The sequence below is a fragment of the Natator depressus genome, chromosome 20 (assembly GCF_965152275.1).
Source record: "Natator depressus isolate rNatDep1 chromosome 20, rNatDep2.hap1, whole genome shotgun sequence".
Classification (NCBI taxonomy): Eukaryota; Metazoa; Chordata; order Testudines; family Cheloniidae; genus Natator; species Natator depressus.
The window spans coordinates 17,995,336-18,139,514 of record NC_134253.1 but is presented as its reverse complement, the minus strand read 5'-3'; the positions used below and the strand labels follow the sequence as shown (position 1 = coordinate 18,139,514).

The window sequence follows — 144,179 nt, the reverse complement described above, 5'->3', positions numbered from 1 at the left end:
TACACATGTGCTTAAGTGCTTTGCAGGATCAGGACCTGAGACACATGAACTGAGACCCAGAGACAGGCCTATGGTGTCTTAAGGAGCAAGTCTTTCCCGAAGTCTACTCGGGATTTCATTATTGATACTGATTTTATGTGGAAGGCGCTCTGATACCGTAGCGATAAGTGGCAGTATAAAGCCCCAAGACAGACAGAATCTGAGCTATCTCCAAAAGAAGCAGCATTGGATTTAGAATATAGTTTGCCAGCAGGAAAACCCATGGAAAAATCCCCCTCTTGTTCCAAAGGAAGTCAGCCTCCTTTTGGGGGACAGTTTATTCCAGGAAAGCTCTCGGAATATCGTGAAGCTGCCCAGTCTGTGTCTCACTTACCGCCTCAGGGAAGGGCAGGGAAAATATCATGTGACTATGGTGACCAGTCACCCACCACAAGTAGCTAACAGCGAATAGGCTAAGGAAGCAGCTTGCAAGCAACTCAAAGGCTGAAAACTGTTTCGCCAAGTGACTCAAGGAATATTTATGACGAATGACTCTACCCTCAGAAAGTTGGGTTGGTTCATTCACAACTTGTGCACAGAAAGAAGGACTTGACTCATGTAAACAACTCTGGCTAGTGCAACCGGCTTCAGTCACCTCAGTCTCTCTCTTTTGGTTTTTGTTTTTAGGAAGCAAGAAATGAACTAAAAGTGGCAGCTAGCAACACCTTAGTGACTCTGGCACGCTGCTATTTCAATGATGTCATGTATGAGCTGATGTATCATCTGGAGCTGCCTGAAGAGTTTGTTTTCATTACGTTGGGCAACCTGTCATCCGCCTATGGTATGGTCACTTCCCTCTTTTCTTTCAAAGTGATTCTTTTTCATTTAAGGACAGGGGATTATCTCTCTACCTAAAAATGTTACCGCTAAACAGAGCTCTGTTTGAGTGTGTGTGTGTAGAAACACAAGATTAACTGCTGTTGCTAGTTCTGGCCTCCAGATCATGAGCAATCCAGCTGGAGGTGCAAGCTCTAACTTATGCCCCTGAGTGAAGTACCTTAAGGATGGGAATGAGTGGAAGATCAGGTCTAGTGGAGCTCTTCTCCACCCCACTTCCCATCCCGCCCCAGTGCCCTCTCCCTTTACTCTGGGAGTGAGTTGGGCATTGGGCACAGCTGTACACTTGTGGAGGATTCCCCTCTTCAGGGTGAATCCCCCACTGGCTTTCAATGGCTGCTTTAAAGCCATTCTGCTCTGCTTACGCAGCGCCAATGGCCTCGGAACCCATAGCATCCTGCCCCACAGTGTTTCTAAGTGTGTTGTCAGAAGGCAGAGAGCAGCTGATTGTCTGTCTTCCTTCTCTTCTGGCCTTTCTCTGCAGCACTTAAGTGTATCCCTTTTGTGGGAGTGATCCTGAACGACATGATCTCCATGTTGGAGTTAGTCAAGGACAGCAGGATGAGACAAGCATTTTGTGGTGGTAAGTGCCAGCACTTCCTGTAGGTGCCCCAAATGGATATTTAGGGGGTCTTGGTACAGATTTAAGTGACTGACCAAGTTTGCAAACAGGCCCTGAATTGTGCTCCCTTCCCTGGATTGCACCAGGTGCTGCGTTCCTTGGCTCCCGTGGCACTCAGTGAAGTTGAGAGTGCTCCTTACTTTGCAGGAGGTGCTGAGCATTTGTAAGTTCAGGCCCTTTGTGACTCACGCATATCGTTTAAAATAAACAGACACAAAGGCTGAAGCTGCTCCTCTGCCAGGAGGCTCCTGGGGGAGGAGGTGAAGGGAGCAGATTTCATTACTGTACATTTAAAAATCCCCTGTTTCCCACTCCTCCACCCATTCTCTCTCCTTAGTTTCTTCCTCATCATCATCTCCTTTCACCCTCTTTCTCTGTCTTCTCTTCTTCTCCACTTCTCTCTTCCTTTGCTTTTCAGGTGATGCTCAGTAAGGGGTTAATCCTGTGCCCTTGAGGGAAATGGGAATTTTGCCATCCACTTCATAGAGAACAGGATTGGGCCCTAATTCGTCTTAGCAAGGACACTAGATACACCTACTTTTAGGGCAAAGTGCTCCCCACTACCTTCAAATCCCAGGAAAGCCAATGGCAGTTAGGGGCACTGAACATCTTTCAGACAAACTGTAACTCAAGATGAAATCATACAGTGTTCGGGTTGAACAAACAACAACTGCAGAGGACTCGAGTCTTCAGATGATGGTCATTGAAAAAAGATGGAGAGATGTACAAAGAAAAAAGCCTTTTAAGAAACAAGAAATGGAATGGGGGAAAGAGAAATAGCTCCAGATTGATATGGGATTTCAGCATCTAGTCCTGATAAGAGTTGCCATGGAATTGGAGTAAACGATAGGCCTGGGTGTCTTCTCTGAGAAAGCAACTTCTCATTATTACTATGTCCTTTTCACATTGCCTGTCTTCTCTCCTTCCGTGCAGTTCTGGAAAAATGGTCAAGGGCAGTGAATGGATATTTTACGAACTGGGAAAAGTGCTCATTCCCCAGAATGGGTGAATCACAATTCTGCCGTCAAATTCTTCCCTTATATTGTCATGTGACCAGCAACTGGCTGACTTGTGAGGAGCTGGAGGTGAGAATTGCTGGCTTTCTAAACCTTTAGCGGAAATTGTGATGTTACATTCTGTGTGTCTGGCACTCTTTGTGATGATGGCATTTAATGGTAGGTCCTTTTGGATGGAACAGATTGTCATGGAAAACATCGAAAACCCATACGTTTATAATGTCACCACATCATGGAAATTCTGTCTGTACCCAGTGTACATGGAGTCTAGTTTTGTGCACCTAATGTGCAGATGAACCCGGGATAGTGGGCTAAATTAATTCCTGGTCTAAGTCCATTCAGCCCCAGTGGAGTTACAGCAGGGATGAGTTGGCCTAGAACGCATACTAATCTGGGGAAATATTTTACCTTGTCTGGTTGTGAGGTGCATTAGAATATAATCCTGACACCAACCCTACGAGTCCTGGTTCTTTACCAGGAAATATTGGGATAGGACCGTTCCGACAGTGGAACAAGGGAAATTGCACTCATTAGAAGTAGAAAAAGTGTGCCTATTGGAAGATATTGAATGAATTCGTAGGAACATAAATTCTGTCTCTCATCTATGCAGCTCAAGCAGGCCATCATCAAAGCCCTTGGTCCCATGATGGGCATCCTGCTACACAAAAAGGAGCCACAAAATCCCATATTTAAAGAGATCTCATGGCTCCTTGAGCAATATAAGGAGGAAATTGATGTTTTTCACATCACCAAGGTGAGGTACCACTCATTAAGGTAACTGTCTCTGTGTGTGCATGTGTGAACTGCAGGAGGAATTTGCTGCCAGTGGGGTTTCCTGGTCTAGATAGTGACTTGTTAGATAATAAATATGCACACAAGTTCTGGGTTTATACACATGGTGACCCAGGCAACAAGATTTGTAGGTAACTGCCTCTGATGAAAAGCATCCTCTGTTTCCTGGGGAGGAGGAGAAGGAGCTAAAAAACAAAACACCTGCACAACAAGATACTCCCTCCTTGTGATTTCCCAAAACATCTTGTCAACTCTGTGTCTCTCTTTTAGATCATAAGCTCCTCAGAGCAGGGGCTACCATATGTTGTCTCTGGTCGGTACCCAGCCAACTGTCAACGGTTGAAAATTAATAATAAGGAGGCTTGAGGGTCATTGCTTTGCACTGCATAACTCGATAGATATAAAATCATTGCCCGTCTGTTTCATCTATCGTTCTATGCAGTGCTGTTGTAGCCATGTTGGTCCAAGATATTGGAGCGACAAGGTGGGTGTGATAATCTAATTGAAGATATTGTCTCACTCACCTTGTCTCTCTATTTCATCCCCCCTCAGTACCACATGAGCGAGAAGTAAGGGGCCATATTCTGTCTTCAGTGGGGCTACACAGTTGTAAATGAAGTCATGAGACAGCTCTAACTTCTTGGTAGTGATATTTACTCACCGTCTATGTTGGTTGAAGCTTTCTAGTACAGAGTATGTGGTCACTTTGGGGGTTGAAATACCCATGATTTGGAGGGAACCAATGCATCATGGACTTGTTTGATAGCATCAGGGCACTACGCAACTGTGTAAACATAGTAAAGTATGTAGATGGCATCCGAGACATTCGGGAAGCTTCAAGCAGCAAAGGAGAAAAGTGTGTTAGATGCAGGAAGGAATTAGATTTTCACCTTTTTTTTAATCAATAACCTGGCAGAGGACATAAAATCATCACTGATAAAGTTGGCAGATGAGATAAAAATGGGGGAGTGGTAAATAATGGAGAGGACAGCTCACGGATTCAGAGTGATCTAGATCACTTAGCAAATGGGGCGCAAAGAAACAATATGCCTTTAAATACGGCTGAATGTAAATGTATGCGTCTAGGCACAAGGGATTTAGGCCAGACATACATGATGGGGGATGCTGTCCTGGGAAGCAGTGACTCTGAAAAAGATTTTGGGGGTCATGGGGCATAATCAGCTGAACATGAACTCATGCTGTGGCCAAAAAAGCGAAAGCTGGGATGCATAAAAAGGGGAATCTCAAGGAGGAGCACAGTGGTTATTTTACCTCTAAGTCTGGCACTTGTCTGACGACTGTTGGAATCCTGTGTCCAGTTCTAGTGCCCACAATTCAAAAAGGGTGTTGATAAATTGACAGAAGAGCCACAGTGATGAAAGGATTAGAAACTATGCCTTACAGAGGGAGAATCAAGGAAGTCAATCTATTTAGTTTAATACACAGAAAGTAAAAGGGTGTGTGATGGGGTTTACCTACCCCGCATTGGTTCAGCAGGGGTTAATCATGCTTTGTGGGCCGAGGAGGCCATGCCCCCTCATCTCTGCTGGGCATGCTTCAGCTGGACCCAGGATACAAAAGAGAGCCGCTCAGCTCAGGCTGGGATGGCTGCCGAAGGGAGCGGAGGAGCATTGCAGGCTCCTGCAGAGAGACTGCCAGTGCTCCAGGATTCAGAGGCCAGCCGGACTGTGGCTGCAGCTGACCCCCAGCCACCCAATGCCAGAGATGGAGGAGAGACCCCAGAATCCCTGAGACTCCCAGCTGCGGAAGAACGGGTGGGAAGCAGCCTAGGTGGACGAAGCATTGATCCAGTTGAGGTAGCAGGCTTGACTCAGCATGCTTTGGAAGGATCCCCGCTGAGTTGGTGGCAGATACCCCTGCGCCCTGGGCTGGGGCCCTGTGGAATAGGTAGGACCCAGTGGAGAAGGGCTCACCACTAGGCAACACTTCCCTGCCGCAAAAGGTGGTTCTATCGACTCTGGCCACTAGGCCGCATTGCCCTGCAGCCAAGGGTGGGTCTAGTGACTTTGGCCACTAGGCCGCACTGCCATCCCTAGGAGGGCAGCCCAAGTGACTCAGGCTGTTGGGCCGCGGACCCTCACCCAAGGGCTGCTGCACTGATCCCGACCATTAGGCGATGCTGCCCTAGGAGCCCGGACTGCTGTGGTGGCTAGGGAGACTAGGCCAGTTGGGCCGCTCCAGATCTACTTCAATTCCTCCTCAACCTGATACCACCCTGATGGGGTGGACCTATCCTGTGACAGGGTGACTTAATTACAGTCTATAATATCTTACATGAGGGACTCCTATTATCTAATGGGCTCTTCCGTCTAGCAGAGAAAGGTGTCACTTGATCCAATGGCTAGAAACTGAAGCTAGACACTTGCAGACTGGAAATACGGTGTACATTTTTAATGGTGAGATAATTAACCATTAGAGCCATTTATCAAGGGCCGAGGCGGATTCTGACGATTTTTCAATCAGGATTGGTATGTTTTTCTAAAAGCTCTGCTCTGCGAATTGTTCTGGGCAAGGTCTATGGCCTGTGTCATACCGACCGGAGGTCAGACTAGATGATGGCAAGAATCCGGTCCGGCTTTGGAATCTAGGAATCCCCTGAATCTGCTTCAGTCACTACATATGGCTCCTTTGTGTGCCCACCATCTGACTTTCGCCCTCTGTTGCAGAGTCTGAGCCAGCTCTTGGAGGTCTCTGGTGAATATAAGATCCCTCTACCTAAAGGGAAGTTTCAAGCCATCTGCAGTGCTCTGCACAACCAGGTGAGGGGTGGTTTTGCTTGGATCCCTTGAGCTTAGGCACAGCAGATCTGAAGCATATTAACACTGAAAAATCGATGGAATGATCGTGCAGAGCCTGGGGACCTCCTCATGCCTTACTGATTTCTGCAGGCTCAAGAGTAAGCAGGGAGCGCTCTCATTTTCTTAGCTACTATCCAGCTCAGTTTGTAAAGCAATTTCACCATAAGCCGATTACCAGGGGGAGTCAGAGTTGTAAAGTGAAAACTGTGGCTGTGTCTTGATTAGGTCAGCTCTGCTGCTGAAAACACTTTAGCTTCTCTTATCTAATGGATTGGTCATTGTCTTTGAGTCTTGCTGTGCGTGCAGGACCATCTCCCTGCGGTTCAGACCTCTAGTTGGACAAGCAGGAAGTGGAAGCTTAGAAACTAATTGAACATTTTTCTTTTTCATTGCTTCTGATTAGTTTTTCTTTGACCATTTCCCTTCTTCCCACAGATCTGTTCTCCAGCTAAGCAGCTCAGCATAGAAAACCACAAAGAGCTCTTCCATTGTGTACTTCTGCTAGGTAAGGGGAAGAGACTCTGAGTTACACAGTGGTTTCTTTGTAACTTCCTTACCTTTGTGAGGTACGGTAAGAAGAAGAGTTCTGCAGACAGTGAGGATGTGATTTCTTCCCTTGCAGCCCGTTCTTCTCCTGATGACCTGCTAGCATTCCTACACGAGCAGCTGGAGATTGAGCATGAGGCCGTTCGTGTGGCGTCTTTAGAGCTCCTGAGAGCTATTGTTGGGGCTGACTGTAAGTAACACAGGAGCAACTGTGCCAGCTGCCCTCTTGGCCGACATGCTGAGGGTTGAGTTGAGGACATCCAGAGCTAAAAGCTTGAGCTACTAGAGATTGAGCTAAAGAACCAAGGCTCTGTAGGCACGGCAGGGCTGCAACAGACTCATCACCTCTGCACCTGGGGCACAGAGGCTCTAGAACACACAGTCACCAGTGGTTTGGAGATCCACTAAGGGACTAAATGCTGCCCTAAGTTATCCCCATATGGCCCCATATGGAAATCAACAGGTTCAACTAAGTGCTGAATGTAGCCCAAGATATTTGTCAAGGTCTTTTTCAACTTCCAATATAGAAGTTAACTTGGGGCTAATGCATGATAACAATAATCAGATAAAAATAGAATAATACTCCTGACTCGAGAATCCTAAGTATTATACACTCTAGACTAGATTCTGAGTCCTGTTATGCTGGTGTAAACACAGATTAACTTCAGTCTGCTCAGTCTATCAAACTCCTTTATTATATTTCCATCATGGTAGTAGGATGGCACTATTTAGAGAAATGGAATTACTTTAGATTTACACTGGTGCAACTGAGACGAGAATCTGGTCCTACGTTTTCCCCACTGATTCTGTAGAGGAGAGGAGCTTGGTACTGTTCTTAACTAGGGCCCTTTGAAATCCAGGATTAATTCCAGTGTGGAAAGTGAGTGTGTGTGGAACAAAGAAGTACTGTACACCTCTCCCTATCTTTCAGTGCCTGAGACAAGAGTTAAAAAGCTTCTGATTGTGAAGGCAGTGAAATCCACTCTCAGTGATCTGAATGCTACGGTAAGATTGTGTGTGGAACAGTGAATATTTCAATTTTTTCAGTGTTATGGGATGAATGGATATCTGGGTGGAGCTTTCATTCCGATCCAGATGAGAGACTGCAGAATAGAGAAGGCATGTCATTCTCCTGCCAGCGTTAAATGTATCCATGTTTCTAATCCAAGGAGACAAAATCAAAAGCATAAGGACTCTCATATCATATCCTAGCTCCTATTTCAGGCAGAAGGGCTAACAAGAAGTGCTGTGTGTAATCTCTACCCTTGCAGGTGAGGAAGGCAGCTCTTCATTTCATCAGGACGCTGCTCAGTTCAGGAAGTGTGGAGAATTGTGCAGCATGGGATCTGGTAGCATATGTTTTCAGCGAGTTCAGTGTGTCCACCAGCAAACTGGTAAGGAGAGTTCTTATCACTCAGGACTCGGTCCTACCATTCTTGCATGCTGATTGCTCCCCTTGACTTCAGTGGGAGTTTTGACTCCAGGACAGCTGGACTGAATGAATAGAGCCAGAATCGGATCCGTGATATTGGTGTAAAGTCAAGGTAACTCCACTGACTTTAGTGGTGTTACTCTGGATTTATGCTAGTGTAACAGAGACCAGAATCTCACACTGGGTATTTCCATCTAACAGAGTTATCTGTGCTGCTCCAACCTCTGATGAGTCATTGAACAGTCAGAAAACACCATTCTTCAGTGCAGTGTTCTTGTACAAGGAAGCACATCTTTTTGTTTCAAATCGACTCTCCAAAAAACAGAACGATGCCCCGTTCTGTGGCTGTCAAAGCAGACCTAAACTATCAGCAAAACACTCAGTTATGCAGGCTGCATCACAGACTGTCTCAGGAGCCTGGACAAGCTTGCTGCATCTTTCACTCACTACATGCTCGACTCTACATGTACTAGTTTAAAAATATCTTCAATCCGTATTTCTATCCATGGACACAGCCCCGGGCTCCAGACACTTTGTGCTCCATGACTGAATCCATGATATGTATGAACATAAAGAGTTCAACTTGACAGTAAGTTGTTGAAGATCTTAGCTCTGCCTGGCCCCTTTTCTACAAAGCTGGAGCTTGTGGCAACACACACACACACACACACACACACACACACACACACACACACACACACACACATATCTTAAAGAAGGCTGCTTTTTCTCATCAGGCCAGTTTTGGTCTCCTTTAAACTGAAATCAGTAGAGAATTAGGCCCACTGATAGAATCACACTCACTACACACAGAATGACCAAGCTGGATGGGGCATCAGAAGAAAGAGATTGGATCCCCCTGGTTCTGCATATTTGTTTCCCCTGGGCAGAATTGGAATGTTTTTCCTCAGAGATCAAAAGATGAAACAGTTTTTCAAATTTTAAAAATTGAACACTGTTGGGGGAACTCTTTTGTGTTCAGTGAATCATTCCCTTCATTTTAGGGTTTTCCTAAGCCTGGGATCTGACCCACCAGTTGGGAGTTTCTATTATTCTCTTCCCTTCAGACGTTTGTGCACTTCCAGTGCCGTAGAAAAGCAGGCACAGGTCAATGCTCAAGATGGCTTTGTAAGAGAAGGACACTGGTTCTATTGCCAGTGTCTTACTACTAGCGAATAAGTTCTATGTAGCTATCTCACAGCAGGGAACAACACTTCTCGCCCAGGGTGTTGAGGAAGAAAGCAGGATCCAAACCCTGTGCATTGACATCCTGCAATCTCTGGACACCTCAGTCAATGGAATGACCCAAGTAAGTGACCTCTTGCTACTGCTTCTTGAAATAGGGACCTTCTTCCTTACGTTCCTTGTACCCCTCCACAAGGAAGCTTTCTGAAAGTCAGCATAATGGAGGATCAGCATGTCAAATTCATGCCAGGGATGATGTGACCCCTTCATCATGGAGTAAGCGGTTCACATTAGAGAAAAGCTATAAAGCAACATAACTGGAAGGAATCATGTTGCAGAGATCGTCTCTTAATTCTTTCCACTGTCTGAGTGTGACTTCCCCTTAGATCCCCCATGAATACTTCTGAAATGTAGAGTTGGTGATCCTGGATTTGAAGAGATATTGGGGCTGGGACTGTGCCTTATATAGGTCTGTCAAGTTCTGGGTAAGCTTATGGTACTATCGAAATATCTCCATAATGCTCTAATGCTGGGAAAGAGGATTCATCTCTGGGTGAGAGCCCAATTGCTCACCAAACAAGATAGTGTCTTTAAAAGACAGAGTGAGGGGGCAGCGGACAGGTAGAGTGAGCAATGGGGAGAGAGAGATGAGGTGATAGGTTAGGGAAGGGTCCGTGATGAATCAAAGGAGAAGCTACATGACAGGGAGGGATTCAGACAGCAGGATACTGGAGGTGGGGGAACGGAAATAGCTCCGTACTGAACAGTCTCGCTCTTCTCTGCAGGTGTTATGGCCCAGGCTGCTGGAGTATGTGGTGCCAGCTCAGTACACGGGTACTTTGAAGCCTCTCTGCAGATGCCTGAGGGAACTGGCTGAGAAAAAGCAGCAGGAAGGAGAAGCAGCTGCTTGCCTCGACTACAGTGGACGAGGTTTATAACAGAAACTCTTTCATTTCTTCTCTCCAGGCACTATGAAATGAACAGGTTCAGTCTTCTCCAGTTCTTTCATCTGTGATCAGGAGGCTCAAATGAATGAGGGATGGTCTTGTGATTACAACACGGCCATGGGAGGGAGCTAGGAAATGTGGGTTCTGTTCCCAGCTCGCCACCAAAATTCTGATGTGACCTTGGGGAAATCACTTGATCTTTCTCTCTCAGCTTCCCCACTTGTGAAATGAAGGAGTAATTCATGCCAAGCTCACAGAGGTGCTGTGAGGTGGAATTCATACATGTTTGTAGAGCATTTTGAGATGCTCAGACTGAAAGCGCTATGGAAATGCAAATTATTATCAGCTGTATGCAACATTGGTGGGCATGTTGGAAATGGATAGGTGAAGAACATCAGCAGGACTCTCTGCAAAGCCTGGCATAATTAACGCTATTCTGTTTCTTTCCCTAGTGCAACTCCCTACACCCCAGGGGCTGCTGGCGCGACTCCTGGTGAGTAGACCATGAGAATAGGTTTTCTGTGGAATGGGACAGTTAACTATACAAATTGGTTTTGTAGCTAGATGCTTGACTTAGGCTGAGGAATGTGTATGGTTGGGTCTCTCTCTCTCCGGCCTCTCCTGAGACACACTGTTCTGCATCCTCCTACTAGCTAGAATGCTTTCTTCTTCAGGAAGGCACTGCAGTAGAAGCAACAACTCCATTGGATTGTCTCCACAATGAGAGTCTCTGAACTATTCCCTCCCTCAGGAACAAACGGGTATTGTGCCGACAAAACTTAGCCTGTTTTTTCTCTTTCATTGACAGGTAGTAGCCTCATCCCCTTATGAAAGAGAAGGACACGGATGTGCTGCCTTGCAGTTACTAAAGGCCCTGCACCAAACTATCCATGCAGCAGTGGGTGAGATGTGGGGAGTAAAGATCCCATCTCTGCTGCAGTACCTTGAAGGTAAAGTGCTAGTTAGGAGGAGTGTGGTCCATGGAGAATAGAAGGGAAGCCAGAAAAAGCAGCTTCGTATTGACGTGTGTTGTGCCATTCCTGTTGCAGTACGTGGGAACAGTGGGGAATTGAAATGGGGCTTTTAGGCCCACACTTTTCCTTCCTCTGGATAACTGTGAACCACTGAGGCCAATTCAAACAGGGCAGAATCAGGCCAGGAAGGTTTCAGCTGAATGGAAATTTCACAGCAGTTTCCCCCACACCTTTGCTAGGTTATTTTTTGGGAAGGTCAATACGCATGAAGCTGGAGGTTAGTGAAAGATTTTGGGGTTACATATAGAGTCTGATTTTGCAAACGGACTTTTTCTGAAAATTAAACCCCATGTTTACTTTCAAGGGGGATTCAATTAAAAAACCCAGAGTTTGTCTTTCTGTAAGGAAACCTAAGCCATAAAAGCTAGGTTGGCCAAGTGGGTGCCCTAGGGAGAATCTAGGTATTGTGGGCCTAATAATGTCTTTCCCCAATTTTATAGTGGTATGAATCTATTGACGTCCATGGAAAAAACCCTTCAGTCAGTGTAGGCTGCGTCTACACGATGGCGTTATGCCAGCAGAGCTCCAGTGACGTAGCAGCGCCTGTCTAGTCTCTGTGGAGCAGGACAGACCCTAAGTGCAGCACAAGCCCGATATGTTTCTCATGAACGTCGAACCCCCCAATGGACAAGTGGGTTTGATATTCCAAAAAAGATTTTAAAAAATGAGCTGTATCTTCCCTCCTTGCTGTGGCTGTACAGAGTCCCCAGCGCTACATTGTGCTGACATTAAAGAAGGCTAGGTTAGAGCTGGACACTCAGAAACAGGGCCAGATTCTCAGCTGATGTAAATCAGTATAATTCCATTGACTTCAGTGAAGCTACACCGATTTACATCCAGTTCGGATCAAGTCCAGAATCTCTGATTCTGCAGGAAAAGTTTGTATTCCTATTAAACCCAGTCTTCTGATGTGCTGAACAGTTTTGTGAGGTGCTCAGCACCCTCAGCTCCCATTCAAGTCAAGAGGAATTGGGAGTGCTCAGCATCTCACTCCTGGTGGGTTGACGGACCCTGAATAAAAATGCCAGCAGGGTATGTAACATCTGACGAAGTGAGCTGTAGCTCACGAAAGCTTACGCTCAAATAAATTTCTTAGTCTCTAAGGTGCCACAAGTCCTCCTTTTCTTTTTGCGGATACAGGCTGACACGGCTGCTACTCTGAAACAGGACATTTTCTGTTGGTCCAACAAAGAACGTTGGCGCAGGTCCCTGTGACGGCGCAACGACTCACCCCTGCAGCGCCTCCTGCTGGCCATCTGGGAATTAGCTCTTTCCCGCACAGAGCACCCTCTGCAGGCCCATGTCCCTCTCAGACCCCGGTGCCCTTTTTACCCAGGGTGCTGCCCCCTGGCAGTACCCCCTCAGTCTCTATGGGTCTCCCTTCTCTGGGGAACGCCCAACCCTCTAATCCCCACCTTGCCTCAGTCTGGGCTACTGCGCATCATCATTATCAAGCCCCTGCACCTTGGGGCAGATTGCAGTGTAAGAGCCAGTCACCACAGGCAAGGGGGTTTGGGTCTGCTGCCTTTCCCTGCAACCCAGTACCCCTATGGGCCTTGGACCAGGCCCGATAGCCTGGGGAGTTGCCAGCCTAGAGCTTCCCTGCTCCTCTGGCCTTTCCCCAGCCCGCCCTCATTCCCAGTACCCTTTCTGCAGGCAGGCCCTGCTCCCTTCAAAACTAGAGAGAAAGACCTTCTCCTACTGGCCCACGGCCCTCTTATAAGGGCCAGCTGGGCCCTGATTACCCTGGCTACAGCTCTGGCTGCTTTACCCGTCAGCCCAGCTGTTGTTAATCCCTTTCATAGATTCATAGATAGCAAGGTCAGAAGGGACCATTATGATCATCTAGTCCGACCTCCTGCACAACGCAGGCCACAGAATCTCACCCACCCACTCCTGCAAAAAACCTCTCACCTCTTTCCCTCCTACAGCCCTCGCCCAGGGCTGTTTTAAGCCCCTCAGGACAGGAGCGGGGTGACTCTCCCAGAACCCAATAGGTACAGTCCCATTTCGCCTTGAAAGCCCAGGTATGTTACAGCTTGGCAGACCAGGAGTTTTAGAAGGACTCATTGCAAAGGAGATACCTGGGATGACTCTTCTTGCTAATCTAGGTGACATTATTGTTTTGCCTCCTGCTTTATAGGAAACACAGAGAATTCCCTGGACCATGCACGGTGGGAGCACATGCTGCTTCAGGTAGAGGATGGCTTTCAGATGTATTGTCACAGTCCTCCCTTCCCCCTCCAAATGTATCAGCTGGGGAAAAAATAATGATAAGTTATTCATTATAAGCAGAGCTGGTCAAACCATTTCATTTGCAACTTTTGTTCAATTAAAAATGGCCTTTTTATTTTCATGGGACATTTTCAAATTTTTCAGGGTTCTTTTTTTTTTTTTTTAAATACACACACAAAAAACCCAAAACAAAATAAGCCCAACCCAAATAGAAAATGTTTAGTTTTTTGAAACTGAAGCTGATTTTTTTTCCAGTTGCTTTGCTGTTTGTCTCCTTCCCCATTCCCCCCCCCCCCACCTTTTCAATCACAAGTGGAAGAGGGGGGAAAAAGCACGGGGACGAGGGATAAAGGGAAGGAAATGGGGAAAACAAAGAATGGAATAATGGTCATTTTTGATTTTGAAAAGCAAAATATTTTTGTGTTTTCACTTTTCATTTGTATGTTGAAAAATCAAGAAAACAAAAAAATCCCACTTGTTTTGTGAAATGGACTTACTATTGTTCAACCAGCTCTAGTTATAAATCCCTCTGTATTACCCCTGGGAACAACACAAAACTTAACCAGAAACCCAGCATGCTAATGGTGCTAATGCATCACTGGGGGACGTCTAAAGGATTTTTTTTTTCTATTTGCCACTCAAAAGAAAACTTGCTCTGAGAAACCCAAAAAGGAAAAGAGACAAGACAAGGTTTGGTGTCTGTATCTCATGGAGAAGCCTTTGTGGTCAGAAAGAGCTCTTTACAGCCTCATGTAAATCCAGAGAAGGAAGATTTTTATGGCGAGGGCTGAAAATGAAAGGAAAGGACCTAGTGACAAAGAAGCCCCAGAAGGTTTGGAGTTCCATTTGGGGTTGGATTACACTCTAGAATTTCCCAGTCCAGATCCAGCCTCATTTGAAATTCTTTGGGCTCAAAAATCAACTAAGATTAGGTTCTCTTGTGAGGTTTCTGATATTTCCTGGCTGCTGTTCAAAAGTCGGGCCTGAAACAGCAAAGTGCTGAGAGTTACTAACCTCTGGCTGACTTCAATGGGAGTTGAGGGTGTGAGCCCGGGTCCTTTGGGTACCCACTGGCAGAGGCCACAGGAGTGCATAGGGTTCCCAGGATTCCCTGGATCTGATCTCTATATCATCAAAGGGTGTCATGTAAAGCCTTTCCTGGATGCCTGTGCCACACGGCATAATCCTCATAATCATTGCACAGTGACTGGATGGATAATATCTAAGGCGTTGTGGTTGTCTACTGAAATTGATGCTTTGAAGGTCTGTGCGTTGGGGCTGGTCACCAGAAGGCGATAAAGAAGTTTCTTTCAGGCAGAAGATGCTTAGCTGCTTGAATGGCTGTATGTAGACTGAGTAATTATTCCCAGTGGATGCTAATCAATAGAGCAAAATTCTAATCAAGTGATTGCAAAGTCTCCAGAGGAGATTCGAGACAAGAAAAACAAACAAACAATAGGGGGTACCCTGTTTACAAGCGGACAATGGATGCTTGGAACTATATCTGGAGGTCCAGAGGTATCCTGCACCAGGTATCCTTCACCTATTGGACAAATTGCCAAGTGGCTTATGAATGGAGGATCACATTTGGTCTGGGTGTTTCCTGCTGGGAGAGAGATTTGGGGGAGCTATCCCTTGTGAGACAGGGGACTGTTTGGTTCTTTAAGTTGAAGCTCTAGAAGTGTGTTAGGATTTTATTTTTATGTAACCATTTGTTTCCATTAATTTTTCTTGCTGCTTCTCAAATCTCTGATCTTGGTGAATTAAGCTCTACTTGTTTTCACTGTCAATGTATCGAAGTGTGTGAAATGGAGCGGTGATGCTGAGGTGAAACTGGTAAGGTGGTGTGTAGCAAACCTCTGAATTCTGTGAGTGTCCAGTGGAACAGGGGCTGGACATTCTGGGGATGCCCAGAGGGCTAGGCGGGTGGAGTGTACCGATTGCTTATCTGTAGAAGGACAGTGGAGCCTGGATGGGGTGAGAAGGGTGTGTTTGTGTTTCCTGTGACTGGCAGAGTCAGGAGCTGACACTTGGCAGGTACAGAGAAGGCTTCCTCATGCTAAGGGCAGGTGGTAGTGAGGTCCCTCACAACCCTGGGTACCCTCGGGAGGTGTCATAAAGGGTCCATAGCACTTCAGAGAAGGTGCCTGGTCCTTCGTAGTCCAGGGCCCTTTGTTCAAGTTGACTAGACCCATCGTCCATCCACTCGAAAATCACTCCTCCATGGTCAGATGTCTTGGCTCCATCTCATTCTCCAATTCACTGTCCATCTGGGTTTGGGGACTGAGAGGAATCCTCAGGCAAAGGTTCAAGAACAAGAGGCAGAGGAAGTCTGGGTTGTCAATGTTTATAGTTCTCATAGGGAAATAATCTTCCCATGACACCTGAATATTGGAAAGTTTACAACAGAACAAGGAAGCAAAAACCAACCAACCAAACAAAACCCCAAAACAACCCCCACATTCTTGCAATTAACCATCTGCTTTAACTCTGGTTTTACACTCAGTTCCTAAGAACATCTCTGGAGATGATAGACGACAGTGCCTGGAGCAGCCAGATATCCCTTGAGTTGAGCTGGCAGATGGGCGGCTATGCCAGCCCCTCCAAAGAGAAGGTTTGTTCTCTGTTAAGGTTTAGTTTCTAGTTACTTTCCCCTGAAATTCTGATTGGAGGGCTGCATAAGGCTTCTCTCAAGGTTTCATTATTTGATATTTTATTCTGCGTATAAAATGTGTTTGTACTTCTTCCCTGCTCTCTTGCCCCCCTGCCCTTCCAATATTTGCTTGGACAGGCTGCTTCTCTGTACTGCATTGTTGGTTCTCTGGCTGGGCTAGACGATGGGATGTTTCTGCAGCATGGGTGCTTGGACTTGGCTGTCTTGTTCCTTCCTGAGTGTTGCTGAGCTGGGTCTGTACTGACAGGCACGTTGTGTTCCTGATATCCCAGGGCTGGTCTCTTTCTTTCAGAGTTTCCTGTATAAGGCGCTAGGAACGTCCTTAGCAGCTTGTCGGGACCTGGTCCATGTTAAATCACAGATTCATACACTTGTGACGACAGCAGATTATATGGAAGCCCCTGAGAGACAGGTGAGGCCTCGGTCCCTCTCCCCATTTTACCAAGTAATCCCTGAATGCTCCCTGTGGGGCTCAGCTCTGAGTTGGCCTGGGACAGATGCCATTTTGCTTCCTATCCTCTTGATTGCTATTTCACTCAGCGCCCGCTCCCCATGTGTCTCAGGCCTGATTGGCACTTTACACCACTTTGGGTGAAAGGAATGGACTTGTGGGCTCGATCAGACACCTGGTTCGATCCTAACCTGTATTTCTCTTGGGTGACAGGGAGTCATTTCCATCCTCGCAGTCTGTGCTGCGAGCCACTTGGACCTCACCTTGAAGGCACTTCAGGAGTTTGGGGCTGCAATGAGCCAGGTTAAGATTTCTGGGTTCGTCAGCCGCCTGAAGGTAAAGGAGCCAGGGGGTTCTCTCAAACTTCCTCTCCCTCTAAAGCAGGGGCAGCAGCCCCGCGGTAGTGTCTGCTCCGGTCAGCTAGCATTGTCCCCCAATGTATGCGTTCTACGTGATGCCTGCCGTTAAGCAGACAGGAGCACAATGTGGAGCTGGGGTTCTCTCAAATGATTTTTATGGTCTGATGTCTCATGGCTTGAGCGCCCCTCCCATGCACAATGTGTGGGAACTACATCAGTTGCTTGCATGGAAAAGCATTGAAGGTATTTTTAGCTGTTTTTTATTCCAGGTTAGTAGCTGGAAATGAGGAGGTGTTGCAAGCAGCATGTGGCTTATCAACCCGCTTTAGGTAGACCACCAGTGGTCTATGGATGACAATTAGGGAACCTCTGATTTAGAGCAGTGGTTCTCAACCTTTCCAGATTAGTGTCCCCCTTTCAGGAGTCTGATTTGTCTTGTGTACCCCAAATTTCACCTCACTTAAAAACTACTTGCTTACAAAATCAGGCATAAAATTATAAAAGTGTCCTAGCACATTATTCCTGAAAAAAAGACTGCCTATTTTCCCATTTTTGCCCTAGAATTAGAAAATAAATCAACTGGAATCTAAATATTGTACCTGCATTTCAGTGGGCAGTATATAGAGTAGTCTAAAGAAGCCATTGTATGAAATTTGAGTTAGTAACTTTGCAAGTGCTTTCTTTGTCGTCTGCTGTAAAACTAGGCAAATATCTAGATGAGTTGATATACCCCCCTGGAAGACCCCTGCAGACCCTCAGGAGTACAGAAGTCCCCCTGGTTGAACACCACTGATCTAGAGGATAGAGCAGGAGACTAGGCCTCTGGGCTCCCATTGCTGGCTCGGCCATTTACTCACTGTGCAGCCTTAGGCAAGACATTTAGCGCCTGATCTTGTACCCACCAGTGTCAATGACTAAGCTCCCGTGTACTCCACTGCTGTCGGTTCAGCCTTTTCGGCTCTCTGGGTCAGAGTTACCCAGTGGGAATGATGGCGACGGGGCGGCGAGTTCTATGGGCTCATGGTGCCCGGGCTCCAGCAGTATTCAAGGCTCGGGGGCCCGGCTCCACCAATGTTTGATTCATTCCAAGGCCAAATGAATCAGAAGAACTTGTCTCTAGTGATGTTTCCTATTGTCTAGGATTACCAGCATGGGACAAGAGGCAAGACTCGCCGCACCCTGATGCTGACATACAGCAACGTGGCTGTCCATGCTCCAAAAGAGCAGCTTCTCTCCCGAGTAGAGGCAGACATCACAAGGAACGTCCTTCACCATTACAGAACCAGTTGTCAGGTAAGAGCTTTTGCGTGACAACTGTGAGGGGCATTACCCTGAAGTTACAGCATTGCCTCTGAGTTTATAGAGAGAGGGCTTGTATTTTCTAAAACTCTCCTTTGAGCAATAATTTGTCACATAACTGAAATTTAAAACTGTAATGGGTGGAGCGTGAGCTGTCACATGTTGTATCACTTTTGTTGCTCTTCTTTGTGTTTTCTCTAGTTTTTCTATATTCTTCTGAAATTCTGTCGAGCACAGCTACACAGTAATTCAGACGCAGTCACGCTCAGGCTATTCAGAATAACACTCTAACTCCCCTAATATGTATGTATACCTAGCTCTATCTTTTGCTAACCAAGAGAGAATGGTGCTAACTTGTATTTAGTTTCTTTGCTGTCACTCTGTTTCTTGGACTCACTACTTCCCTTACCTCTTCTCTGTCGTCTTGTTTGTCTGTGCGCTCGTTATTTCTGTTCCCTAGGTGTCTGACTGCTGGTACTGACTCTCCTCTCAGTGCAACCTCGCCACGTCACTTTGCCATTCAATTCTGTCCTGTCTAAGTGAGAATCTCATTTAGCCTTTGTCAAAAAAGTTGATCACAGTTGAACCAAACGGATATCTTCCAGAAGTTCACAAATGCAAATATTCCGTAGGATGGCCCCTGATCTTGACCTCTGCAAAACACCCCCTCTGGATACATTTCCTGCCTTTTGGAAGATTTAACAATCATGATTTCTCTCTGCTCCATATTCACCAGCCAGGCCATTTTGAGGATGTGTGTTATGTGGGACTATAGACATTGCTAAAAGCTGTTTTGCATTTTGTTTTTCAGGTGCTGGGCATCGCTCTTACAAACAAGGTAAATTCTAAATAATCTGCCCTCAGCTCTTGCCTTTTCTATCCACAAGTTGCTTGTTTAAATTGCATAGAGCTTGATTTCCTTGCTACATCAAGCAGGAGTCCTGGCTGCTCTGGTGTAAGTGGCCCTGGATTTCTTTCATGAACCTGGGTTTTCTCTTCTTCTGAGGTGGGTGCAGAGCCAGGGTCCTCTGCCTTCTGGAGTCTGTGGACACCTCTCTCCTCTCCTGAGGCTAGATTTAATTCCTGATCTTTATCTTCTGGACTCTGGTTCTTCTCTCCGTTTCTCATCCACATCCTCTTGTTTCTCCTTCTGGATTATGTAGGACATGCACCTAAAATTAACCCTCATCCAGAATGTCACGGAGATTAGCTGTGCCATTTTGGAGACCAGAGACTCCCAGAAGTTCAACTTCTCTTACAAACTGGAGCTCCTTGGCTACATGCTGGTGAGTGATTAGGAGCTTTGAGGACTGAAGTACAAAGGAGTTTGTTGTAATGTCATAAGACTGGTTTTCCAGGTAGATGTTGTTTTATCCATTGGCTGTGACTGTACCACTGCAGTCTCATAAGCTACCTGCATGGCACCCAGAATGCTGCTGGGTCCACTCTGAGCTTGGCAGGGATGCCGACCTATTGTGGGCTGTTAGTGGCAGGAATGGCTTGCGTCTGGCGAGTTATCTTTCTGTCCTCTGTATAGCCTGCAGATGGCCCTACGGTCCATTTCTGAGGCAGAGAGCCTGCCGAGCACGGTGTCTGTTTATTACAGGTCTGGCATATGGCCCTGTTTCAGGGTGTGAGAGGAAAGCCTCTCTGCCTTTCAAACCCATTTCCCATTTTTTTCATTTCCCTATTCATGCATTTCAGGAGTTCATTAAAAAGGAACCACTGGATTCCCTGGCATCTCCAGTTCGCTACAAGGCAATTCTTGCCATTAGACATCTGAGGTAGGCTATTTTCTGCCATATTTCCTGGCACTGTGACGTCGTCTTTGTTAGTTCATGAGTGCCAGGTTGGGAGCAGTTTGATGCCTGCCGAGTTTGGCTCACATGCTGCTCACCAGCAGAACTTTAGTTCTTGAGGGTTTGAATGTGTCCATTTGGAGGTTTGTGCTTGAAAGACACAAACTTGGAGGTTGTGGGGCATGCAGTACAATGCAGGAGAGTTCAGATGGGGAGGGAGGTGTCTGGCTTGCTGGCAGGGGGAAGGAAGCTTGTGGGTTTCTCTAAAAAGGGGACTTGAAGCTTTAGCTTTACTTCTCGATGAGCCAATACTTAATAGAGGTGCAAAGAGGTGCTCAGCTGCAAAGTGAAGGGTTGTTTGCATTTGGGGTTTTAGATTGAGACAATCTCCAGTCATTGGACCCATTTCGTTTACTTGGAGGTGGTACTGAGTCTAATGCATGACTTTTCTCTCTCTCTCTTTCTTCTGCCAGCAAACTCAAACCGTCTTTGACCTTGAAGGAAAACCGTGAGCTCCTTCATCAGTGTTTCAAAAGTTTGTTTCCCCTCCCTCCCTTGGAGAAGATGATGAAAGAGGAAGGTGAGACAGCAAAGGATGCTCTGCCTATACAGGTACGTGACAACAATTCTCCTCAGGCACCATCCACTGTATTTCTGCCCAGCAGGCACTGGGTGATGGCAGTCACACATGGCCTCCCTGGCAAGGTTATGGTTAGCTTTCCCCAGCCCCCAGTCCCGTCCCCCCCCCCACACACACACAAATTATCTGTGCTGAGTCTCACTCCTTCTCTTCTGGTTTCAGTCACTGTACGTAGAGTCCTTGGAAGCCCTTGGCAAGCTAATGAAGACTTTGCTGGAGGAAGAACCAACCGCACACTGGTTCCAGGAAATGTTTCAAGTGAGTAGACCATTGAACCATGGTGGAGATTGTTTGTTTGTTTGTTTGTTTGTTTGTTTGTTGTGTTACTGCAGGGAAGAGTCAGAGATTTAGGGGGTCAAGCTTCAGTTGTGGAGGAATTTTCCACAATGGAGTGAATTGTCGGGGGAAAAAGCACCAAATTCTTCCTGGGATAAGCAGGCATGTGCCCCGCTGAAATCCACAGAAGCTATGCCATTTTATGCCAGGGCTGGATTGGGACCAACTTCTTACAATGTAGTTGACACTACTTGGACCGGCAAGAAAATCACCACTGCAGTAGCCAAATCCAAGAGAACCAGTTGAAACTGATCACTTCTTCAAAGAGGAATTCATTCATATTGAGTTAAGCCCTGTGTATGGAAACTCATCCAGAGGAGACTTCCTGTTCCTCAGACATGAACAGAATATCCTGAAGAGCTGAGGGGTGGGGAGTTTGATGCACCTTCAGTATAAAAATGAAGTTCTAAAAGGAGCTGGGCAGGGGGGGACTTCTCTGCTCTTCTTCAAATTAATAAAAAGAAATGCTCCTCTCTGTCATTTGGCCACTCCACGTGGGAGAAGTTGCCCAGGAAACAGAACACAGCAGCAGACATCAAACAGCATGCAATGTGGTAGACAGCTCCCGTCAGACAGTCTACAGGAGACATCACGTACACAGGCCCAGATTCATCTCTCATGTAACTCCTTTGGCTTCAATCACTCAGAGGTGAATCTGGTCCCTGGGACTTCCATTAGACATGTAATTCCTTCGCTCCATGGAGGTCGGATGCTTTGGAGAGGGATTTTAGTGACAATTAAACCTGTTTAAGAGGAACTTTGGGGAGGGATTTTCTGGTACTAACTCTGTCCATTCCCCTGCTCTACCAACAGCTATTAGAGACATGGCTCCGTTCAGAGAAGGAGTGGGAGAGAGAAAGGGCCTTGCAGGCCACCATCCAGCTGCTGACTGCCTATCAAGAGACAGTTCATAGCACAGTGAGTATAGCCTTCCTCTTCCTTGAGCTGACTTCCCTGCTTATATCCGATCTGACACTCAACGCAAATGCATGAAAAACACTTCCAGGGCAGCAGCTGGGATCTCAAAGTGACTAAGATCCCTCTGCTTCCATAAGAGAGAGGTTTACACAACAATGCTGTGACCACACTCCGGGCAGACTGCAAGAAGTAAAGGGCAGACAATCCCCCAAACTGATGGCTTATTCTAGAATTACATTCACCAAGTCAACAGCAAAAGAGCTTCCACCCTAGTTAACAAAATGCCAAACACGGTCCCCTTTTGGCATTCCAGACCTAGGCTCCCATCTAAACAGCCCAGTCTAATATAGTGAGGGGTTACTGAAAACCTGATTCACCATATGTGAGGTTCACCCATCATAAAAGACCAGATGCTTATCCCCAGGTCAATGTGAATCTCAGGTCTTTCCCAAATAGCATGCTGCCAGCCAATCCTTAATAACTAAATTGAAGATTTCTTCTTAAAAGAAAGAAGAGAGTTACAAATGGTTAAAAGATCAATATCCATATAAGTGACTGTCAATGTTCCTAGTTCAGGATCACAACAGTGATGGAATAAACTGCTGGCTTGTACAAGTCTCTCTGGAATCATCCCAACAGATCAGAATCCAAAGGCAGCTTAGATGTAAAGTCTGTTAGTTTTTCCATGCATTTTCCAGGTTCTTTCAAATGATGATTTGGAAGCTCTCTGTCTTATGGCTTACACTTTCCCTGTTCAAAGTTTCAGCAGACTAGAGATGACAGGATGAGGCCCAAGCCTTCTCTTTTCTAGCTATTCTAGCAGGCTGACAAGCCTACCTCACAAAAATGGTTACAGCAGGACCTTCCCCCGAGAAAGACTAGGCAATGCAGATCGCCTCCTGTACTTGGCTTTGAAGCTAATCTTCTATTGCGTGTGCATACACAGTAAACTAGTTACTCATTCGCATAAGGTGATTAGCCGTTCTTCCATTATAACACAGAGAGTTAAGCTGAAGACAATGTAGAAATTATTAGTTTCCTGCAGTATCTTACATCTTTCATTTTAAGGTTAACTGAACACCTTGCATACATAATGAAGACCTGAAAGGGAATGAGCATCTACAAGCTAATTTGGTTACATAGTGAAACTTCTAACCACGTATAGATCAACACAGACAAATAGGCTTAGCATCTATTGTTCATTTTTGAATGAGTTGATGTTTGCTAGTCTAATCCCTCTCTTTGAAATTCACATGCAAGTGAACTGTCTTGATACAGTGGAAGTGCCTCTTGTTAAGTAATTATGGGTCATACACAGGTTGCCTGGTCTGCCAGTGTCACAAATGCATTCTTGGTTCTTATGCTCCCAGGTTGGTAAAGGAAAATTTCTATTTAACCAGCTAAGAACATAAAACATAAGAATGGCTAACCTGCCTCCCGCAAAAGAATGGTTCATCTGGCCCAGTATCCTGTCTTCTGACTGCATTGTGTGAAGATATGCTTCCTTTGGTTTGTTTTAAACCTGCTGCCTTTTAATTTCATTGGGGGACCCCTTGGTCTTGTGTTAGGTGAAGGGCTAAATAACACTTCCTTATTGACTTTCTCTACACCAGTCATGATTTTATAGACCTCTAGCATATTCCCTCTTAGTCGTCTCTTTTCCAAGCTGAAACGTCGCTCTTTTTTTAATCTCCCTTGGGTGAGAAGTTATCCCATAGGCCTAATTTGTGTTGCTCTTCTCCGTATTTCTTCCCATTCTAACACATCTTTTTTGAGATGAGATGACCAAAACTGCACGCAGTACTCAAGGTGTGGGGGTCCTGTAGATTCATATCGTGGCATAATAATATTTGCTGTCTTCTTATCGATCCCTTTCCTAAGGGTTCCTAACATGTTGAGTGCGGTTCTCTGTTCCTCATTCTTCATGCTAATTCCTATCCCATCTTTCATGCAGATGAGGCTAGGGGAGTTGTCTCTGTTCTTCATTCTGTATGCAAATAGAGATGTCTTAATCTTGTCACCCTTCTCAGGAGGGGTCTAGGTGTGTCTCCCAACACCCTTCATTGTTCTCTGCAAGCCTTTTCTCTGATGGGTTTTGGATCAAACAGAGACTGGTGGGGGCGGGGGGTGTCTTTCATGAGTCAGACAGGCTAGATACTGTGCCCTGGTTCCCCAAAAACACAGAGCTGACTGGTCTGAACAATAAGGATGGCAAGTGAAGTCTAGTCCAACTGGAGACCATTCATTCTTCGTTTTTCGTTCTTTTTTCATTAGACTCAGGGAACTTTTGATGGGTTTGGATCTCTGATTGGACTCATAGCACCATACAGCTGTGATTCGCTGGCCACGTCCCGTCAGTGGGTGGTTGACTGTATCAGCTGCCTTCTCTGTATACAAGGTGAGGAGACCATTAGCAGGTATAAGGAATTCTTCACCTTCTTTCACTGTTGTAATGTCCATTTGTCTGCCTATCTAGTTCTTTCTGTCCTGTCTGTTGTCGCTTAGATAACAGAATGGTGGGCATCTTGTAAATACCTCATTAGAAGAGAAGATTCTGATGTGTAAAGAGCCTAGCACACTTTTGGGAACTGTACAACTAATCAATGGTCTGCATACAGGTAGATAAGCGCTAAATTCCTTCGGGCTTGTCTACACAGGGACACTAAGGAAAGTTAATCCAAATGAACTAAAGGTGTCCATTTAAAGTGCATGAGGTAAATGGCATTAAACACATGTGTGGATGCTCGGATTCTGAATTAAAATGGGCCTTATTAATTGTAGTGAATTCCATGAATGAAACTAACCTGAATGAAGGCCACTTTAATTCTAAATAAGTGTGTCCCCATAGGTGTTTAATGAAGTTTAACTAATGCATTTTGAAAATGAATGTGGATTAGCTTTCTTGAATATCTCCATGGAGACAAGCCCTTGGTACTAAACATTTTCATTCTCTTTCCCCTGCCACTGGCTGGATTGGAGGGGTTTCCTGGAATAATTCTGTAAACAAAAAGTTCTTCCAGCAGCCCTCTGTCATGAGCATTCAGAGCTATTGGAGTAAGTAGAGGCCATTTTTCCCCTCTGTGAAAGAGTAGGATATTCTCTTCACCTAATGGTTAGATGTTAAGGGATAGAGCTTGGTTATCGTTTAAGGCCATTTCCAATGAGGGTGACCAGACAGCAAATGTGAAACCTCGGGACAGGGGGTGGGGGGGAAGAGGAGTCTATATAAGAAAAAGACCCCAAAATGGGGACTGTCCCTATAAAATCGGGACCCCTGGTCACCCTATTTCCAATTATTCTTAATCAGTCCTAAAAACAGTGTTGGTGATTCAGAAACAGAATAAAGGACTCCAACCTTTGAATGTACGACATAGTAATCCCAGCATTGTTTAGAAGTGACTGATGAGCCTGGGTTTCTTGCCGAAGTTTTTTGTCTATCCCCGTCTCTTTTACAAGGAGAGTTTGGGGGAGGGATTCACCTCTGAACTGGAACCTCTGATCTACCTGCATGAGTTGTACTTGAATAGGAGCTGAGATGTAAATAGTGAGAGCAGAGAGACTACTGAAACCAGACACCCACAGAAAGCTGCTCCAAGCTGAACACAGAGCTTGTTCAATCCTGGATCATTCACAATAACATACCACGACTGGTAACGTTCAGACATTTCAGGGTGTAATCCCGACTCCACTCCAGTCACCAGGAGTTTTGCCATTGACTTCAGTGCGGCCAAGATTTTACACTATGCTGATGACAACATAGCACATGGATCCTCCCGTATGAAGAACCATGCAGTAGGGGTTCAGTTTCCTTAATCGTTACAGTACTTTTTCTCCTTTTCTCCACTCCAGGCCAGTCCATAAACCTGGGCTCAGCAGAGGAGGAGTTGAGATGTCTCCGTGAAGCACTAACAGCTCCAGACCCCGAGGCTCTGTTTCAGGCATCTTCCAAAATGGCCAGGGTAACTGACTCAAAAAGCTTGTGCGGATGTGCGAGTGACCGGGCACCGTTCATTTGACATTTGCTCTTTCATGATGCCTTTCCGTACTCGGAGCGAGCTGTGGGAGCGGGGCGTTGGTTGCTAGTAACCAGCAAGATGCTTTTCATAGATGTGTGCTCTGAATGCCGCGTAAAAACCAGATTCCACAGAACGTTGCACTCCCATGAAAATGCGCACGCGGATGCACACACATGTAACTATCCAGCAGGGCCGGCTCTTGCTTTTTCACTGATCCGGAGCGGTGAAGCACAAAAAAATAATGAAATAAAAGAGCCCCCATGCCGTCCTAAGATTGTCCGGAACACCGCCCCTTGCAATCTGCCGCCCCAAGCACGAGCTTCCTCGGCGGGTGCCTGGAGCCGGCCCTGCCATCCAGCCATCCAGGAGAAAAACTGTGTTAGTGGAACATCAAGCTGAGAAACCACCCAGGATTCATTCTGTCACCTTGTGGGTTTGCCTTCGCCGATATTTGTGTGCACGCCTCTCTTGACTGACTTCTATGTGCTGTAAAAAGATGCAGTGTATGTAAGAGACTACAAAGGGGAAACTTACCTCCTGCATATCCAGTACAATGTTGTGCTGACTGTGCAACAGAGTCTTTGCCTCTAACCTGATATCATTAGTGTAGAAGACAAAAATGTAGTCTATAGACTAGAGAGAGAATTATAATCCCAAATGGCGAGCTAGACAGGAGGCTAATTCGCCATTTGCTGATGCAGGTATATATATTTTTCCATTTTTAAAAGTGCTGGAGCCAAACATCATTGCGGTCTCTCCTGTTTTTGATTTGTTCCCAGGTTGTTAGTGAGTACTTTCCCTCCGAACAGGCCACTGACTTTACTGAGGCCACATTGGGTGGTCTGCTGTCTGCTAGCCCCACCTGTGCCACGGCAGCTGGACTGTGGATGAAGATCATCCTGAAGGAGTGTGGAGATGCCATGCTGGACAAGGTAAAACTGGGAACTGGAGAGCTTTTCTGCCTAAACTCTAGGCTTTTTGATCTTTGCCCTCATGTGTAAGGAAGACAAATCTTGCTGTTTCTCCCCCTCGGACATAGAGTCGATTCCATCTCTGTTCCTACCCTAAGATAGGCAATGGCCGAATCAACAGCAGTAGACCGAGATAATCCAAGGGAAAAGGAAGATGGTTGGTTATTTATTGGTCTAGCTTGTTGCCACAGTATTCAGCCAAGAAAGGCTTGAGAAAACAGACTCTGGGGAAAATACAAGAAGACAGAATGACTGGCACTTGGAGGCCTCCAGGTATTAGGAGGCCTATGGCTAAGGGCTACATGGATTAAAAAGAGCACTGGGCTATTGCCACCGTCTTGCCAGGTTTCTGAGCCTGGGCTCCAGCCCGAGCAGGAACAGCTCCACTTTTAGCCCCATCATGCAAGCCCCACAGGCCCAGGTTGACCTGAGCTCTGAAACTCAGTGCTGTGGTATTTTTTTGCTGTGTAGACCTACCCTCCCTTTAAGAAGAGAAGGAGGGAGGGAGAAAACTCTAGTGTCTTTGGGATCCACTATTTATATGCCTTATTCTGGAGCCCAGTGCATTAGGGCTAGATGAAAGGAGCTCTCCACAAATCTTCTAACAAGGCTGGTGAAAGGCCTCAGGACAGGGAACCCTCGCAGCAGAACTGCCATGTTTGCACAGTGTTTTGAAGATGTGAAGGGCTAGGAATGAATATGAGAGGTAGTCCCCTGTTCACAGTCCCAGGCATTTACACACTGTCTTGAAAGCACTTGCATATTTTGTGCTTGTGGTTGTTGATGAGCTCTGCATTCTTCGAGGCAAATGGTCAGATTTGGCTGCTTAAATCACACCTGCAAAATCTGGGCAAGCAAAGCCACCTTTTGTGCATGTGAACTGGTTTATGTAATGCATAACTGGGCACCACCACATTCAATTACCTGGTATGTCTATGTGTGTGTCAGTGTTAATTTTTACAGCCGTGTGTGGGCAATTTGTGTGGGTTCAAGTTACGCAGACGTATTTGAACATTTGCTTCTTGAAGTGAGGCATTTTTAAAAAAGCAGCAAATGGCTAAAGAAAGGTTTTGATTCTGTAGACTGAATGGAGAGAAAGAAAAAGGGACATTTCTTTCTGGTTTTGTTCCTTCCAGGTGCCCGATATCCTGGCTATACTATATCGCCACATGCCTACTATCCAGGAGGGCGGCTTGAGGCAGTTCCTGGTGGAGGCAGTGTCCATTTTAGCTCACCATCACCAAGAGGCAGTGATCTCCAGCCTCCTCAGCAAAGGTCTGCCGATGGACAGGTATATACCGCTACCTATTGCATTCATCTTGGTAAAACCTGGATCCCACAGCTTTACTAGGAGATGTAGGGCTTCATTTAAGCAGCAGACAGTTTGGGATCATTCCTAAGGGTTAATAGCCTGGCTCTTTCTGCAGGAAGGTCCAAGAACATGTTAAGGTGGGGTGCGGAGAGAAATTAAGTGTCATCCTGTTTCCATTCATTAATAGCTGCTTTGACATCCTAAAGACCTATTTTTACTGGTATAACTGGAGTGTATTGTTGGAAACATCTACGTCTCTAGACGCCTGAATTGAGCTCACTCTGGAAATGAGCAGTGGCTATTGGTTTCCTGGTAGCATGACAGCTTCAGGTGCAAATCCCTGGCTGATTGCAAAGACTAGGGCCAATATTATCATCAGACCTCTGCTTGGCATCAGTGAGGGTGTGGCCGCCAGAGCAGAATTGCCACCCTTGGTACTTAAAAGTGGACTGGAAGCAGATCCATCATTTCATTTAAAGATCCCTAACTGAGTTATCAGTGATCAGTGCTGGAATCTAAGATCATGAGAACGGCCATACTGGGTCAGACCAAAAGGCCATCTAGGCTAGTAGTCTGTCTTGCGACCGTGACCAGTGCCACATGCCCCAGAGGAAATGAACACAACAGGTCATTGTCAAGTGATCCATCCCCTGTTGCCCAGTCCCAGCTTCTGGCAAACAGAGGGTAGGGACACCATTTGTGAAGGGGACCTAGGATGGCCATGAATATTCGTTCTCATAGTTGTATGTCCATCTAGTAGGAATCTGGCTTTTCTTTCATCCACTTGCCTTCCAAACCCTAGCTCTTCGGGAGCCACATGCTCATGATTCCATATTGACTGGGAAGTGGAGCAAACAGGAAGTGAGGTTGGCGCTCTGTGTCCTGTTCTTCTGAAGTCTAGTATTAATGGTTAGGCTGCAGGAAGACTAGGTCACTTAACTTAGTTCTGTAACTGGAAACTCCATATTTAAACACGAGGAGCGTTAAAGGAGGACAGGACTCCTAACTCTCTCATCATAGGCAAGGAGAACATTTGGTCTTTACTAAAATATGACGCATTCAGTGTGAGCCACAAAAGTGTCCAGGGCTCACCTGTAACTTCTGTTAAACTGCAGTGACACCGCTGAGCTGTGGAGATCTCTGGGGGGAGACCCCTTGCTTGCCACTCAAGTCCTACAAGCCCTAATAGAGAAGATAAAGACTCCAACAAGAACAGAAGGCAGCATCACCTCACAGACAGAAATTGACAGGCATTTGGCAGCTGCTGAACCTCTCTCAGTAAGTTAGATGACAGACACGTCTTTCAGGCTTTCCTGTTCCCTGTGACAATCCCGCTGATGGAAAGCGGGAAGTGTGGTATAATATTGGTGTGTGGGCACTATCTCCTCTGATGGACTGTTTCCCTGAGTCCGGCTCTGCTGTCTGTGGAACAAATACGGCAGTTTTAGATACGTTACTGATTTACTTAATACTATCTGGCCATTAGAAAGTCTTTGGAGCAGGTTTCTCACAGTGCTTTGAAAATCTTCGTTTGGATTCACAGCATGCCTTGGGAGGTCATACACATTTGTACAGATGTGGGAAAGTAAGCCACGAGTTAAGCAAGTTGCTCGCTGTCATTCAAGTTACTGGCAGAAGGGAGAATTTAGTACAGCAGATATCAGAAGGGGAGACAGGGTGTGATGGCGTTGGGAAGAGATCTCCTTTTTTACCATGCTCTCCTTTCAGGCAACATGTGCCATCTTTGAGGTGGTGTCAGCCCTGCAGTCGAGCAAAGCTGTGCAGGAACTGCTCCCAGAGTTGTTTCCTGTTCTCCTGCAGCAGGTCAGCCAAACCCTCGGACAAAAGCTGCCTTTGCCAACGAGAAGCAGCCCGAGCCAATTGCGAAGAGGGCTACAACTTACTGAGGGGAACCCTTGCCGGTAATTAGAAGGAAGGGAGAGAAACAAAGAGAATTCCAGTAGAGTTGTGTGACGCTCCCCAGGAGCTCCCAGGGTTACGAGGCACCTTACCATCATATGCCCTTCGAGTGAGGAAGTCTTGTCTGTGCCTGCTGTGGGTCAGTTCCCTGAAACAAACGCTGGCAAAACAAACGCTGCCACCCAGGCCTCCTCAGACCTCAGTCTCTTTGTACAGGTTAATGATAGGCACACACCAACCCCCGAGTCTTCTGACCATTCCGTAGAGTGTCCAGACCTTTATCCACTGAACTCCCACAGAATGATCAGGCCTGCTGTTCCCAATGGAACAGGACACACCAGTTTATTACTTCTACTTTAGACTCTACACTAGATACTTATACTCTGTACTGCAAAACTCACAGCACCTAGATATATTTCTAGTGAAAACAAGAACCGAGATTCTCAAAGAACAGAGATTCCAGTGACCGTGAGTAAGAATGCAAGCAAAAAATGGTTACATTTCAAATGAAATCATAACCTGCTCCTAGAAACTGAACTTAACCAACAGGTTAACCTCCTGTCTAAAGATGTTTCTCACCCAAAGTTCTCAACCAAGCCTGATCGCGACCCCTCTTTCATGAAGCAAACTCGCGGTCCATCTACTTCCTAAGTGAAAGATGTCCCCCAAATAGACTAGAGCAAACCTTTGATGTGTACCCCAAAATTGGGTCCCCACCCCCTGTCTACTTCCTGCTACTTTTCTTTCTTTGAAGTTCTCACAGGCCTTCTCAACTGAATGTGAACCCTGCATGCTTAATGTACATGTAAACAAAGAGATGGATAAACATTTCTTGCCTGAAAGAAAACCATTTGTCACCTTTCCTGGTGACTAGTCCCGAGACACAGATCCTAAGAATGTAATTTTCAACGCATATCCATGACTCTTGACACAGCATCTGTACATGCATTTCACAATGATGTTGGTGACATGGGCTTTTATTTGAGACTCATGGGGCAATCTTTTAGTGAGCTAGAATGTACGTACCAGGCCCCTCGGCACCCACTCTGTGCCCCTCGCCAGTTAACACTAAGATTCCTGAGTCCTCAGTTGACTTCAGCTCTGGTAGCACATTCATGTACATTTCCCACCAATCTCACAACATTATTAGTTTCTCTTCTTGTTGTGTTTCTTTATTCACTGCCAACAAGGTGCTCAAATTACAGACTTCATGGTTTTATAATGTCTCTGAATTTTCCTAGGAAACCAGGATCTCAGCTCTGTTCACGGATGGGCAGCAGGTATCAAATAAACATAAGGAAGTACTACTTAACACAACACACGGTCAACCTGTGGAACTCATTGCCAAGGGGTGTTGTGAAGGCCAAAAGTATAACTGGGTTTAAAAAAAAAAAAAAGAATGAGATAAGTTCATGGAGAACAGGTCCATCAATGGCTATTAGGCAAGATGGTCAGGGATGCAACCCCAAGCTCTGGGTGTCCCTAGGCCTCTGACCGCCAGAAACTGAGACTGGACAACAGGGATTGGATCATTTCATGATTGCCCTGTTCTGTTCATTCCTGCTGAAGAAGCTGGCATAGACCACTGTTGGAAGACAGTGTACTGGACTAGATGGACCATTGGACCCACCCAGTAAGGCTGATCTTATGTAGTGGCCACAGTGGGTCAGGTTTTCAAGATGGGTGCCTCAGTTTTGTCCACAAAACTTGAATTTGTTCAGATGGATGGGTACCTAGCTATGTGATTGCTGGCGCTGCAGACACGAGTATATATTCTGCTCATGCTGTTGGCCCATGTGCAGGCCCATTTTAGGTACCTATATGTGACGGGGTGGTAGGCTGTGCCCCGGCCTCTTCCATGGACACAGACTGCTCTGAGTCCCTCCAAAGTGTTCTAGGGATGCCTGCTCCTGAGATCCTGGTGGTAAGGGCTCTGATGACTGTTTGACCCCAATGGATGATCTTAAGTCACCTTTACGCTTGACCTTTGTTTTCTTTCTCCTCCCTCTTGTCTATACTTTCGTGTCTAGGTTCCTCCAGCCCCTTTACCTATATTTCCTCTTTACCTGGCCCTTCAGGTTTTATTTCTGCCCTCCTGGGCCTCCATACCTGCCTTGGTGTCCCTGTTAGAAAGGGATTCCAGTCCATGCCCAGTAGAAGGCAGTGGGGCAATCCATCCACTACCCCTCCATGTTTCTGCCTAAACTTCCCCTTAATTTTCAGAGTCACCTCTGCCATTGGGCAGAATTTATTGTCCCCATGGACCTGGTATTCAGTTTTGATCCTACCTCTGGGAAGTATCCAGTGGGGTTTCACTAACTCCTGCCTGATTAGCAAACAGGATGAAGCTGTGTCCATTAGTCCCTTTGGTGGCTCCTCCCTACCCAGACAGATATGGTAGGTACTTTCTTTTTTCTTCCCTGCCTGGGAGTCTTGTCCCAACCACAAAACTGGGCAAACCCACAGTCCATTTTCGGACAGTCTCTTTTTAGATGTCCTTCAGGTCCATGTCGGAAGCACACCGTAGGCCAAGCTCCCACTACAGTTCCTTGAGGCTCCTCCCTCTTCTTCTTGCTGCCCTTCCCAGCTGTAGGCACTCTGGTCCTTCTCAAATCTAGTCCCTTAAACCACTGACTCACTCTGGGAATGTCCGCCTCTGCAAATTCCTCTCACTTGAACTGTGGGGTCCAGATGAACTGGCTGGCGCCACAGAACCCATACTCGGGTATGCTCAGGGAGACTCTGAAGAAACTTCCAGAACCATGCAGTCCATGATCTCCCCCACAGTCTGAGTATCTGGCCTTACCAATGAGTGGCCCAATCTTTTAATTTCTGTCCAAATGCACAGAGGCATAATCCCTCAATCCATCTTTCAACTCTACATTTCTGGCAGTACTTTTCCGTGGACAGGCCCCACCTCGTCCAGCATGGCTGCCTTAATCATGTCATAATCTCTTGCCTGCTCATCACTAAAAGCCCTATATGTGCTTCCCCGGCTAAATAGGGTGTCAGTTGAAGGGCCCACATTGTTCTGTCCCTAAGAGGTCTCACTGCTCCTCCTTGAAGAGTAACCAAAAACACATCGGGGTTGTTCGCAGGTCCCATTTTACAGTCTGATCTCCTGTGCCTGGTTTCCATTTCCTGTCACGGGACTCACCAAACTTTGGAGGAGTTGTTGCCAGACCTGGGCTTGCTCCCGTATAAATTCCTGCCGACTCTTTTGCTGTTAAACCTACCAGACAAGGAAAGGCTGTTTTTCTGTCTGCTGGGATTGTTGGAAGGTCTGTCGGGTCTTCTACACCAGTGGTCTCCAAACTAGGGTGTGTGGGATGATCCCGGGGGGTGCGTGGCAGCAGTAGCACCGCCGGACTGCACTCCGCCATTTTTTTCCTTCGGCAGCAGCTCTGCACGTCCACGGCTGGTGCTCCCCTCTGGCGGCCCGCCTGCGGCAGGTCTTCCATCGGTGGCGAGTCTGCGGCAGGTCACCCTGGGGGTGCGTGAGCCAAAACATTTGGAGACCACTGTTCTACACCAGCAGTTCTCAACCGGGCCGGTTTTAGGGGGTCTGCCAAGCAGGGTTGGCTTTAGACTAGCTGGGGCTCAGGGCAGAAAGCTGAAGCCTTGAGCCCAGCACCTGTACTAAAGCCCCAAGTCCCTGCACCCTGTGGGGTTAAAATCTGGAGCCAGGAGCCCCAAACTCTGATGCCTGGCGGGGCAGAGGCCTGGAACTGGGCCATGGAGTATTTTTAGCATGTTGAGGGTGGGGGGAGGCTCAGAAACGGAAAGGTTGAGAACCCCTGTTTTACTCTTCTCTTTGCTGCTTCATCACCCATTTCAGTGTTCCCTCCATCACCCGGACTGCCAGACCTCTACACCGGCTTCTCCAACAGGCTCTCCATTTGCATAGATAACAGGGAAATCCCTGATGAGCCCCCAGCTGTGACAGAGAGGGGTGTTGCACCCCCACATCTTCCACAAACACAGACTGCGTTGAGACTTTTTTGCTTGTAAACACCAACGTATAGTCTATTTAATCCCCCTACCAATACATAGCACCTTTATATTGTATCTCAACTTTCTAAACTCTTCTCCAAAATCAGGTGGGGGGTAAGGTGTTTCCACTCAGAGACCTCACTTTGTCAGGCTCTCCTAGCTTTTTGTCTTTCTGTTTCTCTTAGGGTGACCAGACAGCAAGTGTGAAAAATCAGGACGGGGGTGGGAGCGGGGGGCGGGGGAAGGAATAGGCACCTGTATAAGATAAAGCCCCAAATATCGGGACATCTGGTCACCCAAGTTTCTTTCTCTGTCTGTTCCCCTCAAAGGGCTCCTGCCCATATCCTTTTATACAGTTTCCCTGTTAATGGAATGATTGGTTTCTTGACTCACTAGCCCCAATCTGACCTCGTAATCGGGTACACCTCTATCCAATTAGGCCTTCTGTGAGGAACCGAATTAGTACAAATAGTGACCAGAGTGCTGACTCAAGTGCAAACCCTCAGCACTCTGTCACCTCATATCTGGAGATATGACCCCAAAATGTCCATTAGTGATCACCACACTCTATGCCCCCTGTTTCTGGGTCCTGATCATGTATCTTTTCCATATCACTGTACTCTGCTAGTGCCCATACTGCTTGCAGAAAGAGAAAAAGGACTGCAAAATTTTGTCCCTAGCAAAACTATGAGATGTATGAGACTGAAACTTACCTCCCAGCATCAAGTCCTTCCAGGGACACTGGTGTCCAGGACATTGCCAATGGATGAACTGCCGATTGAACAGCAGACCTGAGAAGTAACTGGAGCTTCCTGACTCTCTGTTCAAGCTGCACCTTCCTCCTGATTGCTGCAGTTCTGTGCCTCTCTTTCCCCAGGCTTTCTATCAAAGCATTAGAATCTGTGCTTTTCAAGGGTGGCAATGAGAGACTGGTGAGAGCGCTCAGGAAGCAGAGGACTTGGACTCTTGTGGAAAACCCCAAGACTCACCATGAGGGAGTGTGTCTGCTGGTGAGGTAAGAGATCTAGGAGGCATCATTTTATCCTTGGGAATGAGTAGCCAATAGAGTGGCTGAGAGGGAACCTCCCGTTTATAGTTTTGTGGGCAGGGGGTGCGGGGGTGTCCTGGGTGGAAACACACAGCTCCCACTCCTAGCTATCAGAGCTGTATGCTCAGAGCAGCTGAGTTTTTGAAGTGTGCAATCTAGCCCATGAGCGGTTTCTTTTGTCTTCCAGTCTTCTGCTAAGATCTGGACTCATAACACCTGAGATCATACAGAGCCTCCTCCCCTGGGTGAATTCCCCCTCAGAAAACCACCGAGTCACCAGCACAGCTTTCCTTGCCCAGGTAAGACACAGGGCTCTGAAGAGCAGTTTCACCATTAGACTCTTGTCTGCCTTTCTTTCGGGAGTTGTACAGTTCAGTTCATAGGAGTAATTGTCATTTTAGACAGTAGAATAGCTCCTCCTTTATATGGAAACCTCACCAGGGACTTCACGATACCTTTCTGAGTCCTTCTCTCTCTGTGGTTTTTATTGCCGTCATTGCCTATACTAGCTACACAACCACAGGTGCTGGCTGAGAGAGATACGGACAGAGTTTGGATGAGTGGACCTCTTCTGCCAAGTCCTAGTGCTGATCCTAACCAACAGCTCCTGATTTTGGTTTAGCTCAGCACATCTTCTGAATGAACCGAGCGTCCTAATACTACCAACCAAGCAACCTACAACTACATTAATGTCTATCTTAGGTTCTCATTACTCTAGTATCTGAGTAGCTCCAAACGCTTTAATGTCTGTATCCCCACCACACTCCTGCGAGGTAGGGAAGCACTATGTTTCCTATTTTACAGGCAGGGAACTGATGCACAGAAGGGCTAAGTGACTTGCCCAAGGTCAGACAGGAAGTCTTTGAGGGAGCAGGAAATGGAACCTGGGTCTCCTAAGTCCTAGGCTAGTGTGGGGATACCTGCTGGAGCATCCTCCCTTTCCACAGTCTTCCTCCAACATCTGCATCATATTTCCCACTTATGCTAAGCAACTATCTTCGGAGCTTATCTGGTTCTAAGAAAAACAACCTCTCTGTGCCTATGACGGGCTGTACCTGGGCTTTAAGGCTCCTTACAAGAGGCCCCGTGGTCCTATTACACCCTGCCCCAGGAAAAGAAGCCCCCAATCTGGGTCTGTCTAGAGAGGCCTCATGAAAGCAGCCAATCCGAGCCCATCAGGCTCGGCTAAAAGGAGGTGAATGAGGAGAGGCTGAGGGAACTGGGAATGTTTAGTCTACGGAAGAGAAGAATGAGGGGGGATTTGATAGCTGCTTTCAACTACCTGAGAGGTGGTTCCAGAGAGGATGGTTCTAGACTATTCTCAGTGGTAGAAGAGGACAGGACAAGGAGTAATGGTCTCAAGTTGCAGTGGGGGAGGTTTAGGTTGGATATTAGGAAAAACTTTTTCACTAGGAGGGTGGTGAAACACTGGAATGCGTTACCTAGGGAGGTGGTAGAATCTCCTTCCTTGGAAGTTTTTAAGGTCAGGCTTGACAAAGCCCTGGCTGGGATGATTTGATTGGGGATTGGTCCTGCTTTGAGCAGGGGGTTGGACTAGATGACCTCCTGAGGTCCCTTCCAACCCTGATATTCTATGATTCTATGATTCTATGAAGGGCTTTAGCAGGTCAGTTTCTGGCAGGAACTGGAGGGCAAGAAAGGGCGCTGCTCTCTGGCCACAGAAATTCAGGGGACAGCCATAGTTTGATTCTGGCAGCCTTTACTTAAGCTGGGTTTTCAGGAAGAGAGTCCCGAAGAACTTTAACCCTGAGGTGAGGGTGAAGCTAAAAGTGGCGGGTAGGAAGAAGCGACAATGAACTGAAATCAAGCAGTGCCTAGCTCCTGTTTATAGGATCCATGGTTTGGAACCCAGAGTTAGGGGCAGGCCCAGGTTCCCCTACCACCAACAGTGGCATAAGCCCCATGGAGAGGACAATGCTAATGGAGAGCTTGAACAAAGGGCAGAATGTAAAGGACCCGGAGCTGGGGCTGGAGACCCTAGTGAGGGCAATGGGACTGTTCTGGACTACCCCAGAAGGGGTTCATTTGGACTTTGGGACTCAGCCAGAGGCCTGAGCCACAGAAGACTCACTGAGGTCGGCTGGCAGGGTGCACCAGGGGTGAGAAAAGGACTGTGATACCATACCCATCCACTAAGAGGCTCTCAAGAGGTGAGTGGATCCCTATTTTAGTGCCCAAAAGGAAAGCTCCATGTTTTGTAGACCTTTCTCATTTGTGTGGAATACTAAAGTTACAGTGTATTATGTGCCAAGTATCAGAGGGGTAGCCATATTTGTCTGTATCCTCAAGACTGGGGCTGTAGGAGGACTCCTTGTTCTTTTTAGTGTATGACATGTCGGCTCAAATTCTATTCCCAATCTTAACGATCCTATTGGGGCTAATGGACAGGTTGATTTTCTTTCAGCTAATGAGTGATCCCATGCTCAGGGAGAAGAAGTTCCTTAAGCCAGTCTTACACATCTTGGAAGAAAAGTCCCATGATAGGAACAGCATTGTCCGGCAGATGGCTGTAAGAGGCCTGGGAAATTTAGTCTATGGGGCGCCTGAGAAGGTAAGAGAGAATACTGACTAGAATGCAGCATAACTAGAGAAACCAAGGGAAACAGTTGTTCGGAGTTTACAGAGGCTGCACACAATGCACTAGGCCAAATTCTGCTCTCCCACATACCCGAGTAACCTCTTTGCAGTCAATACAGAGCAAGCTAGATCCTTTGCTAAGCTGGGCATAAGCAAACAATCTGTGCACTTTAATATGACCATGTGTAAATGTCTCCATCTAGGAACAAAAAATGCAGGCCATACTTACAGGATGAGAGACTCTATCCCAAGAAGCAATGATGCTGAAAACCACTTGAGTCATGGCAGAGAATCAGTTGAACATAAGGTGTCCCAATGCGAAGTTGTGGCCAAAAGGGCTGAAATGATCCTTAGAGGCATAAAGAGAGGAATCTTGACTAAGAGTAAAGAAGTTCTTTTCCCTCTGAATATGACGCTCATGTGAGCACTGCTGGACTGCTGTGTCCAGATCAGGTGTCCACAATTCAAGCAGGATGCTGATAAATTAGAGAGGATTCAGAGAAGAGTCCCAAGAATTCTCAAAGGATTGGAAAAGATACCTCTAGTGATAGACTCAGGGAGCTCAATCTATTTAGCTTTACAAAGAGAAGGTTAAGGAGTGACTTGAGGACAGTCTAGAACTACTCACATGGGGAGCACATTTTGAGAATGGGTTCTTCCCATTAGCAAACAAAGGGATAAGAAGATTCAATGGGGAAAATGAAGCTAGACTAATTCAGACTGGTAATAAGGCATTGATTTTTAATGGTAATTTTAATTAACCATTGGAACAATTTACCAAGGGTTGTAGTGGATTCTCTGTCACTAGCAAATTTAAAATCAAGATTGAACGTTTTTCTAAAAGATACACTCTAGTTCCAACAGAGTCTATTTCGGGGAAGTTCAATGTTATGCAGGAGGTCAGACCGGATAATCACAAGGGTTCCTTTTGGCCTTGGAATCTAAGTAACTAGGAATCTAATAATAGGATGACACAGGTGTATTATGGCCCCGAGTTTGGCTCATTGTAGCTGGAACCTGGTCTGAAATATAGCTATAGGTCTCCCGCGGGGTGGGAGGGGGAGATGAAATTCCCACAGCTTCATAACTGCTAAAGAAAACGTATTAGAAGTGTGATCAGTGATAAGTGTTCTTTAATGTCGTATGTTTGTCCAGGTGAAAAAGCACAAGAAGTTTCTTATGGTCATACTGATCAGGGCCTTAAGTGACCCTTTCAGTTCTGAAGTCATTGGCGAGAGCATGAAAGCAGTGGCCAAAGTCCTGAAGGAGCTGAAAGAGAAGGACATAGGTTCTTCCTTCAGAGACCTCACCCAACAGATCCGGACCTACTTTGACAACGTATGTGACCAGAACTCTCCAGCCCCAGTTCAACCGATCTTGATTAGACTCCATTTACTCCCTGGGCATTGCTCATGTCAGAGTGAAGAGATGTTTCGGCCCCAGGGAAGAGAGGTGTTTTACGGAGGAGGAGAACATTAGGAGGATGGGGATGACATCCCTGCTTCCACAGTCTCCCCCTTCTGTTCTTCTTTCTTGCCACTGAGAACCTCAAAGAAAGTCTGAATACTAGATTAGGTAGCTAGATAACCATGAAAAGGGGGTTCCAAGGTACAATAGAGAGTGTTGGGCCTGCTCTATACCATTTTTACATGAGAGGGTTGGAATGATTCCATTTTGCAGAGAATTCTGAGATTTCAAATTTTGGTTTTGTTCCTATTTGTGGGAATCCCTCTCCCCAAACTTCAAAACTCTTTGTGAAACAGAATGACTATTCTCAGCCGAGCTCTATTGAAAGCCTTGGGTCCGGGCAGTCTGCTCTCAATCTATCCCGGTGCTGGGAACCCAGGAAACTGTGGGAGCTAGAAGTGCCAGGGAGTTGCCAATTTGAGAGCTGGGGTCCCAGACGCTGGGGGTTTGGAAGCCCACGATCCCAGTCAGCCTGCTAGATGGGCTTCCAAGGAGCTGAATGGGTGCACTGGCAAGACAGCAGGCAGGTTTCGAAGGACCCCTGCCTGGCTTCTGGAGGAATTTCATCCAAATGGAACTGTCGCTAAAATAGTTTGATGAATCAGCAAATTCGAATCAAAAATTAGTTCATGAAAGTGTTTCCGACTAGCTGTAGTTGGAATCCCTCGACTTTAGCGTAGAAGAGATGGCTGTGCGAAGTACATGATGTGATTGTCCCTTAGTTACTAACTTGTGGGGCTTTCTTGGCTGTAGGAGGACGATGCTCTTCGTTTATTGTCCTTTGTCCTGTTTGGCATCCTGGCCCGCCTGACCAAAAGAAAATGGAAGGGCTATTTCGCCGAGCAGGTTAGACAGAGCTGGGTCACACTTCTGCTGCACCTGCAAGACCCGAACCCCAGGGTTTCAGTGGTAAGACCGAGAGTGACTTATTTACTAAGCCAAAGGAATCTTCCTCCCAATGCCAGGGGAGCTCTGCTATTCCTTCCTGCTGTGGAGGCCCAAATTCTCCCCTCAGTTCATTGCCCTCCTGCTGAGTCAGTTCCCGCCAGGTTGCTCCATGGCTGCCTCACCAGAATCCAGGATAGGTCATGGGTCTGAGCTCGACAGCTCTCTATTCCTGTCTGTCTCTGCACCCCAGGCCCCTGCCTCCCCAGAACAGAAGAGAGACCTGGTGAAGCAGCTTTCATAAGTAGATCTGTTCCAAAAAGACATTGATGCTACCCCCAGGTTGCAGTGGAAGCTCTCCCCTCTATTAGTCATTCTTGCATGTTTTCTGCCAATTACATCCAGATGAATCCCTTTTTATCCTGGAATAGATGAGCAGTCAAGCAGATGAGTTCCCTTTGAATGACCAAAGCGCTCAGTAGGGAACAATTAAATGGTGTGACACGCTTTCTTTTTTTCAGGAATGCAGAGCTACGTTTCACCTCTGTGTCCCGTTTTTGGGACTGAAGAGGCTCCAAACTGCCGTGAATCAACACCTTGATGGCACAGCCAAGCTGAAGCCTGAAGAGCTCCAGGTGGACATTTGCAGACACCTTGTGAGTGAGCTGTTGAAGTGTCTGAGATTCTTGACTGGAGTGGCAGGTGGTGGTATAGAGGTGTGGGGGGGATGTGTGATGGGTAATGGAAATAACGGTCAGAGTGGGATATATGACTGAGGGTGACGGGAAATGTAAATCTGCCACAGATCCCCATTTTTCCCACGTCCACCCAGTCACCTGTTCTTTCTCTGATTTACCTGTGGCTCGTAAAAGCATGTGCTGGCAGTCAAAGGGCACTTCTAGCCAGAGAGAGCTCATGTGTCCCTGATTTCCTCTAGGCCAAAGAGAATGCTGAGCTGCTGGAGAACTTGTACAAAAGCACCATCACATACTTCTTTAGCAGCTGGGAAGAAATCCGGGCAGTTGCAGCCAAGTTAGCTGGTGAGAGATGATGCCCAGTGTCCCTTTTGGTATTCCCATTGAGGGAGAGAGAAAAAAATCCCACTGTGCAGCACTGAGCTGCCATTAATCTCTCTGTGCCTCAGCTTCCCATACATAAATGGGGAGGTTAATATCCCTACCTCTCCAGTGTGGTGGTCGGAGGAAATCATGACTTGCTATAAAGTGCTTTGGGATTGTTGCAGGGAGAGCACGGTGCAGTCATTTAGTAGTAGAGGCTGGGACACTGTCTCATAGGGCATGTTTACACTTGGAGCTGGGGGTCTAATTCCCAGCTTGATGAGACATACCCGCACTAGCCCTGAGTGCTAAAAATAGAGAGTAGCTGCGATGGCAGGAGCAGCAGGAGGTTTAACCACCCCAAGTATGATCCCATCCAAACCCCAAAGTCGATTCTCAAGGTGGCTAGCTCCTCCCACTGCTCGTGCTGCTTTAGCTACATTCTAATTTTAGCATGCGAGCGCTGTGCGAGCTAGTGTGGGCCTGTCCCATTGAACTGGGAGTGATCCCCCTCGCTCAAAGTGCAGACCCACCCACAGTGTTGCTCAGTGCTCTTCACTACTACTTCATCATTGGGAGGCATGCAGCCCACCTGCCCTCAGCGCCTGCAGTTTCAGGTTCCTGGCCACACCACCTTGTCAAGGAGGCAAAAGGTTCCTCTGCTTTGGCCGTCTGCCCTCTTCTCCCAAGCATACCCAGGTGAGACAGGCAGGCATTGTGGCCTAAGTCTCACCTATCAGTCACCTTGTGGGATCCCTGCTTAGAACTCACTTATTCCTGGCCCCAGTCCTTTGCTCAGACCACTAGACCAAGACACTAGCTTAGTATGTCTCCAATAAGTGACAGCAGTGGCAAGAGGAATACAGACTCTTTAAAGCAAATGGGTTTTGTGTAAACATTCTTAAAAAAAAAAAAAGTCTTTCTCATTCTCTTCAGTGTGGACTCTAAACTGCACTAGCATCCTCTTGCCCACAGCTCACCCTTAGGCCCACAGTAGGAGAGGCCAAAGACCTGTCTAGGGGCTGCTAATATCACTTTGCATTCAACAAGGGAAGGTTTTATTGTTGTTGTTTGTTTTCCATTGTGTATTTAGGCATCATCCTGGAACACACAGACAGGCAGCGTATGAAATGGCTGGATCTGGAACATCTGCTGATGTGTAAGTAATAAATACAGCTGAAGTTCTGCTCATCCGTGAGTTCTAAAGGAATTTAGCTGACAAGCAGCAGTAACCGATACCACTGGTGCAAAGTGCATCAGCCACACATCAAGGGACAAATTCACTCTCGCCCAGTAGAAAGTCAGCTTTAATTTCCCCTGAAGGAGGCAGCTGCAGAAGGTGTGATGTGAGTCCGTGCATCTCCTGGTTGTCCTGGCAAGGCCCCCTCCGCAGCCAGTGCTATCCACTCTTTGGGCTTTATTGGCTCTCTGTGGACTCCCCAGGTGAGGAGAAATTGTAGCCACTTTCTGCTACCCCAAATTTCCCACCAGCAATTTTTCTTCCAGTAGGTGCCCTGCATCCTGCACAAAGCAGCTTGGACTTGGCCTCTGTTCAATTCCAGGGTTATTGGAGCTCAGACCGTGGCTCCTGAATAGAGATGGAAAATAAACTGAAAAGTGGAAGCTATTGAAACAATGGACCTTCTTCCATTTACAGCAGAGTGGATGACTTTCTGGTCAAGTCAGGGTCTCCCCGCTTGTTGGGAGCACGGAAGGGAGCCAATGGAGGAACCTAAAGCTTTCTTTCTATTGGAGAGCTTGTGTAGCGTGGTATTCAGAGGTAGTAAGTCTCCAGCTATTTCAGGCACAGGTGACAATATGAAAAGTGAGGCATATTCATCTCTCATGTATTTTCCATCCCAATAGAAGGACTGAGCCCAGTTTCACATTTTACCATGTGATCATTCTGCTCTGGTACTTCAAGATTCTGTGATCACGCTTAGCTGTGATTTGACAGTCTGTACACTAACATGTTGTCCTCTGTCATTTCAGCTCTCCAGGTCCTCAAGAAAGACCCAAGTCCCTCTGTCCAGCTGGTGGCAACTGAGGTCCTAAATGACATCTGTCCTGGCCGAGTGCTTGGGGAATGAAGCGGGAGACAAAGAGAACAAGGCGCTCCAGTAGTATAAGGCCCTACCGTCAATCAAACGTTAACCCCACCCTTGGCCCTCGTAAGCCTTGCCCACCGGTCACTGGAAGTCCCAAGCCATGAGGTATTACTTCCAGGGTCAAGGCAGACAAATGACCGGAAGCAACGTGTGTCATGTGACCCCTCTAAGAACTCCTCCCATTGTCCTCTACCAATCGGGATGGGTTTCACCCTGATAGGAACGCCCCAAGAGAAGATTTGACCAATCGGGGGAGTTCCGGGGCAGGATGACCTGTCTGGAAGTGGTTCATGTGACCCCTCTAAGAATACCTCCCACCACCATCTACCAATCAGTAGGTGTTTGAGCCACTGGGGACCACCCCGAGAGGAGGTCTGACCAATCATGGGGAGTTGCGGGGTGGGGTGATCTGTCTGGAAGTGGTTTGTGTGACCCCTCTAAGAATACCTCCCACCACCATCTACCAATCAGTAGGGGTTTGAGCCACTGGGGACCACCCCGAGAGGAGGTCTGACCAATCATGGGGAGTTGCGGGATGGGGTGATCTGTCTGGAAGTGGTTTGTGTGACCCCTCTAAGAATTCCTCCCACCGCCCTCTACCAATCAGGAGGGTTTTGAGCCACTGGGGACCACCCCGAGAGGAGATTTGACCAACTGGGGGGAGTTCCGGGGTGGAGTGACCCGTCTGGAAGTGCTTCGTGTGACCCCTCTAAGAACTCCTCCCACCACCTTCTACCAATCGCGATGGGTTTCGGCTGCAGAGGACTGCCCCGAGAAGAGATTTGACCAATATGGGGCAGGTTCTCGGATTGGGTGAACCGTCCAGAAGAGGGTCATGTGAGACCTCTAAGAACTCCTCCCAACGCCCTCTGCCAATCAGAGTGCAGCACCATCACCCCATAAGTCCCAGCGCTGGGCAGAGGAAGCTATCTCTTACCAAGAAGACATGTTTTAGAAATTGTGGAAAGGCTGAAAGGAAACATGGACTCCTTTACCACCCCGTGAGACCTCCAGATTTTGTTTTAGCTCCGAGGACCTTTGGAGTTGTGTGGAGAAAGCGCTACGGCAGTGACGGTTCCGAGGAGGGCCCTTTGACTCAACCGTTGATGGATACGTCGGAACCCGACCCCAAAATCCAAACCTTTGTGAGGCACCCCGATGAGTGTGACAGCCTCTCATTGTCCATGCCCTAAAGTTGGAAGGTGATTGTGGCTTGGGGGAGTCACAAGGTGAACGGGAAAGATGGCGCTCAGGTAAATGAATGATTAAGAAGCGACGGTCGATCATGGGGGTGTAATGGGGTTAGGAATCAACCTGGCATTGCATAAATCTAAAAACAGGCAGTGGGGTGCTTACACTGTTTTTTGTCTGAAAATCTCTCAACAGCTCGACGATGCCTTTCTGGAGGCCTTTGAGTAGTTGCACATCGGTAGCCCTGTGGGAGTAAATCCATCGCGCATCAGCTGTTTTTGCTCCTGTCTGAGACCCAGATCTCAAGAGGAAAATCCAGAAAAGGACAAAAATGGAAGAATGAACCAGCTCAGACTCCCTCATGGTAGGGATCATGGCGTCCTTTGTTTCAGGCGGCTGTAAAAGATTGTGTTAAACCAGGCGATTAATAAAACTTATTTAAATGTGTCAGAATGAACGTGTCCCCCTCCATACTTGTGTTCGTAAAAGACGGTCCCAGGAACAGTCATGTCTCCACAGACGGCTCTGTTAAAGAAAATCTGTTAAACCCCCAGGAAAGTTGGGGGCTTTGACGGGGTCAATCTTCTTTTTCAAGTGGCCAAAAAGCATCCTAAAACTTTAAATAGAAGACAGGTAAGAGCTTGGCTTTCACACCAGGATGCTTACACTTTACACAAACCAGCTCAAATACGTTTTAAAAGAACCAGGACCGTTGTTTCAGATGTGGACGCGCAATGGCAGGCAAATTTGGTCCGTATGCACCGCTTCTCCAAACACAACAGCGGTTTTAAGTACATCTTAACAGTGATAGACATTCTATCCAAATATGCCTGGGCCTTAGGCCTAAAAGACAAGATGAGCGGTGAGGAATCCAAGGCCTTTAAAGCTATTTCTTGCCAAGGTCGCGTGCCTCAAAAATGACAAACTAATCGGTGGAAAGAATTTTGAAACAAACCTTTTAGCAGATTGTTGAAACGGCACAGCATTAACGCTTTTTGTTACTGATAATGAAGTCAAAGCAGGGGTTGTGGAGTGATTTTAACAGAACTTGAAAAAGATGTGGAGGATGTGGTGATATTTTACAGTCCATAACGCCTTTCGCCACATTGACCTGTTACCTGACTTTATGAAGAGTTACAACCAGAGCTTTTACAGAACTCTACGTACCAGACCCGCTGATGTTAACCCTTCCAATTCTCTGAAGATATGGAAACTGGTTGATAGAGACGGTTTTAAAATAAAACCGGTTGTTGCCCCTTTTAGAAAAGGCGACCACGTGAGACTATCTAAAACCAAAGGAGCTTTTGAAAAAGGTTGTGAACAGATGTTTACCAATGAGATATTTATAGTGGATGAAGCCTTAACCAGGAGCCCGAGACCTGTATACCGATTAAAAGATTACGAGGGTGAGACAGTTACTGGATCTTTTTACCCTGAAGATTTACAAAAAGTAAACCCCAAACAAGACAAGATTTGCAGGATCAAAAAAGTTCTAGCGGAGAAAGGAAAAGGGAGAAAAAAGCAGCTACTGGTGAAATGGTTTGTGGGTGGGGGGGGGCGATAAGTTTACCAGCTGGGTGGAAGCTTCTCAATTCTGACGTTTAGACACAAACAAACAAAAAGATTCCTCCTGCAAAGACTGAGGGAGTGAAAAATGAGCGACAGCGGGTTTTACATGACTTTGCCCAGCAATGCCAGCTCTGCAGTTTTTCCTCAAAACACCAGCTCGAACTTTACAATACAGCTAATTAAGCCCTTAGATCTCCCGGGTGCCTGGGAGGTGGGGTTAGTGGAAATACAACACCCGCACAGCTGGAACGCTATCAACGAGGACACCCCTTTTGAAATCACCTTTGAAGATATGGCATAGAGTTTTATCCTATGATGAGGTTATTACTCGTCCATACCCGAATGATTGGATCATATGAACAGTACCATGGCTCGTCATCCCCCACCGCCTGAGGTGGTCATGAACGATGACCCTGTGGGTAGAAAAGTTACCCTTAAATCCGCTGATTTTACTTTTATGTTTTCTACCAGCAGGGAGCTAGCTAACATTCTAGGTTTGGGCCCCAAGCGCAGCGTCCAAAAATTCCCCTTCTGGGCAGACATCACAGGGGGAGTTAATTCCTTGTATCTGCACACAGATATTGTAGAACACCAGTTTGTGAGGGACTTTTCTGTTCCCCTGTTACGCTGTGTCCCTGTCTGAGGAAGGAACAATGAGTTTGTCACCATCACCTACGATAAACCTCATCACGTTCCTGTCAGAAAACACCACATCGATACCATTACCATTGAAATAAAGACAGATCAGAACAGATACGTCTCATTTGTTGAACGGAGTGGATGTGAAAATTTAAATTGACGCGCAGATAAGACGCTTTCTGTTTAATGGGCAGTGCAGCTGAAGGCTTTAAATTGCGCATTGTATCAGCATCCCTTTTTGTGAAGAAAGTACGGGTGGCCCTGAGCGTTCGTCTGGGGCACGCGGCGTCCCTGCTTACCACAAATGCTAAATATCCCGTGGACCGTGTGGGAATGAAAGTGTTTAGCATCCCCGTGGGCAGCAGGGTCAATAACCAGGAGAACCTGTTTTTTGGGACAGTTACCCAAAATGCTTGTCCTAGGGTTTGTCTTATGCCTTGAGTGGAAGTTACACTAAAAATCCCTTTCATTTTAAACATTATGATATTAATTTTGTGGCCTTGTATGTGGATGGTGAACAGATACCAACCAAGCCTCTGCAACCAGACTTCGAGGCAGGATGCTGCGTGAGAGAATACATGAATCTGGTACAGACACTGGTAAACACATGACAGATCGTTCTCTGTTAATCGACCGTGAGGAGTTTCCACAGGGTTACACCTTGTTTGCCTTTGACCTGTCTCCCGACCAGGAATGCGCCGATGACTATTCCCTGATTCAAACCGGGAACCTGAGAGCAGAAATATGTTTTGGGAAGGCTTTAACCATCACCATCAATCTGATCGTGCATGGGGTTTTTGACAACATCATAGAGAGAAATCAGAGGAGAGACGTTCTGCTTGACCATATGTGAACATGGACACCGTGCAGCTCTCGTGTGTCTTATCAAGGTGCCTTACACAAAAAAGAATTTCTTAGATGTGTTCCCTTGTGATTTGGCTCCCTGGCGACAAGCTGTCTCAGAGACCCCTAGGTTTGTATCGCGCATCCACACAACCAACCTGGTGAACAATGGCTTGCCTTGTGTCTGGCGGAGCGTAACCGTGGAGAGTTTTTAGACTCATACGGGCACCCCCCGAAGAGCATGTTGTTTCCTAAAAGCATTATGAAATTTTTAAACAAAAATGCCACAGGCATTGTGTTTCACAATAGATAATTACAAGACCCCCGCTCTGTCGCCTGCGGCTATCACTGAGTGTTTTTCTTACATCATCGGAGCAAGGGTTTATCTTGTGACCGGATTTTAAAATTGTATTCTAACGACTTAGTGCAAAACAACCAGATGGTGATGAATTTTGTAAAAAATACATTTAAATTCTTGGGCATGCCTAGCCTTGCTCAAAATGTGTTTCAACAAGCCCAGACATGTGTATCTTGCAATGCTTTTTATAGCCATGTTATCCAATATTCTCAGGCATAACAGACAATGTTTTGTTTGGCATTATCCAACACATTTTTTACAAAGTAACTTTTCCCACTGTTGCTAGGCCCTGTGAGAATTGCAGAAAAGGGGTGTTTCCACCTCGTATCCATTTTAAAATCCGTAGGGCAGGGTTTTAAACCCTTCTCCTAGGACCCTCTTGTTGTAAATGACTTTCTGTGTTTTCTTAAGGGTTTTGGTCTCTATTTACCACTGATTTTTGTTCCTTACGATAGAGGGCTGCTGCACCTCTCTCTTTTTTGAGGTGTTTTCTCGCAGGCCCGTGCAATAGTCCAGGACTAGATCTTTCAAACTGTCAAAGTTGATCTTTTGACAGTTTGCCAAGTTCAGGGTAATACCTTTGACTTTCATACAGGCCTTTCCTCCCGACAGCTTATACCCGTACGTTTTCGGGCCTGCCGACACAAACTCGGTGATGTGTTGATCTGGCGGGATCTCGCTCGTGAGGGAATTTAGAAAGAATTTAGCGATTTGGCGTTTAGCGGGGTTAAACCTGATCTCGTGTTGGCACAAACGCACGCCTTCTTTCTGGTAGAAATAGTTCATGTACTTATTTTGTTTTTCTTCGTCTGTGCACCAGCTGGGATACCCTGAAGCCTCTTGTTTCTGGCGGAGGTGTCATTTGATGTACTCTGAAAAGAGTTCATCAGATTTTTCATTAAAAAGCCAGATTTCATATATTTTTGCCACCGCGTACCCCTTCGCTATGCCCGCCCACCGTGCACCAAGTCCCCAGGATGGCCCTCTCCTCGTCAGTATGGATGCACATCTCCCGCTGCTCAGTTTCCGCACAGGTTCGGCATATCGGGAACATAAGTTTGCCACCCACTCTGACAGGTAACAATGGGAAAAAGAAGCCTTGGGTGGGGTACACTTTAACTTTTGCAATTCCGAAATAATTTGCAAGGGGTCCAAATTTGTCATAAACTCTATTGGGGTGTCCGATAGGGTATTCTTTGGTTTTCTTTACAAAAGGGTAGAAGCTGGTAAAATCATAATAGTGGATTTCTTCCCCGGAGTTAAGTTTGTAATATAGGCGGATAGCGTTTGTCCTCCCCACAAAAAGAGCATCACTAGGCATGAGAGGCTAGGGCAACTGGGCTCATTTTAAATGCCTGCAAGCTCCCTGTCTGTTTCTGTCCTCACTTCCCACTCTTGCTCCCAAAGAGTCCTCACTACAAAACCAAGTTGTTTCAGATAGTCGGTCTTGAGCTGCGTCTTGTAATAAAGAAACCCAAAAGTTGTCCCCGTCATAGGGTTTTGTGCTTTTTCACAATGACAGGTGGCACAAGCGTGGAAAAGAACACCCGTTAAACTCCAAGGCTGTGTGTACCCTGTCAACACTGGCATAACCCTCTAAAGAGTAGGAGCCTACCTCTAGTTCCCCACCCTGTAAAGCATGCCGTATTTGTATAGTTTCTTTGTGAGAGGTATTCAACAGCCACTGAATAGATGGGGTTGAATATCTTTTTCTGCCTGTGATCATTGTCTGGAGGGAGAAGAGCTACCGTGTTAGGCTCCAAAAACAGAAACCTGTACATAGCCATGCAGACAGATGCCAGTGTTATGTATCAGAATGGATCTATACCCAGTTTTATCTCGGTGAATTTACCAGGTTCTCTCTCTACTAGATCTCCCTTCTCCATCATTTTCATAATCTCTTTTCTGTATAGGATACAAGGCTGTCTCAAAATGTTGACATCCTGCTGACAGTAATACGCGAGCTCTTTCTGCAAGTCAAATGTCTCCTCCCTGTGGGCCTGCTACCAGTCGAGAAACTCTGCTTTTTCCCTGGGCATCATGCTTTCTACACCATAGTGCTCCACACATAGGGGATAGGCCGCACGTCATTTTGATTTTTGAAAGTGTTCAAAAAATGTGGAAAATACCCTTTGCACCCTTCAAACCCCATCACCTGCGGGAGCTTACCAAGCTTCATGGGCAAGAAGTTTAAAGAGTCTAGAAAACGAATGCCCAGAGCCTTAACTTCCACACACATTAGTTTACTACCCTGAGTGATCAGTTCTAGGCACATCTTTTCCTTCAGTAACTGTCTAATGATGAAGTATGCATCGTAACCTTTGGAATTGTGCGCCTGGAACGTGTAGACCCGGAACTCTTTGCCAATAAAGGTCTGAACAAACATAGAAAGACACTCATCACCCTTAAATTCCCAGGACTTTTCCGGCTTGAGGGACATAGCAAAAATGTAATTGGGAGTGTGCAACCCAGTCTCCTTTGTGTATTCGGAATCATAACAAATACACTTTTCTGAGGATTCGGGCTTTCTAAGGCTGTCTATAAAACCGAGGTGACCGTCTACATCACCAGCGATCAAACCCTGACCCTGCTTACAGCGCCTCCCTTTACACCTGTGCCGCTTGTCCACGTAAGACTGACCCTTATCGCACAATGTTTTAGACAGGCATTCAGCTTGTTCTGTCGATTCCCAGTCGATGTGTCTGTCTAAACGCTCTCTGGACTGACAATACAGTCTACGGCGAGGACACCTCAGCTGCACGTCCACGCTGTCTGAGCATGTTACGCTCAAGCAGAGGCAGCAGCTGGACCTGCAAGAGTGGCCGTGACTGTGCACCGTGGGGCAAAACTCACCATAATTTTTTGCTCCGAACAACTTTTTCACAACCAGAATCCCATAGTAATGCTCATCATGCAACAGGATGAAATAAGTCTTGGGGTAAACTGCCCCCCCGTTTAAAAAAAGCCCCTTTCGCCGCATACAGCACCACCTGTATGTTGACTCCTAAATGCTGTTCAGACATTGCTACGTCACTGAGCATAATCTTTTTTTGATCTGACCAGCCCAGTTTCTCATGCAACTTTCTCGCCCCCACTAACGATTCCGTGTCCGTAGGTTTATGGTCGGACATGACGGCCAAGAGCCCACGCGCAAAACACAGATTGGTAGCCGTGTAAGTCAGGTCTACTAAACATTGTCTCTTTTTTATGGATGATTTGACTACTGAGGATAGAATTTAAAACTCTACGAGCGGCCCCCACCCCTGCTTTTTTACAACTGTCACAACGAGGTGCAATGTCCCATTGACATGCAACTCTATTGCTCTGTGGCAGCTTTGAGGTCTGATTGAAGAAATCCTCAGCAGACAGCTCATCCCTAGTTCTTCAGACCGAAAATAATGGGTTAGTTAAATTACGGCTCTCTAAATGTAACTGAACATAATCATCAGTGCCTACCCTACGTCATGGAGAACTAACTGTATCCCCCTGTGTATGGCTTCAACAACCTGCTGAGCTGAATTTATTCGCTCAAGATTGACAAAATGAAATTCCTCACAATACACCGACCCCCCCCAAATCTAGGTAATTCACGTTGCCAACTTCTCACTCTCTCCATACACACCTGTGCATTTTCAGGGTTACTTGGGGGTTCCTCTACGGGACCATCTACATCAGATGCTATTTGAGAGTCAGACTGTGAGGCGCTTCCGTGAGGGTCATCGGGAGGAGATGGGGACCCATCATTCTAGAGAGCCCTCTGGGGAATTTTCGAAACCAGACTCTGTGTGAGAGTCTGATTCCACCTCCCCATTTTCAGACATGCCAGTTTGTGAGCCTCCAGTCGAGGGCATCTCTTTTTGTCCCCCCTCTCCATTACCTCTTTAGCCCTTTTTAAAATTTTTACAACGACCCTGGCCTGGAACTTTTTGGCAGCCATTTGTTTGTCCCCCCTTTTGTTTACACCTGAGCTGATGTGTATCCTTGAGGGTGCCCCTTTTACCCAGGCCCCTTTCCACGACTAGTCACGCCTGCGCAGAGCCAAAAATTGAAGTATTTTTCAAAAAGTCACCCACCAAAGCTTTTGCTTTGTTGATGTGCTTTCCAGCCCTCCTTTCTTTTAGACCCCCTGAAGATACACCGTTCACCGGTATTCTGAACGAAGCATCATATTTTCCCCAAACCTTTTTAGAATACCGTTCTTTTAGAACCCCCGAGGATACAGCGTCCCTCAGTCTTCTGAAGGAAGCATCATAGGTGGGCGTTTTCACTCACGGTTTTCTCAGGGCTTGGTGTGGAGGTGGCCGCTGAGGAACTGGAGTTGTGTTTGCGTGGTTGGTTTTTACCAGAGTCTTTGGTTTTGTCCTTGGGTTTGACGTATTTGAGGTTTGGACTGCCCTGATGCTTCATCTGCACTCTTGGGCTGTTTTGAGTTGTTAAAGGTCTCCAAGCAGATTTCTGGTTCTTTGGCTGGTCTGGTGGAGGTGTCCCTGTAGCTCTGACTACAGCATTGTCAGGAGAACTGCACATACCTGATTAGGGGGGAAGGAACATATAACAAAACTTAACTTTACCATCTTTCTCACCCACACCGATGTATTTACTTAAAATACAAAACCTCATAACCTCACAAACACAGTATATTTACTGGGCTTCATCCATCCATCTGGTGAATTTTTCTTTTCAGCTGTCTCTTTTCTTTTTCTTTTAAGCTTGTTTACCCTCTGGTCTAAGGGTCTCTCATGTTTTGACCTTACTCTGGAGCAGACAATATTATTATTATTATTATTATTATTATTATTGTAAATTACATGAAACTGTCTTGTAAACTTAAAAATAAAATATTCATTAGGGTGTTTGTCTATTTAAAAAGTCAGAGCTTTAAAACAAAATAATCCATTTCAGGCTGTACAACAAACAGGATTTTTGAGTTTATTTCTACCACTTTAAAACAAAAAACAACAAACCTGCAAACATTTTTTTAAATACACCTCATTTTGCAAAATAAAAACCAAACTGCTTTTAAAATCAACTTTTAAAATCCAGTTTAAAACACATTTTGCACAGTAAAAAAACACCCTGTTAGTTTGAAATACACCATTACCATCATTTTGCAGCCATATACTTTAAAAAAAACCACCTATGTTTTTTTACAGAGAGAGAGAGAGAGAGAGTTTAAAACACAGTTTGCAACAAAATACTTTTCAATAAACCCACATGCATTTAAAAGCCAATTGCAGAAAGTTACGCCCCCCCCACCCCACCCCCATGTGTGTTTGGGCCTTTGGATTAAAGAACAAGCAAAAATGTTAGTTAGTATTACCCCCAAATCCCTATCCAACCTGTGTAATACCTGAAGTTATTAAGCAAAACTCCAGTTAAAATAGTTTTTACCTTGGCCCGGTGATGAAATGCAGTTTAAAGTGACTGGTTCCATGCAAAACAGATCACACTGCAAGAAACATAGGCACCATTATTTACTAAGACAGCATGGCCAACGAGTGATAGAATAGAATATATATTTTCAGAGTTAAAAACAGGGAGCATGGCTCCTTTTGCAGTCCAGCAGCCATTCAAGAGAGTTTCTGTTGAAAGAGTCTCCAAAATACCTGAGGTTTTTACACCATCCTAAGCCTTTGTTTCAAACAGACTTCAAAATAGGAGCTAGCAGGTTGATTTGATCGCTACAACTCTCAAATAATAGCTACTTCAGGACGTTAGGCACCCCTCCCTAACATTCCCTTTTGTGATCTGGGGTGGGGGAATTTGTTATACCAATAAAATAAAAACCAGCAGGATCTTATTAAAAGGGAAAAGGCAAAATGCCACATTTATTGTGAATACAGAAAGAATCATAGTAAGCAGTTAGTTATAGCTATAACATTCCATTCAATTTCATATTTATTCACACATTCATTCATACACACACACACACACACACACACACAGAGGTTCTGCAAGGTTGTTATCAGAGTTACCAGCCTTAGAGTTGCTCATGCCAAGCCACTGGCCAGGTGGCCTGGAGACGAGGAGGGAGCAGGGCCTTTTCAGATGCACATCTGACGCTCCTGGAAGTTGGTTTGCAGAATCAGACCCCAAAGTTTTCCGTTTCTAGAGTCCATTTTTATAGGAATTTATTCCTATGCCAGCCTATGGGAATTGCTTCATCATGCTGTTGCTGAATCAATCAGCAGATGGCACATTCCTGACGGCTCCATCTTGTTCTTCGGTTCTCCCATCCTTGAGGCTGTTGGGTGGATTCCAGTCTGCCCTCCGGGGGTCCTCTGGTTGACGCCTTCTTTGGCCGACGGACACTGGATTCTTAGGCTGGCACCTCCCTGATCATTCAGTTATTATCCACACCAAGCATCCATCCACATACATCCTCTATCTCTATTTTAAAGCACAATCGTTAACAAAGCCAGATAAATACAACAAAAGGGCGGGGAGTCTCTGTGTGCTGTTTCTGTTGTTACAAAGTATTGCTTTGAGAACAGACTCCGTCTAGGATGTACTAACACAATTAGCAGCTTGCAACTTTCACCCGGCGAGGGAGAGAAACAGTCCCAAAACCCAAGAGACCTCTTAATTAGTAATACCCTGGAATTTAAACTATGGGGAATCAAACTCATTTGTGATTTTAATACAGAACTTCTTTAGTATGATCCAACAAATTAAGCTGTCTGCACAACCGAGCTGCTTTTGGCCACATTTTTTTCCTTTTAGTTAAAATGCATTTTTCTGTAGGGCCTTCTTACAGTATTAAACAGTAAATCACCAATCCGTAATGTAACTGTACCCATTTCCAAGTGGGGACCCTTTGCAGATCTCAGTAAATGTCTTTGGGGCTTGTTTTTTAAACATGTTTCTTTCATGCTTAAAGTTTAGGGTGGGGGGTTGAAATAAAATGGTTGTATCACAACCATAATAAGCACCCACAGCTTTTAAAAATTTCTCTTTCGAGCAAATGATTGTTCTAAAGCATGGTGAAGATTTGTGAACCCTTCAAACATTTCAGTTTGGGGTTAGACCCGTGTGTGTGTGTGTGTGTGTGTGTGGTGGGATTTTTTGGTTGGTTGTTTTGGGTTTTTTGGGTAAATATAGTATTTTAAACTTTTAATGGCTTTGAATTGCTAGAAAGAGTGACCCATAGCATTCAAACAACTCCTGGGTCATATTTAAACTGTCCAGTAGAGTTCTGCCAGTTCCTGGGTCATTTTCACTGTCCAGTAGTGCTCTACCAACTCCAGGGATTATATTTAAACTGCCCAATAGCATCTGCGAATTCCTGAGGTTTTATTTCATTTCATATTAATCCGAACTCACCCACCCACCTCCCTTACTATGGGTGCACACCCATCAAATTTATCCCTATAGCAACAAGGGTAAGGAATCACAGTTACCTTCGCTATTCAGTGGGGGTGTGGTTAAAACCATTCAGTTCAACAGGATGAGTCAACTCTATTGTACTCAAACACATGTCTGAACCATCCCTGTTTTGTTTTCGTGTTGTAAGCAGAGGCAGGATGAGCTCTACCCTGACATCTGGTGGTGAGTTGTGGAAAAGGACTTCAGGAGCTGATCTCCTTTGCACAGGACACTCACCCCACCTAGCATGAGCCCACAGGAGCCCAAATGGTCACTTTGGCTGCTGTGGGATCCCCAGTTTCTCTGTTCTTGGGGCAGGAAGAATAAAGTGTTGTTATCCTGATGATGTGAATCAAGGACAGTGGAACTGTCCTTGGCCTTTTATGACGGAGGGACTCGCCATCAACTAAGTAGCACTCGCTAGGCAAGGGACAAGGATTCCAAAAGCCAGTGAATTGAGAGAGTTTGGAGGTTTGTGCCTAGTGGTGTGAGCTTCCTTCTGAGGGCTCCAAACACCAGTTACACTTTCTCTCCATTGTGTAATGTCAGAGGTAATTTTGATTCTATTAGGAGTTTGGTTACAGACTGCAGAGCTGAATTCACTTTGGGTTCAAGGTGCCCCAGCTCTGAGGCCCCCCTACTACTTAACACAGTATTCAGTGATTTCAACTTGTTGTAGGGGAGCTTCAGTGCCCCACTGGTGGGGGCTTGACCCGGTTTTGCGTCATGTTACTGGAATGGAACTCCTAGATACTGAACCCAGCCCCTGTTGTGGCCAACTCTGATGGGCAGAAGGGTTACACTGTAAACACATTTTTAGGATTTGTTCCCCTCCCACTTCACAGCTTTTTGCTATAAATGGGTCTCTTTTACACAAAGACACAAGACCTAGGTTCTCACAAACCATTTTTTTAAATTTAAAAATCATACAGCTTCTTGAAAACAAACCCAGATGCTCCATAAAAACTTTTAGCTCACTTAAGGGCCAGAGACCTTCTAACAGAAACACAGATAATCACAAAGCCCTTTTCATTCGATTTTTTAAAATGTACAGCGACCAAGTTTTATATTGCATGTTTGTCCCCTCATCATTCTCTCAATTAATCCTTTTAGATTTCTTACAAATAGTCTTTTTCTTAAGCAGGGTTCTGTCCCTTTTTGTGTGGACCAGGCAGTCAATGTAACGCTGTAAGCAGGCATCTTCCGGTTTGGACATTTTCTTTAAAACACGGTCAGGGTCTCCACTGAATTGCACAGCATTTCTCAAGGTCACCCCTTGCGCTAAATGTTCTTGGGTTAGGCACAGACGTTGCATAACATAACCTATGGCAATAATAGTCTTCAATAAGCTTTCCAAACACAGCTCAGCACACAGGCCCCAGAACTTGCAGTTTCTAGCCATTGAAGTCCAAGTCACAGTCATGGTGCCATTGGGCTGGGGCATCTATGACACAGCCCTCACAATTTTCAAAAAGCTTTTCCCTAAGACAGTGATGAAGAACAGCATAAACAGCAACGCGTACAATAGTCCGCATAACATTTTTACGCTCGTGACGTGGCACTGGCTCAGCGAGTTCCATGCCAGGCCTCCTCCTAAACTCCTCCTAGCCGTCCTCCTCGGAGTCATCTTCCACAATTTCTAGCGGCGTTGAGCAAAAAGAAGACGGGCCTGGTTCACCTTTCCTGCTTGATGCAACGCCGTCCAGGGCCTCCGGGTCCTCTAGAAAGGCATCGTCAAGCTGTCGAGAGATTTTCAGACAAGAAACAAGCGTAAGTGCCCACTGCTTGTTTTTAGATTTACACAACCCCTGGTTCCTAACCCCATTACACCCAATCATCGACCGTCGCTTCTTAATCATTCATTTACCTGAGCTACGTCTTTTCCATTCACCTTGTCTGCCAGTGCCTCCCCCAAGCCATGATCGCCTTCCTCCTCCAGGGTGGCGGATGACGAGAGGCCACCATGCTCATCGGGGTGTCTCATGAGCGGTTGGGCTTCAGGGTCGGATTCTGGCATATCCATCAATGGCTGGGCCAAAGGAATCCCCTTGGCTTCTCTCTCATCCTCTTCAGAACTGTCGCTGCTGTAGCGCTTTCTCCACACAACTCCAAAGGTCCTCGGGGCTAAAACAAAGTCTGAAGTTCTCACAGGGGTGGTAAAGGAGTCCACGTTTCCTCTCAGCCTTTCCACAATTTCTAAACCACGTCTTCTTGGTAAGAGATGGCCTCCTCTTCCCAGCGCTGGGACTTATGAGGTGATGGTGCTGCACTCTGATTGGCAGAGGGTGTTGGAAGGAGTCCTTAGAGGGGTCACACGACCCTCTTCTGGGCGGTTGACCCCGTCCCAGAACCCACCCTATTTTGGTTGAATCTCCTTCTGGGGCTGTCCTCTGTGGCCAAAACCCATCGCGATTGGTAGAGGGTGGTGGGAGGAGTTCTTAGAGGGGTCACACGAGCCACTTCCTGACGGGTCACCCCGCCCCAGAATTCCCCCCAATTGGACAAATCTCCTCTCGGGGTGGTCCCCAGCGGCTGAAAACCCTCCTGATTGGTAGAGGGCAGTGGGAGGAGTTCTTAGAGGGGTCACACAAACCCTGGAACTCCCCCTGATTGGTCAAATCTTCTCTCGAGGCGTTCCTGTGGGGGCAAAATCCATCCTGATCAGCAGAGGACAGTGGGAGGAGTTCTTACAGGGGTCACATGACACACCTTGCTTCCGGACATGTGTCCGCCTTGACCCCGGAAGTAATACTCCCATGAGGTGGGACTTCCAGTGACCCGTGTGCAGGGCTTACAGGGCCAAGGGGTGGGGTTAACGTTCGATTGATGGTAGGGCCCATATACTACTCGCTCCCGCTACCCAAAATTGGAACAAGAGAGACTATAATACTGGAGAGAAAGAAAGGAATGTTTTAAATGTTTTAAATTCTTGTACTGTGCTGTAAATTCTTTTCCCTAAATTAATTCAAAACATTAATTTGTATTTTTTATTTTTCTATTTTTTTTGTTGTTGTTTTATAACACAATACAGCAACTAGAATACTGGCCCGTATTAGCCATTCTCCTACTGCTCAGATGCTGTAAGGGAGAGAAGGATCAGGCCCTTTAAAGTAGTCTGGGTTGATTTTTTATGACTCGAAGTGTTTTTATTACACATCAGGACATCTAGTCATTCTGATGGACGTGCAGCCTCTGGACACGCTCAGTGATAAGCATGTACATTACACTGCTTGCTCAGGGGTCATTACTATAGAAACAGCCAAGTACTGGCCCAGATCCTCAAATACACCTGAGCTTTAGACTCTGGGTTGTTCTAAATTACGCTGTCTTGTAACAGCCATTGCTGTACGGGAGATTGCTGTAGCACCGGGGTCGGCAACGTTTGGCACGCAGCCCCCCAGGGTAAGCCCCGTGGCGGGCCGGGCCAGTTTTTTTACCTGCCGCGTCCGCAGGTTTGGCCGATCGCGGATCCCACTGGCCGCGGTTCCCCACTGCAGGCCAACGGGGGCTGCAGGAAGCCGTGGCCAGCACATCCCTCGCCCCGCGCTGCTTCCCGCAGTAAAACAGATGGTTTATTAGACGACAGGAACATGGTCTAATACAGAGCTTGTAGGTGCAGAGAACCGGACCCTTCAGCTGGGGGGGGTCCATTTTGGGGGGCAGTGAGCCAGACAACCACGTCTGCCCTTCACTCCATGTCCCAGCCAGCCCCAAACTGAAACTCCCTCCAGCCCCTCCTCCTCTGGGCTTTGTCCCTTTCCCCGGCCAGGAGGGCACCTGATTCCTTTGTTCTCCAACCCTTTAGCTCTCACCTTGCAGGGGGGAAGGGCCCAGGCCATCAGTTGCCAGGACACAGGGTGTCGGCCATTCTCTGTGTCCAGACCCCTGCACACACCTGCCCTCTAGGGATCTGCAATGATCATACACCCTTACCCCACCACCTAGATCCTTAAGAACTGCCTAGGGGAAACAGAGGCACCCCCACACTATTCAGAGGAAACATTAAGAACAGTCCCATTTCGTCACACTGGGTATGAGATTTTGCTGTTTGTGCAGGGAGCTGGGAGCCCCAGGGCGCCCTGGTTAACCCTGGGACTTGGTGCCTCGCCAAGAGGCCCTGCAATGAGTGTTGGGCTGAAACCCAGCCAGCTTGGTTTACATCCGGCCCACAACAGTGTCAGGTGGAACGAACAGGCCAAAGTGAAAGCAGAGCCACTCCCCAAGCCTCTGGGAAAGACTGACCTGCCTTGCGGGGCAGGTGTGCAATTCCTAGCTTCTGCCTCCCTCCCGCCTGCTGTTAACGGGAGGCAAACAGAGACTGCAATAAACCCCTCTGGTTGGAACGAGCCTGCGCCACTGGGGAACGGAGCCACCCGGAGCGGATTAAAAGCCCTAGTCCCAGAGCCAGGGCAAGCGCTCTCCTCTGGACAGCGGTTGGGGACGTCATACAGGGAGGCTTTCGGGCCCAGGGTTCTCATCCTGGCGCTTCAGCTGCTAGTGACCTAGGGCCTCCTGTTCTGCAGCGCTGAGTCCCACAGCTGCACTGAAGTCACTGGGGCAGATCCACTGCTCGTGTCAGTGACCACGGCTCCAGGAACGGGGCTGGAGAATGTGCTGTGCCCCTGGACAGGGCTGGGACAAACTGCCCCAGCCGAGGTCTACCCTGATGGGAGCTGTGGGGAGCCCAGTGTACTGGAAGCTGCTGCTGCACCGGGGTTTGTGATGGAGAATGTGGGGTGACGGGGGGGGGAGCAATTCAGCACAAACAGCTCCTTTCGATTTCCTCCCAGCCACCCCAGCATGCCTGGGGACTCCCCTCCCCAATCAATCAAAGCCCAAGATGGGGATCTGAAGCTCGATATGAAGTTAATCCTCTGCCAGCTGATGTAACCCACGCACCTTCTGGGTGTGGTGTTGTGTCCCATCGAGTGGCACCAAGACCATTCGAGAGAGAGAGAAGATGAGTCTGCTCTGCAGCCATCTCTACCAGCCAGGGGGCTTTTAGCTCATGCAATGGAGGCTCATGCACTAAGCTCCAGAGGCCCCAGGTTTGACCCCCACCCGCTGACGACCAGGGTCTGTGGGTGTGACTCTGGCGTGGCTGGCAAGCGGCAGCAGGAAGGGTTTCCACTGAGCGTTAAGGGAAAGGAACTTGCTGCCTGTGGCACGGTGCAGCCGTCTGGTTGGCACACCGGGAAAGGAACATGGAGAAGAGCTCCAGCCCTGGCTGCGTCCCCAGCTCTTGTCTTGGCCTTGTAAAAGGCTTACGCTAACAGTAGGGCGAGGTTTGAAAGCGAACACACCGTGTTCTGGGCCTGGAGCAGCAGCTGGGAAGCGTTCCCAATCAACAACCGCCCCGGGATCCCTGTAATCCGCACCAGAGTGCAGGGGGAGGGGAGGAAGCTGGAGGGCCTTTGAAAACACAGACAGCTTGATGACAGCCTTCCCTGGCTGCATGAAGCTATCCTCCAGAACCATGCCACCAAGGGCCCAGTCCTGCAGCGGGACAGCCGGAGGGTTGGTGTCGCTATCCTCCCGTTCTACAGAGGGGGAAACTGAGGCACAGAGCTGGGCCACGTCAGGGCGCAGCTGGGGATGGAGCCCGTCAGATCCTCACGAGCTGCTGTGTGGCGCTAGCGCTTGTGTCTGCACCAGCTATAAACACAGGCCCCCTTGTGCGGGCCCAGCCGTCTGTCCCCTGGCGGGCAGCAGTGCCCATGCGGGAGCACCCACGCAGCCCCCCACCGCCCACGGCTGCAAAGCAGCCCCAGCCCCACGGCAGGGTTACGTTCTCCTCCCCTGCCCTGTGTTCTGGCTCCTCCAGGACCCTTCACGAGGCTGGCAGGGGAGCGCTGAGCTTGGAGCCTGGCCAGGCTGGAGCTGGCCCAAAGGAAACACCTCCATGGTCTTCCCAGGTGCTACCCAGTCCCCTGGCGCCTGCAGGAAGGTTTGGGGTAATCACACACACGCTGGGTCTCCCAGTCACCAACGCTTTGCCCGGAGCCTGGCTCGGAGGGAAGCGCAGACCCAGTCCAGCCAGCCTTGACGTCCCTCTCCGCGGAGCTGGGAACGTGCCTGGAGCTGCCAGCCCAGTCCTGTCTACTCAGCGAACGGCTTGCTGCTGCTCTTTCCCGGGTCTCCTCCTCCCTCCCCAGCCCTGGAGCCAGACGAACACCCACACACAGGCCTACTGTGCCCATGGCTGTACAGCGGCTGCAGGGCTGCAGCCATCGCGTCCTGGACATATTCAAGGGGAGCCCGATGGGATTGGCCAGGCAAGGAGGGCATGAGCCCTGCCCAGCTAGGATGGGGCACCGTCCCCAGGCTGCTGCATCAAAGCCAGCCCTGGCTAGGAGCGATTCTGCAACCCAGGAGAGATTCTGCAACCATCTGCCTGCTGGAGAAAGACATCAAGGTGAACTTGTCCCAGCTTGGAACTCCCTGTAGCCAATGGGATACATTTGGGTTAGGAAAAAGAAAAGAAGTACTTGTGGCACCTTAGAGACTAACCAATTTATTTGAGCATAAGCTCCCAGTGTCAGCTGTGCCAGGGCCCCCAAGACCTTTGGGCCTGGAATGGGGGGATCATGACTAGGGCGGAGCTGGGACCGAGGGACAGGTGAAGCTGCACCAGGCTTGCAGAAGAGCTCATCCTGCAGAGACCTGCATGCAGACCCTGCTGGAGGGAGATTGTTTGGGGCAGAGCGGGGTGACTTGGGGGGCTTACAGCAGGGCTGGGGGGAGGCAATGGGGGTAGCAGGGAAGGGGAGAGGTTTACAGTAACTGCAAGCTGTATACAGTGCATGGGTTGAGGGGCCAGGGGGTGATTTGGGGTGGGGAAGTGGGAGGCAGGAGGTGCATGTGGGTGATACCCCCATGCAGCGGCAGTGCCCCCTGTAGGCAGCACGGGTGCATCCAATGGCCCTAGAGGAAATATTGTCTAAAGACCGGAGTTCACCAAACCCAGGCTGAGCTAGCCGTGTCCCCAACCTGCCCATCCCTTGTGGGTATGGACTGCAGCCCGGTGCCCCCTGCCCTGGGCCTGGCCATGCTGGGGGCTGAGCGATCCCAGAATGATGCCCAGCGCACACCCCTTCTCCCGGGCAGGGACCCAGCATCTCGTCCCCCAGCCCTCCCCAGAGTCGGCCCCCAACCTCCAGGGCTGGGTGGGGGGTGGGGAAGGCGACCGGCCTGAGCCAAGTTCACAATTATGCAACCAGCCCGTGTGATGCTGCTTATCATCTTACCGCGCAGCCCAAAGCCGGCTCACCCGCCTCTTTCGTGGCATTTCGTTGCCTGAAATTAAATCACATTTCCTAATTACTGGGTGGGCTCCAGCTGCTGGGCTGGGCTGGGCTGGGCTTTAAGAAGGGGGCAGCGTAGTGGGATCAGCATCAGTCACAGAGACAGCCTGTTGGAGAGAACCCCCCCAAAGCCCGAGACCCCCCTCACCACAGCCAGCCCCCCAGGCTGCATCTAATGAGGCCCACTCACCTCCCTCTGCCCTGCAGGAAACTCAGCCTGGCTGGTTCCTACAGGGCCCATCCAGCCCAGTATCCCATCTCCCTGCTGTGAGCAAACGTCAGGCCCTGCCCACTTGCACGTCCCCAGAATCTGGCCAGCCCAGCGCTGATCGTGCAGAAACACGCAGTCCTGGACAGTGCTCGGCACAAAGGACTCACACAAACACATTCCAGAAGCGTGGTACAAAAAAACCACAATATCAAGAATGGCACAAAAACATTCTCCAAGGATAACAGGAACACACTGAGCCCTCCTAAAAGATAAGGTCAAATAGCAACGTAATAAATACAAATGTTTTAATCAAACCAACATGTACAAAAAAGTGGACAATAACTAGCCAGGTCAGAGGGCAGTATCTAAGTCAGAGGGGCAGCTTGTTTGTATCAGGGTATCTCTGAGAGAATGTGTTGGTCCAGCCAAAGGGGAAATGGAAAGTCCTGCCATTCACTGAGCTGCGTCCATTGTCACAGGCATACATTTCTTAGTATCCTCATAGAGTCTGCCAGGTACTATTACCATGCCTTGTCAACAATAAACCTGGCCGGGTGCCTTCGTCCCTTAACGGATCTTGTGGTCATTGGGTGGTTCACTCAAGGTCTGCTGTGCTGGCTGTCTGTGCAGAGCTGGGGCAGCACACAGGGAGAACACACACACGCAGTGAAATATATAACAACAGAGGCAATCAGTAAGGATGTTTCACAATGGCTCGTTTGGTTTCAATGGGCAGGCCCAGCACTTTACACTAATTCATGCTTCTCCTCTGTTGGGGGAGTTACACAGGCCATGGCTACACTACAAAATCAAATCACCCTGCGTGCAGCCGCCACAGTAGTTACAGCGCTTGTGTGTGCGTACACCTGGCTCCTTGTGTCTGTGGTGTGTGGTATCGATTGTACTGTCAGTGTGGGGCGTTGCGGGACAGTCGATGTAAGCAACGCAGTATGTACACTGACACTGCATTGACCTAACTACGCTGACTGGGGGCGGTGGCATGATTAAGTCGGCAAAGCAGGTGAGTTACATCAGCGGGAGCCAAATTTTAGCGTAGACGCAGTGTTAGGTGGACGTAAGCTGCCTTGCAAACTCAGTGGTGTAGAGCAGTTACAGAGGTTTACGATGCAAACATTCATTCTAACTATACCACGGTCTACAGAGGTTATGGGAGAGATCAATCCTGCAAGCAATTCCACAAGTCGAAACACTCCACACACGCTGATCAGCAGCTGTTTTCACACGGCTAACACACAGGCTGGGTCAAGCTCTGCATTTGTCAGTGTTCAGTGAGGCCTAAGGGCCTGGGCATGAGCTGGCACCTGGTCTGCTAGCGTCACAGGACCCATCTAGCCCAGTACCCTGCCCTCTCCCTGCTGCCTCCTTTCCCAAATCAGATCAATGGGGCCAGCCACCCTAGCACCAGCTACTTCAGAGGAAGGTGCAAGAACCCCCTCCTAGTGGCTAATGATGACATAACCAGTCAGGGGAGGGAGGAAGGGGGGCATATCCCCCTCATCCTGACAGTCATAGAATCATAGAATATCATAGAATATCGGGGTTGGAAGGGACCTCAGGAGGTCATCTAGTCCAACCCCCTGCTCAAAGCAGGACCAAGCCCCAATTAAATCATCCCAGCCAGGGCTTTCTCAAGCCTGACCTTAAAAACTTCTAAGGAAGGAGATTCTACCACCTCCCTAGGTAACGCATTCCAGTGTTTCACCACCCTCCTAGTGAAAAAGTTTTTCCTAATATCCAACCTAAACCTCCCCCACTGCATCTTGAGACCATTACTCCTCGTTCTGTCATCTACCACCACTGAGAACAGTCTAGATCCATCCTCTTTGGAACACCCTTTCAGGTAGTTGAAAGCAGCTATCAAATCCCCCCTCATTCTTCTCTTCTGCAGACTAAACAATCCCAGTTCCCTCAGCCTCTCCTCATAAGTCATGTGTTCCAGACCCCTAATCATTTTTGTTGCCCTTCGCTGGACTCTCTCCAATTTATCCACATCAGTCAGCAGTGGCTTTGTGCCCTCTTTTCTAAATTCTGTCCTGACACCCTTGCTTCCCCACCCCCCGCCATCCTTGTCTGAATCCTGCCCGGCTCGCACTGTCAGTGACATCTAGTGGCAGTGAGTTCCCCTGGCTAATTATGTAACTTCCCTTGACATTTGCTTTCACAGTGCGTCCCATTGCTCTTGCAACACTGGGGAAGGTGAAGGGGGGGGGCAAATAGGAGCACCCCCCTCCTTTCATTATATTCTGTACCTCTTTCAACCCTGCTTCTTTTGCTCCTCTTTTAACTAAAGCCTGAGCTTTTTTGTTGGTAAATTGGCCTTTTTCTTGACAGTGTTGTAGAAAAAATTTGCTTCTTTCTAAACATTTCAGGTTTTTGATGAGCAATTTAAAAACAGCCTTCGAAAAATTACCCCTCCCTCCCCCATTTCTCTGCCCTTTGTCCCTTTCTCATTTGCCACTGGAAAGTGGATGGGAGGGGATGAAAAAAACCACACACACACACACACACACATGTACATTTTTGGCTTTTGAAAATTTTTTGCACGGGGGGGAAAACATAAGGGTTCCACACACACCCCCAAATTTCCAAGGCAGCTCAATTGTGGGGCTGCTGCTCTTCCTGCTGCCCTTCTAGTGCCAGGGTAGACCAACACCCTCTCACACTTTAACCCTTAAACGGCCAGCGTTGCCAACGGCCATCATTGCATGGTGAGCCCAGCAGTGGGTGGATGGGTGAGTTGGAATGGGATCAGTCACGAAGAATCTTCGCTTTCGTTAGATAAAGTGCCCACCCTCGGCGTGGAGGAGAAGCCCCAGACCTTGCACCTCCCAAACACAGCCATGCCAGAATGCAAACAAATATTAAAATCTTGTGATTTTTTAAGCAAATCTCATGATTTTGAGGCCTGACTAGTGACTTCTGAATGTTGGGAAACAAGAGGGGCACCAAAGCTGATGGGCCCGCTCGGCCTTTGTGCCATGTGGACAGAGGCACCTGTGTGGGACCCGGGGTGGCTCGTGCCTCCCCACACTTGGGACAGACAATACTAAACATCTCATGGCTCCCCCTGGCAGTGCGTGGAGGGAAAGCCGCTCCCGAGCTATGGCCACAGAGTCAAGAGAGGCAGTGTGGCCTAGTGGGTAAAGCACTGAACTGGGATGCAGCAGACTGGAGGTCTATGGCTGGCTCTGCCACTGGGTGACCTTGAGCAAATCCCTACCCTGCCCTCTGCCTCAGTTTCCCCATGTGTACAGTGGGGATGATGACACTGACCTCCTTTGGGAAGTGTTTTGCTGGACAGTGCTATGTAAGATGAATAATAATATTCTGGGCTGGCTAGGGGGCGTCTCTCCTCTCTGGGGCACGGGTTCGAATCTGTCCCAGGGAAGCAGTGTCTGACACTGGGTGGTGGCTGTGGAGAGGGGCTCAGTCCAGTTCCTGTTGGGACAGCACCCGCGTTGCCTGCCGGCTGTGGGACTGGCACGCTGGGGCTACAGAGCCTGAGCTCCGCTCTGCCCCTAGATGGGTCCCTTCAGGGCAGGGCCATTGGCGTGGGGGATGGGGGTGTGACGCAAGCCGTGGGCTCTGGGGCAGTCGAGCTGGCCCTTTCCCCAGTGCTGGAGTCCGACTCCCCTCCACAAGGCCCAAAGCTCCCCAGGCCTGAATCCTGGCCCCACGGAGCCCGGCTCGAGGGGATGGGGGAGCGTTTCCTGCAGCCGCACGGCCTCTCCGGTACAGCCAGTGGCCTTGGCACTCTGGGGCAAGGCAAGTCACTTTCCAGCCCCCACCCCTGGTGCCACGGGGCACAGGCCAGCCCAGGGCTCTGAGGAAGATGGGGCGCGCCCTCCGTCCCTCTGATTTAAACGTCTCTCTGTCCCTTCCCCCGCTCCATGGCCCCGTGCACAGCTCTCCTCTTTCTGCATCTTCCCCTCCTGCTCTGTAGGATCTGGCCCCCTGGGGTACCCAGGTGTCAAGGAAACCTGCTCCCGGCTGGGGAGCCATGGTTGGCTTTTGGGCCCCAGGCTTCTGCATGGCCCTGGCTAACGAGCCCCCTGGGAGGGCAGCGCTGCCCTGCGTGGGCCCTGGGGCCTCGGCAGGAGCTGCCACAGAGTGCCAGGGGCAAAGCTGCCAGTGGAGACTTCTCCAGTGCCCTGCAGAGTGGGGGAATTGGGCTGAACTGGGGCCAGCGTCAAGGCCATGGGAGGTAGCAGCCAGGTAAGGGGCTGGGTTCCCCACTGTTGGGCCCTATGGGGGTGCTGGCTGAGGGTCCCTGTGCCCATGGCGTTAGAGGGATCTCAGGGACGAGGCCCTGGGGGCTGCTGGGAGTTTGGAGAGGGGTCCGTGTTCAGCTCCCATCTCCCCACACATGGTTCTGATCCAGAATGGCCTGGGTGCGAGACTTTCCCCTGGCTGGTGCCAAATGGCCAGTGTTTGCTGGGATGCTTTGGACCCGGCAGCTGCTCCCTGCCCCTGGGGGAGGTTCACCGCTGGGGCAGTGCTGCCAGCCCCAGAGACTGAGGGCCTGGGCCCCACAGCAGATCACTCTGTACTCCACCCCTTGCCCTGCCCGAGAAGGCGGGGAGGGCACTCTTGGCCAGTCCTTGGCTGTCAGCTAATGCCCGTCAGAGCATGGACCCATCCCCCTAGGGACGGGGTTGAGACCCCCAAACTCATGTCACACATAGGCCTGCTGTGCGCTGGCAGTGGGGCAATCCCTTCCCTGCCAGGGACTGCGGGGGGAGGCTCTTGGGGCAGAGATGGAACCAGCGGGGCATCGCTGGCACAGCGGGGGAGCAGGTCTGTAGTCCTGGCCTGGAGAATCCGTTATCCACCTCTCATTACCCGCTGCCCAGTCGAGGCACCGAAAAGAAACCGTGTGATTGTAGGTGACCTATCGAGTGGCACCTAGTGCGACTCAGAGCGACATGGCTGGCACGAAGGGCTCGGTGAATGAGGAGGGCTGGCTGGGAGCGGGGCACTGACTGAGTCACTGGGCTCCTACGGCCAGAAGAATCTCGGCCCCAGCCTTGCACCACCCCAGGGCCCCAATCTCTGCTGAGGCCTTGCCCACCTCCCTGGCAAGAGGCCCAGCAGCCCTGCTCACTCCCAGGACTAGAGTCACTTGTATTCCAGTCACTCAGTTCATCCCTGGGGTTGAGATGTAGCCACCTCTGGGGTGGGGTGCAGGGGCTATTTACACAGGGATCCTTTGCCCAGCACTGAGATGCAGCCACCTCTGGGGTGGGACGGAGAAGCTGTTTAACAGCCACACAGCACAGTAGATTAGGACAAGTGAAGAATCTCACATCTAGTTGCACTGCGCTGCACAGAGCGTGGGGAGCTGGGCCAGGGAGCCGGGTGGGAGGGACAGCTCAGTGGTTTGAGCATTGGCCTGCTAAACCCAGGGTTGTGAGTTCAATCCTTGAGGGGGCCATTTAGGGATCTGGGGAAAAATTGGGGATTGGCCCTGCTTTGAGCAGGGGGTTGGACTCGATGACCTCCTGAGGTCCCTTCCAACCCTGATAGTCTATGATTCTATGACCAGGCTGCACTGCACATGGGCTCCTAAGTGACAAGCGCTCAGGAGCTAAGATTTACAACCCCCAAAATAGCACAAATTGAGCACAATGCTGGGGCCGGCACAGACTAGAAGGGGCGAGTGCCCCCTACTGGGTCCTCACTCACCCCACTCACTGCAGCCCCTAGCACCCCATAAGCTCCATCCATGCATAGTAAGGGGACTGGCACATGGAATTGCAAGCCCAATAGCAAGGATTTCTGATGACTGTAAACTCGGGGCGGGGGAGTGGAGAATTGCTAATATAGTTCCTATTTTTAAGAAATGGAAAAAAACGTGGTCCAGGTATCTCCAGGCCTTTTAATTTGACCTCAGCTGTCTGCCAGGTCTTGGGACAAATTCTGAGAGAGAAAGTAACGAAGGACAAAGGGGTGAACGGTAACTGGGATAAAATACACCCTGGTTTTACAATCGGTAGGTCCTGCCAGGCCAACCTGAGCGGTGTCTCTGCGAAGATAACTGAGGTTTCAGACAAAGGAAACGCAGTAGATCTAATCCAGTGGTTCTCAAACGTTTTGTATTGGTGACCCCTTTCGAACACCCAGCCTCTGAGTGCGACCCCCCCTTAAAAATTAAAACCACATTTTTGATATTTAACACCATGTTAAATACTAAATTTAAACCCTATTGCTTAAAATGAATTGACCTTTACTCACTGCTTTTAAATTAAGACTAAAACACAGCGGGTGGCGGGGCTCGGGGCTGACAACCCTGTGCGTGCTCCCGGCTGATAACCCTCAGCATGGCCGGGCTCCGCCTGAAACCCCATTACAGGGGTCGGGGCTCCCAGCGTCCTGGAGGCCCCAGCTCAGGGCTCACAGCCCCACTCCTGGTTGGGGTCAGGACTTGCAACCCCATGTGGCAGTCAGACTCAGGGATCGCAGCCCCGCTCCTGGCCAGGGTTGGGGTCTGGGCTTGCAGCCCTGTGTGGGGGTTGGAGTCGGGGCTCGCAACCACGATTCCCTGTCGGGGTCGGGGCTCACAGCCCGGCCCAGGGGTTGGGGTCAGGACTCACAGCTGCACACCGGGGTCGTGGCTCACAGCCCCGCGCAGGGGTCGGGGTCGGGACTCACAGCCGCACACCGGGGTCAGGGCTCACAGCCTAGCACAGGGGTCATGATCCACAGCCGTGTGCCCGGGTTGGGGCTCGTAGCTCCACACAGGGGTCGGGGCTGACAGCCTGGCGCAGGGGTGGGGGCTCGCAACTTACAGCCGCACGCTGGGGTTGGGGGTCATGATCCCCCCACTTAACCGGGTTGTGACCCCCAGTTTGAGAACCAATGATCTAATCCACCTGGATGTCAGTGAGGCATTTGATACAATTGGGAAATTATTAGTTCAATTGGAGAAGATGGGGTTTAATATGAGAATTGAAAGGTGCATAAGGAACTGGTGAAAAGGACCTGCAGAAAAGGACCTGGGGTTACAGCAGATGAGAAGCTGGAGATGAGTCAGCAGTGTGCCCGTGTTGCCAAAAAGGCTAACATCATATTGGGCTGCATTAGTAGGAGCATTGCCCACAGATCGAGGGAAGTGATTATTCCCCTCTATTCAGCACTGGTGAGGGCCTCATCTGGAGCATTGCGTCCAGTTTTGGGCCCCCACTACAGAAAGGATGCGGACAAATTGGAGAGAGTCCAGCGGAGGGCAATGAAAATGAGTAGGGAGCTGGGGCATGTGACTTATGGGGAGAGGCTGAGGGAACTGTGGTTATTTTGTCTGCAGAAGAGAAGAGTGAGGGGGGATTTGATCGCTGTCATGGAGTCCCCGGGCGATGCTCTGGAACTGCTCCCCATGAAGCCAGTCAGGACGCTGGGGAAGTCTCCTGTCTGTGAGCAGACTGTCTGCAGGACACACGGCTCACACAGCTTCCTGGGTCTGACCTCGGAGCATTCAGCATCCTCTGCCCCTCCGTGCGCTTCCCACAGCGAGTCTGCTCAGGCAGGGCTCCTGGGGAAGCCAGAGGGTCCTGCACCCCAACTTCATAGTCAGATGTGACTCTCAGCCAGCCAGTAAAACAGAGGTTTATTAAACGACAGGAACATGGTCTAAAACAGAGCTTGTAGGTGCAGAGAACAGGACCCCTCAGCTGGGTCCATTTTGGGGGGCAGTGAGCCAGACAACCACGTCTGCCCTTCACTCCATGTCCCAGTCAGCCCCAAACTGAAACTCCCTCCAGCCCCTCCTCCTCTGGGCTTTGTTCCTTTCCCGGGCCAGGAGGTCACCTGATCCCCTTGTTCTCCAACCCTTTAGCTCTCACCTTGCAGGGGGGAGGGGCCCAGGCCATCAGTGGCCAGGAAACAGGGTGTCGGCCATTCTCTGTGTCCAGACTCCTGCACACACCTGCCCTCTAGGGCTCTGCAGTGATCATACACCCTTCTCCCACCACCTAGATACTTAAGAACTGCATAGGAGAAACTGAGGCACCCCCACACTATTCAGAGGAAACATTAAGAACAGTCCCACTTCATCACATCAGCGCCCCCCCAACTTGTCTAGGATTTTATCAGTGGTAGGTATCGGACACGGTGATGGCACTGAACTTCCCATATCCACACAGAACCGGATCGATCTGCCCTTCTTGGGGACCAGCACCATGGGAGAGGCCCAGGGGCTGGAGGACGGCTGGATCACCCCTAAAGCCAGCATGTCTCCAACCTCTCTCTCCAGGTCCTGGGCTGTTTTCCTAGTGAACCTGAATGGAGAACACCTGATGGGAAGATTGGCTCCCGTCTCCACCTGGTGAACAGCCAGGTTAGTGAGCCCAGGCCGGCTGGAGAACAGCTGCTGGTATGAATGCAGCACCTCTCTGATCTCTGCCTGCTGGGCAGGGAGGGGTCAGCCCCCACCTCAGGGAGGAGTCCCACCAGGGGATCCTCTCCCTTCTCCTCCCACTGCCCACACCCAGCCAGCCCCAACTTCTCCCTGTCCCAGTATGGCTTCATCATGTTGACATGGTGCACCCGGTGGCGGTGTGCCCGGATGGACAGTTCCACGACATATTTCACTTCATTTACCTGTCTGATGACCTTGAAGGGGCCGTCCCAGGCAGCTTGCAGCTTGTGCTTCCTCATGGGGATGAGACGCATCCCCTGGTCCCTGGTAGCCTAGAAGCAGGCACGTGCTGAGCGGTCGTACCAGACCTTCTGCTGCCTCTGTGCCCTGGCTAGCTTTCCCCTGGCCAAGCCCATGAGCTACACGAGCTTTTCCAGAAAGGTCAGAACATACTCCATCGGGGGAGGCCTTCCCCCCGCACTCGTCCTTCATCAAGTCGAGGGGTCCCCTCACCCTCCTCCTATTTCTGAAAGGGGAAAACCCTGTGGATTCCTGGGGCACTTCCCTGTATAGGAACAGCAGGTGGGGTAAATACTTCTCCCACTCCTGTGGGTGCTGGTCCAGAAAGGTTTTCAGCATCATCTTTAGGGTCCCATTGAACCTCTCCCCCAGCCCGTTGGACTGAGGGTGACACGCCGAGGCCCAGGTGTGTCAGACCCCACACTTCTCCCACAAGCACTGGAGCAGGGTTGACATGAAGTTGGACGTCTGGTCTGTAAGGACCTCCTTGGGGAACCCACTCTGCTAAAAATGGTGAGCAGCGCGTCTGCCACGGTGTCTGCCTCCATAGAGGACATGGCCACTGCCTTGGGTAGCGCACAGCGAAATCTACCCCCACCAGAATGTATTTCTTCCCCGACCGGGTTGCCCTGCTGAGGGGCCCCACTATGTCCATGGCCACCCTCTGGAAGGGCTCCTCTATGATGGGCAGAGGTCTTAGAGCTGCTTTACACTTATCCTGGGCCTTCCCCCCCTCTGGCAGGAGTCCCAGGCCCTGCAATGCTGTTGGACGGCATCAAAGGCCCCGGGCCAGTAAAAGTTCTGCAGCAGCCTCTGCCTGGTGCGCCAGATGCCCTGAAAGGGGGATATTGTGGGCCAAGTCCAACAGTCTGTGGTGGTACCTCTGGGGGAGGACCACCAATTGCCTCCTGGCTTTCCAAGGTTCAAAGTTGGCCCTGAACCAGCCCATTCCCGGTACAGGAATCCCTTCTCCCACAGGAATCTCTCCCGGCGGTCCTCCCCCTGCGATCCTTCACCATTGTGGCCAGCAAGGGCCTTCAGCTTCTCTAAGGAGGGATCCTCCTGCAGCTCCATCTGGAATTCGGCTGCTGGGTTTGAGGGTACAGCCCTGGTTGGCGGTGCCTCAGTTTCCCCACCTTGGGACAGAGGCTCTGGCCCAGCACTGTCAAGCCCTACCCTCGTGCTTTGGTGTGTCCCCCGACCACAGCATAGCCCTATCGACTGCGGCCCCCTGGACCCGCAGTGCCCCCTCTCGGTGGGCTTCCGCCCAGTTGACACCCCGCGGGTTCTGCTTGGCTGCCATTTCCTCCATCTTCAGGCACTGAGCCACCTTGTTTCCTTTTTGGCCACAGTAATTACATTTCAGGTCCCTCAAGTCCCACGGGGCGTCGGCCTGCCCCAGCCTTCAGGGGCACCTGTGAGTTGGGCTTCCTGGAGTCCCACCCTGGAGAGGTTTCTGTGTGACTCCCCTTCTGAGTCCCTGATGTGGGTCTCCCTCCTGCCCCCTATCTGCTGTTCACAAACTCATCCACTAGTGCCCCTGCACTGCCCAGATCTTTAGGCTTCCGGTCCACTAACCACACCTTAAAGTCTGGAGGGCAGATGTCATACAGCTGCCCCAACCCCACCAGGTTACACACCTCCTCTGCGGTAGTGGCCCCTGTGCCCTTCCCCCAGCTACGGAGATATTCCCCCAGCAGATTGGTGACCTCCTTGTAAGTGACACCTGGGGTCTTGCGTACACCCCGGAATTGATTCCTGTACGCCTCGGGGGTCAGTTCAAATGTCAGCAGCAAAGCCTGTTTGAACAGGTCATGGTCCCCCATTCTCAATACCATCCATTTGGCTGAATGGCTCTATGGCCTTGGGATCCAGCAGGGGGGTCAGATAGTGTCATAACCGTACAGCTCAGGGTAGCCTAGAATTCCTCCTTACCTAGTGTTGGCCCATTCCCAGCTTCTGGCAAACAGAGGCTAGGTACACTTCAGAGCTTGGTTTTGCATCCCTGCTCATCCTGACTAATTCATGAACTTATCTAGTTCTTTTTTAAACCCTGTTATAGTCTTGGCTTTCACAACTTCCTCTGGCAAGGAGTTCCACAGGTTGACTGTGCATTGTGTGAAGAAATACTTCCTTTTGTTTGTTTTAAACCTGTTGCCTATTAATTTCATTTGATGACCTCTAGTTCTTGTGTTATGAGAAGCAGAAATAACACTTCCTTATTTACTTTCACCCCCTTAGTCATCTCTTTTCTAAGCTGAAAATTCCCAGTCTTCTCTCTTCTTATAAGGAAGCTGTTCCATACCCCTAATAATTTTTGTTGCCCCTTTCTGTATCTTTTCCATTTCCAATATATCTTTTTGAGATGGGGCCACCACATCTGCACACAGTATTCAAGATATGGATGTAGTGTGGATTTATATAGAGGCAATATGATATTAATTCTGCTTATGCTCAAATAAATTGGTTAGTCTCTAAGGTGCCACAAGTCCTCCTTTTCTTTCTGTTAATGTTGCATTTGTTTAATCACTGTACAGTGCCTAGCACAACAGATCTTTGTCCATGACTAGGGCTCCTGGGCACTATGCTAATACAAACAAATAATAACAATGATGATGCAGAATAGACCTGAGCTCTCCCTCCTGTAGCTGGGCTGGCTCTGCAGAGTTAAGATGAGGAAAATGCAACAAATCCTCCCCCTTCTCATTTTTGTCACGACCGTCACAGCTCTGATTCCAATACACACACACAGAGCAGGCCAGCTAAGGAGATGCCATTTTTAGCCAGTCACGTTTCAGAACAAAAGCACATCATGGTACTGAAGTGACAACTTGCTGGCGGGGTAGCAAACATATTTTCTGATGGGCAACCAAATCTGAGATTCAGGTTGACTCTAGACTGTGCAGTCCTTTAAATTCTGTCTTATTTAGACTTATAATCTTGGGGGGAAGGATTTTTTTTAGAGGACCGATGCATTCAAATTGTGTGAATTGCAGTGAAGACAGGAGAGAATCTAACTCTTTGCATTTTTTTGTTTGTTTGTTTTAACTAAAACATCAGGAACCAAGTTCTTCATACAGATCATGAGCCACAAGGTAGGTGTAAAAGTGTTGACCTCTCAGGCAGGTGGAGGGGCTCAGGATGGAGTATTACTTTAAGTGTGTATAAGAAAAGATAACTGAGCTGCCCAAATACATGGCTTAATTTTTCTTGTGGTTCTTTGAATCCTCTTAAATGTATTGGGAAAAGAGGATGTTTCAGACAAAAATCTGTGGATTTTAGCATCTTGGAGGAAACCTTTTCTCTGTGGAGCACAAGAATACGTGGTTCCCGGTACCCTACATTATACGTGGGCCCCCAAGAATAAGCTTGTATTCTATGCCTGCACAGCGTAGTTGTAAAGTCTACCACTTGCTGTAGTGCAGTTGATCTTTGACACTTAATAGCTGTGATGGATAAATTGAAATGACTTTAAAGTTATTTCCAGTGCCTGGAAGTTGAAGCTAGAAAAATGCAGAATGGAAATAAAGTTTATTTTTAACAGTGAGGATAACTAACCACTGGAAAAATTACCAACTGTTGTAGATTCTCCATCAAATTTTCGAAAGACATCCAATTTTGATTTCAAAAAGATCTGCTCTAGAACAAATGGGAATTAATTCATGGCAGTCCAATGTCTTGTGTTATACAGAATGTCAGCCTAGATCAGTAGTTTTCAATTTTTCTTCATTTGAGGACTCCTAAAAATTTCTGAATGGAGGTGCAGGACCCCTTTGGAAATCCTAGACATAGTCTGTGGACCCCCAGAGGTCTGCAGGTGACAGGTTAAAAACCACTCCTAGATTATCATAATTGTCTCTTCTGGCCTTAGAAATCTGTGAATCTCCTCATTTTTCATCTGTAGGGTTGATATTTTTAGGAGGAGAGTGACACTCAGAGACTGGCTCAAAGGGTCCTCCAACAAAGCTTCAGTTCTTTCAGCATCAGTCAAATGGATTTAGAAGGCAACTATGGTAAGTGTTTCTTTGCTGGCTTCTAATATTCATGCAGGGAACTGGATTAGATGACCTCTCGAGGTCCCTTCCAGTCCTACAATTCTCTCTTTCTATTCATGGTTCCTGCAAAGATACAGTGAGAGACAGCTTAGATCTTTGAAAGTATGAAAGTATCTTAAACTTGGTTAAAGGAGGGAGTGGAGTAACTTTCCGCTATAGGCATTAAGTTTGGTGAATATATGCTTCTGTGTATTAGAGCAGCAGTTCACAACTTCTTTCATTCTGGGATCCAAAACCAGGTGGAGTGGTGGTCTTGCAATTTAAAACCACACAAACGTTAGAGGCAATAAAGGATGATGTGGGTCAATATCACAGCAAGAAAAAATACCTAGGTTTTGCAAGGTGGGTGTGAGACTGGCTGGGTGATATGTTGGGTTGGGGACTGGGTGTACTGAGACAAATGCTTCTAGGCAGTGTATTGGGTGCACATACTCTACTTCACGCCCCAATCTTTGTGAGCCAGGAAGGCTGGAGTGGGGGTGTAACTCAGCTGTGTGTGGTTCGTTTTATTTATTTAGTGTATGCAATCCGGCCAAGCCGTGGCGTTCTTATCAGGGATGTTCAAGGCATGAAGACCTCCAGGAAGTTGCCATTTTGCAGTCCTCCACAGTGTGCATCATGGTTTGTGGGTTCCCACATTGACCTAGAGGACTATGTCCCCCAGCTGCAGCATGTCTGTGGTCTGGAGAAATGGATGATCCAACTAGCAGATCAAATTTGCTGTGTGGGGTACAAACTGGTTATAAAGCTACAGTCATGTCTTGTGCAGCCAGGGCCTAAATCAATTTCCTGGGGATCATCCCAGTGAAGTGACTGTTCTTATCAAGGCCCTGTCCTTGCCATAATTCATAATTGACTTTATTCCCAGTGGCTGGCTCCAAAATGCGTTTTGCTCCAGACGCAACATGGTTAATATCCTGTTAGTACTAGGGCTGTCAAGCATTTGAAAAATGTAATCGCGCACTTAAAAATAATAGAATACCATTTAAACATTTGTGGATGTTTTCTACATTTTCAAATATATTTATTTCAATTACAACACAGAATACAGAGTGTACAGTGCTCACTTATATTTATTTTTCATTACAAATATTTATACTGTACAAAAAAACAAAAGAAATAGTGTTTTTCACTTGACCTAATACAAGTAATATAGAACAATCTCTTTATCACAAAAGTAGAACTCACAAATGTAGAATTATGTACAAAAAAATTGCATTCTCAAACAAAACAATGTAAAACTTTAGAGCCTACAAGTACACTCGGTCTTACTTCTTGTTCAGCCAATTGCTAAGACAAACAAGTTTGTTTACATTTGCAGGAGATAATGTGTCCATGCTGATGATGAGTTCTGCTCAATAATGATCCAAAGCAGTGTGGCCCACACATGTTCACTTTCATCATCTGAGTTAGATGCCACCAGCAGAAGGTTGATTTTCTCTTTTGGTGGTTTGGATCTGTAGTTTCCACATTGGAGTATTGCTCTTTTAAGACTTCTGAAAGCATGCTCCACACCTCGACCCTCTCAGATTTTGGAAGGCACTTCAGATTCTTAAACCTTGGGTTGAGTACTGTAGCTATCTTTAGAAATCTCAGATTGGTATCTTCTTTGCCTTTGGTCAGATCTGCAGTGAAAGTGTTCTTAAAATGAACAACATGTGCTGGGTCATCATCCGCGACTGCTATAACAGGAAATCTGTGGCAGCATGCGGGTGAAACGGTGCAGGGGGCGCATCGCTCTCCCCCAAGGAGTTCAGTCACACATTATTTAACCCATTATTTTTTTTAACAAGTGTCATCCGCATGGAAGCACGTCCTCTGGAACGGTGGCCGAGGCATGAAGGGGCATACGAATGTTCAGCATCTCTGGCATGTAAATGCCTTGCAATGCCGGCTACAAAAGTGCCATGCAAATGCCTGTTCTCACTTTCAGGTGACATTGTCAACAAGAAGTGGGCAGCATATCTCCCATAAATGTCAACAGACTTGTTTCTCTCAGTGACTGACTGAACAAGAAGTAGGAGTGAGTAGACTTGTAAGGTCTAAAAGTTTTACATTGTTTTGTTTTTGGGTGCAGTTATGTAACAAAAAAATCTATATTTGTAAGTTGCACTTTCACGATAAAGAGATTGCACTTCAGTACTTGTATGAGGTGAATTGAAAATGGGATTTCTTTTGTTTATCATTTTTACAGTGCAAATATTTGCAATAAATAGAATAGAGTGAGCACTGTACCTTTTGTATTCTGTGTTGTAACTGAAATCAATATATTTGAAAATGTAGAAAACATCCAAAAATGTGTAATACACACACACACAATAGAATACCAAATGAAATGTAACTGTGCGATTCATTTTTTTAATAATTTTTTTTGAGTTAATCGTGTGAGTTAACTGTGATTAATCGACAGCCCTAATTAGTACCATGGTCAGGTAAGGGTGCTGCCCTCTCCAGAGGCCTAGCCAGGTATATGGTGTTGGTTTGAGGCATTGGGGACTTTTTCCCCCCATAGTAGTTCATGGATGCACGGGCTTGGTGCTCTGGAACCATTGAATGAAGTTCAGGGCTTGTCTACGCTTCCGCTTAAGTTGATGTAACTTATGTCGGTCACAGATATGAAAAAGCCACCCCCCTGAGCTGTCCGCACCGGCGCTAAGTCAGTGGGACACACTCTCATTCTGTCATAGCTTCCACCTTTCGCTGAGGTGGAGTAATTATGCTGACAGGAAAGCGCTCTCTGGTCTTCATAGTGCGTTTACACTACTGCCCTACATTAGCGCAGCTGCAGTGAGTCTGGTGAAGACTAGCCCCCGGACCAGGACCCTCTTGCAGTGTGACTGCCCCTTGGGGCACACTCTCACTAGGACAAGCCTCCTGGGCTTCAGCTCCTCCTTGATCTGACCTCGGAGCATTCAGCATCCCTGTCTCATGCCATAAGCTCCCTGCAGTGAGCCACCTGAATAGGACAGCTGGGGAAACCTTACACGCCCTCCAAAGGGGCCATGCACCCCCGACTTCAGCAGTCAGGAGTGACTCTCAGCCAGCGGTGTAAAACAGAAGGGTTTATTAGTCGTCTGGAACACAGCATAGAGCAGAATCTTGTTAGCACAGAAAGCAGGAAGTTACAGCAAAGTTCAACTTGAGGAGCCCCAGAGCCATGGGCTCTCCTCCTGAGTCCCAAACCAGGAGTCTGACCAGCCTCCAGCAGCCCACCTTCAGTCACACCCAGTTGCCCCTCCTCCATCCTGTATGCTGTTCCCCAGGCAAACCGGTCACCTGGCCTCCACCTCCCTTTGTTCTCCAATTCCTCTGACTGGCTCTCGCAGAGGATGGGCCCCGAAAATCAGTTGCCAGGATACAACTATTGTCTGGGCCCAGGGAGCTAGACGGCACTTGCACCTTCCCTCTCGGGGTATCTGCAAAGGTCCCACACCCTTATCCCCCCACCTAGATACTTGTGCAACGCATAGGGAAAACTGAGGCGCGCACAGTATTCATACAAACACTAGGACACTTTCCACTTCGTCACAAGTAGCCATTTGTCCTAAGGACCTGTGTCAGTCTTTCTCAATGGCCTGTCCCTCAGATCCCCCTGACACTGTTTAGAAAGGCTGCAAGCTTTGGATTCACCAAGGGCAAGTGATGCCTGACCAACCTGATTGCCTTCCAAGATGAGATAACTGGCTCTGTGGATATGGGGAAAGCAGTGCATGTGATATATCTTGACTTTAGCAGAGCTTTTGATACGGTCTCCCACAGTATTCTTGCCAGCAAGTTAAAGTAGTGTGGATTGGATGAATGGACTATAAGGTGGATAGAAAGCTGGCTAGATTGTCGGGCTCAACGGGTAGTGATCAATGGCTCCATGCCTAGTTGGCAGCTGGTATCAAGCGGAGTGCCCCAGGGGTCAGTCCTGGGGCCGGTTTTGTTCAATATCTTTATTAATGATCTGGATGATGGGATTAATTGCACCCTCAGCAAGTTTGCAGATGACACTAAACTGGGGGGAGAAGTAGATACACTGGAGGGTAGGGAAGGGTCCAGAGTGACCTAGACAAATTGGAGGATTGGGCCAAAAGAAATCTGATAAGGTTCAACCAGGACAAGTGCAGAGTTCTGCACTTAGGAAGGAAGGAAGGAAATCCCATGCACTGCTACAGACTGGGGACTGACTGGCTAAGCAGCAGTTCTGCAGAAAAGGACCTGGGGATTACAGTGGATGAGAAGCTGGATATGAGTCAGCAGTGTGCCCTTGTTGCCAAGAAGGCCAATGGTATATTGGGCTGTATTAGTAGGAGCATTGCCAGCAGATCGAGGGAAGTGGTTATTCCCCTCCATTTGGCACTGGTGAGGCCACACCTGGAGTGTTGGGTCCAGTTTTGGTCCCCCCATTACAGAAAGGATGTGGACAAATTGGAGGGAGTCCAGCAGAGGGCAACAAAAATTATTAAGGAGCTGGGGCACATGACTTATGAGGAGAGGCTGAGGGAACTGGGGTTATTTAGTCTGCAGAAGAGAAGAGTGAGGGGGAATTTGATAGCAGCCTTTAACTACCTGAAAGGGGGTTCCAAAGAGGATGGAGCTAGGCTGTTCAAAGTGGTGGCAGATGACAGAACAAGAAGCAATGGTCTCAAGTTGCAGTGGGGGAGGTCTAGGTTGGATATTAGGAAACACTATTTCACTAGGAGGGTGGAGAAACACTGGAATGGGTTACCTAGAAAGATTGTGGAAACTCCATCCTTAGAGGTTTTTAAGGCCCGGCTTGAGAAAGCCTTGGCTTGGATGATTTAGTTGGTGTTGGTCTTGCTTTGAGCAGGGCGTTGGACTAGATGACCTCCTGAGGTCCCTTCCAACCCTGATATTCCATGATTCTAAGCTGGTCCCTGGTATCAAAAAGGTTGAAAAACACTGATTTATGTAATCAATCTGGCCGGGGCCCTTACTTCCAGCTATCTAGAAAACCTCCCACAGTCCGTTGGCCCATGTTCCTTTCTGTGCATGCCCTCTGCACACTGATACAAAGGTGGATAAATAGCATGGAAGGTATGAGGGGAGACACATTTGTGATGGCAAGAAAGCTGCTGCACGGACACAAACTGAATCCTGAAGAAGAGGTCTATGTATGCTTGGAAGCTTGTGTCTCTCACTATCAGAAGTTGGTCCTCCCCTACCTTGTCCCTTCTGTGTAATTGTTAAGTGATTAAGGTGACTCGTGCCTGTCTCTGGGTCATAGTATGGACTAGGAGGGAACATTTTCAAAAAGTGCCTGTGACTTAGTCCCTCACTATGTTCAGTGAGTGTTGGGCTCTTAAGCACCTGCCAACCTCTGCACTTTACAGGGCCAAGTGCACTGTAGTGCAAATTGCATCCTTAACTCCAGACATGTTTGTTTCAGTTTGATTTTTTTCTTAATCCAGCAGAGATGGCCTTGGAGTCTGAAGGTAAATGCAAAAGGATTTACTTCAGAATGCCGTGCTTCTGCCAATCCTTAGCATGTCACTACTGTACAACTAGCTAATTTGGTAGCTTCAAGGGTTTTTATAGTAATGTTTATTTCCAGCTCACTGTTCTGCATAAGTATAGTCATTAATATGTACTGGCCACTCTGCACTACTGATTGCGCTTTCCTCATTTTTAATTGAATATTCCACTCACCCAAAATCCGAAGTGAATTTGGTTGGGTACACACAGTGAGTGCCAACTTAGCAGTTTAGCATTTTTGTCTCGGCTATTAAAAATTGATGGCTTAACCCCGTTAGAGGGCAGCTCCAGTACCTAGTATGCTTCCACTCTTGTTAATTGTGTTGATGATGAACTTAGATCTTGTTTTACAGAATGTTTTCTTTTGTCTTTTTATTCCTTCTCTTCCAGTTGATGCTTTGGATCCAGAGAGGTTAATACAATGTCCCTATGATAATGATCATCAAATCAGGGCCTGTCGGTTTCCCTATCATCTTATAAAGTGCAGGAAGGTAGGATGGGATGTTAAGGTCTCTAATGCACTTGGGAAATCATATTTTTTAAATGCTAATGCATGGTGAGCTCAGTATGCTGTGCTGCCTTTTGCTAGAAGGATGCATTCACTTGCTATTGGGCTGGAAGAAGCCGTCTTTATTTCATATTTATATCGCTCATCCATTTACCACTTCGTAAAAGCATCCAGTTCATATTTAGTAATGCCCTTCGGATCAGTGCATTTACCCTGAAGAAAGGCGAAACAGGTTCTTCAGAATACCTAGCTCAGTGATGGGATCCTATTCTCTTCCAACAGTTCACTCATGGGACCAGGGTATTTACTTCCCACTCAGGCCATGGAGCAAATGCAGCCAGTGTTACATGGATGCCTTCTAGCTGGCCAAAGCAGAAGTGATCTGATGTTGCAGTTAATTCTTTTAGTTTGCAATCAGAGCAGTAGAGCTGCTAAGCCATCTTTTTTTATACTGCTAATAACTCTATTCAGTGTACATCTGTCTGCAAGTCCCTCTTCTCAGTCTTCTATCCTGGGCGAGAATGCTGTATATTTAAGAGGAGAATCTGCTCCTTTCTTTTGTCCTCTCAGTCTAGTATCTTATTTTAAGCTCTCCAGTGCTAGTGTATATCAGTTGTACTGGTATAAGCGCACTTATACCGGTATAACTGCATCCACGTGTAAAGATGATGTACTGGTCTGATTGTATTGGTGAGGAATCACACCCCTAGCCAACATAGCTCTAGTAATATAAAAGCCATGCAGAGCAAGCCTGAGCAGTGGGTTCTTCCTCTTTGTATTCTTGCTCTTTTCTAAGGGTAAAGGCTCTTCATTCAGTGGGGGCCAGTAGTGCTCTTCTATGTCCACACTAGTTTACCTATACTGGCAAAATGCTCCCAATATAGATGTGGCCTCAGCTGGAACATTGAGTAACTTCCCTCCTGTTTCAGGAGGGTTAAATTAACTGCAAAGACTTCAGCTCTAGCGCAGGCAGAGACTTATCATAGAATATCGGGGTTGGAAGGGACCTCAGGAGGTCATCTAGTCCAACCCCCTGCTCAAAGCAGGACCAATCCCCAACTAAATCATCCCAGCCAGGGCTTTGTCAAGCCTGACCTTAAAAACTTCTAAGGAAGGAGATTCCACCACCTCCCTAGGTAACCCATTCCAGTGCTTCACCACCCTCCTAGTGAAAAAGTTTTTCCTAATATCCAACCTAAACCTCCCCCACTGCAACTTGAGACCATTACTCCTCGTTCTGTCATCAGCTACCACGGAGAACAGTCTAGAGCCATCCTCTTTGGAACCCCCTTTCAGGTAGTTGAAAGCAGCTATCAAATCCCCCTCTCCTTCTCTTCCGCAGACTAAACAATCCCAGTTTCCTCAGCCTCTCCTCATAGGTCACGTGTTCCAGTCCCCTAATCATTCTTGTTGCCCTCCGCTGGACGTTTTCCAATTTTTTCACATCCTTCTTGTAGTGTGGGGCCCAAAACTGGACACAGTACTCCAGATGAGGCCTCACCAATGTCGAATAGAGGGGAACGATCACGTCCCTCGATCTGCTGGCAATGCCCCTACTTATACATCCCAAAATGCCATTGGCCTTCTTGGCAACAAGGGCATACTCTTGACTCATATCCAGCTTCTCGTCCACTGTAACCCCTAGGTCCTTTTCTGCAGAACTGTGGCCGAGCCTTTCGGTCCCTAGTCTGCAGCTGTGCATGGGATTCTTCCCTCCGAAGTGCAGGACTCTGCACTTGTCCTTGTTGAACCTCCTCAGATTTCTTTTGGCACAATCCTCCAACTTGTGTAGGTCCCTCTGTATCCTATCCCTACCCTCCAGCCTATCTACTTCTCCTCCCAGTTTAGTGTCATCTGCAAACTTGCTGAGGGTGCAATCCACGCCATCCTCCAGATCATTAATGAAGACACTGAACAAAACCGGACCCAAGGCTGACCCTTGGGGCACTCCACTTGATACTGGCTGCCAACTAGACATGGAGCCATTGATCACCACCCATTGAGCCCGACAATCTAACCAGCTTTCTATCCACCTTATAGTTCATTCATCCGGCCCATACTTCTTTAACTTGATGACAAGAATACTGTGGGAGACCGTGTCAAAAGCTTTGCTAAAGTCAAGGAATAACACATCCACTGCTTTCCCCTCATCCACAGAGCCAGTTATCTCGTCATAGAAGGCAATTAGATTAGTCAGGCATGACTTGCCCTTGGTGAATCCATGCTGACTGTTCCTGATCACTTTCCTCTTGTAAGCAGAATCGGGATGAGCTCCACCCTGACATCTGGTGGTGAGGTGTGGCAAGTTGTGGAAAAGAACTTCAGAGGCCGATCTCATTTGCATAGGCACACCCACCCCGCCTAGAATGTGGCTATAGCTGCCCAAATGGTCACTTTGGCTGCTGTGGGATCCCCATTGTCTCTGTTATTGGGTAGGAAGAATAAATTGTTATTACCCTGATTACAGGAATCAAGGACAGTGGAACTGTACTTGGCCTTTTGTTATGATGGAGGGACTCACCATCAACTAAGTAGCACTCGCTAGGCAAGGGACATGGGTTCCAAAACTCTGTGAAGGGAGAAAAGCTGGGGACAGGTATTAATACTTGGTGGTATGGCAGCCCCCCACCCCCTTTCATGAGGGCCTTACATTCTAATTGCACTTTTTCCTCTTTCCAATATAATTTTGATTCCATTAGGAGTCTAGTTACAGGCTGCTGAGCTGAATTCACTTTGGGCTAATGGTGCACCCACACTGAGGCTCCCCTACTACAAGCTGAAATCATGAAAGAGCTAAACTTACTAAGAGCTGAAATCACGGAGTGTTGTGTTAAGTAGTGGGGGAGCCTGAAGATCTATGGTAGAGCAGTTTGCGGGATGGCGAGCGGAGCAGAGCGGCTGGGGGAGCAGAGCAGTTTGTTGGATACCTAGAGCAACTCATGGGGTGGCTGGCAAAGCAGAGCCCCATGGAGAGGTGGGGCCATCAGCTTTGGACCATGTAAGGTGCCCCTTAACCCCAATCTCCACCCAGGTTGGGAGGTAAAACTCTGCAGATAAACTTTTGAACTCTGGGGCTGCCCTGACCAGGGACAGAGACTTTTCGGTCTTTGGACTTTTGGGACTTTGGGTGATTTTGGGTTGCTGGACTCAAGAACCAAAGGGAAAGGACATGGCCCAGTTTGCTTGGGCTGGGTTTTTCGCTCATGGGTTGTGTTATGAATCTTCTTGGTGGTGTTTCCCCAACATAATGCCACATTGTTTCTCTCTGTTATTAAAAGGCTTTTTGCTACACTCAGACTATGTGCTTGCGAGAGGGGAAGTATTGCCTCGTGGAGGCGCCCAGCGGGGGTGGTATATATTTGTCCCAGGTCACTGGGTGGGGGCTCGAGCTGGTTTTCCATTGTGTTATTGGAATGGATCCCCTAGATACTGAACCCGGCCCTTGTTGCTGCCAACTCTGACAGGCAGAAAGGTTACACTTATGTTCTTAAGATACAAAGGCTGACTTTAGAGAACTGGCCTGGAGAGCAGGCCCCCGCTGCCCCAGTGGCAGAGCCCTTGCCCCACCCGCAGAGTTCATTCTCCACATCACAGCGTAGAGACCCACCTTGTGGGACTCAAACAGCTGCACCGATTTGGCTCAAACATTAGAAGAAAACCACTCGCCACCTTCAGGCGAACGCCAGGTGGCAAAGCTCCAGGCCCAAGGTGACAGCATGAAGCAGAGTTCAAATCAGAGTCCTGGTGTTACCGTAACACTGGCATGGCATTCGGTGGCAGGCTGCCAAAGCTCCGGCTCCAGGCCCAGCCCTGCCCTCACCCTGTAGCCCCCTTATCGGCCAGGGAGAGGCTACAGATAACGAGGGTGAGGGATCAATGAACAGCAGCCGCCCTCTATCCCACACAGGCTCACAGACGAGCCCGTGATGCTGTTAACAGCCACCCAAGGGACAAAGGGTGTTGGATCAATGGGACCCAGCTTCCTGCCAGGGCAGCCATCTCCTCTCACCCCAAAGCTCTGGCACAGAAGGAAAGGCTGCCTGGGAGAACCCCTTGGCAGGGAGCTTAGCTCAGGACGCAAGGGTCCCTCTGCCGGCTCTCATGCAGGGTGCCCACTGAGGCATGGAGCAGAAGCAGTCAGGTTAATCCAGCTCTTGATTGCCTTTGCACTGCAGCAGCAGCCTCTGAAGACTGATCAGCAAGCGAGGCCACGCCCTGATAAGAGGGCTGGACAGACAGATGCTGTGTGGAAAGGCCAAGCAAAGTGCCCGTGGCCTTCCCCACCCCACCAGCCCAGCCTTCCCTGCCCAGCCTCTGCCAATCCCAGCCTAGCCTTTGCCCCTTCTAGCCCACCGCCCATGCCCCCCATGTCCCAGCCCCCCAATTTTTCCCACCCAGCACCTGCTTCCCCCAACCCAGCCTCCTGCAACCAACACCCCCTCAACTTCCCACCCAGTGTCTGCCAGCACCTACTGCTGCCACCGCCCCACCCCCTTCCCCACAAGCCTTCCCTGCCACCCTCAGCCAGCCTTCCCTCCCCCCGCCCAGTCAGTCTTCCCCACTTGCCACCTCACTCTCTCCAGCCTGCCCTGCCCCACCCAGCATCCCACCCCACAACCCACCCTTTCCCACCCAGTGGCTCAGCTAAGCCTTGCAGCTCCCCTCATTAACAGTGGCAGCTACTTCAGAGGACATCTCTGTGCTGGTTGTTGCTAGCGTACTTTGGAGCTAAGAGGCACATAGAGCCCACCATCTATGCAGCGTCACCAGCTTCAGAGCTCAGAAGTGAGGCCCCCAAAATCATGGGATTACAAAACTGATCAGTTTGGATTCTTTATTCATCCCTCCATGGAGCTGCTGGACTGTGCTCCCCAGCCATGAGCACTAGACACTGACTTCATTGGCTAAGCAAAAACTGGAATTCTCACAAATTCACATGACTCCAGGAGCTGGGACTTTAAGAAAGCCACCAGTTCTCCTGAGAGTCATTGACCTTGGCTGTGCTCAGGGGAGGCTCAGCTCTGTTCCCAGGTGCCCAGCTGTGCCCTGCTTAGGAGCACTCTGTCACAAGTGTGATATTGGGGAGAAAGGAGCACACAAGGGGCATGGCCCATGCCTGAGAGACAGTTGGACACATTTCCATGTGCAGCATCAGGTTTAAAAGCTACCAGACCATAATGAAGTGGGAATTTTCTGTAATATTTTTAATTAATTCTATGCATGCCTCAGTTTCCCTCTGTACTTCACACTGTTATCCAATGGGTCCAGAGGGTTAAAATGCCCATGGGGCAAAGCAGGAGACATGAGGTTCCTGGACTTTCAGAAAGCCTTTGACAAAGAGCCTTTGGTGAGGGTCCTAAGCAAAGTAAGCAGTCACGGGATAAGAGGGAAAGTCCTCTCATGGATCAGTAACTTAAAAGACAGGAAGCAAAGGATAGGAATAAATGGTCAATATTCAGAATGGAGAGAGGTAAACAGTGGTGTCCCCCAGGGATCTGTACGGGGACTAGTGATGTTCAACATATTCATAAATGATCTGGAAAAGGGGGTAAATGGTGATGTGGCAAAAAGTGCAAATGATAGAAACTTACTCAAGACAGATAAGTCCAAAGCAGACCATGAAGAATTACAAAGGAATCTCAGACAACTGGGTGACTGGGCAACAAAATGGCAGATGAATTTCCATGTTGGTAAGTGCAAAGTAATGCTCATTGGAAAACATAATCCCCACAATACATATAAAATGAGGGGGGTTTATCATATCAATGATGAGCTGTTACCACTCAAGAAAGATCCTGGGGTCACTGTGGATAGTTCTCTGAAAGCATCTGCTCAGTGTGCAGCAGCAGTCAAAAAACTGAACAGAATGTTAGCAACCATTAGGAAAGGGATAGATAATGAGACAGAAGATGCCATAATGTCTCTATATAAATCCATGGTATGCCCACAAGTTGTATACTATGCACAGATGATTGACCCATCTCAAAAAAGGTATCTTAGAGTTGGAAAGGGTACCGAGAAGGGCAAGAAAAATGATGAAGGGGGTAGAACAGCTTCCCGTAGGAGGGGAAATTAAAAAGACTGGGACTTTTCACAAGCTTGGAAAAATCGACAGCGACGGGAGGTCTATAAAATCATGAGTGGTGTGAAAAGAATGAAGAAGGAAATGTTCGTTCTCTCTTCACATGTCAGAAGAACCAGGGGGTCACCCAATGAAATTTATCGGCAGCAGGTTAAAACTACCATAAGGAAGTACTTCTTCACACAGTGCACAGACAAGCTGTTGAACTCATTGGCAGGGGATGTTGTGAAGGCCAGAAATACAGCTGGGTTCAAAAAGAATGAGAGAAGTTCCTGGAGGACAGGTCCATCCATGACTATTAGCCAAGATGGTCAGGGATGCAATCCCATGCTCTGGGTGTCCCTAAACCACCGAACGCCAGAACCTGGAACTGGATGATGGGGACGGATCACTCGAAATTGCCTTCTTCTGGTCATTCTCTCTGAAGCGTCTGGCACTGGCCACTGTTGTAGGGGCACTGGCACCATTTTTATAGTGGAGGTGCTCAAAGCCACTGAACAAAACTAAATGCACTATATGAGGGAAACCACTTCAAGCAAGAGGGTTCTGCCACACCCCCAGCACTCCTAGTTCCAGCACCTTGGCACTGCTCGAAGACAGGATACGGGCTGGATGGACCTTTGGTCCGACCCTGTATGGCCGTTCTTAAGAGGTGTTGGGTCACGCTGTCTGAAGTTGAATGAATGGGTCATTAAGGACTGTTTGAAACTGACCCAGGTCAGTGGAGGATCTGAAAAGACAAGGGGAGCCCCAAAAACCAGGGCAGTCACACCTAGCAACCGAGGAGGAGATTTCCCCCACCTCTCTGCAGGGCCCCCAGCCAGCAGTTTTATAGCCCCTCAGCCCAAGTCAGCTGACCCAGGCCAGCTGTGGGTTTCACTGCAGTGTAGACATAGCCCCCTCCCCACCCACCCACCCACTCTCCCTGCCCGCTCCCAGAGCTCAGTGCAGAGTCTAACAAGTGCAGCACACCCACCCTCCTGACCCTGCTGCTGTCTAGGGCCACAGGAACTGCCAGGTGGAATCAAAGCCAGGGTCCCTCTTGCCCAGCAGCTGGTGCGAGCCCCACACTGATGGCATCTCTTCAATCATGGCCTGGCCTGGAGCTGCAGGGTCCAGGTCTTTGTTCACATTAGGGGCTGTGTCCACACACAACACATTAGCTGAGAAGGGCAATGCGAAAAAGAGACTCCAAGTGGGGAGCAGCGACCTGTGAGGAGAACTGCTCAGGGAGTGACCTCACCCCTGCACAGGATGGCAGTGCCCGGTGGGAGGCAGTGAGGTGTCAACTTGCTCCTCTGCACAAGGTTTGTGCCTTCGGCTGCAAGCTAGATGCAAAGGAGGATGCTCCAGAAGGCCAACAACCTTAGTGAGAGCTGGTGCCGGGCAAAGGAGGGAACTCAACACCCCAATGAAGCAGCCCCCACGCTGGGCAGATCAGCCACAAGACAACTATGAGATGGACGCTGACTGCACCCCCAGAGGGGCTGACAGCATTGCATGCCGCTGTTCAGACAGAAGGGGGAGTTGGCCACAGACAGGCTTCTGAAGGCAGGAGATCTGCCACCCTCCTTAGCTGGAGTTGGGGGCCCAGGCTGGCATTCCCAGAAGCACTGGTATCCGGCTTGGCATTCATTCTGCCATTTTCTCTTTTCAATTCGTTGCCAAGTACACTTTGCCCTGGTGACTGGCCCCAGCAGGACAGGCACTGCCAGATGCTCCCCATCAGGAACCAGCATCTGCCCTTACAGCAGCAGCAGGAGCAGGAAATGCAGCTGCAGCAGGGTCTAAAGGCAGGGCTCCTGCTGAGAGCTGCCGCAGGGCGTCTGGCTTGGGAAGTGCCAGGCATGTCTCTCGCATAGCAAAGGAGGCAGCGTGTCCACACCAGCTGTGAGCAGCAGCCCGAATACCCAGGCTATGCTCTCACCTGGCTGTCAGTGCATCCGCATTGCTGCACATGCACTAGGACACGGGGGGCCTGGCACAGCCAAGCTGGGCTCCTCACACACAGCCGCCCCTAGGTTAGCTCCGCGGGCTGCACGAGTGCCCATTCCCTAGCACGTTTCCTGGCCCTGGACCCACAGCAGAGCTAGGCAGCAGCACTCTTGTGATGCTGGCACTCAGGCAGCTGGCCAGTATGGTGGGCACCCGTTATTAATACTTGGCCTTTCATCAGAGACGCCACGCCCACCACAAACCAGCTACTCAGCCCCAGTGCCCCTCCTGGGGGGATGACTGGCCCCATGTGACAGAGGGGAGCAACTCAGCTGAGGTGGCCCGGGAGTCAGTTGGTGCTGCAGAGCCTGTCTCCTGGGCACTGTCAGCTTAGATGAGGGTTTTCATCGCATCACACACCCGTCACTCGCCCAGCCCTTGCAGAGTGCAGAACTGGCTGCAACTCTGCCAGACCTGGCCCAAAGCAACATGCTCAAGGGGGAGAGTTAGCAGTGGACACAGGGGAGCAGCCTCTCGACTCTCACCTCTCAGGCTCTGGCCTTCAATCCCCTTCTGCCCCACCATTACTCAGGGTAACAGATTCCTCCCAGGCTCAGGGAATCCTGGCCTTTCATGCACGTTGCCCGTACAAAGGCAGATGAACAGCCCGGCCTTCACTGGAACCATGTAGGTCAAACCAGATAAGACACCGGGGGTTGTGGAGCACCATCTCCCCTGGTGGGCAGGGGACTAGGACTCCAGCTTTTCATGCTCAGCTCTGCCACCAACTCCCTCTGTGACTTTGGGAGAGTCATTTGACCTCTCTGCGCCTCAGTTTCACAGTCTACAAAACACGCCTAATAAAATCCGGGGAAGCGTGCTTTATGGGTCAGGTCCCAGGCAGGAGAAGGCCAGAGGTTGTCGTTCTCTGCAGCAGAATCACGGGGCACAGCAGGGGCTTAGCGCTCTCCTCGGTCTACAGGACTCAGACCGGGGGTCATGCTGGCGTGTCTGAGAGCTGACGATGATCAGGAGCCACATGGCTCAGAGAAGCACAGAGATCTCATGGACCAGTTTCCAACTGGCCAGGCTGCGCCTTCACTCTCAGAGCCATGAGCCAGGCCCACTGTGTCACTAAGGCAAGGGTGGGCAAACTTTTTGGCCCGAGGGCCACATGGGGTTGTAAAACGGTATGGAGGGCCGGGTAGGGAAGACTGGGCCTCCCCAAATAGCATGGCCCCCACCCCTATCCACCCCCTCCCACTTCCCCCCCGTGACTGCCCCCCTCAGAATCCCCAACCCATCCAACCCCCTGCTCCCTGTCCCCTGACCGCCCCCTCTGGAGACCCCCCCACCCTAACTGCCCCTGGGACCCCAACCCCTACCCAACCCCCCCTGCTCCCTGTCCCCTGACCGCCCCCTCCGGAGACCTCCGCACCCTAACTGCCCCTGGGACCCCAACCCCCCCCACTCCCTGTCCCCTATCCACACCCCGGGGGAGGGGAGGCAGCGGGGGAGGGGCCGGGGATTGGACAGGACGGTCCTGCGGGCCGGACGTCGTTTGCCCACGTCCTGTCCGGCCGCCTGAGCTCCCGGCCGGGGAGCGAACCCCGGCCCCTCCCCCGCAGCCGCTCGCCCTCTGCCCGCTGCTCCTGCCGCGGAGCGTTGCAGCGGCGGGACCGGCTCCGGCGAGCGGGGGGCGGGATTGGATGAGGGGCAGGGGTTTGCGGAGAGAGTCAGGGAGCCGGGGGCGTTGGATGGGGCGGAGATGGGGGGAGGGCGGTCGGGGGAGGGGCCGGGGCTTGCCTTTTTGGCCGGGAGCTCAGGCGGGCCTGACAGGCCGGTCCCGCGGGCCCTAGTTTGCCCGTGTTGGTCGCAGGCCGGGACTCAGAAGTGAGGGTTCCGGGTGCAGGGGGAATGGGACTGTGCAGGGGGTCCAGAAGAAGGTGGTTGGGGGTCAGCAGGGGAGTCTGGGTGCTGAGGACTCAGCATGGGGGTCCAGGTGCTGGGGGGTTCAGTGGGATGGGGGGCTCATTTGGGATAGTCCAGGTGCAGGGGGCTAGTCAGGGCACGGGTCTGGATGCAGGGAGGAGGAGCTCAGCACAGATCCAGACGCAGGGGGGGTTCTGTGGGGGTAGGTCTGGATGCAGGGGTCGCCATCCCTGCTGAAGGCAGCACAGAAGTGAGGGTGTCAATCCTGCAATGCCCCTAGAGCAGCCTTGCAACACTCCCCCATCCCCTTTTGGGTTGGGGCCCCCACTATTACAACAGCCTGAAATTTCAGGGGTAAACTTCCAAAAATGTGAAATTGTCTTATTTTCAAATCCTATGGCTGTGAAATTGACCAGAATGGACTGTGAATTTGGTAGGGCCCTAGTAATAACAGAAAGTTTATCACTGCTGTACTCAGTCTCATAGTGTGCTCCATCGCAAACGTGACAAAACCCAATACAAGAATACACCACCAGTTATGGGTTTTGCTCACAAGAGTGAAACAAGCCTAATCGAGGAAAGCATACACTCATGCCCACCCAGCAGTCTCAAATAGATAGATTACTCTGCGCTTCACCCCACGTGTAGTGAAGGTTGACGGACATGTTCCATCCAAGGGCTGGCTGCAATTCAGCAAAGGATAAAATAATACCATGTGTAAAGCACTGAAATCCTTCTGGATAAAAGGCACCAGATGATCATAAAGTGTTATCAATAGTCACAACCACACATCTAATAACCAGAGGACTAAACCTACTAACCAGAGTTTGCTTCAAATAATTCCTTTCCTACTCAGTGGAGTCCTAGGGCTGTGTTATGGTGGGAACGCCAAATCCCACCCCCTTTACTTCACTACTGGTGGAGGAGAAGGGCTTCCTGCTCAGGTGTTGTCCCTGAATGTTATTTGAGACTCACACATTTTTCTGTTAGACTTGGCTACAAAGTGCCTCTTTAATTTGATGGTTTCCCAGTCTGCTGAGAAGAATGGAAACTGTCTTCTCTCCAAGACACAAACCCATCCCTGCTGTCTAGTTAGAGGGAACCAATACCATTCTCTCCATCCGTCCATCCCCATTCTCTCCCATCCTTATCAGCTGCTTCTTCCCTTCTCTCTGAGTTTTCTTTCAGGCTATAGATACATTACAGCTCAGTGCAGATGGGCAGAGAGAGACTGACGTATGTTTTGCTGTCTGAGGTTTTGTAAGATGGCCTGGGTATATTTTTGTCTCTAGAAATGTTTTGACACTTTGATATCTTGTTCTGACATTTTTATTAAGACTGATTTTTTTTTAAAAAAAAGTTTTTTCTTGATAGTCCTTTACCCATATAGTTGCCTGCTAAAATTATTTAAAACTGAATGTCTGTATGGAATAAGTGTAAAATTGATCAAGGAACCTCTTTACAATTAATCTTCACTAAATATGTAATACATTGTTCATTGTAGGTTAGGCTAGAGTTCATGAAAATGGTTTGCAAAATAGACTGAAAATTGGCTCACAACCAATATTCCTTATAGGATAAAAGTTCCTAGTGGTTCAGCTGGAAAGTTAGGCTTTGCATTTCTTTTCTTTCGTATTCTAGAAAGGGATTTTTCAAGTTGGCATCTAAATTGTTTCCTCAATCAATGGTGATCAGGTTGGGAGGGCTTAATTTGGTTTTAAATTATGAGATTAGTGATGAGCATTCAATGTAGATTATTAGTTTAGGGCCCAATCCACTTCCATTAAAGTCAATGACAAAAGAGTGGGAACAGAAATGGGTATTTAGGCAAGTTCTCAGCAACCGGAATGTGCTTTATGCTAGATCTCATTCATGCTGATTCGGAAATAAATGTCTAAGTTTTGGAAGGGGGTGGGGGGAAACAATCTTCTGCATACTGTAGAAAGGAAAATGAGGTTGCTTAATTTATATCAGTAATTGAGAACTAGAGCTCTTGAAACAATTGTATGCATTTTGAGGTCCACGCATTTAAAGGGATTTGTAGAGAAGGGGCCTAGTGATAACTGGGACTTAGTGTCATCTAGAAGGAGGCTAGAAAACAAGTTTTGTTCTCCTGTGTGGCTGTGGAAATCACCATGAGTAGGGGTATCACGTCAGCTCTGGTGAAATCCTTTTGTTGTACAGCTGACCACAACAATTTGACAGCATGTGAATCTGTAATAGCAGAAGTGGACCTGCATCATGGCTGCAGTACCTTTAGTTGGAGTGCTCTGTTTCAGCCATGGTACTGCCTTGTAGGTGTGAGCCGAGTACTGCTAAGGGCATTCTACACCCAAAAATGAAAAATTCTGTGCACAATATTTTAAAATTCTGCAAATTTTATTTGTTAATTAAATGTGGAGGCTCCAGCATGGCATTGGAGAGCACAAGCCACTGGCTGCACAGAGGTGGGAGATCATTGTGCAGCCACCCCTCCCCCCCTACCCCCAGGGGACAGGGACTCACCGGTGAGGCTGCACCCAACCCTGACACAATGCAAGGATTGGGTCTGCCCCAGAAACACCCCAGAGTCCTGCCCCACCATGCCAGGTGCACCAGGTGTGGACAGAGAGGCTCACAAGGTGGGATCCGAGTGTGGAACGAATCCAGCTGTGGGGTGAGGGAGTTCTGTGTGGGGCAATCTGGGAGCTGGCGGCTCAGTGCGTGATCTGGATGCCCAGGAGCTTGTTGGGGGTTCTGGCTGCAAAGGTAATGGGATTCTGCATTGGGAGTCCAGGTGAAGGTAGTTGGGGCTCAGTGGGGGGAGGGGGTTGAGTTGCGGGGAGATTGAGCTCAGCAGGGGGGTCTGACTGTGAGGGGATGTCCAGATGCTGGAGGAGTGGGGATCAGTGAGTTAGATACGATTGTTGTTATTGGGTCTCTGCATGAGAACAAAATATATGCATAGACTGTAACCCAGTTCTTCCTCTCCTTGAACTTGAGCCTGCTATGGTGTCATTATCCTGGGTTTGTGGCATCACACGATTGTCATGGAAAAGCAAATGGAGTAAATTCAGCATTATTGTGTAACGGCAGCTTCTAGCAGGACTCCTGAGAGTTTTCTCAGTATTAAGTGACTTGCCTGAAATGTGTCAGGCTGTGTGTGCCCGCTTTTTTCCCCACGAGTACGACGGGATGACTTGTTTCACACAGGTGCTCTTGGGAATGCTTCTAAAGCACTCTGGAGACTAAAGCAGCCGTACTAGTGTTCTTAAAAAGGGTAAAGGAAATGGGATTTAATTCGAATCCGGCTGAGATCACTTTCCAGTGTACAAAGGGGGCCTTTTCAGAGAGCCTCTTTTAAATGAGACGTTTTCTGTGGTCGGGTAGTGGTAGAGGTACCGTGAATAGAGCTTAGCTGAATATTGGGGATAGAAGGCCTGTTTCTTGGTTGAGAAGCTGTACCCTCTGCTATACGGACTGACTACCCCTTGACTTCACCACACCTTTGTCGGGATCTCCTTTCAGAGGAATTCTGCCAGGGCCTGTATTTAAGGCTTTGCTGAAGTTTCAAGGGAAGGCTGATAAGAACCAGCCTTCAGCTATTTTTGCTGGCAGAGTGGTGATTTGAAGAGAGCACTTTCCTTCTGTAGGAAAAGCTTTACAGGCAGTGGCATAGCTAGGACAGGGAAACTGGGTGGGCAATGATGGGGCGGTTGGGGATAGGGAGACCGGCCTCCCCCACCATCTCCAGCCGTCCTTTACTGCTCAGCAGGCACCTGACCATGAGGCTGCCTGGGGGAGGTGGGGGTGTACCTTGTAGGGGCAGGGCTGGAGACCAGGGCAGCAGCATGTGGCGCTGGCAGGAGCGGGACACGAATGGACACCGACCCGGTGTTGGGAGTCCCAGCCTGTGGATTCGGGGGGCTCCAGCCCCGATCTGGGTGGGCCTGGATGCTAAGTGGGTGGGCCGCAGCCCACTCAGGCCCACTCATGGCTACAGCCCTGTCAGGTGCTTGCTGACTCCTAATCTAATGCACAGATTAACGGTAAAGCTGCCCTGCATTAGGGTTTCATTGTGGGGGAATCTGCCAAGTTCTTCGAGTGCTTGCTCATGTCGATTCCAAGTAGGTGTGCGTATGCCGCGTGCATAGTCGTCGGAAGGTTTTTCCCCAAGCAGTACCCGTCGGGTCAGCTGTGAAGCCCCCGGAGCTGCGCCTTCATGGCGGTGTATATAGGTCCCTGCCGACCCGCCACCTCTTCAATTCGTTCTTACTGCCTCTGACGGTCGTTGGAGCTGTGTGTCTCTCTTGCCTCCGCAAGCAGTTTCCCCAGTGATTGGACTTTCTGTTAACCTGTAAATAGTTAATTAGTTAGTGTTAGTTTTCAGTAATTAGTTTGATAGAAGAGGGGGGTTCCCCCAAGCCCAATTCCCTCCCCTCTTGGGGTTCGGCACATGCCTCCATCCCAAGAGTTTAAGCCGTACGGGACCTGCTACAAGCTCATGTCAATGGGCAACCCCCATGACTCCTGCCTAAAGTGTCTGGGGGAGGCACATCAAACAGATCGCTTCAAGATCTGCAACGTTCTCCGCCCGAGAACAAAGAAAGAAAGGGACTTCAGGCTCAAAGAACTCCTTATGGAGGCAGCACTCCGTCCCCTACCGGCTCTGGGCGAGCAGGACTTGGCATTAAGCACCTCTGTGCGCAGCGTTCTGGCCTCTCTTAGCGAAACTACGGCTCGCAATCACCGGTGCCACCTAAGCAGCACAAGAAGACGAATAGAGGGCGCTCACCCATGGTCAGAGCACTGAGTCTGACAGCATAAGCGGTATGCATCCTACGCAGGGATCAGCACTGTCGACTTGGGGCCTGCAGAGGGATCCGTCAAGTCTGGTGCCACTGGATCCTCCTGCTAGAGAGTGCCAGGTGGAGGAGCAGGAGCTCCCTTCCATCCTGGACACGTTTGAGGTGGCCAGGGACTTGATTGCCATGATGGCATCGCAGTTTCCCATCAGGCAAGATAGACCTCCGGCACCACAAGGCACGGCGCCGTCCAGAAGCAAGCCCACGATGATGAAGCTCTGCTCGCCTTCCCCACGGCACCATCCTCCGACACTGTCCTGCTTGGACCACCCTGCCAGATTGGCTGAAGAAGTTAGCTGTCTGGTTCTTCAACTCAGCAGCAGCAGTCGCTCGCTGGGTGCTCAGTGATTCTCTGCCTCCCTGTGCTCAGCTCTTGCCAAGCCCTGCTTTTGCTCTGCTCCTCCACAGCTTCAGCCCAGATCCTGTCCTACACCCAGCCTTGCTCCTGCCTCAGAACCAGCCCTGCTCCCTTCTTCCCTGCCCCCGGTGATCTGGTTCTGACCCTTGGCTCTGATTCCTGACTCCGACTCTCTCTTGATTCTAGAGTGACCAGATATCCCGATTTCATAGGAACAGTCCTGATCTGGGGGTCTTTTTCTTATATAGGTTCCTATTTCCCCCCACCCCCATCCCGATTTTTCACATTTGCTGTCTGGTCACCCTACTTGATTCTTGGCTCTGGCATTTGGATTCTGACTCTAGTTCTAATCTTTGGACCTGCTTCTTGGTTTTGGCCCTGTCTCAATCCCTGCTTTTGGCATTTGGACACTCACCACTAGGCATGACTCCCACTCTGACCACTATTCCTGACCGCCTACAACCCGGTCTCCTGACATGTGCTCAGTCTGGTTTGTGGTTTAACCATCTGGTGAGTTCCATGTAACCTTGTGCATGCCTTTGTGAGGAAACCAAGCATCACCAATAATCAGTGCATGTTACTGCACAGCGATTCTCAAACTGGGTCAGGATCCCTTTTTAATAGGGTCGCCAGGGCTGGAGTTAGACTTGCCTGGGCCCAGGGCTGAAGCCCAAGCCTGAGCCCTGGGCAGCAGGGCTGAGACTTGGGCTTCAGCCCTGGGATCAGGTTACAGCTCCCCCCACCCCCTGCCTGGGCCTGAAGCCCTTGGGTTTTGACTTTGGCCCCTTCTGGCCCGGGGGAGCTAGGGCTTGGGCGGGCTCAGGTTTGGTTCTCCCTCCTGGGGTTGCGTAGTAATTTTTGTTGTCAGAAGGGGGTCGTGGTGCAATGAAGTTTGAGAATCCCTGTTATAGCAAGTTCTTATCTTTCTCTATTATCGTTTGCTATCCTAATGCCATGTGGGAAGTAGTTTTGTTTTGCTCTATAGGGGTGGCTTGCTGCATCAGGGCCTCTACTGGTGGAGCACGTACGGGCTCTGGCTGGGAGTTCAGATGTGGGAGTTGAGTGGGGACACTGGGGCATGGCCACTAGGTAACTCGAGGGGATGGAAGACCACGAGTGTCGATGAAGCCCCCTCGCACTAGGCCCAGGTGTCCTTGGCGCCCCCCCCCCCCCCCCCGCCAGCCTAGAGGCACTCGCAGCAGCTCTGTGTACTAGGCCCAAGTGTCCTTGGCCCCCCGCGCCTGGAGACACTCGCAGCAGTTATGCTGAGGAACTGCAACAATATGTTGCAGAGTCAGACTGCCTGAAACTAAACAAGGCCAAACAGGGCAGATATGGAAGAACAATGCTGAATAAAGCAGCTTTATGTATGGTTTAACAAATGATACAGAGAACAAGGGAACTAGCCGGGAACTGGATTGGCTGGCTATATGGATACTTAGGGCAGCTTGCTATTGGATAGGTATGCTGGGAAAAAGGATGTATAAAAGCCTGTGTAACTTCCTGCTCTGGGTGCAGGATTGGAGATTTTATTCTCCCTGTACCTTTTTGCAGCTGCAAATAAACTTTTCTGCTTCTCCACCCCGTTGTGATTATTGGGTGTAGCACACCGGGTAGCGAACCAACCTCAGCTGTTGTTTAGCCTCTCGGCACCGGGTGCCGGCAACAATAACAATTATCAAAAAGTGTCATGTTTTCTCTAGTGACGTGCTAACATATTTTGCCACCAGGATAAATATGGAATAATTCTAATGAATTACCACAGATTTACATTGGTGTAACTGAAATTATGCATTCAATATCCTGTTTCAGGTTAGTAAAAATAAAAGAATGCTGTGGGTTTTGCAGACGTGTACAAGATACAGATTTATAAAAACAACATGAAAACAGGTAGTTATGCTGGGGAAAGGGGAAGCCTTATTGAAGCTGGTGGGCATACCAGTTGTCCTTTATTCAGGATCAATGTAAAAACAATCAAGCTCTTTTGTGGAATAGATGGCTGACTTAATAGAAGTCACCATCAAGTAAAGCTGGAATAGGAGTTGAGCCATACAGTGGAATGGGCTTTCACTGGGGTCTGAATGCAAATGCAGGGGGATGGGGTTCGGGGCGGGGGGGGGGAGGAAGAGAGGGAGTGTGACACCGCAGAAGCACAAAGGAGCCCCAGAGAAGTATTTGTAGTGTGATCTCAGAAAAAGTTGAGAGAGAGAGAGACAGAGAGAGAGAGAGAGAGCGTGCTCGGTTTAGGGTAGACTGCTGGATAGAAAGAGGCTTGGAATTGTGAGCCAAGAAACTATTCCTGCTGTCGTTAGGGAAACAGAACTTTGTGTACATTCTTTGTAAATAAGCAGGATTGTGTCAAAAAAATACCTGACTCCATCATCCATTTCTCCCCCTAATGGAAACAACTCACAAGACCCAAAATAGTCACTAATTGCTCAGGTCAAAAGGGATAACAATATTGTGAATTCTTTTGTTTTCCTGTTCTTAGATAAAGAATAGACCTGCTTCAGGAAAGAACCATAAACACTGAAAATACTGTTTTGTTCTCTCAGAGCTAGCTCGCAGTAGATCTAGAAAATAAGAGTGTTTGTTGTTACACAATCCTTAGAATTCAATTATTTGCACAAATCATTTTAATTTTTCTCTGATTAGGATTTAAAAATAAGCCATTCGATATTCTGTATAGTGTTTGGGAAATTTGTAGGATTAAAATCAGCATGTATTCTCTATACATGGCTTTACCATATATGCAACCTCACATCTACACTTGTAAGAGGACCACATTTCCTGAAGCAGTTTCAAACCACTTCAAGCTAGGACAGTTTTAAGCTACTTTATGTTTCAAATGTGAATGGTGTCCGCTGTGTCAATTAATTTTTTTAAATTATGACCATGATCTAAGATCCACATTTTCAGAATTTTCTTACATCATTCATATGCTTGGATGAATAAGGCTGCTTTCCTGAACTGCGGTCCATATTTGGAACTGTCTTTATAGTTTAGACTCAACCACCCTCCTTATACAGTTTGGAAGTTGTTCGATACTCCCTCGGGACCAGATTTACTCTTCTTTACACAGATTTGGGCCCTAGTCGGGGAGCGACGTACTCATGTAACCGAGGAGCAGAATTTGGCCCTCATATGGGTTCAGTCTCTCAGTTAGGCCTGTCTTTTTATCTTATCTATTGATATGGCATCCACCCCGAGAGTAGAAGAGCAGCTGTCCCATTTCAGACAAGATACATCAATACCTATATTGATTATTCACAATGTTTTTATCTTTGTTGTACTGTTCCTTTTGAGAAATAAGAAAATAGAGTAAAAGTAAAATGTACTTTTTCTCCCAAATCTATGTGCCATTCCTGATCTTGATTGAACAGGGGAGAGCGTCTTTCCTCTGGATTAAGAATCCAGCTGAGACAACTACCCCAGCCCCACACATTCTACAAGGGAATCCAAAGTCAGAGCAGTGGCATTCAGTGAAGGGTAGCTGCTCTCTTTGAACATCTTGATAGATGAAATAAAGGACTGGGGGTCATCATTAAAAGTACCTTAAATGGGAGCTCAATCCCCAGAGCTATGATTGCCGAATCAGGAAAAAACAAGAAAGTACGTCCTCTCAGGGATTGGCATATTCAAGTTTACAAGAGAGACGATAAAGACTGGCCATGACGTAGAAAAATCAAATTCAAGTTCGCCAGTAAGAAAAGAGCCTGAGTAATAGTCAGCTAAAGAATGGAAGGGACCAGTTTACCCAGGAAATTACAAGAGCCTTTATTAAAATGGAGAGCTACTTTTGTCCTTCTGTCTGCTTGCTTCTGGCAAAGGTTGGCTCAGGAATAGAGGGGGAATCTCTTGGGGTCCAGCAACTCTGCTGGCTTGGGAAAGTGTGCACTGCATCACCCACTCCTCCCTGTGTGAGACAATCTCTGGGCCTCTGTTTCGACAGTTCAAAACCCTTAAAAATACCTTTCTTTACAGCTCAATACAGAAATTGCCAGAACCTAGTCCTGTACTTTTTTCTTTAAAAACAAACAATGAAATGGGGATGTTTGCACGACAATGATATGAATCGATGTCTGTATTTTTATATCTTTAGACGCCCAACAAATATATAAAAATCTGCATTAAAATAACAATTAGTAAGTTTGCAAAACTGAGCAATGGAAAGTTCGGAAATGCCAGGATTCAGGGAGTCTGAGTACTGTGCACGTGCATTTTGACACAGTCTTTAATTGCACAATTATACTATTTTTTCCCACAGGCCCCTCATTCTGTGACCATTGAAGTGTTGTTTGTTGTTTGCCTTCAGACGCTGTGTACATACTTCTGCAACGTGAACACATCAAGTCAGGTTCCAGGTCGCAGTCCTTCTCTTCCAGGGGCTCAGTGGCCAGGGCCCAGTATATCTAAAATATCAGGTAAATCCCTGGGATTAGGGTTGTGGCTGACAGGGCCTATTTCTCAGGCACCATGAAGTTTTCTACTATAAGGATGAGGCTTGTCTGTGCAGTAGATAGAGCTTTCTCAGGGGACAGTCTGTGACAGGAGAACAAACTCCCATGTCATTCCAAGGCTAGTAGAGAGACAAGGTGGGTGAGGGATAGGGTGACCAGATAGTGAGTATGAAAAATCGTGATGGGGGTGGGGTGGGATTGATAGGCGCCTAAACCCCGAATATCTGGACTGTCCCTATAAACTTAGGACATCTGGTCACCCTAGCTGAGGTAATATCTTCTCTTGGACCAACTTCTGTTGGTGAAAGAAATAACCTTTCAAGGACCTGAAGGAGAACTCTGTGCAGTCCTTTCACCAACAGAAGTTAGTCCAATAAAAGATATTACCATGACAGATGTGAGTCATATTATTAATGTACTAGAGGAAGCTGCTCAGGTACTTCATTGATGAGAACAGTAGAAAAACCTATATAGAATAAAGTGAAGGAGAAAGAGAGAGCCTCTTTCTGAGATTATCCTTTTCCTTCTCCCTAATGATCCTATTTGCTAACAAATACATACATTCTTAGTGCTGTTGTGGCTTTGTGCAGAAGTGTGAATTGTCTCAGTAGATTCTGATGTATTGTATCTTTTAGGCAAAGATATCGAAAACAGGGAATACAAACAACACATGTTATGCAAACCCGCACCACTAGGTGGAAGCAGATATTTTGAGTTGTCATTAATTGAGAAACCATTTCAAAAAGCGAAGTAATGTTCTTGGAATTCTGCTTTAAGCCACAAGGCACACAGCTAAGCAGAGTCATCTTTTGAGAGCTGGATCTTTAATTTTTTTTCCATACGAGAACCTGCTTAAAATCCCATTAATAAACTGTGTTCTCTTCACTCTCCTATTTGTCTGTGCTGTGACGGAAAAATAGAATTGTCTGTCAATAATGGCTTTTATTTGAAGCAGAGAGTTAGAAAACATGTGTGTAAAATGCTTTGAAGAAGAAAATCTCTCTAGAAATGCAAATTATTATTATTATTGTTGTTATTGGGTCAAATTCTACAGTAGGGATTTAGGCTCCTAGCTTCCACTGATTTCAGTGGAAGTTAGGAGTCTAAAGACCTTTGAGGAGCTGGGCCTCATACCCTACTCAGACAAAACTTTGACTGACTTTAATTCAGCCTAGCCCTGCATTGGGTTAAGCCCAATATCTTACTGTACATTGTACAGAAGCTTCTTGCTAGCAGGAGTCAGTCTGCAGCTGTTTTTTCAGTAATGCTGTCAAGGTTCCTTCCCCACTCTGAACTCTAGGGTACAGATGTGGGGACCTGCATGAAAACCTTCTAAGCTTACTTTTACCAGCTTAGGTTAAAACTTCCCCAAGATACAAATTAATTTTACCCTTTGCCCTTGGAATTTCCACTGCCAGCACCAAACTTTAACTGGGTTTACTGGGAAATGTAGTTTGGACACGTCTTTCCCCCCAGAATCCTCCCAACTCTTGCACCCCACTTCCTGGGGAAGGTTTGGTAAAAATCCTCACCAATTTGCATAGGTGACCACAGACCCACACCCTTGGATCTTAGAACAATGAAAAAGCATTCAGTTTTCTTACAAGAAGACTTTTAATAGAAGTCAAGGAATACCTCTGTAAAATCATGTAAAATCCCTCTACCATGGGATGCTATTGCAGGAAGGAGGTTTGCTGGGAAGAGATGGGGTCCGTCTGACCAAGAAGGAGAAGAACATCTTCATGCACTGACTCACCAACCTTAGGAGAAGAGCTTAAAACTAAGTTCAGAGCGGGCAGGTGAAAAAAGCCACCAGGTAAAAAAAGGTGGCCTTAATAGAGGACTAGCTGTGTGGGGAGAAGTAGATGTGGAAAATTGCAGTAGAATTATAGGAGAAAGAAGAGGGAAATCCATGGGGGCATCTGCTTAACATCTTAGATGTCTGTACACACAAGCAAGGAGGAATAATAATGGGGAATAAACAGTAAGAACTGGGAGTTTTAGTACATAAATCTTCACTGAGCTTAACTGCATCACAGATACTTGATGGGGTAAATCTCATGACTGGACTATTGGTATAGAGGACTATAGCTTGTTGAGGAAGGACAGGCAGGAAAAAAAAGAGAGGACACATTGCATTGTAAACCTGTTTTGAGGTCCAGAAGGAGGTGAGAAGCAGACCAGTTGAAAGTCTCTGAGTAAAGATAAAAGAGGGAATAAACAGGGGTGAGGACCTGGTAGGGGACTATTACAGACCACCAAATCAGGAAGAGGCGGGAGATGAGGCATTTCTAGAACAAACAACAGAAATATGCAAAACACAAATCCTGATCGTAATGGGGGACTTTACCTACCCAGACATCTGCTGAAAAAGGAATATGGTAAAACCCAAAATTACCCAATAAGTTCCTGGAATGTACTGGGGACAATGCTTTGTTTCAGAAAATGGAGGAAGTAACCGGGGGGACAGCCATTTTAGACTTGATTCTGACCAGCAGGGAGGAGCTGGTGTTGAATGTGAAGGTGGAAGGTGATTTGGGTGAAAGGGGTCATGAATGATAGATTTCATGATTCTAAGGAAAGGAAGGAGTGAGAATGACAGGAGAAGGACTGCCAAAAGCAGACTTTAACATCCTCAGAGAATTGGTAGGTAGTGACCCATGGGGCAAAAGTCTAAGGCATAAAGGAGTTCAGGAAAGCTGGCAGTTTCTCCAGGAGACAATATTAAAGGCACAACTGCCAATGCAAAGGAAAGAGAGGAAGAATAGTAAGAGGCCAATGACTCCATCAGAAGTTTTGTAATGACCTGAAAATCAAAAAGAAATCCTACAAAATGGGGAAACTTGGACGAATTACTAAGGAGGAGTACAAAAGAATAGTGTGTCCGTGTAAGCGCAAAATCAGAAAGGGTAAGGCACAAAATCAGTTATACATAGCAAAGGACACATGTAACTGGAATTCTTTTTCCATGTGGTTTACTACAAAGAGTGTCATCACTCTGAATGCTTTAAAGGCAACATCATCTCCAAAATCAAGTGTGGGCTCTACATATGGCCATACATATGACACCACACTGTATTAAACGCAACAAAAAATAATTTAGTTGATTTGTTTGGCAGGACATGGAAATGAAGAATAAATTTCAATTCATTGTAAAACAATATAAAAATCAATATTTGTAATACAGTCCAATAAGATTTCATCAAGCTTTTTAATCAACCGAATTAAAAAGCAAAGGAAACCAACCACCCACACTCAAGTGTCACTGTGCATTCCAACCAACCAACCACACTCATTCTCCATTCTCCAAGGCAGTTTCTTCTCTTTCTTTGTTCGGTGCTTTTATTTTCTATCCATTCAACCAGGAGCAGATTTTCCAATAAAACCAATATTGGAAAGTGTGGCAAACTGAGAGAGGGACGGAACCAAAATTCAAAATGATTTAGAGCGAATGAGAAATTCTACACTGGAGCAAATGTAGCCACCTATTGGACTGCGTACATGGATGGGCCCAGATATTGAAATGTATTTAGGTTCCTCACATCTATTGATTTCAGTGCGAGTTAGGAGCCTAAATACCTTTGAGGCTCTTGTCCATGTCATCACAGCACCTACCTGGTCAGCAGCAGTTTATGTGCTATGTCACAGTCACAGCGATGTCATAATAGTGCTTGCATATTCTGAACTGGCTATCCTGGACAGGACAGCCTGAGAGGCCAGCTGCCTATCAGTACTGGAGCTCTTTGGAGAAAGGACTGGAGGAAGTGTTGAGGAAAGATTAAAACATGAATAAATTTGTGAGTGAGCAGGAGGTAACCGACAGAGGTAAGGGTCAGCATTGTATTCGCTATATCCAGTCTATATTCACACACACATTTAGAAAGCATAGGCATACAGATTAGCTGTAATGTTCTCCATTTGTATGAGCAGAACCTCAGCTGCTGTAAACCAGTGTCCCTCTGTTGACTTCCTTGTAGCTGTGTTGATTTACACCAGTTGAGGAGTTGGCCTACAGCCTCTGGACCTGGAAACTTTCCTGAGAATCTGAGTTTCTAGGGACTGTTATGGGGGAGGTCTTCCTTCTTTTCTCCCAGTTGTTTTATGTTTGTTCTGGGTCCTCATTTTGTGTCTTCTGCATCCATGGAGCCAACTCCATCAGAGATAGGGGAAATTAGAACAAAAAAGGCAGAAGGACTTCTCCTCTAGCTGTCTAAATGAAGCTCTGCTAATATCTTAAATGCAAGAGAACAAAGCATGGGCTCACATTTCTTAGCAACACTAGTGCTTCTCATCCCACACAGATGGGCAGAGTAGGTTACAGTTATGATTCCGTTTGCATCTGGGTGTTACAACTGAAGGATGCAATTTGCATAACGGATGGGCAATCACCTAACCTCAAGCAGTCTTTCCTGGGAAGGGGAAATCTTGTTAGTGCTTGGAATGCTGTTACAATGGAGACAGATAAATACGGCCTTTCAGATTTCTTGTGAAATATTAAGTCTCCTGGAGAATTTCTGCCCAGAGCGAAGAGATACATGGGAGATCAAATCCTGATTTTTTTCATACACCAGCTATTTCATTGTTTCCTCGAGTTTAAGGCCAGAAGGGACCATTAGATCCTCTAGTCTGACTTCCTGTATTTCACAGGCCACTACATTTCACCTAGCAACCCTACACTGAACCCCAAAACTTGTCTTGGACGAAACCATTTCAGTCTTTAGGAGACAAAACTGTTGTGTGCCATCGGCAGAGGACAGGAGAGACTGAGGTTCCACCAATGCCTGAGGCCCTTGCAATGGTCGAGAATTGATTAGGTCAGATATACTCAGATTATCCTAGCAGGTGATCAGTGCCCCATCCTGCCATTCAAAGGTCCCTGCCAATCTGACCAGGGGGAAATTCCTTCCCACCCACAACTCTGGAGATCAGTTGGACCCTGAGCATGTGAGCAGGACAGCTAAGGAAACAGATTCTCTGAACCATCTTAGAGCACTGGTCCACCCTAGCAGGTGTCCCATCTCCTGCTATGGTCAATCCCTGATGCTTCAGATGAAGGTTGGAGGGACCCACCCCACCCCACCCCACTCACAGCGTACACCTCGCCAATTGTGCATGGGGGTGGGGGGGGGCGGGGGCGGGGGAATTCCTTTATGACCTCTACAGGCAACTGTACAGGGGGGAGGGATAGCTCAGTGGTTTGAGCATTGGCCTGCTAAACCCAGGGTTGTGGGTTCAATCCTTGAGGGGGCCATTTAGGGATCTGGGGCAAAAGTTGGGGATTGGTCCTGCTTTGAGCAGGGGGTCGGACTAGATGACCTCCTGAGGTCCCTTCCAACCCTGATATTCAATGAACTGGATGAACTCCGTTCCATGAGTCTTCTCTGCAAGTATTTCAACTACCATAAAAGAAGATTAAAGGCTTTCTTCAAAACAAGGGGCCTAAAGTTAAGCTTCTAAATTCATACTGAGGTCTCCAACAGTGGCCTGATTTTCAAGAGATACCGAGCCCCAAAAGTTCCCAGCATAGCCAATAGGTACATCTGGGTGCGCAGGATTTTTGAAAATGAGGCCCTGACTAAGCAAAACTCTTAAGCATGTGCTTAACTTTAGCTCTATTTCTTGGCTTAGAGTTAAATTATTATTCTGTATGCTATCAAAACTCATCAATTGACAATAAAGAGGGAAAGGAAGATTATTTTACGTGGGGACCTACTTGAAAGGAGCAAATTTGCTTCATTATGATTTCCCCGCAAGCACGCTGGGTAGTTCAGCAAACAAACCTGGTCATGAGGAGGAAGGAAGAGGATTTCCAGGATTCCCAGGTCTACTTCTCACAGTGTTTGGGCTCCTGCAGAATCTTTACTGGATAGTGAATTAAAGAGGCCAGCACCAATTTCTGCTATCAGTGGTAACCAGCCGAATCCTTTTATTTAATTTCAGGTGTTTATAATGAGGTTGTTTCCCTCCTGGCACATATGGGTGACCAAGATAAGGGCAAAATTGCCCTCAGGATTGCCTTTATAGCCGGACCAAGTTGGCTATCGTTCTGACAGTTCTGCTCGAGAAACTGCAAAAGGATGAGGTAGGGCAGTTTCATGAAATTACATCCGCTTTCCAGGTGTCCACACCAAAGTCTGCCTGACTTCATGGGGGTACAGGGGACTGCACGGGGGTAATTCAGTGTAGAACTTGGCCTGGCGCACCATCAGGAGAATCAGTATTCGCCCTTCTGTCCTCAGGCGTAAACTCATCATGCAAAATGCTGTTCTTACAGATCAGGATGATATAATGCTCTCTAAAGAGAGCATTGTCCTTTTACACACAGTGGAGTACATGGGCTGTAGACAGTAAAAGTACACGATCGGACTAGCAGTAATCTCTTCTAATAATACTTTGCCCTTCTTTAGCATCTTCGTCCAAAAATCTCAAAGCACTTCCCTAATACTAATGAATTAAGACTCACAGCACCCTGGTGAGAATGGGAAGCATTATCCCCATTTACGGATGACTTGTGTCACAGGGAATTAAGTAACTTGCTCAACACCACTTAGCAAGTTAGTCAAAGAATGTGAATAAAACCCAAGTGAACTGACTCCCTGCTCTAAATCCTAGCCAACACTCCTTTGTTATGATGACATATTATTGAGATTATAGCATCGAAGGGACCCTTATCTATATATTTTCTACTGGGGGAATTCTGCAAGAAAAAAATAAAAATGATGCGTACAATATTTGAGAAGTTCTGCAAAATTCTGCATATTTTGTTTGTCAAAATAAGACAATATGATTACACCCGTTAAAATTATTTTTGGTTATTTATTTCAAAATACCTGTCAGCAAGTATGTCTGTATGAATACAGACAACAAAAAGGATTCAGGAAATGTTTTTTGACAAACCAATTCCTTACTATGCATGTTAATAGAGAACTCTGAGTAATAATTCATTTAAACTCAATACAGAACCATATTTCTTGCACCCCTTAGGCGCAGTGCAAAGGCTTGATAGAGTCAGGGGTAATGGAGGGAAGTAAATTGCTGGGAAGGAGCCTGGGTGTGAACTTGGAGCGTTGCTGGGTATGGGTGGGAAAAGTATGGAACAGTTTTTTTGGGAGGGGCGGGGAGGAATTGTTAGGCAGCTCCCCCCATACAGACCCTGTCTGACCCCTAAGCTCTCCCATTCAGTAAGGCACATCTGCCCCTGTCTCCATGTGTTCCTGCACCCCCATGGGTCCTTGCACCCCCGTCCATGTGTCCCTCCACTCCCACTCAGAAACCCACTCCCCCCCATCCCCATGTGTGTTAGGGGGCTTATTCCTTCACCCACTTACTTCCCTGGTCCTTCTCGCATGAACAGACAGCAACAATACCCGAAGTCCAAAGGTGCAAACAATTCGATGTTTATTGGGTGAACTTCCAGCAAGAATGATTTCAGTTTCCTTCCTTAGTGTCCCCCTTCCCAGCTCTGACACCACAGAGCCTTACAGCTGTGTCCCTGTTCCCATTCCTGCCCTTAGCCAAACATGATTCCAATTTCCCCAGCCCCATTCCCTGTTCCCATTTCCCCCTTTAGCAAAACATGATTCCAATTTCCACACCCCCATTCCCTGTTCCCATTTCCCCCACCCACACACCCACCCCCTCACTTCCTGATTGACTGCAGACTATCTAGTAAAACTTGACTTCTGCTTAGCTATACCTTAACCAATCCTTTTCCTGAAATTTAACTAACCAATCCTAACATATTGTAACATGATTATGTAACCAATTATATCCCACCACCTTAATTAGTTTACACCCAGCAAAATTAATTATACAGCAGAGAGAAACAATCACAGAACCAGACAGAGATTATACAGACAAACAATGGGGAAATGGGGACTACAGTGATAGAACAAACACAGAAATGAGGATTTCACATCCCAGCTAGTGATAAGTGAGTTCTTGCCAGACAGGATGCTATCAAACTAAGTTTCCTTTTACATCTTCTTGGCCCTTCCCTTTCTCTGGAGTCAATAGGCATTATCAGAACAGGATTGTGTTCCTAACAGCCCAATAGCACCTTATTTCAATGTGACTAGTTGGGAATGTGAAGAGGTGACCGGTCGCTTCCCAGCTTATGGCTGCCTCTGCTGCTTAGCCAAAGGCCTTAGCCTAAGAACAGGGCCTCAGACTGTCACAGTAAGAGAAGGACCTTACCCTGGCAGACAGTGATTTTGATTCTTTCTTTTATACCTCTATAACTAGCCAAGTGATAAGAATACACCTAAATTATTAGATGATAGGCCTTTACAGACAGGTCTGAACATCTGTATCCTAACAATGTGTCCCTGTACCCCCTCCCCCTGTCCCCATGTGTCTCTGTGCCCCCAGCCAACCACCCCCTGCCCTTATGTAGCTCTGCACCTCCTCCCCCATCATTATGGGGCCCTGAAGCTCCCTCCTCCTCTAACTCTGTGCCTCCACTCCCATTCAGCCCCTGCCCCAGTCTGTCCTCCCCCACTAGCCCTTATGAGCCCCTGACTGACCCCACCCCAGCATCCCACACTGTCTGTCTCCCCATAGCCCCTGTCTCCTGACCTGGCCTGCTGTGAAGAAGACAGGCTCTCTCTCTTCCTGCGCTGATAGGGAGTTGCTCCTTTGTTCTATTGCCACAGCACCCTTTGGTGGGCAAGAGATGGAACGGCAGCAGCATTTCAGCAGAAGCTTTTTACTGTGCAAACAAATAAAAATATGCGGGGCTCATTAATTATGCACCTGTGCAGTAGTGCAGAATTGCCCCAGGAGGAATATTCAGACCCCTTTTTTCCATTGATTAATACTTGCATCCAACAAAGTCCATTTCTCTATTAAGGGCCAACACAGAAGGCATTTTAGTTTCCATTAAAGTACTAGGAGGCCAACTGAACTGCTTGTCTTGGCCTCTGACTCCTTTAATTATTTGAATTACTTGATTAATTATAAAAAGAAAAGGAGTACTTGTGGACCTTAGAAACTAACCAATTTATTTGAGCATAAGCTTTCATGAGCTACAGCTCACTTCATCAGATGCATTCAGTGGAAAATACAGTGAGGAGATTGATATAAACACAGAACATGAAAAAATGGGTGTTATCATACTCACTGTAAGAAGAGTGATTAATTATGTTAATTCACGTGATTAATTACTTGAATTACTTGAATTATACAGTGCTTATGTATTGATAAGTTGTCAGTGACAATTTTCAATGAAAAAAATCCTCCTTACATTTAAAAATGAATGGAAGGGGCTTCTCCCCAGTGGAGCTGTCTGTTATGATTGCAGTTTGCAGAAGCATGCCTTTTAAAGCAGAACCACTGGAACGTATAGCCAATCAAGAGATCTGATGCAGACCCTGTCTGACCCCTAACCTCTCCCATTCAGAGATCTGATTGGCTTTGAACATTCCAAAGTGGGTTATGACCTTGGCATGCAAGTCACACAGATGTCTAGACTCACAGGAGACAGAGATGGAAAAGACCTATTGGATCATCCAGTCCATTTCCCTGCTAATGCAGGAGCATTCCCAGCAGCCATTTTCCACTGTTTTGGCCAATCTAATCTGAAAAGCCCCTAAGGACTGAACTTCCGCCTCTTTCCTAGGAAGACTATGTCATAACCTAATAGCCCTGTCTTACAGTTGGGGCATTTTTCCTGTTATCAAAGTCTAAATTGAATGTCCTTTTTTAGCTTAATCCCATTACTCCTACTTTTACCGAAATGTATTATCCTAAAAAATTCCTCTCCCTCCTTGGTGTTCACACCCTCCAGGTAGTTGTATGGTATTATCCTCTCTCCCTCAGAGTCATCCCTTGGCCGCATCGGACACAGACAGCTCTTTCCGTCTGTCTGCAGAAGTAGGGGTCTGCTCGGGCCCAATTTTTAAGCCCAACCTGAACTGGCCCCCGGCCCACTCACCTCACCCTGAGAGGGCTGAATCATTTTCCATCCTGGTCCCAACCCTTCCCCCCAACCGGATCCTGCCACTGCATCCTGCTCATGGGGCTGGTGCAGCGGCCACTGTGTGCAGCGATGGCTCCATCCTCTGACACGGCCCCTGCTGCGCTGGGTCTGCGCTGCAGAGAGAGAGGGAGACGCTGTGACTCCTCGGCATCCTCGCTCCACAGCGCGTGCAGCGCAGGAAGGAGGTGGTGGCTGGCAGGAACACACAGTCACGGTTGTGCCGATCCCAGGGGCTAAAGGAGGAGAGCCGACCTGACCCGAGCCCAAGAGGGTCCAGTTGTTTTCTCATCCAACCTGACCAGACGCCTGTGGTCAGGTCCCCTAGGATTTGGGTCAGGTTGCAGGGCTTTATCCAGAAGTCACTTCTGCCAGCCCCCTGCATTCTTTTTTGCTCTCCCAGGAATGACTTCCCATTTGTTGATCTCTCTGGGAATGTGGTGCTAGAAAAGGCACTCATCCAGATGCAGTCACAGCTCAGCTGAACAGAGAGGAACTGTTGTCTTCCTGTTTTGTGCCATGATCCCTGTGTGTAAAAGACCCAACCCACATGGCTCTTTGTGGTAGCCATCACACCTTGCATATACCTGTTGACTTTGTTTTCCACTGTCACCCCCCAGGGCACTTGTTGCTTCCCACTTGTCTCCCTCCCATTCTGTCAGTTACTTCTACCTCCTTTCCAGAGGTGCTAGTTTGCAGTTTTCTGAAATGAATCTTGTTCTCTCCTCAGGCTTTTAATTGCTCTGTGTCCCGCTTTATTTTTTCTCGGTCCCAACTGATCCTACAACTCCTCCATAGTTAGTCTCATCTGTGAAGTTCTACACTGATGGGCCGCATAAAAGACACCTTCGAGCGTGCTACTGTCAGTGTAGATCTAACGGCTGAGCTCATTGCCCCTGGGAGCTGTTGAGGACTTACTGCAGGAGTTGGGTATTTTATATTCCACATTTACAAATTCTGCCTGGAGTGGCTAGAGGAAGGGCAAGCTGCTCATTTTTATTGTTTGTTCTGAATAAATGAAAGTAGAGAAGGGGGCAGTGAAGGGCGCTTCCTCTGGCTCTTTTCTCTCCAGGAAGATTAAACGATGTCAGTTGCTCGGCTGCTTCTGAAGCGCTGCTAAATGCGGTGCTTGTGGAGGGCAGGGCATGTTTTACACCAGTTAAGCCACCAATTAGGGCAGGGGCTTATTAGCCAAATTACTGTCTGGTCGTCAAGAAAAACTTTTCCCAATTCTTCTCTTTTATGTTTTGTCCCCAGCAAAACAGAGTAGACATTTACTGTGTCCTGGAGAAAGTCTTACAGCAGGACACCCAGGGCCTAGAGAGACGGCTTCTGGAGAAACTAATAACACTAGCCTCAAACCACATGACAGAGACTCAGGTAAGTTAGTTCTCCCGAGATACCAATCAAAGGATCCAAAGCTTTAACTCATTCAAACTCTCTTTTTGGGGGATAAACTATATACTGAAATGAAAATGTATTCTTCTGTTAGAGGCCCACACCTTCCTCCAGACCAAAGCCCAGGTCCTAGACAGCGCTTGTGCACATGCATAAGATGGGACAACTCACACGCTGAAAGTTACACATGTGCTTAAGTGCTTTGCAGGATCAGGACCTGAGACACATGAACTGAGACCCAGAGACAGGCCTATGGTGTCTTAAGGAGCAAGTCTTTCCCGAAGTCTACTCGGGATTTCATTATTGATACTGATTTTATGTGGAAGGCGCTCTGATACTGTCGCGATAAGTGGCAGTATAAAGCCCCAAGACAGACAGAATCTGAGCTATCTCCAAAAGAAGCAGCATTGGATTTAGAATATAGTTTGCCAGCAGGAAAACCCATGGAAAAATCCCTCTCTTGTCCCAGAGGAAGTCAGCCTCCTTTTGGGGGACAGTTTATTCCAGGAAAGCTCTCGGAATATCGTGAAGCTGCCCAGTCTGTGTCTCACTTACCGCCTCAGGGAAGGGCAGGGAAAATATCATGTGACTATGGTGACCAGTCACCCACCACAAGTAGCTAACAGCGAATAGGCTAACGAAGCAGCTTGCAAGCAACTCAAAGGCTGAAAACTGTTTCGCCAAGTGACTCAAGGAATATTTATGACGAATGTCTCTACCCTCAGAAAGTTGGGTTGGTTCATTCACAACTTGTGCACAGAAAGAAGGACTTGACTCATGTAAACAACTCTGGCTAGTGCAACCGGCTTCAGTCACCTCAGTCTCTCTCTTTTGGTTTTTGTTTTTAGGAAGCAAGAAATGAACTAAAAGTGGCAGCTAGCAACACCTTAGTGACTCTGGCACGCTGCTATTTCAATGATGTCATGTATGAGCTGATGTATCGTCTGGAGCTGCCTGAAGAGTTTGTTTTCATTACGTTGGGCAACCTGTCATCTGCCTATGGTATGGTCACTTCCCTCTTTTCTTTCAAAGTGATTCTTTTTCATTTAAGGACAGGGGATTATCTCTCTACCTAAAAATGTTACCGCTAAACAGAGCTCTGTTTGAGTGTGTGTGTGTAGAAACACAAGATTAACTGCTGTTGCTAGTTCTGGCCTCCAGATCATGAGCGATCCAGATGGAGGTGCAAGCTCTAACTTATGCCCCTGAGTGAAGTACCTTAAGGATGGGAATGAGTGGAAGATCAGGTCTAGTGGAGCTCTTCTCCACCCCACTTCCCATCCCGCCCCAGTGCCCTCTCCCTTTACTCTGGGAGTGAGTTGGGCATTGGGCACAGCTGTACACTTGTGGAGGATTCCCCTCTTCAGGGTGAATCCCCCACTGGCTTTCAATGGCTGCTTTAAAGCCATTCTGCTCTGCTTACGCAGCGCCAATGGCCTCGGAACCCATAGCATCCTGCCCCACAGTGTTTCTAAGTGTGTTGTCAGAAGGCAGAGAGCAGCTGATTGTCTGTCTTCCTTCTCTTCTGGCCTTTCTCTGCAGCACTTAAGTGTATCCCTTTTGTGGGAGTGATCCTGAACGACATGATCTCCATGTTGGAGTTAGTCAAGGACAGCAGGATGAGACAAACATTTTGTGGTGGTAAGTGCCAGCACTTCCTGTAGGTGCCCCAAATGGATATTTAGGGGGTCTTGGTACAGATTTAAGTGACTGACCAAGTTTGCAAACAGGCCCTGAATTGTGCTCCCTTCCCTGGATTGCACCAGGTGCTGCGTTCCTTGGCTCCCGTGGCACTCAGTGAAGTTGAGAGTGCTCCTTACTTTGCAGGAGGTGCTGAGCATTTGTAAGTTCAGGCCCTTTGTGACTCACGCAAATCGTTTAAAATAAACAGACACAAAGGCTGAAGCTGCTCCTCTGCCAGGAGGCTCCTGGGGGAGGAGGTGAAGGGAGCAGATTTCATTACTGTACATTTAAAAATCCCCTGTTTCCCACTCCTCCACCCATTCTCTCTCCTTAGTTTCTTCCTCATCATCATCTCCTTTCACCCTCTTTCTCTGTCTTCTCTTCTTCTCCACTTCTCTCTTCCTTTGCTTTTCAGGTGATGCTCAGTAAGGGGTTAATCCTGTGCCCTTGAGGGAAATGGGAATTTTGCCATCCACTTCATAGAGAACAGGATTGGGCCCTAATTCGTCTTAGCAAGGACACTAGATACACCTACTTTTAGGGCAAAGTGCTCCCCACTACCTTCAAATCCCAGGAAAGCCAATGGCAGTTAGGGGCACTGAACATCTTTCAGACAAACTGTAACTCAAGATGAAATCATACAGTGTTCGGGTTGAACAAACAACAACTGCAGAGGACGCGAGTCTTCAGATGATGGTCATTGAAAAAAGATGGAGAGATGTACAAAGAAAAAAGCCTTTTAAGAAACAAGAAATGGAATGGGGGAAAGAGAAATAGCTCCAGATTGATATGGGATTTCAGCATCTAGTCCTGATAGGAGTTGCCATGGAATTGGAGTAAACGATAGGCCTGGGTGTCTTCTCTGAGAAAGCAACTTCTCCTCATTATTACTATGTCCTTTTCACATTGCCTGTCTTCTCTCCTTCCGTGCAGTTCTGGAAAAATGGTCAAGGGCAGTGAATGGATATTTTACGAACTGGGAAAAGTGCTCATTCCCCAGAATGGGTGAATCACAATTCTGCCGTCAAATTCTTCCCTTATATTGTCATGTGACCAGCAACTGGCTGACTTGTGAGGAGCTGGAGGTGAGAATTGCTGGCTTTCTAAACCTTTAGCGGAAATTGTGATGTTACATTCTGTGTGTCTGGCACTCTTTGTGATGATGGCATTTAATGGTAGGTCCTTTTGGATGGAACAGATTGTCATGGAAAACATCGAAAACCCATACGTTTATAATGTCACCACATCATGGAAATTCTGTCTGTACCCAGTGTACATGGAGTCTAGTTTTGTGCACCTAATGTGCAGATGAACCCGGGATAGTGGGCTAAATTAATTCCTGGTCTAAGTCCATTCAGCCCCAGTGGAGTTACAGCAGGGATGAGTTGGCCTAGAACGCATACTAATCTGGGGAAATATTTTACCTGGTCTGGTTGTGAGGTGCATTAGAATATAATCCTGACACCAACCCTACGAGTCCTGGTTCTTTACCAGGAAATATTGGGATAGGACCGTTCCGACAGTGGAACAAGGGAAATTGCACTCATTAGAAGTAGAAAAAGTGTGCCTATTGGAAGATATTGAATGAATTCGTAGGAACATAAATTCTGTCTCTCATCTATGCAGCTCAAGCAGGCCATCATCAAAGCCCTTGGTCCCATGATGGGCATCCTGCTACACAAAAAGGAGCCACAAAATCCCATATTTAAAGAGATCTCATGGCTCCTTGAGCAATATAAGGAGGAAATTGATGTTTTTCACGTCACCAAGGTGAGGTACCACTCATTAAGGTAACTGTCTCTGTGTGTGCATGTGTGAACTGCAGGAGGAATTTGCTGCCAGTGGGGTTTCCTGGTCTAGATAGTGACTTGTTAGATAATAAATATGCACACAAGTTCTGGGTTTATACACATGGTGACCCAGGCAACAAGATTTGTAGGTAACTGCCTCTGATGAAAAGCATCCTCTGTTTCCTGGGGAGGAGGAGAAGGAGCTAAAAAACAAAACACCTGCACAACAAGATACTCCCTCCTTGTGATTTCCCAAAACATCCTGTCAACTCTGTGTCTCTCTTTTAGATCATAAGCTCCTCAGAGCAGGGGCTACCATATGTTGTCTCTGGTTGGTACCCAGCCAACTGTCAAGGGTTGAAAATTAATAATAAGGAGGCTTGAGGGTCATTGCTTTGCACTGCATAACTCGACAGATATAAAATCATTGCCCGTCTGATTCATCTACCGTTCTTTGCAGTGTTGTTGTAGCCATGTTGGTCCAAGATATGGGAGCGACAAGGTGGGTGTGATAATCTAATTGAAGATATTGTCTCACTCACCTTGTCTCTCTATTTCATCCCCCCTCAGTACCACATGAGCGAGAAGTAAGGGGCCATATTCTGTCTTCAGTGGGGCTACACAGTTGTAAATGAAGTCATGAGACAGCTCTAACTTCTTGGTAGTGATATTTACTCACCGTCTATGTTGGTTGAAGCTTTCTAGTACAGAGTATGTGGTCACTTTGGGGGTTGAAATACCCATGATTTGGAGGGAACCAATGCATCATGGACTTGTTTGATAGCATCAGGGCACTACTCAACTGTGTAAACATAGTAAAATATGTAGATGGCATCCGAGACATTCGGGAAGCTTCAAGCAGCAAAGGAGAAAAGTGTGTTAGATGCAGGAAGGAATTCGATTTTCACCTTTTTTTTAATCAATAACCTGGCAGAGGACATAAAATCATCCCTGATAAAGTTGGCAGATGAGATAAAAAGGGGGGAGTGGTAAATAATGGAGAGGACAGCTCACGGATTCAGAGTGATCTAGATCACTTAGCAAACGGGGCGCAAAGAAACAATATGCCTTTAAATACGGCTGAATGTAAATGTATGCGTCTAGGCACAAGGGATTTAGGCCAGACATACATGATGGGGGATGCTGTCCTGGGAAGCAGTGACTCTGAAAAAGATTTTGGGGGTCATGGGGCATAATCAGCTGAACATGAACTCATGCTGTGGCCAAAAAAGCGAAAGCTGGGATGCATAAAAAGGGGAATCTCAAGGAGGAGCACAGTGGTTATTTTACCTCTAAGTCTGGCACTTGTCTGACGACTGTTGGAATCCTGTGTCCAGGTCTAGTGCCCACAATTCAAAAAGGGTGTTGATAAATTGGCAGAAGAGCCACAGTGATGAAAGGATTAGAAACTATGCCTTACAGAGGGAGAATCAAGGAAGTCAATCTATTTAGTTTAATACACAGAAAGTAAAAGGGTGTGTGATGGGGTTTACCTACCCCGCCTTGGTTCAGCAGGGGTTAATCATGCTTTGTGGGCCGAGGAGGCCATGCCCCCTCATCTCTGCTGGGCATGCTTCAGCTGGACCCAGGATACAAAAGAGAGCCGCTCAGCTCAGGCTGGGATGGCTGCCGAAGGGAGCGGAGGCGCATTGCAGGCTCCTGCAGAGAGACTGCCAGTGCTCCAGGATTCAGAGGCCAGCCGGACTGTGGCTGCAGCTGACCCCCAGCCACCCAATGCCAGAGATGGAGGAGAGACCCCAGAATCCCTGAGACTCCCAGCTGCGGAAGAACGGGTGGGAAGCAGCCTAGGTGGACGAAGCATTGATCCAGTTGAGGTAGCAGGCTTGACTCAGCATGCTTTGGAAGGATCCCCGCTGAGTTGGTGGCAGATACCCCTGCGCCCTGGGCTGGGGCCCTGTGGAATAGGTAGGACCCAGTGGAGAAGGGCTCACCACTAGGCAACACTTCCCTGCCGCAAAAGGTGGTTCTATCGACTCTGGCCACTAGGCCGCATTGCCCTGCAGCCAAGGGTGGGTCTAGTGACTTTGGCCACTAGGCCGCACTGCCATCCCTAGGAGGGCAGCCCAAGTGACTCAGGCTGTTGGGCCGCGGACCCTCACCCAAGGGCTGCTGCACTGATCCCGACCATTAGGCGATGCTGCCCTAGGAGCCCGGACTGCTGTGGTGGCTAGGGAGACTAGGCCAGTTGGGCCGCTCCAGATCTACTTCAATTCCTCCTCAACCTGATACCACCCTGACGGGGTGGACCTATCCTGTGACAGGGTGACTTAATTACAGTCTATAATATCTTACATGAGGGACTCCTATTATCTAATGGGCTCTTCCGTCTAGCAGAGAAAGGTGTCACTTGATCCAATGGCTAGAAACTGAAGCTAGACACTTTCAGACTGGAAATACGGTGTACATTTTTAATGGTGAGATAATTAACCATTAGAGCCATTTATCAAGGGCCGAGGCGGATTCTGACGATTTTTCAATCAGGATTGGTATGTTTTTCTAAAAGCTCTGCTCTGGGAATTATTCTGGGCAAGGTCTATGGCCTGTGTCATACCGACCGGAGGTCAGACTAGATGATGGCAAGAATCCGGTTCCACTTTGGAATCTAGGAATCCCCTGAATCTGCTTCAGTCACTACATATGGCTCCTTTGTGTGCCCACCATCTGACTTTCGCCCTCTGTTGCAGAGTCTGAGCCAGCTCTTGGAGGTCTCTGGTGAATATAAGATCCCTCTACCTAAAGGGAAGTTTCAAGCCATCTGCAGTGCTCTGCACAACCAGGTGAGGGGTGGTTTTGCTTGGATCCCTTGAGCTTAGGCACAGCAGATCTGAAGCATATTAACACTGAAAAATCGATGGAATGATCGTGCAGAGCCTGGGGACCTCCTCATGCCTTACTGATTTCTGCAGGCTCAAGAGTAAGCAGGGAGCGCTCTCATTTTCTTAGCTACTATCCAGCTCAGTTTGTAAAGCAATTTCACCATAAGCCGATTACCAGGGGGAGTCAGAGTTGTAAAGTGAAAACTGTGGCTGTGTCTTGATTAGGTCAGCTCTGCTGCTGAAAACACTTTAGCTTCTCTTATCTAATGGATTGGTCATTGTCTTTGAGTCTTGCTGTGCGTGCAGGACCATCTCCCTGGGGTTCAGACCTCTAGTTGGACAAGCAGGAAGTGGAAGCTTAGAAACTAATTGAACATTTTTCTTTTCCATTGCTTCTGATTAGTTTTTCTTTGACCATTTCCCTTTTTCCCACAGATCTGTTCTCCAGCTAAGCAGCTCAGCATAGAAAACCACAAAGAGCTCTTCCATTGTGTACTTCTGCTAGGTAAGGGGAAGAAACTCTGAGTTACACAGTGGTTTCTTTGTAACTTCCTTACCTTTGTGAGGTACGGTAAGAAGAAGAGTTCTGCAGACAGTGAGGATGTGATTTCTTCCCTTGCAGCCCGTTCTTCTCCTGATGACCTGCTAGCATTCCTACACGAGCAGCTGGAGATTGAGCATGAGGCCGTTCGTGTGGCGTCTTTAGAGCTCCTGAGAGCTATTGTTGGGGCTGACTGTAAGTAACACAGGAGCAACTGTGCCAGCTGCCCTCTTGGCCGACATGCTGAGGGTTGAGTTGAGGACATCCAGAGCTAAAAGCTTGAGCTACTAGAGATTGAGCTAAAGAACCAAGGCTCTGTAGGCACGGCAGGGCTGCAACAGACTCATCACCTCTGCACCTGGGGCACAGAGGCTCTAGAACACACAGTCACCAGTGGTTTGGAGATCCACTAAGGGACCAAATGCTGCCCTAAGTTACCCCCATATGGCCCCATATGGAAATCAACAGGTTCAACTAAGTGCTGAATGTAGCCCAAGATATTTGTCAAGGTCTTTTTCAACTTCCAATATAGAAGTTAACTTGGGGCTAATGCATGATAACAATAATCAGATAAAAATAGAATAATACTCCTGACTCGAGAATCCTAAGTATTATACACTCTAGACTAGATTCTGAGTCCTCTTATACCGGTGTAAACACAGATTAACTTCAGTCTCCTCAGTCTATCAAACTCCTTTATAATATTTCCATCATGGTAGTAGGATGGCACTATTTAGAGAAATGGAATTACTTTAGATTTACACTGGTGCAACTGAGACCAGAATCTGGTCCTACGTTTTCCCCACTGATTCTGTAGAGGAGAGAAGCTTGGTACTATTCTTAACTAGGGCCCTTTGAAATCCAGGATTAATTCCAGTGTGGAAAGTGAGTGTGTGTGGAACAAAGAAGTACTGTACACCTCTCCTTATCTTTCAGTGCCTGAGACAAGAGTTAAAAAGCTTCTGATTGTGAAGGCAGTGAAATCCACTCTCAGTGATCAGAATGCTACGGTAAGATTGTGTGTGGAACAGTGAACTATTTCAACTTTTTCAGTGTTATGGGATGAATGGATATCTGGGTGGAGCTTTCATTCCGATCCAGATGAGAGACTGCAGAATAGAGAAGGCATGTCATTCTCCTGCCGGTGTTAAATGTATCCATGTTTCTAATCCAAGGAGACAAAATCAAAAGCATAAGGACTCTCCTATCATATCCTAGCTCCTAGTTCAGGCAGAAGGGCTAACAAGAAGTGCTGTGTGTAATCTCTACCCTTGCAGGTGAGGAAGGCAGCTCTTCATTTCATCAGGACGCTGCTCAGTTCAGGAAGTGTGGAGAATTGTGCAGCATGGGATCTGGTAGCATATGTTTTCAGCGAGTTCAGTGTGTCCACCAGCAAACTGGTAAGGAGAGTTCTTATCACTCAGGACTCGGTCCTACCATTCTTGCATGCTGATTGCTCCCCTTGACTTCAGTGGGAGTTTTGACTCCAGGACAGCTGGACTGAATGAATAGAGCCAGAATTGGATCCGTGATATTGGTGTAAAGTCAAGGTAACTCCACTGACTTTAGTGGTGTTACTCTGGATTTATACCAGTGTAACAGAGACCAGAATCTCACACTGGGTATTTCCATCTACCAGAGTTATCTGTGCTGCTCCAACCTCTGATGAGTCATTGAACAGTCAGAAAACACCATTCTTCAGTGCAATGTTCTTGTACAAGGAAGCACATCTTTTTGTTTCAAATCGACTCTCCAAAAAACAGAACGATGCCCCGTTCTGTGGCTGTCACAGCAGACCTAAACTATCAGCAAAACACTCAGTTATGCAGGCTGCATCACAGACTGTCTCAGGAGCCTGGACAAGCTTGCTGCATCTTTCACTCACTACATGCTCGACTCTACATGTACTAGTTTAAAAATATCTTCAATCCGTATTTCTATCCATGGACACAGCCCCGGGCTCCAGACACTTTGTGCTCCATGACCGAATCCATGATACGTATGAACATAAAGAGTTCAACTTGACAGTAAGTTGTTGAAGATCTTAGCTCTGCCTGGCCCCTTTTCTACAAAGCTGGAGCTTGTGGCAACACACACACACACACACACACACACACACACACACACACACACACACACACACACACACACACACACACACACACCTTAAAGAAGGCTGCTTTTTCTCATCAGGCCAGTTTTGGTCTCCTTTAAACTGAAATCAGTAGAGAATTAGGCCCACTGATAGAATCACACTCACTACACACAGAATGACCAAGCTGGTTGGGGCATCAGAAGAAAGAGATTGGATCCCCCTGGTTCTGCATATTTGTTTCCCCTGGGCAGAATCGGAATGTTTTTCCTCAGAGATCAAAAGATGAAACAGTTTTTCAAATTTTAAAAAATTGAACACTGTTGGGGGAACTCTTTTGTGTTCAGTGAATCATTCCCTTCATTTTAGGGTTTTCCTAAGCCTGGGATCTGACCCACCAGTTCGGAGTTTCTATTATTCTCTTCCCTTCAGACGTTTGTGCACTTCCAGTGCCGTAGAAAAGCAGGCACAGGTCAATGCTCAAGATGGCTTTGTAAGAGAAGGACACTGGTTCTATTGCCAGTGTCTCACTACTAGCGAATAAGTTCTATGTAGCTATCTCACAGCAGGGAACAACACTTCTCGCCCAGGGTGTTGAGGAAGAAAGCACGATCCAAACCCTGTGCATTGACATCCTGCAATGTCTGGACACCTCAGTCCGTGGAATGACCCAAGTAAGTGACCTCTTGCTACTGCTTCTTGAAATAGGGACCTTCTTCCTTACGTTCCTTGTACCCCTCCACAAGGAAGCTTTCTGAAAGTCAGCATAATGGAGGATCAGCATGTCAAATTCATGCCAGGGATGATGTGACCCCTTCATCATGGAGTAAGCGGTTCACATTAGAGAAAAGATATAAAGCAACTTAACTGGAAGGAATCATGTTGCAGAGATCGTCTCTTAATTCTTTCCACTGTCTGAGTGCGACTTCCCCTTAGATCCCCCATGAATACTTCTGAAATGTAGAGTTGGTGATCCTGGATTTGAAGAGATATTGGGGCTGGGACTGTGCCTTATATAGGTCTGTCAAGTTCTGGGTAAGTTTATGGTACTATCGAAATATCTCCATAATGCTCTAACGCTGGGAAAGAGGATTCATCTCTGGGTGAGAGCCCAATTGCTCACCAAACAAGATAGTGTCTTTAAAAGACAGAGTGAGGGGGCAGCGGACAGGTAGAGTGAGCTAATGGGGAGAGAGAGATGAGGTGATAGGTTAGGGAAGGGTCCGGGATGAATCAAAGGAGAAGCTACATGACAGGGAGGGATTCAGACAGCAGGATACTGGAGGTGGGGGAACGGAAATAGCTCCGTACTGAACAGTCTCGCTCTTCTGTGCAGGTGTTATGGCCAAGGCTGCTGGAGTATGTGGTGCCAGCTCAGTACACGGGTACTTTGAAGCCTCTCTGCAGATGCCTGAGGGAACTGGCTGAGAAAAAGCAGCAGGAAGGAGAAGCAGCTGCTTGCCTCGACTACAGTGGACGAGGTTTATAACAGAAACTCTTTCATTTCTTCTCTCCAGGCACTATGAAATGAACAGGTTCAGTCTGCTCCAGTTCTCTCATCTGTGATCAGGAGGCTCAAATGAATGAGGGATGGTCTTGTGATTACAACAAGGCCATGGGAGGGAGCTAGGAAATGTGGGTTCTGTTCCCAGCTCGCCACCAAAATTCTGATGTGACCTTGGGGAAATCACTTGATCTTTCTCTCTCAGCTTCCCCACTTGTGAAATGAAGGAGTAATTCATGCCAAGCTCACAGAGGTGCTGTGAGGTGAAATTCATACATGTTTGTAGAGCATTTTGAGATGCTCAGACTGAAAGCACTATGGAAATGCAAATTATTATCAGCTGTATTCAACATTGGTGGGCATGTTGGAAATGGATAGGTGAAGAACATCAGCAGGACTCTCTGCAAAGCCTGGCATAATTAACGCTATTCTGTTTCTTTCCCTAGTGCAACTCCCTACACCCCAGGGGCTGCTGGCACGACTCCTGGTGAGTAGACCATGAGAATAGGTTTTCTGTGGAATGGGACAGTTAACTATACAAATTGGTTTTGTAGCTAGATGCTTGACTTAGGCTGAGGAATGTGTATGGTTGGGTCTCTCTCTCTCCGGCCTCTCCTGAGACACACTGTTCTGCATCCTCCTACTAGCTAGAATGCTTTCTTCTTCAGGAAGGCACTGCAGTAGAAGCAACAACTCTATTGGATGGTCTCCACAATGAGAGTCTCTGAACTATTCCCTCCCTCAGGAACAAATGGGTATTGTGCCGACAAAACTTAGCCTGTTTTTTCTCTTTCATTGACAGGTAGTAGCCTCATCCCCTTATGAAAGAGAAGGACACGGATGTGCTGCCTTGCAGTTACTAAAGGCCCTGCACCAAACTATCCATGCAGCAGTGGGTGAGATGTGGGGAGTAAAGATCCCATCTCTGCTGCAGTACATTGAAGATAAAGTGCTAGTTAGGAGGAGTGTGGTCCATGGAGAATAGAAGGGAAGCCAGAAAAAGCAGCTTCGTATTGACGTGTGTTGTGCCATTCCTGTTGCAGTACGTGGGAACAGTGGGGAATTGAAATGGGGCTTCTAGGCCCACACTTTTCCTTCCTCTGGATAACTGTGAACCACTGAGGCCAATTCAAACAGGGCAGAATCAGGCCAGGAAGGTTTCAGCTGAATGGAAATTTCACAGCAGTTTCCCCCACACCTTTGCTAGGTTATTTTTTGGGAAGGTCAATACGCATGAAGCTGGAGGTTAGTGAAAGATTTTGGGGTTACATATAGAGTCTGATTTTGCAAACGGACTTTTTCTGAACATTAAACCCCATGTTTACTTTCAAGGGGGATTCAATTAAAAAACCCAGAGTTTGTCTTTCTGTAAGGAAACCTAAGCCATAAAAGCTAGGTTGGCCAAGTGGGTGCCCTAGGGAGAATCTAGGTATTGTGGGCCTAATAATGTCTTTCACCAATTTTACAGCGGTATGAATCTATTGACGTCCATGGAAAAAACCCTTCAGTCAGTGTAGGCTGCGTCTACACGATGGCGTTATGCCAGCAGAGCTCCAGTGACGTAGCAGCGCCTGTCTAGTCTCTGTGGAGCAGGACAGACCCTAAGTGCAGCACAAGCCCGATATGTTTCTCATGAACGTCGAACCCCCCAATGGACAAGTGGGTTTGATATTCCAAAAAAGATTTTAAAAAATGAGCTGTATCTTCCCTCCTTGCTGTGGCTGTACAGAGTCCCCAGCGCTACATTGTGCTGACATTAAAGAAGGCTAGGTTAGAGCTGGACACTCAGAAACAGGGCCAGATTCTCAGCTGATGTAAATCAGTATAATTCCATTGACTTCAGTGAAGCTACACCAATTTACATCCAGTTCGGATCAAGTCCAGAATCTCTGATTCTGCAGGAAAAGTTTGTATTCCTATTAAACCCAGTCTTCTGATGTGCTGAACAGTTTTGTGAGGTGCTCAGCACCCTCAGCTCCCATTCAAGTCAAGAGGAATTGGGAGGGCTCAGCATCTCACTCCTGGTGGGTTGACGGACCCTGAATAAAAATGCCAGCAGGGTACGTAACATCTGACGAAGTGAGCTGTAGCTCACGAAAGCTTACTCTCAAATAAATTTCTTAGTCTCTAAGGTGCCACAAGTCCTCCTTTTCTTTTTGCGGATACAGGCTGACACGGCTGCTACTCTGAAACAGGACATTTTCTGTTGGTCCAACAAAGAACGTTGGCGCAGGTCCCTGTGACGGCGCAACGACTCACCCCTGCAGCGCCTCCTGCTGGCCATCTGGGAATTAGCTCTTTCCAGCACAGAGCACCCTCTGCAGGCCCATGTCCCTCTCAGACCCCGGTGCCCTTTTTACCCCGGGTGCTGCCCCCTGGCAGTACCCCCTCAGTCTCTATGGGTCTCCCTTCTCTGGGGAACGCCCAACCCTCTAATCCCCACCTTGCCTCAGTCTGGGCTACTGCGCATCATCATCATCTTCAAGCCCCTGCACCTTGGGGCAGATTGCAGTGTAAGAGCCAGTCACCACAGGCAAGGGGGTTTGGGTCTGCTGCCTTTCCCTGCAACCCAGGACCCCTATGGGCCTTGGACCAGGCCCGATAGCCTGGGGAGTTGCCAGCCTAGAGCTTCCCTGCTCCTCTGGCCTTTCCCCAGCCCGCCCTCATTCCCAGTACCCTTTCTGCAGGCAGGCCCTGCTCCCTTCAAAACTAGAGAGAAAGACCTTCTCCTACTGGCCCACGGCCCTCTTATAAGGGCCAGCCGGGCCCTGATTACGCTGGCTACAGCTCTGGCTGCTTTCCCCGTCAGCCCAGCTGTTGTTAATCCCTTTCATAGATTCATAGATTCATAGATATCAAGGTCAGAAGGGACCATTATGATCATCTAGTCCGACCTCCTGCACAACGCAGGCCACAGAATCTCACCCACCCACTCCTGCGAAAAACCTCTCACCTCTTTCCCTCCTACAGCCCTCGCCCAGGGCTGTTTTAAGCCCCTCAGGACAGGAGCGGGGTGACTCTCCCAGAACCCAATAGGTACAGTCCCATTTCGCCTTGAAAGCCCAGGTATGTTACAGCTTGGCAGACCAGGAGTTTTAGAAGGACTCATTGCAAAGGAGATACCTGGGATGACTCTTCTTGCTAATCTAGGTGACATTATTGTTTTGCCTCCTGCTTTATAGGAAACACAGAGAATTCCCTGGACCATGCACGGTGGGAGCACATGCTGCTTCAGGTAGAGGATGGCTTTCAGATGTATTGTCACAGTCCTCCCTTCCCCCTCCAAATGTATCAGCTGGGGAAAAAAATAATGATAAATTATTCATTATAAGCACAGCTGGTCAAACCATTTCATTTGCAACTTTTGTTCAATTAAAAATGGCCTTTTTATTTTCATGGGACATTTTCAAATTTTTCAGGGTTCTTTTTTTTTTTTTTTAAACACACACACAAAAAAACCAAAACAAAATAAGCCCAACCCAAATAGAAAATGTTTAGTTTTTTGAAACTGAAGCTGATTTTTTTTCCAGTTGCTTTGCTGTTTGTCTCCTTCCCCCTCCCCCCCCCACCTTTTCAATCACAAGTGGAAGAGGGGGGAAAAAGCACGGGGACGAGGGATAAAGGGAAGGAAATGGGGAAAACAAAGAATGGAATAATGGTCATTTTTGATTTTGAAAAGCAAAATATTTTTGTGTTTTCACTTTTCATTTGTATGTTGAAAAATCAAGAAAACCAAAAAAATCCCACTTGTTTTGTGAAATGGACTTACTATTGTTCAACCAGCTCTAATTATAAATCCCTCTGTATTACCCCTGGGAACAACACAAAACTTAACCAGAAACCCAGCATGCTAATGGTGCTAATGCATCACTGGGGGACGTCTAAAGGATTTTTTTTTTCTATTTGCCACTCAAAAGAAAACTTGCTCTGAGAAACCCAAAAAGGAAAAGAGACAAGACAAGGTTTGGTGTCTGTATCTCATGGAGAAGCCTTTGTGGTCAGAAAGAGCTCTTTACAGCCTCATGTAAATCCAGAGAAGGAAGATTTTTATGGCGAGGGCTGAAAATGAAAGGAAAGGACCTAGTGACAAAGAAGCCCCAGAAGGTTTGGAGTTCCATTTGGGGTTGGATTACACTCTAGAATTTCCCATTCCAGATCCAGCCTCATTTGAAATTCTTTGGGCTCAAAAATCAACTAAGATTAGGTTCTCTTGTGAGGTTTCTGATATTTCCTGGCTGCTGTTCAAAAGTCAGGCCTGAAACAGCAAAGTGCTGAGAGTTACTAACCTCTGGCTGACTTCAATGGGAGTTGAGGGTGTGAGCCCGGGTCCTTTGGGTACCCACTGGCAGAGGCCACAGGAGTGCATAGGGTTCCCAGGATTCCCTGGATCTGATCTCTATATCATCAAAGGGTGTCATGTAAAGCCTTTCCTGGATGCCTGTGCCACACTGCATAATCCTTATAATCATTGCACAGTGACTGGATGGATAATATCTAAGGCGTTCTGGTTGTCTACTGAAATTGATGCTTTGAAGGTCTGTGTGTTGGGGCTGGTCACCAGAAGGCGATAAAGAAATTTCTTTCAGGCAGAAGATGCTTAGCTGCTTGAATGGCTGTATGTAGACTGAGTAATTATTCCCAGTGGATGCTAATCAACAGAGCAAAATTCTAATCAAGTGATTGCAAAGTCTCCAGAGGAGATTCGAGACAAGAAAAACAAACAAACAATAGGGGGTACCCTGTTTACAAGCGGACAATGGATGCTTGGAACTATATCTGGAGGTCCAGAGGTATCCTGCACCAGGTATCCTTCACCTATTGGACAAATTGCCAAGTGGCTTGTCTTATGAATGGAGGATCACATTTGGTCTGGGTGTTTCCTGCTGGGAGAGAGATTTGGGGGAGCTATCCCTTGTGAGACAGGGGACTGTTTGGTTCTTTAAGTTGAAGCTCTAGAAGTGTGTTAGGATTTTATTTTTATGTAACCATTTGTTTCCATTAATTTTTCTTGCTGCTTCTCAAATCTCTGATCTTGGTGAATTAAACTCTACTTGTTTTCACTGTCAATGTATCGAAGTGTGTGAAATGGAGTGGTGATGCTGAGGTGAAACTGGTAAGGTGGTGTGTAGCAAACCTCTGAATTCTGTGAGTGTCCAGTGGAACAGGGGCTGGACATTCTGGGGATGCCCAGAGGGCTGGGCGGGTGGAGTGTACCGATTGCTTATCTGTAGAAGGAGAGTGGAGCCTGGATGGGGTGAGAAGGGTGTGATTGTGTTTCCTGTGACTGGCAGAGTCAGGAGCTGACACTTGGCAGGCACAGAGAAGGCTTCCTTGTGCTAAGGGCAGGTGGTAGTGAGGTCCCTCACAACCCTGGGTACCCTCGGGAGGTGTCATAAAGGGTCCATAGCACTTCAGAGAAGGTGCCTGGTCCTTCGTAGTCCAGGGCCCTTTGTTCAAGTTGACTAGACCCATCGTCCATCCACTCGAAAATCACTCCTCGATGGTCAGATGTCTTGACTCCATCTCATTCTCCAATTCAGTGTCCATCTGGGTTTGGGGACTGAGAGGAATCCTCAGGCAAAGGTTCAAGAACAAGAGGCAGAGGAAGTCTGGGTTGTCAATGTTTATAGTTCTCATAGGGAAATAATCTTCCCATGACACCTGAATATTGGAAAGTTTACAACAGAACAAGGAAGCAAAAACCAACCAACCAAACAAAACCCCAAAACAACCCCCACATTCTTGCAATTAACCATCTGCTTTAACTCTGGTTTTACCCTCAGTTCCTAAGAACATCTCTGGAGATGATAGAGGACAGTGCCTGGAGCAGCCAGATATCCCTTGAGTTGAGCTAGCAGATGGGCGGCTATGCCAGCCCCTCCAAAGAGAAGGTTTGTTCTCTGTTAAGGTTTAGTTTCTAGTTACTTTCCCCTGAAATTCTGATTGGAGGGCTGCATAAGGCTTCTCTCAAGGTTTCATTATTTGATATTTTATTCTGCGTATAAAATTTGTTTGTACTTCTTCCCTGCTCTCTTGCCCCCCTGCCCTTCCAATATTTGCTTGGACAGGCTGCTTCTCTGTACTGCATTGTTGGTTCTCTGGCTGGGCTAGACGATGGGATGTTTCTGCAGCATGGGTGCTTGGACTTGGCTGTCTTGTTCCTTCCTGAGTGTTGCTGAGCTGGTCTGTACTGACAGGCACATTGTGTTCCTGATATCCCAGGGCTGGTCTCTTTCTTTCAGAGTTTCCTGTATAAGGCGCTAGGAACGTCCTTAGCAGCTTGTCAGGACCTGCTCCATGTTAAATCACAGATTCATACAGTTCTGACGACAGCAGATTATATGGAAGCCCCTGAGAGACAGGTGAGGCTCTCTCAAACTTCCTCTCCCTCTAAAGCAGGGGCAGCAGCCCCACGGTAGTGTCTGCTCCGGTCAGCTAGCATTGTCCCCCAATGTATGCGTTCTACGTGATGCCTGCCGTTAAGCAGACAGGAGCACAATATGGAGCTGGGGTTCTCTCAAATGATTTTTATGGTCTGATGTCTCATGGCTTGAGCGCCCCTCCCATGCACAATGTGTGGGAACTACATCAGTTGCTTGCATGGAAAAGCATTGAAGGTATTTTTAGCTGTTTTTTATTCCAGGTTAGTAGCTGGAAATGAGGAGGTGTTGCAAGCAGCATGTGGCTGACCAACCCGCTTTAGGTAGACCACCAGTGGTCTACGGATGACAATTAGGGAACCTCTGATTTAGAGCAGTGGTTCTCAACCTTTCCAGATTAGTGTCCCCCTTTCAGGAGTCTGATTTGTCTTGTGTACCCCAAATTTCACCTCACTTAAAAACTACTTGCTTACAAAATCAGGCATAAAATTATAAAAGTGTCCTAGCACATTATTCCTGAAAAAAAGACTGCCTATTTTCCCATTTTTGCCCTAGAATTAGAAAATAAATCAACTGGAATCTAAATATTGTACCTGCATTTCAGTGGGCAGTATATAGAGTAGTCTAAAGAAGCCATTGTATGAAATTTGAGTAAGTAACTTTGCAAGTGCTTTCTTTGTCGTCTGCTGTAAAACTAGGCAAATATCTAGATGAGTTGATATACCCCCTGGAAGACCCCTGCAGACCCTCAGGGGTACAGAAGTCCCCCTGGTTGAACACCACTGATCTAGAGGATAGAGCAGGAGACTAGGCCTCTGGGCTCCCATTGCTGGCTCGGTCATTTACTCACTGTGCAGCCTTAGGCAAGACATTTAGCGCCTGATCTTGTACCCACCAGTGTCAATGACTAAGCTCCCGTGTACTCCACTGCTGTCGGTTCAGCCTTTTCGGCTCTCTGGGTCAGAGTTACCCAGTGGGAATGATGGCGACGGGGCGGCGAGTTCTATGGGCTCATGGTGCCCGGGCTCCAGCAGTATTCAAGGCTCGGGGGCCCGGCTCCACCAATGTTTGATTCATTCCAAGGCCAAATGAATCAGAAGAACTTGTCTCTAGTGACGTTTCCTATTGTCTAGGACTACCAGCATGGGACAAGAGGCAAGACTCGCCACACCCTGATGCTGACGTACAGCAACGTGGCTGTCCATGCTCCAACAGAGCAGCTTCTCTCCCGAGTAGAGGCAGACATCACAGGGAATGTCATTCACCATTACAGAACCAGTTGTCAGGTAAGAGCTTTTGCGTGACAACTGTGAGGGGCATTACCCTGAAGTTACAGCATTGCCTCTCAGTTTATAGAGAGAGGGCTTGTATTTTCTAAAACTCTCCTTTGAGCAATAATTTGTCACATAACTGAAATTTAAAACTGTAATGGATGGAGCGTGAGCTGTCACATGTTGTGTCACTTTTGTTGCTCTTCTTTGTGTTTTCTCTAGTTTTTCTATATTCTTCTGAAATTCTGTCGAGCACAGCTACACAGTAATTCAGACGCAGTCACACTCAGGCTATTCAGAATAACACTCTAACTCCCCTAATAAGTATGTGTATCTAGCTCTATCTTTTGCTAACCAAGAGAGAATGGTGCTAACTTGTATTTAGTTTCTTTGCTGTCACTCTGTTTCTTGGACTCACTACTTCCCTTACCTCTTCTCTGTCGTCTTGTTTGTCTGTGTGCTCGTTATTTCTGTTCCCTAGGTATCTGACTGCTGGTACTGACTCTCCTCTCAGTGCAACCTCGCCACGTCACTTTGCCATTCAATTCTGTCCTGTCTAAGTGAGAATCTCATTTAGCCTTTGTCAAAAAAGTTGATCACAGTTGAACCAAACGGATATCTTCCAGAAGTTCACAAATGCAAATATTCCGTAGGATGGCCCCTGATCTTGACCTCTGCAAAACACCCCCTCTGAATACATTTCCTGCCTTTTGGAAGATTTAACAATCATGATTTCTCTCTGCTCCATATTCACCAGCCAGGCCATTTTGAGGATGTGTGTTATGTGGGACTATAGACATTGCTAATAGCTGTTTTGCATTTCGTTTTTCAGGTGCTGGGCATCGCTCTTACAAACAAGGTAAATTCTAAATAATCTGCCCTCAGCTCTTGCCTTTTCTATCCACAAGTTGCTTGTTTAAATTGCATAGAGCTTGATTTCCTTGCTACATCAAGCAGGAGTCCTGGCTGCTCTGGTGTAAGTGGCCCTGGATTTCTTTCATGAACCTGGGTTTTCTCTTCTTCTGAGGTGGGTGCAGAGCCAGGGTCCTCTGCCTTCTGGGGTCTGTGGACACCTCTCTCCTCTCCTGAGGCTAGATTTAATTCCTGATCTTTATCTTCTGGACTCTGGTTCTTCTCTCCGTTTCTCCTCCACATCCTCTTGTTTCTCCTTCTGGATTATGTAGGACATGCACCTAAAATTAACCCTCATCCAGAATGTCACGGAGATTAGCTGTGCCATTTTGGAGACCAGAGACTCCCAGAAGTTCAACTTCTCTTACAAACTGGAGCTCCTTGGCTACATGCTGGTGAGTGATTAGGAGCTTTGAGGACTGAAGTACAAAGGAGTTTGTTGTAATGTCATAAGACTGGTTTTCCAGGTAGATGTTGTTTTATCCATTGGCTGTGACTGTACCACTGCAGTCTCATAAGCTACCTTCATGGCACCCAGAATGCTGCTGGGTCCACTCTGAGCTTGGCAGGGATGCCGACCTATTGTGGGCTGTAAGTGGCAGCAATGGCTTGCGTCTGGCGAGTTATCTTTCTGTCCTCTGTATAGCCTGCAGATGGCCCTACGGTCCATTTCTGAGGCAGAGAGCCTGCCGAGCACGGTGTCTGTTTATTACAGGTCTGGCATATGGCCCTGTTTCAGGGTGTGAGAGGAAAGCCTCTCTGCCTTTCAAATCCATTTCCCATTTTTTTCATTTCCCTATTCATGCATTTCAGGACTTCATTAAAAAGGAACCACTGGATTCCCTGGCATCTCCAGTTCGCTACAAGGCAATTCTTGCCATTAGACATCTGAGGTAGGCTATTTTCTGCCATATTTCCTGGCACTGTGACGTCGTCTTTGTTAGTTCATGAGTGCCAGGTTGGGAGCAGTTTGATGCCTGCCGGGTTTGGCTCACATGCTGCTCACCAGCAGAACTTTAGTTCTTGAGGGTTTGAATGTGTCCATTTGGAGGTTTGTGCTTGAAAGACACAAACTTGGAGGTTGTGGGGCATGCAGTACAATGCAGGAGAGTTCAGATGGGGAGGGAGGTGTCTGGCTTGCTGGCAGGGGGAAGGAAGCTTGTGGGTTTCTCTAAAAGGGAACTTGAAGCTTTAGCTTTACTTCTCGATGGGCCAATACTTAATAGAGGTGCAAAGAGAGGTGCAAAAGGTTGTTTGCATTTAGGGTTTTAGATTGAGACAATCTCCAGTCATTGGACCCATTTCTTTTGCTTGGAGGTGATACTGAGTCTAATGCATGACTTTTCTCTCTCTCTCTTTCTTCTGCCAGCAAACTCAAACCGTCTTTGACCTTGAAGGAAAACCGTGAGCTCCTTCATCAGTGTTTCAAAAGTTTGTTTTCCCTCCCTCTCTTGGAGAAGATGATGAAAGAGGAAGGTGAGACAGCAAAGGATGCTCTGCCTATACAGGTACGTGACAACAATTCTCCTCAGGCACCATCCACTGTATTTCTGCCCAGCAGGCACTGGGTGATGGCAGTCACACATGGCCTCCCTGGCAAGGTTATGGTTAGCTTTCCCCAGCCCCCAGTCCCGTCCCCCGCCCCCCCACACACACATAAATTATCTGTGCTGAGCCTCACTCCTTCTCTTCTGGTTTCAGTCACTGTACGTAGAGTCCTTGGAAGCCCTTGGCAAGCTAATGAAGACTTTGCTGGAGGAAGAACCAACCGCACACTGGTTCCAGGAAATGTTTCAAGTGAGTAGACCATTGAACCATGGTGGAGATTGTTTGTTTGTTTGTTTGTTTGTTTGTTTGTTTGTTTGTTTGTTGTGTTACTGCAGGGAAGAGTCAGAGATTTAGGGGGTCAAGCTTCAGTTGTGGAGGAATTTTCCACAATGGAGTGAATTGTCGGGGGAAAAAGCACCAAATTCTTCCTGGGATAAGCAGGCATGTGCCCCGCTGAAATCCACAGAAGCTATGCCATTTTATGCCAGGGCTGGATTGGGACCAACTTCTTACAATGTAGTTGACACTACTTGGACCGGCAAGAAAATCACCACTGCAGTAGCCAAATCCAAGAGAACCAGTTGAAACTGATCACTTCTTCAAAGAGGAATTCATTCATATTGAGTTAAGCCCTGTGTATGGAAACTCATCCAGAGGAGACTTCCTGTTCCTCAGACATGAACAGAATATCCTGAAGAGCTGAGGGGTGGGGAGTTTGATGCACCTTCAGTATAAAAATGAAGTTCTAAAAGGAGCTGGGCTGGGGGGGACTTCTCTGCTCTTCTTCAAATCAATAAAAAGAAATGCTCCTCTCTGTCATTTGGCCACTCCACGTGGGAGAAGTTGCCCAGGAAACAGAACACAGCAGCAGACATCAAACAGTATGCAATGTGGTAGACAGCTCCCATCAGACAGTCTACAGGAGACATCACGTACACAGGCCCAGATTCATCTCTCATGTAACTCCTTTGGCTTCAATCACTCAGAGATGAATCTGGTCCCTGGGACTTCCATTAGACATGTAATTCCTTCGCTCCATGGAGGTCGGATGCTTTGGAGAGGGATTTTAGTGACAATTAAACCTGTTTAAGAGGAACTTTTGGGAGGGATTTTCTGGTACTAACTCTGTCCATTCCCCTGCTCTACCAACAGCTATTAGAGACATGGCTCCGTTCAGAGAAGGAGTGGGAGAGAGAAAGGGCCTTGCAGGCCACCATCCAGCTGCTGACTGCCTATCAAGAGACAGTTCATAGCACAGTGAGTATAGCCTTCCTCTTCCTTGAGCTGACTTCCCTGCTTATATCCGATCTGACACTCAACGCAAATGCATGAAAAACACTTCCAGGGCAGCAGCTGGGATCTCAAAGTGACTAAGATCCCTCTGCTTCCATAAGAGAGAGGTTTACACAACAATGCTGTGACCACACTCCGGGCAGACTGCAAGAAGTAAAGGGCAGACAATCTCCCAAACTGATGGCTTATTCTAGAATTACATTCACCAAGTCAACAGCAAAAGAGCTTCCACCCTAGTTAACAAAATGCCAAACACGGTCCCCTTTTGGCATTCCAGACCTAGGCTCCCATCTAAACAGCCCAGTCTAATATAGTGAGGGGTTACTGAAAACCTGATTCACCATATGTGAGGTTCACCCATCATAAAAGACCAGATGCTTATCCCCAGGTCAATGTGAATCTCAGGTCTTTCCCAAATAGCATGCTGCCAGCCAATCCTTAATAACTAAATTGAAGATTTCTTCTTAAAAGAAAGAAGAGAGTTACAAATGGTTAAAAGATCAATAGCCATACAAGTGACTGTCAATGTTCATAGTTCAGGATCACAACAGTGATGGAATAAACTGCTGGCTTGTACAAGTCTCTCTGGAATCATCCCAACAGATCAGAATCCAAAGGCAGCTTAGATGTAAAGTCTGTTAGTTTTTCCATGCATTTTCCAGGTTCTTTCAAATGATGATTTGGAAGCTCTCTGTCTTATGGCTTACACTTTCCCTGTTCAAAGTTTCAGCAGGCTAGAGATGACAGGATGAGGCCCGAGCCTTCTCTTTTCTAGCTATTCTAGCAGGCTGACAAGCCTACCTCACAAAAATGGTTACAGCAGGACCTTCCCCTGAGAAAGACTAGGCAATGCAGATGGCCTCCTGTACTTGGCTTTGAAGCTAATCTTCTATTGCGTGTGCATACACAGTAAACTAGTTACTCATTCGCATAAGATGATTAGCTGTTCTTCCATTATAACACAGAGAGTTAAGCTGAAGACAATGTAGAAATTATTAGTTTCCTGCAGTATCTTACATCTTTGATTTTAAGGTTAACTGAACACCTTGCATACATAATGAAGACCTGAAAGGGAATGAGCATCTACAAGCTAATTTGGTTACATAGTGAAACTTCTAACCGCGTATAGATCAACACAGACAAATAGGCTTAGCATCTATTGTTCATTTTTGAATGAGTTGATGTTTGCTAGTCTAATCCCTCTCTTTGAAATTCACATGCAAGTGAACTGTCTTGATACAGTGGAAGTGCCTCTTGTTAAGTAATTATGGGTCATACACAGGTTGCCTGGTCTGCCAGTGTCACAAATGCATTCTTGGTTCTTATGCTCCCAGGGTGGTAAAGGAAAATTTCTATTTAACCAGCTAAGAACATAAAACATAAGAATGGCTAACCTGCCTCCCGCAAAAGAATGGTTCATCTGGCCCAGTATCCTGTCTTCTGACTGCATTGTGTGAAGATATGCTTCCTTTGGTTTGTTTTAAACCTGCTGCCTTTTAATTTCATTGGGGGACCCCTTGGTCTTGTGTTAGGTGAAGGGCTAAATAACACTTCCTTATTGACTTTCTCTACACCAGTCATGATTTTATAGACCTCTAGCATATTCCCTCTTAGTCGTCTCTTTTCCAAGCTGAAACGTCGCTCTTTTTTTAATCTCCCTTGGGTGAGAAGTTATCCCATAGGCCTAATTAGTGTTGCTCTTCTCCGTATTTCTTCCCATTCTAACACATCTTTTTTGAGATGAGATGACCAAAACTGCACGCAGTACTCAAGGTGTGGGGGTCCTGTAGATTCATATCGTGGCATAATGATATTTGCTGTCTTCTTATCGATCCCTTTCCTATGGGTTCCTAACATGTTGTTAACTTTTTTGACTGCATGTTGAGCGGCTGCTTTCAGAGAACTGTACACAATGACTCTGAGGTCTCTTTCTTGAGTGATAACAGCTAATTTAGACCCCATCCATTTCTATGTACAATTGGGATTATGTTTTCCAATGTGCATTACCCAGTACGGTACAGGAATCAGGGGCACAATGTTACCAGATGTGCCTGTTACTTTGGGGTAGGCTCATTGATTAGGGTTACTCTTCTTGGGGGCGGGGTCTGTAATTCTATTACTGTGCTGCTTATGTCACTTGTGTGTTCCTATGGAGCTCTACTCCTTCCTTCTGCAAGTGCCCTCCCAATGGAGCTACCCTGCAGGACCTCGGTTCCCCAGGGCTGGGTCCCTCCAGCCCTAGAACTAGATGAACACGCGCGCACGCACGCACACACTAGCAGAGCAAGTCTGAGCGGACCAGGTCCATCAGCCCTCTCCAGCTGATCCTCTTGTGTGTCCCTGTACTCACTGGGCTGGGTTAAGCAGCACTTTCAGCTGCTCCCCTGTCAAGGTTCCTCCCCCACTCTGAACTCTAGGGTACAGATGTGGGGACCTGCATGAAAAAAACCTCCTAAGCTTATCTTTACCGGCTTAGGTCAAAACTTCCCCAAGGTACAAAATATTCCACCCTTTGTCCTTGGATTGGCCGCTACCACCACCAAACAAATACTGGTTACTGGGGAAGAGCTGTTTGGACACGTCTTTCCCCCCAAAATACTTCCCAAAACCACAAGGTTTGGTAAAAAGCCTCACCAATTTGCCTAGGTGACTACAGACCCAGACCCTTGGATCTTAAGAACAATGAACAATCCTTCAGTTTTCTTACAAAAAGACTTTTAATAGAAATAGAAGTAAATAGAAATAATAAAAAAAAAAAATCCCCCCTGTAAAATCAGGATGGTAGATACCTTACAGGGTAATTAGATTCAAAACATAGAGAACCCCTCTAGGCAAAAACCTTAAGTTACAAAAAAGATACACAGACAGAAATAGTTATTCTATTCAGCACAATTCTTTTCTCAGCCATTTAAAGAAATCATAATCTAACACATACCTAGCTAGATTACTTACTAAAAGTTCTAAGGCTTCATTCCTGGTCTATCCCTGGCAAAGACAGAATATAGACAGACACACATACCCTTTGTTTCTCTCCCTCCTCCCAGCTTTTGAAAGTATCTTGTTTCCTCATTGGTCATTTTGGTCAGGTGCCAGCGAGGTTACCTTTAGCTTCTTAACCCTTTACAGGTGAGAGGAGATTTCCTCTGGCCAGGAGGGATTTTAAAGGGGTTTACCCTTCCCTTTATATTTATGACATCCCCTCTTACGTGCCCCAAGTTTAACACATCCCTATCCCACTTTCACGTTACAATTGTACTGGTAGTAACCCACTTCATGAGCAAACCCCACAGTATTTTTGGGCGCTACCGGGATCTTTAGCTTAGGTAAAAGAAGGGTTGCTGCAGAGTAAATGGGGGAAGCGGAAAATACAGAGTAAAATTTGGAGAGAGAGAGGGAGAGAGAGAAGCAACCAGCTGAACCATAAAAGTTATTTATTGAATAATAGTGGTAACTACACAAGGAGGGCTAAACAAACATAATGGTTACATTTGAAAGGTTAATACCTGAGGAAGAAAAGAAAACGGAGGGGCGAGGGGGGGGGGGGGAATCTCACCCACTCCATGAGGCTTGAACTCGGCGGGGTTCCCAGGTGATGGTGGTAGCTCAGGGTCCTGAGTGCTGGAGACAGGCAGAGCCCCCACCACGATCAGTCAGGAGATGGAATCCCAGTGGAACTGATGCAGAGTTTGGGTGTATACATCAGAACCCTTACTTGGGCATAGGTAGGGGGGTTTGTAGAGAAAATACAGTGGTTCAAGGGAGAACACTAGATTTGTTTATGGGTAAACTGATGGGTTTTCAAGGGTTTTCTTTAGGCTAGACAATAGGAGCTGATCACTCTTGGCTATGGGTGGTGGTTTTTTCCAGGGAGCTCACAAGGCAACTAGGCTGCTTCAGTATTTTAGGATAATAAAGATTTATTACTAGAATTGGTCTGATAATTGCTGAGCTAGGTGTGTGCAGGCGTAGGTTCATTAGCATCTGAAGCAGGGATTCCCATGATGCAGTGCGTCCCTGCTTTTCTGGTCCCAGAGTTCAGTGCGGTTCTCTGTCCCTCATTCTTCATGCTAATTCCTATCCCATCTTTCATGCAGATGAGGCTAGGGGAGTTGTCTTTGGTCTTCATTCTGTATGCAAATGGAGATGTCTTAATCTTGTCACCCTTCTCAGGAGGGGTCTAGGTGTGTCTCCCAACACCCTTCATTGTTCTCTGCAAGCCTTTTCCCTGGTGGGTTTTGGTTCCAACAGAGACTGGTGGGGGCGGGGGGTGTCTTTCATGAGTCAGACAGGCTAGATACTGCGCCCTGGTTCCCCAAAAACACAGTGCTGACTGGTCTGAACAATAAGGATGGCAAGTGAAGTCTAGTCCAACTGGAGACCATTCATTCTTTGTTCTTTTTTCATTAGACTCAGGGAACTTTTGATGGGTTTGGATCTCTGATTGGACTAATAGCACCATACAGCTGTGATTCGCTGGCCACGTCCCGTCAGTGGGTGGTTGACTGTATCAGCTGCCTTCTCTGTATACAAGGTGAGGAGACCATTAGCAGGTATAAGGAATTCTTCACCTTCTTTCACTGTTGTAATGTCCATTTGTCTGCCTATCTAGTTCTTTCTGTCCTGTCTGTTGTCGCTTAGATAACAGAATGGTGGGCATCTTGTAAATACCTCATTAGAAGAGAAGATTCTGATGTGTAAAGAGCCTAGCACACGTTTGGGAACTGTACAACTAACCAATGGTCTGCATACAGGTAGATAAGCGCTAAATTCCTTCGGGCTTGTCTACACAGGGACACTAAGGAAAGTTAATCCAAATGAACTAAAGGTGTCCATTTAAAGTGCATGAGGTAAATGGCATTAAACACATGTGTGGATGCTCGGATTCTGAATTAAAATGGGCCTTATTAATTGTAGTGAATTCCATGAATGAAACTAACCTGAATGAAGGCCACTTTAATTCTAAATAAGTGTGTCCCCATAGGTGTTGAATGAAGTTTAACTAATGCATTTTGAAAATGAATGTGGATTAGCTTTCTTGAATATCTCCATGGAGACAAGCCCTTGGTACTAAACATTTTCATTCTCTTTCCCCTGCCACTGGCTGGATTGGAGGGGTTTCCTGGAATAATTCTGTAAACAAAAAGTTCTTCCAGCAGCCCTCTGTCATGAGCATTCAGAGCTATTGGAGTAAGTAGAGGCCATTTTTCCCCTTTGTGAAAGAGTAGGATATTCTTTTCACCTAATGGTTAGATGTTAAGGGATAGAGCTTGGTTATCGTTTAAGGTCATTTCCAATGAGGGTGACCAGACAGCAAATGTGAAACCTCGGGACAGGGGGTGGGGGGGAAGAGGAGTCTATATAAGAAACAGACCCCAAAATGGGGACTGTCCCGATAAAATCAGGACCCCTGGTCACCCTATTTCCAATTATTGTTAATCAGTCCTAAAAACAGTGTTGGTGATTCAGAAACAGAATAAAGGACTCCAACCTTTGAATGTACGACATAGTAATCCCAGCATTGTTTAGAAGTGACTGATGAGCCTGGGTTTCTTGCTGAAGTTTTTTGTCTATCCCCGTCTCTTTTACAAGGAGAGTTTGGGGGAGGGATTCACCTCTGAACTGGAACCTCTGATCTACCTGCATGAGTTGCACTTGAATAGGAGCTGAGATGTAAATAGTGAGAGCAGAGAGACTACTGAAACCAGACACCCACAGAAAGCTGCTCCAAGCTGAACACAGAGCTTGTTCAATCCTGGATCATTCACAATAACATACCACGACTGGTAACGTTCAGACATTTCAGGGTGTAATCCCGACTCCATTCCAGTCACCAGGAGTTTTGCCATTGACTTCAGTGGGGCCAAGATTTTACACTATGCTGATGACAACATAGCACATGGATCCTCCCGTATGAAGAACCATGCAGTAGGGGTTCAGTTTCCTTAATCGTTACAGTACTTTTTCTCCTTTTCTCCACTCCAGGCCAGTCCATAAACCTGGGCTCAGCAGAGGAGGAGCTGAGATGTCTCCGTGAAGCAGTAACAGCTCCAGACCCCGAGGCTCTGTTTCAGGCATCTTCCAAAATGGCCAGGGTAACTGACTCAAAAAGCTTGTGCGGATGTGCGAGTGACCGGGCACCGTTCATTTGATATTTGCTCTTTCATGATGCCTTTCCGTACTCGGAGCGAGCTGTGGGAGCGGGGCGTTGGTTGCTAGTAACCAGCAAGATGCTTTTCATAGATGTGTGCTCTGAATGCCACGTAAAAACCAGATTCCACAGAATGTTGCACGCCCATGAAAATGCGCACGCGGATGCACACACATGTACCTATCCAGCAGGGCCGGCTCTTGCTTTTTCACTGATCCGGAGCGGTGAAGCACAAAAAAATAATGAAATAAAAGAGCCCCTTGCAATCTGCCGCCCTAAGCACGAGCTTCCTCGGCGGGTGCCTGGAGCCGGCCCTGCCATCCAGCCATCCAGGAGAAAAACTGTGTTAGTGGAACATCAAGCTGAGAAACCACCCAGGATTCATTCTGTCACCTTGTGGGTTTGCCTTCGCCGATATTTGTGTGCACACCTCTCTTGACTGACTTCTATATGCTGTAGAAAGATGCAGTGTATGTAAGAGACTACAAAGGGGAAACTTACCTCCTGCATATCCAGTACAATGTTGTGCTAACTATGCAACAGAGTCTTTGCTTCTAACCTGATATCATCAGTGTAGAAGACAAAAATGTAGTCTATAGACTAGAGAGAGAATTGTAATCCCAAATGGCGAGCTAGACAGGAGGCTAATTCACCATTGGCTGATGCAGGTATATATATTTTTCCATTTTTAAAAGTGCTGGAGCCAAACATCATTGCGGTCTCTCCTGTTTTTGATGTGTTCCCAGGTTGTTAGTGAGTACTTTCCCTCGGAACAGGCCACAGACTTTATTGCGGCCACATTGGGTGGTCTGCTGTCTGCTAGCCCCACCTGTGCCACGGCAGCTGGACTGTGGATGAAGATCATCCTGAAGGAGTGTGGAGATGCCATGCTGGACCTGGTAAAACTGGGAACTGGAGAGCTTTTCTGCCTGAACTCTAGGCTTTTTGATCTTTGCCCTCATGTGTAAGGAAGAAAAATCTTGCTGTTTCTCCCCCTCGGACATAGAGTCGATTCCATCTCTGTTCCTACCCTAAGATAGGCAATGGCAGAATCAATAGCAGTAGACCGAGATAATCCAAGGGAAAAGGAAGATGGTTGGTTATTTATTGGTCTAGCTTGTTGCCACAGTATTCAGCCAAGAAAGGCTTGAGAAAACAGACTCTGGGGAAAATACAAGAAGACAGAATGACTGGCACTTGGAGGCCTCCAGGTATTAGGAGGCCTATGGCTAAGGGCTACATGGATTAAAAAGAGCACTGGGCTATTGCCACCCTCTTGCCAGGTTTCTAAGCCTGGGCTCCAGCCCGAGCAGGAACAGCTCCACTTTTAGCCCCATCATGCAAGCCCCACAGGCCCAGGTTGACCTGAGCTCTGAAACTCAGTGCTGCGGGATTTTTTTGCTGTGTAGACCTACCCTCCCTTTAAGAAGAGAAGGAGGGAGGGAGAAAACTCTAGTGTCTTTGGGATCCACTATTTATATGCCTTATTCTGGAGCCCAGTGCATTAGGGCTAGATGAAAGGAGCTCTCCACAAATCTTCTAACAAGGCTGGTGAAAGGCCTCAGGACAGGGAACCCTCGCAGCAGAACTGCCATGTTTGCACAGTGTTTTGAAGATGTGAAGGGCTAGGAATGAATATGAGAGGTAGTCACCTGTTCACAGTCCCAGGCATTTACACACTGTCTTTAAAGCACTTGCATATTTTGTGCTTGTGGTTGTTGATGAGCTCTGCATTCTTCGAGGCAAATGGTCAGATTTGGCTGCTTAAATCACACCTGCAAAATCCGGGCAAGCAAAGCCGCCTTTTGTGCATGTGAACTGGTTTATGTAATGCATAGCTGGGCACCACCACATTAAATAACCTGGTATGTCTATGTGTGTGTCAGTGTTAATTTTTACAGCCGGGAGTGGGCAATTTGTGTGGGTTCAAGTTACGCAGACGTATTTGAACATTTGCTTCTTGAAGTGAGGCATTTCTAAAAAAGCAGCAAATGGCTAAAGAAAGGTTTTGATTCTGTAGACTGAATGGAGAGAAAGAAAAAGGGACATTTCTTTCTGGTTTTGTTCCTTCCAGGTGCCCGATATCTTGGCTATACTATATCGCCACATGCCTACTATCCAGGAGGGCAGCTTGAGGCAGTTCCTGGTGGAGGCAGTGTCCATTCTAGCTCACCATCACCAAGAGGCAGTGATCTCCAGCCTCCTCAGCAAAGGTCTGCCGATGGACAGGTATATACCGCTACCTATTGCATTCATCTTGGTAAAACATGGATCCCACAGCTTTACTAGGAGATGTAGGGCTTCATTTAAGCAGCAGACAGTTTGGGATCATTCCTAAGGGTTAATAGCCTGGCTCTTTCTGCAGGAAGGTCCAAGAACATGTTAAGGTGGGGTGCGGAGAGAAATTAAGTGTCATTCTGTTTCCATTCATTAATAGCTGCTTTGACATCCTAAAGACCTATCTTTACTGGTATAACTGGAGTGTATTGTTGGAAGCATCTACCTCTCTAGACGCCTGAATTGAGCTCACTCCGGAAATGAGCAGTGGCTGTTGGTTTCCTGGTAGCATGACAGCTTCAAGTGCAAATCCCTGGCCGATTGCAAAGACTAGGGCCAATATTATCATCAGACCTCTGCTTGGTATCAGTGAGGGTGTGGCCGCTAGAGCAGAGTTGCCACCCTTGGTACTTAAAAGTGGACTGGAAGCAGATCCATCATTTCATTTAAAGATCCCTAACTGAGTTATCAGTGATCAGTGCTGGAATCTAAGATCATAAGAACGGCCATACTGGGTCAGACCAAAAGGCCATCTAGCCCAGTAGTCTGTCTTGCGACCGTGACCAGTGCCACATGCCCCAGAGGAAATGAACACAACAGGTCGTTGTCAAGTGATCCATCCCCTGTTGCCCAGTCCCAGCTTCTGGCAAACAGAGGGTAGGGACACCATTTGTGAAGGGGACATAGGATGGCCATGAACATTCGTTCTCATAGTTGTATGTCCATCTAGTAGGAATCTGGCTTTTCTTTCATCCACTTGCCTTCCAAACCCTAGCTCTTTGGGAGCCACATGCTCATGATTCCATATTGACTGGAAAGTGGAGCAAACAGGAAGTGAGGTTGGCGCTCTGTGTCCTGTCCTTCTGAAGTCTAGTATTAATGGTTAGGCTGCAGGAAGACTAGGTCACTTAACTTAGTTCTGTAACTGGAAACTCCATATTTAAACACGAGGAGAGTTAAAGGAGGACAGGACTCCTAACTCTCTCATCATAGGCAAGGAGAACATTTGGTCTTTACTAAAATATGACGCGTTCAGTGTGAGCCACAAAAGTGTCCAGGGCTCACCTGTAACTTCTGTTAAACTGCAGTGACACCGCTGAGCTGTGGAGATCTCTGGGGGGAGACCCCTTGCTTGCCACTCAAGTCCTACAAGCCCTAATAGAGAAGATAAAGACTCCAACAAGAACAGAAGGCAGCATCACCTCAGAGACAGAAATTGACAGGCATTTGGCAGCTGCTGAACCTCTCTCAGTAAGTTAGATGACAGACACGTCTTTCAGGCTTTCCTGTGCCCTGTGACAATCCTGCTGATGGAAAGCGGGAAGTGTGGTATAATATTGGTGTGTGGGCACTTCTCCTCTGAT

General features: G+C 47.6%; 1 protein-coding gene across 1 annotated transcript; it reads left to right on the top strand.

Annotated features, from left to right (window-relative positions):
* The first annotated feature begins 35,468 nt into the window (after positions 1 to 35,468).
* On the top strand, positions 35,469 to 130,670 carry LOC141975310 (protein maestro-like). The gene is made up of 6 exons (XM_074935607.1): positions 35,469 to 35,539; positions 37,666 to 37,812; positions 38,994 to 39,176; positions 40,059 to 40,214; positions 40,712 to 40,846; positions 130,500 to 130,670. Exons 2-6 carry the CDS (start codon positions 37,669 to 37,671, stop codon positions 130,668 to 130,670), a joined length of 789 nt encoding a protein of 262 aa, XP_074791708.1. The 5' UTR covers positions 35,469 to 35,539; positions 37,666 to 37,668.
* Positions 130,671 to 144,179: the final 13,509 nt, after the last annotated feature.

What these genes read in the sequence shown, in the direction of transcription:
- LOC141975310 (XM_074935607.1), top strand. Translation starts at nt 37,669, where the DNA reads ATGAGTGATCCCATGCTCAGGGAGAAGAAGTTCCTTAAGCCAGTCTTA. An exon ending in TCCGGACCTACTTTGACAAC is followed by an intron (nt 39,177 to 40,058) that starts GTATGTGACCAG and finishes TCTTGGCTGTAG; the next exon opens with GAGGACGATGCTCTTCGTTT. An exon ending in TGGACATTTGCAGACACCTT is followed by an intron (nt 40,847 to 130,499) that starts GTGAGTGAGCTG and finishes CCTATTGTCTAG; the next exon opens with GACTACCAGCATGGGACAAG.